The sequence below is a fragment of the Mesocricetus auratus genome, unplaced genomic scaffold (genome assembly GCF_017639785.1).
Source record: "Mesocricetus auratus isolate SY011 unplaced genomic scaffold, BCM_Maur_2.0 Super-Scaffold_100020, whole genome shotgun sequence".
In the NCBI taxonomy this organism is placed as follows: Eukaryota; Metazoa; Chordata; class Mammalia; order Rodentia; family Cricetidae; genus Mesocricetus; species Mesocricetus auratus.
Window position 1 is genome coordinate 33,048,912 of NW_024429201.1, and position 144,179 is coordinate 33,193,090.

At 38.2% G+C, this 144,179-nt stretch overlaps 1 long non-coding RNA gene across 1 annotated transcript; it reads right to left on the bottom strand.

Moving 5' to 3' along the window:
* Positions 1–36,259: 36,259 nt before the first annotated feature.
* On the bottom strand, positions 36,260–88,068 carry LOC121133174. The gene is made up of 6 exons (XR_005869946.1): positions 87,933–88,068; positions 85,729–85,870; positions 58,522–58,605; positions 54,963–55,087; positions 46,057–46,180; positions 36,260–37,145 (listed from the first exon to the last, which is right to left on the bottom strand). It is a non-coding gene; the product is annotated as an uncharacterized LOC121133174 (long non-coding RNA).
* Between the last annotated feature and the right edge of the window lie 56,111 nt (positions 88,069–144,179).

Sequence of the window (144,179 nt, forward strand, 5' to 3'; positions counted from 1 at the left end):
GGCTTATAGGTCTGTTTAAATTGCTTATCTGCTTTGGTTTAATTTTGGTAAGTGATATCTATCCAGAAAATTGTCCATTTCTTTTAAATTTTCAAATTTCTTGGAGTACAGGTTATCTTCAAAGTATTACCTGAAGAGTGGATTTCCTCACTGACTGTTGTTACGGCCCCCTTTTCTTTCCTGATTTTCTTAATGTGAGTGTTCTCTCTCTGTCTTTTGGTTCCTGTGGATAAAGGTTTGTCCGTCTTGCTGATTTTCTGGAAGAACCAACTCTTTGTTACATTGATTCTTTGTATTGTTTTCCTTGTTTCCACTTTATTGATTTCAGCTCTCAATTTGATTATTTCCTGGCTTGTACTCTTCTGGGATGAGTTTGCTTCCTTTTGTTCTAGAGCTTTCAGATGTGTTGTTAATTCTCTAGTGTGACTATTCTCCATTTTCTACTTAGAGCTATGAACTTTCCTCTTAGTACTGCTTTCAAAGAATCCCATAAGTTTGGGTATGTTGTGTCTTCAGTTTCATTGAATTCTAGGAAGTCTTTATTTGCTTTCTGTATTTCTTCCTTAACCCAGGAATGGTGCAATTGTGCGTTGTTCAATTTCCATGAGTTTGTAGGGCTTCTGCAATTTGTATTGTTGTTGAATTCTAATTTTAAAGCATGGTGGTCGATAAGATACCGGGGGTTTATTCCAATTTTTTTTTTTTTTACTTGTTGAGGTTTGCCATGTTACCAAGTATGTAGTCGATTTCAGAGAAGGTTCCATATGGTGTTGAGAAGAAGGTATATTCTTTTGTGTTTGGATGGAATGCTCTATAGATGTCTGTCAAACCCAATTGGGTCATAACTTCTATCAGTTCCTTTGTTTCTTTGTTAAGTTTCTGTCTGGTGGTCCTGTCTATGGTGAGAGTGGTGAGTTGAAGTCTCCCAATCCCAATAACCTGTGTGAGGTCTCATGTGTGATTTGAGTTTTAATAATGTTACTTTCATGAATGTGGGTGCCTTTGTATTTGGGGCATAAATGTTCAAAATTGAGACTTCTTTCTGATGAATTTTTCCTGTGGTGAACATGAAATGACCTTCGTCACCTCTTTTATTGATTTTTGCTTGAAGTCTAATTTGTTAGATACTCAGATAGCTACACCAGCTTGTTTCTTGGGACCATTTGTTTGGAAAATCTTATCCCAAGCCTTTAGTCTGAGGTAATGTCTGTCTTTGAAGTTGAGTTCTGTTTCTTGCATGCGGCAGAAAGACAGATTCTGTCTTCAAATCCATTCTGTTAGCCTGTGTCTTTTTATAGGCAAGTTAAAACCATTAATATTGAGGAAAATTAAGGACCACTGAGTGTTAATTATTTTTTGTTTTTTATTTGTTGTTGTTGTTGGTATTGTGTGTGGACTTACCCTGCATTTTCTTTTGGCTTTTGGTAAAGTTTCATTACCTATTACCTATGTTATTGTGAGTGTAGTTAATTTCCTTAGGTTGGAGTTTTCCTTCCAGTGTTTTCTATAGAGCTGGATTACTGGATATGTATTGTTTAAATCTGGTTTTGTCATGAAATATCTTGTTTTCTACATCTATAGTGACTGAAAGTTTTGCTGGATGTAGTAGTCTAGGCTGGCATCCATGGTCTCTTAGTGTTTGTAGAATATCTATCCAGCACCTTCTGGCTTTCAGAGTTTCCATGAAGAAGTCAGGTGTAATTCTTATAGGCTTGCTTTTATGTTTTACTTGACCATTATCCTTCACTGCTCTTAATATCCTTTCTTTATTCTTTATGTTTGTTGTTTTAATTATTATGTGCTGAGGTGACTTTTTCCTGAAGTCCACTCTATTTGGTGTTCTGTAGGCTAACTATACTTTCATTGGCATGTCTTTCTTTAGGTTGGGAAGGTTTTCTTCTATGATTTTGTTGAATATGTTTTCTGCACCTTTGAGTTGGGTTTCTTCACCTTCTTCTATACCTATTGTTCTTAGGTTTGGCCTTTAAATGGTGTCCCATATTTTCTGGATATTTTGTGCTAGGGATTTGATGAACTTAATATTTTCTTTCGTCGATGAATCTATTTCTCCTAATGTATCTTCAACGCCTGAAATTCTCTCTTCCATCTCTTGTATTCTGTTGGTAATGCTTGCATCTGTAGTTCCTGATTGTTTACCCATCTTTTCTAACTCCAGTATTGCCCCAGACTGTGTCTTTTTATTGTCTCTATTTCAGCTTTCAAACCTTGCACTGTTTGAATTGTTTCTTGCAATTTTTCGTTTGTCTTTTCTTCCATTTCTTTAAATGGTTTTCTCATTTCCTCTTTTAGGGTCTTTATCATCTTCATGAAGTTGTTTTTAAGGTTGTTCTCTTCTGCTTCATCTGTGTTGGGGTGTTCTGGTCTTGCTGGCATGGAGTCCCTGGAGTCTGGCGGCCTCATATTGGTTTTTCTGTTGTTCAACATGGTCTTATATTGTTTTCTTCCCATCCCTTTTTCGAGTGGGTTTCAGGTGGGGTCTTTTCTTTACCCGGTGGGTAAGCGTTCAAGGTTCTCTTCTGGTGGGTGCAAGCGGGTCTGATACTCTGATGGATCTCATGGTGGGTGGGTCTGAGGTACCCTCTCTCCTGGTGGGTGGGACCTGGACTAACACAGTGCTGTCAGCAGACTCGTGGTTGCTTGGTCTGCTGGGGGCAAATCGACCTGCTTGTGGTTCCCAGGCCAGGAACTCCCAGAATGGGCAAGTACAAGTCAGGCCAAGACAGGGACTAAAGCTCACCTCTCCTCTTGAGTTAAGATCTTTATTGAACCTGAGTCTCTCTAACTCAGGTAGTCTCTCTGTGTCTAATACCCAGTTTGGGGTTATAGTCAGGCACCAGTGAGCCTAGGACCCAAATAAAGTCTTCATGCTTGCACAGCCATCGCTGTACTCAGTGAGTCTTCTCCAGGGAAGTGGCTCAAATTTAGTCATTAATGAAAAACTGCTTTAAAGGCTGCTGTTAAAATTATCTGTGAACCTTTCAGATTATAAAGCCTTTTCATCTCTGAAAATCAAGTGGATAGCACTTTGGAATAGGGAGAAACAGTGCCTGTGACTTCACCTCTGTGAACACAGCCATGCTTCTAATGAAGAGCCATGGTGGCAGAAATTTGCATTTCGTTGCTTTTATTTTTTTCTTTAATGTTGAATATCTTTTTCCTGGAAGCAACTGCTAAAAGATAATCTCTTTCATCATTTTGAAATCAGATGAATTATGAAGAATGTTTTTTAGAGTTATTTTTAAATTGTAAAGTCTTATAAACATTAGTTTGTTATTCCTATCCAGAATGTACAAACCTCAACATTTCCAGGCATTATTATGAATAACATAAATTACCTGAGTTAACCAAATCTGAAGTCACCTCATATTCAACCCTGTCATGGCCTTTATTCCATGCAACACAAGAGAACCAGTTTACTTATTCTTCTACTTTCTGACTCTGTAAGTTATCTTAATAACATGGTTACAAGGATTCTGATTTGATAAATGAAGGCTGAAGAACTAATTTTATTATTTAAGTAAAAAACACCACAGTCTTTGATGGTTTTAGGGAAACACATAGTAAGTCCCTATGGGTTATCTGTATATATTTGCTTCAGCTCCATTATATTACTTCCTCTTAGTGTTTGTGGATGGAACAACTTGTTGAAAGTGCAGTCACCGAAGACGGAGAGTCTGTGACTCCTTCCATGTTACACACACAGCAAGTACATCAGGTGTGTTTGTGAGCAACTGTAACTCGTTTTTCTTAGGGCTCCTACGCTTTCTTGGCCTATGAAAATGTTTTACAAATTCAAAGATACTCTTATTTGAAGCTTCCTTGTCTGGTAACCTGCTGTTTGTCTTTAGTTCAGGGTTTAGCATCGATGTCACTGGAAAGCCCATTGCCTCTGGGTATACACCACTTTCAGTTTTCCAAAGAGCTTTTTCACACACACAAAGGAACTTCTTTCCTGTGTGAGTAATGTTGCTGCTTGTATCCAGATTAGGAAGGAAGGACATTGAAGTAATAAATCATAGAAAACTCATATGAGTTCAAAATCTTTTGGACAGAATCAAATAACTATTACATCAGTCCCCCATATACGAAAAGTTTTATGCTTTATTTCAGAGATGACTAATATCTTTTGAAAACCTTCAAACACCTGATTATTTGGGCTAGCAAGGCCTGAAGTGCTTTGTCTAACTTAACTTTCCATCTTACTTATGATGATACCTCTATGCCCTTTGAGTAATAATCTCTGTTTCTACTTGTGTGTTTTTAAAAGAGGTTTAGTTTTTCAGGAACAAGTAGCATACCCCTTTTATTTAAACCTTTCCTTCTGTAATATGAAAATTATTAAAATATAGCCATAATAGTAACCAGTATTGATAGTGATTAATTCAGCTCATTTTCAAGGTGACTGGTACTCCTTAAAACCACTTAACTATCACAATAACCCTATAGGCAAGTTCTACTCCTGTGCTAGTCCATAGATGAGAGACAAGAAGCATGGTACTGCTGTTCATCATGCAGCATGCCCAGGATCAAACAGAAAAGCATAATATGTGTTTTGACTATAGACTTTTTAATAGACACCCATGTTTTTCCAAATGTCAACTTCCTTCAAATAGTGCAGTAACTAAGATGGCAAGTCCAACATCCAAGCAAATTAGGATTGTTTTATTCATAAAACAAACCGGAAGCATGCTTTCATGGAATTGGGGGAATTGGTTTAATAATAATAATTTTCTTATTTCTTATGACTTCAGTTGTTATTTACAATAGCGTTAAAATAATTTTATGTGTGAGATTTAAACTAATAAACGTGTAAGGACCTGATGATACTAGACTCAGTTTAGATTGCTAATAAACATTATTATAATTCTTTCAATCTTGCTTAGTGAATATACAAATATTATTCTTGTATACTATGAATTCATATTTAACACATTGTAATATTAATCATCTTTTCATTTAACATAGATATGCTTACATGAAGCATTTCCTAATTGAATTCAGTTAATTTCATAGTTCTATCATTAGTTCCAAATTTGTCTTTAGTACTATACTTACTTTTTCTCCAAGGTAACAGTTCAACTTCTTCACCATTAACTTTTTTAAAAAAATCTTACTTTTGTCCCTATTCAATATATTTCTATTCATATATGTTAGAGATGATATCACACAGAAATCTGAACACATTTCAGCGTTTGTTAAAAATTTCTTCTGCTATACTACCTAAAAAATTGGGGGTGTTATGAGAAGCTTTTTCTTTTGCTAGCCGCCTTGGTTTATCCCCCACCAGTCGCCTGGGCTCTGCCGCGCCAGCCTGGTTCTAGATCCGCATGAGTCTCAAATAAACACACAGGAGGCTATATTAATTATGAAGCTGTTGGCCTTGTTTGTCTCTTACTGGCTAGCTCTGCCTTAAGTAATTACCCCATAATTGTTAATCTAAGTATGTTTCTTACCGGAGAATAGTTCCCAGCGTCCTAGCCCCATGGCGTCACATGTTGACTCTCCTGTGTTTCTCCTACCCAGAATCCTCCTGGATTCCTAGCCCCACCTATCTAGATTCCTATTGGCCAGACAGTGCTTTATTAGCATAAGACTTCCCCAACAGGGGGCTTTATTTTTATTTGAAAATCCTGTACGTTGTATTTCAATCAAACTCATTCACTTTCTCAACTTCTCCTAGATCCCCAGCCCCCCTTACCTACCCAACCAACATTGTGTCTTTTAAAAAAATTCATCAACTACGGCTTGTGCCGTCCACGTTCTTTAGGATATTTGGCCTTCCACTGGGTCATGGGCGGCACATGCTAAAACGTTGACCCTTTCTCTCCAGATAGCTGTAATTTGCCAATAGTTCTTCAGGAAGTTGTGTGACATAGTGTTCACTTCCCCTCTCCATGTTGGGTTTTGTTTGGACTTGTGCATGTTGTCACAACTGTATGTGGAGCTTGTCCTACTGTGTTTAGGCAACACTGTTCCCTTGTGATCATCTATCATCTCTGGCTTTTTTTTTTTTTGGTTTTACGAGACAGGGTTTCTCTGTTTTGGAGGCTGTCGGTCCAGCCTGGCCTCGAACTCACAGAGATCCACCTGCCTCTGCCTCCCGAGTGCTGGGATTAAAGGCGTGTGCCACCAACACCCGGCTACATCTCTGGCTTTTATACTTGTTCCTCCTCTTCTTCAAAAAAATGTCTTGGTTGGAGGGGGATGTAATATAGATATCATATTTAAGACTGAATTTCTTCTAGTCTCTTGTTCTGTAAACCTTGACCAATTTGAGGGAGGTCTCTATGTTAATCAGCGTCTACTGCAAGAAGAAATTTCCCTAAAATAGACATGAGACAAAGCCTCCAAGAAGGTCAGCATAACTGTTTATAAGTGTGTGAAGAATATTTCTCTACTAAAGTTAATAAAATGCAGTTGAGAAATGGGAAATTCATCCAATATGTAGATTTTTAAAAATATATGCTTTTCCAAATTTAAATTATTTCCCACATAGATTTATTGGTCCATTGCTTCTGCTTCTTCCTAATATGAGGACAGCCTTATGTTGTATTGTTTTAAAGACTCTTATTTCTTGATTTTGATTGAGAAATAGTCTTACACCCATTGAAGAATACTAGAAATAAAGTAATACAATGGGTTCCTAGCAATAATTATGAAAGAATAAAGCAAGCTATGGATACTATTAGTAAATCATTGTCAGTGATTACTGCCAAAGAATGAAAACAAGCCATGGGTAAGATTACTAAATTGTTTTCAGTAATTATAATAGTGACTTAAAGTCCATATATATATATACATATATATATATATACCTTCACTGAAGATCTAAATAAACTTAGTTACAGATTTGTACAAACTTATCACAATTAAATCTATATTAGACTCTTAAAAAGAAGATATTCAATTCATATTTTGTGTTTGTTTAATCTCACTGTATGTCTTTTTCCCCCACTGTGAGTCTCAACGATATGTTCCGATTATATGCAAATACTTATTTTGTATATTCTTATTCTTATTAGAAATATTGACTTGCTGTGATTGTATATATCAGATGAATGCAGAAATGGTAAAAATCAAAGTCCAAAGGGTAGTAGTCCGTGGGAGGGAAAAATCAGAATGGGAATAGTTTAGAAATCTTTCTTACCATACAAAACAATCTTTGTGCTTCAGGGTTCTTTCCCACTGTCTTCTCCAATGTAAATCCTAACCCCAGGCAAGGGGTTTAAAGTGATCCATTTGACTTCTATACCACGTGGTGCCTCACCTCTTCACAGTACCCAGGAAGCAGTTTAGAGAGACCAGATTTGTATCCGAGTGGCATCTAGTCTGTTTCAAATCCTAAAACACATTTTGTTCTCCATTCTGTGTATCCAGGCTTCTACTATGTTACTGCTAAATTTCAGAGCAGTTTTTTCAACCTTTGTCACTCCCTTCTGCACCAATTTATAGTTTTTGCATGTTTGTAGTACGGCATAGCATATTAAAACGGACATGGCACTGTGAAAGCCTTACTTTCAGGAAATAGGCATCAAAGCAGATGTTCCTAGCTGTGGATTAAAGTGTTACTTAAATATTCTTGTCATTTCATTGTCCTTTCCCTTCTTACCACGATGGCTAGTAGAATACTTTCTGCAAACCAACATGCTCTTCACCTGAACAGTACAGTTGACCTTCCTGTAGGCATCTTCCCTTTTCAGTTATTCTCTCCCGTGAGCCATTTCATTCCCGAATCAGAATAAACCTCTCTTGCACAGATGGATGGGAATGAAAGGCGGTCAGTCTCCAGAATGCCACTGGAGGAGAGAGACGCTTTCTCAAATTAGAAACATCCACCCCCCAGGAGCTATCTAGTACCCTTTTAAGCTGTTAGGAAAATAAAACAACTGCATTTATCATGTAGAAGCAGTCTTTTGAGCCTGGTCTTGAAGCTGTTCTCTCTACTTTACTGAGCCATCATTTTCTCTGGAAGAATATGCCATCTCTGCTTTTGAAGTGGTTCTAGTTTAAAAGCCTGCAGCTTGAAATGTTTCCTTCTGTGGAAGATGTGAAATATAGTAAAAAATATTATGTTAGAATTAAGCATATTAAATACTAATGAGTTTTTTCTTTTAAAATTACTACCCAATCACATAACTACTAGATACATTGATTCAATTGAAAACAATATGTCCTAGCAGGCAAACAACTATTTTTTAAATTAACAATTTATTTTATGCATTCATTTAAAGATTCAGAACTTAGCACTTTTAAATGTTATTGTTTGTAGGTGTATTTCAGTGGAATTGGATTCCTTCCCTTGATATTCTCTTTCATAGTATTGACATCCAGAAATTTGTATATCAAGACAAGGAAGAGGTAAGGTTTTATTATCAAATGTCTGAAAAAAGCTTCATTCTGATTGGAGTTTTTAAAATTCTATATAATGTTAGAGAAAAGATGGTTGCAAGGTCAAGGTTCTCATCAAAACTGCCTAGGAACTGCCCATTTGTTCATGAGGCGGTTAGTTTAGCTTTCTGCAAGTTGAATTTCCATATATACTAAATGCCTTCAGTTTTTGTTTGTAAAATACAGAAAAGTCCTTGAGAAAATGCATTGTGTGTTACCATACAAAGTGGACTTATCACTGAGAAGAGCACGTTAAAGGGCTGTCTTCCATCTTTCGTGCTCATAAAACCAGTCCACGCTCCCTGGAATGTGTGTGCTGCCAGAGCTGCAAAGAAGGATGCGTGGTTCATCAACTGCTTCAGTAAGTAAACGGGTGCCAGAGTTCAGTTGCCGAGGAGGAGTGAGACTCTTATCTGATGAATCTGTGGAGATAAATCACTCCACAGACAAAGCCATTTTTCAGAAGAAGAAACAAGAAAATGTTCTAGGGCCACACTTCTTTTTAACAGTGGAAGGTCAGAAAAAAAGACATGACTGTAAAGGTTGGTAACTGTTTAAGTAAGTGGATTGAGTGATTCAAACAGAGTAATCCTTGGGCAAGTGAGGTAGAGATTGGATCATATGAGAAGAGGTTATGATGGGCAAAATCACTTTCATTAGTCACCAAAGCCAAGTATAATGCCACATATATGAGTGAATAAAGCATGTTGGAACCCATTACTCTCTATTCAAACTTTGTGTGTGTGTGTGTGTGTGTGTGTGTTTAGCAGTAAGCACTCTTCCCTAATTATCTCTAAGCCATCTCTCCAGCCTCTCTTACACTCTTTGATAGATCATATTGATGTGAGCACAAATAGTAATCTTGTGATACGATTACTAATAAAGTGAAATGTTTTTTATTATATTTTATAGATTATTTATTAAACCCTGCTTATTTTTATAAGTTACTTATTCATATCCCATACCTATAATGACTGTCTTAGTTACTGTTCTATTGCTGTGAAGAGGCATCATGACGAAGGCAACTCGTATAGAAAAAAGAATTTAATTGGGGCTTGCCTACAGTTTCAGAGGTTTAGTTCATATGATCATGGTAAGGAGCACGGAAAGTGCTAGAGAACTAACTAAGAACTTACATCTCAATCTGCAGAGGGAAGGAGGGAGGGAAGGAGGGAGGGAGGGAGGAAGGGAGAGAGAGAGAGAGAGAAAGAGAGAGAGAGAGAGAGAGAGAGAGAGAGAGAGAGAGAGAGAGAGAGAGAGACTTGAAATCTCAAAGCCCACCTCCATTGACACACTTCCTCCATCAAGGCCATTCCTCCTAATCCTTTACAAATAGTGCCACTCCTTGATAACTTAGTATTCAAATATATGAGCCTATGGGGGCCACTGTTACTCAAAGCACAACAGAAGCCTTTAACTGGAGGCTAGTTTAGGGTTTCAGAGCTCAGTACATTACCGTTATGACAGAGAGGATGGTGCAAGTGTGCAGGCTTGACACTGAACAGTGCCTAAGAACTTACATCTTGATCTGGATGGGCAGGCAAAGAAGGAAAAAGAGAGGCTGGGACTGACGTGGAATTTGAAACCTCAAAGCCCACCTCTAGTGAAATATCTCCTTTCACAAGGTCACACCCGCTCCAGCAAAGCTCCATCTCCTAATTCTTCCCAAGCAATTTTGCCATTTGAGGACCAAGCCTTTAAACATCTGAGCCTATCAGGGGCATTCTCATTCAAACTACCATGGTGACTAAATTTAATAGTTTAATAACTTGATCATTTCTATATCATGCTTAATTGACTATGTTTATTTCATTGAAATTATAAGATTTATACAGAATTCATTAACTCATTGCTGGCACATATATTTATACTTTACTTATTTAGTGTGATGTTTTTGACTTGATTGTATGTTTTTCCCATAAAAATATTTTCATATTTATTTTATTGCATACTTAATATTTTGCCTTGTGTTAAGAGTTTTCTTCATCAATTTCTTTATTTTTACTGATATTTAATTCATTTGAGGAATTTATTTTGTAATAAGCTAGGTTTAAATCTAAATTTATTCTTGGCATGTTTAAATGATTGCTCCATCATTTGATTTTATAGAGTGAGGCTGCATGTTTTTTGACTGGTTTTAAATGCTACGTTGGTTATAAGCTGCACTCTGGGCACAGTTACTGCATTTCATTTGTGTCTGAACCTTCTGTGTTCCATTCATCTCTCTACTTTAGCTCAGCTTCTTTGAAGCTACATAATTTGTTTTAAAACCTTAACAAGTTATAAGCCTTTGTTTCAAATCTTTTTGACTTGCTGACATATTTTTGATTGACTAGTTGAATTTTAAGGTTGTTTTGTTAAACTCTAAAGAAAAATGGTTTTAAAATATGATAGTAGCTCCCTTAGACACATAGGTGACTTCAGGTCACATGACTAAAGAGATACAGGGCATAAAATTAAAAACAAGCCTGTTAATGGGAGGGATCCAGCAAGAGGGGGTAGGAGGTGAGAAGGATCGGGGGAGAATCAAAAACAAAGTGTGTATGGAAACATTAAATAAAACACATTATTTCATTTGTAAAGTATAAATATTAATTTAAAAACATAAAATCTTAAGAGAAAGGGCAAACTGAATTCATTAAAAATATGTTGGTTGTCTCTACAACAATGTATTATCTTTAACATCCCTTAGGAAAACACAGTATACCAACTGTGTTTTTATGTAGTTTATTCCAATTTGGGGGCATTTTTTCTTTTATATTAACTTGTTTATCCAATAATTGATATATTATACACTAGTCCGAGTTAAGTCTTTTACTCAAGAGACACCAATGGCTAAGCAACACTGTGTAGTGAAAATATCTCATGAGATATATTAATAACTCTAGTAGATACCCTAAAAAGGAACAGAAACATACAAAATTGATTTTTAATAATGTGTTTTATTTACTAAATAAATGTATTTTATTTACTAAATATTTCAACTTTGCTTTAATATGTAATCTATATAAAATGATTGAGATAATTTGTAGTATTTTTATTTATTTCTTGTAAATTCAGTGTGTTCTTTATGGCTATAGAAATCTTAAATTGTACCTGCCATATCCCAAGCCGTCAAAAGCCACGTGTAGTAAATGACTGAGTTATTGGCCAGTGTAGGACTAGAAAACGTTTATCATCAGTAGTGATGTAGTAGTTGAAGATTTTCTGATGGAGATGGCCCTGGTAGAGCTATAAATGGATCTAAAATAAAATCTCATACCAGACTTTTGAAACATCGAATTAAGAAATACCCTCCAGGAGCCTGAAAAAGAGTATTTGAAAGACTGATTTAATGTGGGGTGAAGGAAAGGGAAAACTGAGACATAGAAGATAAAGAGAGGCTTTCAAGAAGTGTGGATTGGGTGGGATATTGTTTTGACATAAGAAAGTGTTTCCAATCTTATAGAGTTGTGTCTTTTCAAGTATTACTTTATGTCTATGAGTTCTTGTCTACATTTATGTCTTTGCAGCCAGAAGAGGGCATTGGATAAAGATGTGAACATGTATGTGGGTCCTGGAAATCAAACACCGGTCCTTTGGGAGAACAGCCAGTGCTCTTACTTGGTAGATATCTGTACTGATCCCAGAATTTATCTCTTGAGTGAAGAACAGGAGAGTACTAAAATGGAAAAGCATTAAATAAATAATGCAATAACCATGTTAAATTAAATGTATAACATACTCAGATAAGGAAAATTGTAGCTATTTAATTATCTTTATCTTATTGCAAACATTTAATTGATATCTCCAGGAATATTTCCTAGCACCAACCTTTCCATTAACATTTTTACTCTTATTTCATAAGAGCATACAATCATCCTTTGGTCTTCTTTTTCACCCCACATCTAATGTAGTATATAATCCCATAATCTCTACCGACCTCATCTCCTGCCACCTATCATCTATTGCTTATAGTGAATTTATAAGCACTGAATTTGTTTCCTGACTTTGTCTGAATCCCATGCAATATTTCACTCCAAAACATAATTAATAGTTATTCTTCTACAAAGTAAGTAAATGGGTTCTTAATCAGTTTTCTGCTGAAAGCCCATGGATGACTTCCCAACCAAACTACTTCATTTCCTTCTTCTTCCTCTTTTTCATTACAAAACATTTTCCACATAATATCTTCTAATTATGTTTTCCATGTCTTCAATTCTTCCCAGATACTACCGACATTCCTACTCACCCAACTTATATACATCCACAAAGAGACAAAAAGAGAATAAGCAAAAATAAAAGCCAAGAAGCACACAACAAAAATAAACACAGAAACAAAAATTAAAAAAAAAACAAGCAAAAAAAATCAGACTCAAATTGCCCCAAAACTTTGGCCATTTTATAGGAGTCCAGGCCCATTCTAGAGACCAAGGTAAGATACCAAACACTGTCCACTAACAATCCTTAAAGCCCCCCTCCATGGCCCCCAACTTCATTCCCTCTCCTGGGTTCCATATTCTGGCCCACAACTCCAGTAGAATACTTGTACTTTACTGGAGGACACACAGTACTAGGAACCCCAGTTAATACACCATGCACCACCAGCTAACATTATTTAAATTTCCCTTGCAACAGCTCCTAACATCACTCCTCCTCTGGACTCTATATCCTGGCCTATAACTTTGGCAGTAGACTTATGTTTTATCAGAGGCCATAGCATACTAGGAATTTCAGAGACTAAGAAACTACCCAGAAGCCCAGAGGTCACACATACACTTGGAATATAAGGACTATATTGGCACTCAAAATCTCAGAGGTCACACAGGCCAAAAAACCCCAGTAGAGACACCCTACTGAACCTGAAGACTCACTGGTCACTAGAACCCCAGACCACTCAGGCCAGAACACCAGAGAGGAAACAGAAACCAAGGGGGAAAAACAGCCACATAACAAATATAAACACAGAAATCAGCACCTAAACTGATAATAACCTCAAACCTAAATGACTAGAGACCCGCATAAGAACATAATCAACAAAAGCCAGGGCAAAATAGTACCACCTGGACCAGCTATCCTACAGGAAGCCCTGGATATTCCAACGCAGCTGAAGCACAAGAAAATGACCTTAAATCCAATTTTACGAAGATGATAAAGGCTTGTAAAGTGGAAATGAGTAAGTTCCTTGAAGAAATCCAGGAAAACAGAAACAGATGAAGGAAATGAATAAAACTGTTCAAGACCTGAGAATGGAAAAAGAAACAATAAAGAAAATACAAGCTGAGGAAATCATGGAGATAGAAAAATCTAAGCGAGTGAATAGGAACTACAGATACAAGCATCACCAACAGAACATAAGAGGTGGAAGGGAGAATCTCAGGTCTAGAAGATAGGATACAAGAAATTGATGCCATCCGTCAAAGAAATTATTAAATCTAAAAATTTCTAGTGTAAAACAACCAGAAAATCTGGGACACTCTGAGTAACAGGAATAGAAGAAGGAGATTTCCAACTCAAAGGTCTAGAAAACATTTTCAACAAAATCATAGAAGAGAATTTGCCTAACCTAAAAAAGAGATGCCTATAAATGTACATGAAGCATACAAGACACCAAATAGATTGAATCAGAAAAGAAAGCTCCACCATACCATATACTAATTAAAACACTAAAGGTATAGAACAAAGAAATAATATTAAAAGCTGAAAAGGAAAAAAGGCCAAATAAAATATTCAGGCAGACCTAGTAGAATTATACCCCACCTCTCAACAGAGACTCTAAAAGTCCAACAGACATTTTCCAGATCCTCAGAGACCACAGATTCTACCCCCAAAATACTATACCCAACAAAACTTTCTATAATCAATGATGGAGAAAGCAGAATATTACATGATAAATTCAAATTTAAACCATACCTATTCACAAATGCAGCTCTACTGAAGACACTAGAGGGGAAACTCCAACCAAAGTAGGTTAAATACAGCCAAGAAAACACGGAATAATTTCACATCAGCAAGCCAAAAGAAGAGAAGTGCATGCATGCATGCATGCACATGCACACGCACACACACACACACACACACACACAAATACAACCACAGTAACACCACCACCAATACCAACATCAAAGTGACAAGAATTAGAAGTCATTAATAACTCTCAATATTAATGGACTCAACTCAACATTGTGTAACACGAAAAATAAAAGACCCAGAGACTGATACCTTAATCCAAACTAATTTAAACACAGAGACAATATCCAAATTATCAAAATCAGAAATGAAAAGGGGATGTAAAAACAGACACTGAGAAATCCAAAGAATTATTAGGTCATATTTCAAAAAAAAAATGCTACTCCACAAAGCTGGAAATTCTAGAAGAAATGGACTATTTTCTTGGTAGATGCCACTTGCCAAATTTATATCAAGATCAGGTCAACAATTTAAGTAAACCTATAACCCCTAAAGAAATAGAGTAGCCATTAAAATTCTGCCAGCCAAAAAAAAAGTAAAAACAAAAACAAAAAATACCCAAGGGAAGATGATTTTAGTTCAGAATTCTCCCAGAATTTCAAAGAAGAGCTAATACCAATACTCCTCAAATTATCCTACAAAATAAAAATAGAAGGAATATTGCCAAATTCATTTTTTGAGGACATAGTCACCCTGATATCGAAACCACACAAAAACTCAAGAAAGAAAAAGAATCACAGACCAGTTTTCCTCATGAACATTGATGCAAAAAATATTCAATAAAATATTTGCAAACTGATGCTGGCATAACTGGATGCTGGTATGTAGAAGAATGCAGATAGATCCATATCTATTGCCATGCACCAAACTTAAGTCCAAATGGATCAAAGACCTCAACATAAATCCACCCACACTGAACCTCTTAGAACAGAAAGTGGGTGGTACCCTTGAACGAATTGGTACAGGAGACAGCTTCCTGAACATAATACCAGTAGCACAGACAGTGAGATCAACAATTAATAAATGGGACCTCCTGAAACTGAGAAGCTTCTGTAAGGCAAAGGCAGCCCACAGACTGGGAAAAGGTATTCGCTAACCCCACATCTGACAGAGGGTTAATCTCCAAAATTTACAAAGAACTCAAGAAGCAAGTTTCTAAAACACCGAAGGATCCAATTAAAAAGTGGGCTACAGAACTAAATAGAGAATTCTCAATAGAGGAGTCTAAAATGGCTGAGAGGCACTTGAGAAAGTGCTCAACATCCTTAGCCATCTGGGAAATGCAAATCAAAACAACTCTGAGATACCATCTCACTTCTGTCAGAATGGCTAAAATCAAAAACACCAATGATAATTTATGCTGGAGAGGTTGTGGTGAAATGGGAACACTCCTCCACTGCTGGTGGGAGTGCCAACTTGTACAGTCACTTTGGAAATCAGATTCCTCAGAAAAATGGAAATAAACCTACCACAAGACCCAAAAACTCCACTCTTAGGCATATATCCAAAAGATGCCCATTCATACAACAAGGATGTCTGTTCCACTATGTTCATAGCAGCATTATTTGTAATAGCCAGAACTTGGAAGCAACCTAGATGCCCCTCAACCAAAGAGTGGATAGAAAAAATGTGTTACATTTACACACTGGAGTGCTGTTCAGCAGAAAAAAAACCAATGGAATCCTGAAATTTTCAGGCAAATGGATGGCACTAGAAGAAACCATCCTGAGTGAGGTAACCCAGTCACAAAAAGAAAAACATGGCATGTACTCTCTCATATATGGATTTCAGACATAGATCTGGGGAGTGCCAGCCTAAAATCCCATGGCCAGAGTCTGGGAAACAGAACCTTCATTCAGTGGCTGATGGAAGAAGAGGCAGACTCCCACGGCTAAGCACTGAGCTGAACTCAAGAACTCCAGTGACAGAGAGGTAGGACTGATCACCGAAGGGGTTAAGACTGGGCTGGTTTAAGCCCCAGAAACAGCTGACCTGACAAGGGTTAGCTCTTGAATCCCAGACTGATGTCTGGGTATCCAGCATGGGACTGATCAAGACCCCCTGAATGTGGGTGTCAATGAGGAGGCCTAGGTAATCTATTGAGCCTTGGGTAGTAGATCAGTATTTATCCCAGGTATACAAATGGACTTTGGGCTCCCATCCAACAAGGAGAGATGTACGCTCACCCTGGACTCTTGGGGGGAGGGTCTAGGCCCTGCCCTGGATGAAATGACAGACTATGGACATCCGCATGGAGGGCCTCACCCTCCCTGGGGAAATGAGGGAATATTGGGCTGGTTGGTGGGAGGGTGCGGGAGGAGGGGAGGGAAAGGGAGAGAGACCTGGAATTGACATGTGAAGCAACCTTGTTTTTAATTTAAATTTAAAAATAAAAAATAAAATATATAAAAAATATTTGCAAACTGAATCCAAAAACACATCAGGAAGATTATCCAGCATGATCAAGTAGGTTTTATCCCTGAGGCAGGGATGATTTTTGTTCAATATACAAAAATCAATAAATATAATCCACCATGTGAACAAGCTGAATGAAAAAAAAACACATCATCTCATTAGATGCTGAAAATACCTTTGACAAAATCCAATACCCCTTGATGATTAAAATCCTAGAGAAACCAGAGATACAGGAGACCTATATATAAGAAAGACAATACACATGCAGAAAGCTTATCACCAACATCAAATTAAATAGATGGAAATCTAAAGCAATTTCACTAAAATCAGGAGTAAGACAAGGCTATATTGTCTCAATGTATCTATTCAATACAGTACTTGAAGTATTAGCTAACACAATAAGACTGCAAAATGTGATCAAGGTGACACAAATTGGGAAGAAAGAAGTTAAAGTATCATTATTTGCAGATGATATGACAGTATACATAACCAACCCAAAAAAGTTCTACTAGGGAACTCCTACAGCTGATAAACACCATCAGTGAAATGTTTAGATACAAGATTAACTCAAAAACTCAGTGGATATCCTATATACAAATAGAAAATGAAATCAGGGATACAGCACTGTTTATAATAGTCACAAATAATATACAATATTATGGGATAACTCTAACCAAGCGAGTGAAAGACCTGTAGGACAAGAACTTCAAGTCTCTGAAAAAAGAAACTAGAGAAGATGGAAAGATCTCCGATGCTCATGGATTGGTTGTATTATCATAGTAAATATGCCCATATCAAAAGCAATCTACAGATTCAATGCAATTCTCATCAAAATTACAATGCAATGCTTTAGAGACTTAAAAAAAACAATATTCAACTTCACATGGGAAAACAAATAACCCAGGATAGCCAAAACAGATTGTACAATTAAGGAACTCCTGGAGATATCACCATCCCTGACTTCAAGCTGTACCACAGTACAACCATAATAAAATCTGCATGGTATTGTCATAAAAACAGACAAGTGGATCAATAGAACCAAATCAAAGACCCAGAAGTAAATCCATACACTTGATTTTTGGCAAAGAAACAAAATTTTACAATGGAAAAAAATCTTCAAAATATAGTGCTGGTGTAACTGGATACCATCAGTATGTAGAATAATGCAAATAGATACATACTTATCACCCTGAAAAAAAAACTCAAGTCCAAGTGGATCAAAGACCTCAACATAAAACCAGATAAACAGAACCAGATAGAAGAGAAAGTGGGTTGGCACAGGAGATAACTTCCTGAAGAGAACACTGATTGTGTAGGCACTATGATCAACATTATTAGTAAATGAGACCTCATGAAACTGAAAAGCTTCTGTAAGGCAAAGGACACCATCAAGAGGACAAATGGCAGCCTACAGGAAGGGAAAAGATCTTCATGAACCCCACATCTGACAGAGGGCTAATATCTAAAATATATAAAGAACTCAAGAAGTTAGACACCAACAAACCAAATAATCCAATTTAAAAATGGGGCACAGATCTAAATAGAGAATTCTCAACAGAAGAATCTCAAATGACTGAGAAGCACTTAAAGGCATGTTCAACATCATCAGCTATCTTAGTTATGGTTTCTATTGCTATGAAGAGACACCATGACCATGGCAATACCTATAAAGGAAAAACAATTATTTGGGGTAGCTTACATTTTCAGAGGTTTAGTCCATTATCATGTAATGTGTAACACAGTGGCATCCAGGCAGATATAGTGATGGAGAAGGAACTTAGAGTCCTACAACTGGACCTGCAGACAATAGGAAGTGGTCTGATACTCTGGGAGTGGCTTGAGCATAGATGAAACCTCAAAGCCTACCCATACAGTGACACACACCCTCCAAGGTCATGAATACTCTAACAACGCCACACTTTCTAATAATGCCACTCCCTAAGAGTTTATGTAGCCCAATTATATTCAAAATATCATATTACCTATCAGGGAAATGCAAATCAAAACAGCTCTGAGATTCTAACTTATACCTGTCAGAATGCCTAAGATCAAAAGCACAGTGACAACTCATGATTACAAGGATGTAGAGCAAGGGGACATTCCTCCATTGCTGGTGACAGAGCAAACTTGTACAGCCACTATGGTAGTTTCTCAGAAAATTGGAAATCAATCTACCTCAAGACCCATCTATACCACCTCAGGGCATGTACTCTAAGGACACTCCACTCTACCACAAGGACACTTACTCAACTATATTCACAGCAGCTTTAGTCATACTAGCCAGAAACTGGAAACAACCTAGATGTCCCTCAACCAAAGAATGGATAAAGAATATGTGGTACGTTTACACAATGGAGAATTACTCAGCTGTTAAAAACAAGACATCATGAAAATTGCTGGCTAATGAGTGAACCTATAATAGATCACCCTTAGTGATGTAACCTAGAATCAAAAAGACAAGCATTGTATGTACTCACTTATAAGAGAGTGTTAGTCATAAAGGAAAGAGTAGCCATGCTCCAATTCTCAGGCCCAAAGAAGTTAAGTAACAATGAGGGTTCAAGGGATTAAATATGAATCTCGCTGTGAATGTGAAATAGAATAGATGTCACAGGTAGATGGGGAAGGGTTTTGGTTGGTGTCTCTGGAGATGGGAACAGGAAGGATCAGGTCATGAGAGGATGGAGGGAGGGAGTACTAGGAGGGACAACTGGAATGGGAGGCATCTCTGGGATGAGCTAGAAACCTAGTGCAATGGAAACTCACAGGAATCCACAAGCATGGATCCTAGCTAAGACTCCTAGTAATGGGGGATATAGAGCCTGAACCAGCCATCTTCTGTAACCAAGCAAGACTTCCAGTGGAGGGGTTGTGACACCAACCCAGCTATAAAACCTTCTACCTATAGTTTGTCCTGCTTATAAGATGTGCTTTGGTAAAGGTGGTCCAGAAATTGTGAGAATGTCAAAGCAATGACCAGTCCAGCTTGAAACCCTTACCATGAGAGCGAACCCACTATTGGCACTTTCTGGAGAGCCAGGACCCTGAGGCTGGATATCCCAGAAACCTAGGATAGAACCAAACATGACTGGAAAAAGAAAAAGAAAGGGAGGAGGAGGAGGAGGAGGAGGAGGAGGAAGAAGAAGAAGAAGAAGAAGAAGAAGAAGAAGAAGAAGAAGAAGAAGAAGAAGAAGAAGAAATTCAAGGAAATGATATTCTGTTGTACTCACAGATAGCTGATTGTCATCAGAGAGGCTTCCCTTGGCAGTAGATAGAAACAGATGCAGAGACCCCAGCCAAGCATTAGGCAGAACTTGGAGAATTCTGTGGAGGGGAAGGGGACGTAGAAGTCAGAGGGGTCAAGGACATCACAAGAAAACTCACAGAACCAACTAACCTGGGCTTATAGGGGTTCACAGAGAGTGAATTGACAATCAGGGAGTTTTTGTGGGTATGACTTATGCACTCTGTATACATGCTACAATTGTAAACGTAGTCTTCTTGTATGAGCAGGGACTGTCTCTGACTATTTTGCCTTCCTTTAGGACCCTTCCCTCATACTTGGGTGCCTCATCTAGTCTTAATAGGAGAGGAGGTGCCTAGTCTCACTTCAACTTGATATGCCATGGCTGGATATCTATGGCAAGTCTTCCCTTTTCTGAAGAGAAACAGAGGAGTGGAGGGGTTATTCAGAAAAGAGGACAGAGAGGAAACTGTGATTGGGATGTAATCTGGGTTATCAAGCCCAGATGAGGTTCAGTAGAACATTGCCCATACCCTGGACATCTCTCGGAGAATATGACAGATGGCAGGAATAGGGATCACTCCCTACCTAAACAAGTGCCTGAAAAGTTCCTCCTTTGAGCTCATCTATCCTTTTCTGTAATGGGAAATTCGACTTCTCATTGGAAGGAGTCACCAATTACAGGCCTTCAGTCCCTTCTCAAGCTGTGGGGGTTAAACTATTCCAGAAAGAATCAACTTTCTTCTGGAAGGAGGTCCTTCAATTAGTCTCTTGGATGATCTCAGTGAAGGTCAGAAGTCTAAGAAGAGACAACCCTTTCTTCCTTCTTGTCATTGCACATACCAGTAATGCATGGATCCCTCCTAGAAGGAAATTAAAGATGAACCCAAGCCCCTCACCCCAGCTATGATTCTGACCAGGAGAACCCTGAAGACTGTCTTGTGGCTGACCTTGATGCCCTTGAATGAGCCATCAAATACATTAAACAAAATGACTCCTGCCCCACCACACCCTGTTTACTCTCCAATGCAGCCTTATGCCCTTCCTGCCTCATCCTCTAAGGACACTCATAAAACTCTTCAAGGTTCCGTGCCCTCTAACCACCCCGAAACTCCCCCTCATCAATTATGTGAGATTAAAGATTCCTTCTGCCTTGCTCACAATGGAAATAACACCTTGGCTTTCTGTGTTAATGTTCAACCTGCTCACTTGGCCTCTAGACTAGCATCCCTACCGCTAATGAATTAAAAGAGCTTAGACAAGTAGTACAAGAGGATAGTATTCATGATCCCTGGACCAAATCTATCCTCCTGAACCTTTGTGCCACCCTTAATACACCACAGAACTGATGCAACATGTGTTGTACTCCTTGCCTAGTCCCCTGTTCCTTCACTGGAAGGGTTTATATAAAGAATGCTTCCAACAGATTGAGAAAAACAAAATCAAAAGTAACAAAATAACCCTTGGGGCTTCAATGAGCTCTTTAGCTAAGACTACCCAACCTCCAGGGTACTTAAGTCAAGTATGCCTTTTTGCTCTTCAGCCCTGGGATCACATAACCCCCTCTTCTGCATGCATTCCAAGACAGGGATTCCTCTGTTTTCTCCTCTGGCAGAAACCAGAGGAACCCCTTTGTGATTTTGCTCTTAGAAAAAAAGTGACCCCCTTCCCCCATCACCTTCTTGGGGACAGAGATTCTCCTAAATTCAGTCCCTCTTCATAGTCTGTGTTAACATTTCCCCAGAGACTGAACCTCATACCATGCAGGGAGTCCTGAGAACCTTCAACTAACTCCAGCAATGACTTCTGGCCCCTACAAGGCCCTGCAGACTCCTGTTGACCTCCTAGAAGGAATCAAAATCCCTCTTCCCCTGGAACACTCACCTCTGTGACCAAACAAACCCTTGATAAGATTAATGAGTTGCTCCAGTGTATGTCCCATACATGCCAGACAAATTTGTCCAGTTCCTTATATCCAACCCTTCCCCCATCCTCATGGGGACCCTCTATCAACCTCAGGGAGTTTTGGAAGGTCTCCAGGATCCTATTGGCTGAGCTGTCAGACTCCTAACAAGTTGATGTCCTGTCCTCTGTGATAAGGCTAGGAAAGGGTAGGGCCTTACAAACACTTGGCAAAGAACCAGATATCCTTGTGACCCCCTTCACTCTCTCAGATGTCCAATGGTTACTTAAAAATAACTCCTGCTCTTTCATCAATCTGATGGGGTTCCCTGGGCAAATCCATAACCACTGTCTCAATGAGAAATGGGCCTGTGCTCTGCCGCTCTTGACATAGCTGCCTCCTCCATCTCTTTAAAAAACATAAAATAATTCCTGGGGCCCCTTCTACCATTATTGACAAAGGGAAACAGTTGGGGTGGTGGGGGCTGCAGTCATACTTTTTCACCCTGGAGATCAACTCCAACTATTCATTTCCAGGAGCTCCCTGGCCACACCCTTCCCAAATTCAGGGAACGCTACGATGTCTACATGGCCCTTAAGGATGGCCCTTTCAACCAACTTTCTGATAACTTGTGTAGTCAACCTATATCCCTAGCTCACCAGATCCTTGTCCAGTTAGATGAAAATCCCACCCCCACCTCCAACTGATGAGAGTCTCCAATTTGATTCAAGGGAGGACTGTTCCTCTCTTTATCAAACACATTAGATTTCCACCCTCCTCCCCTTCTACCTGGCCCTGTATTCGAGGGAAACTCCTTGGCTGGTAAAGTTGCCACACCAGGAATTTTTTTGAACAAACAAAGAAGTTTCACTCTCACACATATGTTAACCTTAAAGGATTACAACCCCTATTCCCCTGTACTCCACTCAATCAGCTATGCTGGATAATAAAAGCTTGCAGCTCATGTGCCCCTTTAGTTACCATCCCTGAAGCACACCAGATGGGAGCTAACCCCTGAGGCCTCAAAGCCAATGGCAGATTAATGTCATCCATGTACCCAATTTGGGTGACAAAGTATGTGCCTTTTACAATAGACACCTACTCCTACTTCATATGGGCTATTGTCCAAACTGGAGAACACTCTAAGAAACATATATGCCAAGTACTCTCCTCATTCTCCATTATGGGCCTGCCACAACAAATCAAGACTGATAATGCCCCACCTTTGCCAGCATTCATTTTGAAACCTTCTGCTGTACATAGGAAGTTTCCCACCATATAGGGATCCCTTATAAACTCCAAGGACAAGGTATAATTGGAAGGGCATGCCAAACCCTCAAAACCCAGCTGAAAAGGCAAGATGAAAGCCCCCTACCCAATGTTCAGTTGGTAATGGCCCCAACAACACTAAATATTCTTATTGTATATAAAAACACGAAATATCACCCCATTGTTCTTCATTGGCATGCACCACAATTGACACCCTCCTTGTTGGTGATATGGGAGGACCTTAGGGTGGATCTAGGAGGGACCTGGACCCCCCTCCTCATGTTGGCATGTGGGTTTGCTTGTGTATTCCCATAGGATCAGCCTCAGCCTATCTGGATACCAGCACAAAAATGTCTGAGACATCCTAGCCCACCAAGAAGATATTATGCCTGTTGGGGACTGGAGAGTGAAGAAGGAGACCCGAAGGAATCACCAGTAACCGATGAACAAGATCACCTGGAAGGACACTCAAGACCTGGTGGTGACCGCACAAGGCATGTGCCCTTCTTAAGCCTCTCTCTCTCTGATATTGTAATGGCAGTCTTTGTTATACTACAAGCCTGTCAGGTCTCCAGTCAACCCCTTAATTCTCTCCCCAACACCCACCACTGGCACTTTCAGTTCGGGAAACCTGACCGCAAGAACCAGGAAATCATGTGCACAGACTGTCCAACCAGGGATGCCAAAACTCTATTTTTATTTTATTCCTGTCTATTCTATCTCCATCTCTGTGACCCCTGCTTCCCCAATACGTAAAAGGATCACAAAGGAGAAGTGGGCTACCTCCTAAATCAGGGTCATTATGGTTATTATTGGTCATGTAAAATTGAACTCAGCTCTCACAGAAATAGCCAATTTCAGAACCTTAATAACCATCTCAGCATTGTTATAGATGATCCCTGGCATGAAAGATGGAGAATGGGAATCATGGAAAAACTGTATCTCACCAGTTATGCGGTTCATCCCTCTCCTGATATTTATATCTTTTGACAGCTGGTGCAGGCCTCTCAATTCGCACTAAGCCATAAAAATATTTTTGAGCTGAAACCACAACTGAAAAGAAATGTTCAGTCTATCCTGTCCAGACTACAATAACTTGTTCAATGTGGGGCTGACCTTCTGGCCCTCACATTCCACGACAGTACCTCTTATGTTCCTTCTATGTCCCCTCTTAGCTGTGGTACCTGTTAATGTTACCTTGCATGATTCCTCCTCAGACCCGGGTCTCTCTGTTAATCAACCCTTACAGGAGGTCCCCCTATATCTATGCCTTGTGGCAACTATGGGGACATCCCATGTCCATTGTGTGACGAATATCATTGCTACCAGCCTCAGATGTGTTGATAACACATCTTCCTCTGTTCCTCTGGTACAGAGGAACTGTAAAGCTCTGGCACTGACTCGACCTTTAGAAATTTTTGTGTTCCTCTTGTAACTATTTCCCAAGTATGTCTATATGAAGAAAATGAGGGATTGCTTGTACTCCACAACTCCACCAGACAAAAAGAGAGAGATTTTCATCCATATTCTGCTTGCACTGGGACTCACCCGCTCGCTGGGCAAAGGAGAAATAGCAGGATCTGTGTTGGTACAGAGCCATCACCTAAGTGGGGGACTTCAAAGATGAACTAGATCAAGTAATGTCTGCCACCACAGACAGTTTGGGTGCACTCCAACCACAAATGACCACTCTTGCCTGAGTAGTACTATCAAATAAAAGGGCTCTAGACCTCTTGACAGCAGAATGGGGGACAGGCACTTGTCTCATCCTAGGGGAGGAATGTTGTTTCTATGTAAATGAATTGGGATTGGTAGATCAAAATATTAGACCCTCCTTGACTTTTCAACCTCTGCAAAAATTTGAGGTCCCAATATGCCTTCAATGACCCTAACCCCTGTACTCCAACCTCCTTGTTGCTTGGCTTTTACCATAGATGGGCCTGATTGAAGCCATCAGAGCCTTCCTTCTTCTCTCCCCATGCCTTATACAGTTTCCTTAAAAACAACAACAAACCAAAAAAACAAACAAACAAAAAACCCAGCTAAACAAAGAATCAACAACAACATAAAAACAAATTACTAGCATAGCCAAAGTCACCACCAATCATGTTCTGGTACAATATCAAATCATTCCCCAAGGCTATACTGAAACATATGATGAGATGGCTCCATTATAAGAAATGAAGAGGGAGGTGTGGGTTCCCAAGTCACATGAGGGGCTGTAGAGCATCACCCACACCCTCAGAGAGTTTGTCAGGACTACGGCATCCCCTACCCAAATCAGTCTTGTGCCTGTTTAACTCCACAGAGACCAAGATCACATCATGAAAAAGTCAGTCAACTTTCTGTTCCCCCACAAAGAACAGGCTTCTCAGAAATCATGTGACTAGTAGTCTGCTGATCCCACTGACAAGCTTGAGTCTCTGCCCCTGCTACAGCATTTCCTCCTTTGACTCCCCACCCCCATCTAGCTATGTAAGCTAGTCCCACCATTTCGATAAATGAGCTGTCTTCTGAAACAGTCTCCCGGGTCATTCATACCCGCTGTACTCCCTCCTGCCAGAGACCCTGCTCCAGTGCTCTCTGTGGGGCCCCCAATGCACAACATAAACTGAAGAAATAAATAATAAAATAAATAAAAATACAATGGGGAGATTGATATGTAAAATGATTGTTTATAAAGAAAAAAGAAAAAAAGAGAAATATTCCTCTTAGCAGTGAGTTATGAAAACCTGGCTGTTCCTTTCCATGTGATCTGTCAGACAGGAGAAATTCTGTATCTTACCATAATAACTGCCTGTGGTTTGTGTTCACTTCATTGTCTTTGCTCGTGGAATGCATGAACAAATAAAAGAATAAATACCCTTACTTGAAAACAAAAGAGAGAAGAGGACATCTTTTCCATATGGCATGGATTCTGAGTGTTTGATTCCAGGCCTAATGTTAAACCTCAGCATGAGGAAAGATGTAGCCTGGGTGAGCTCTAGCTTTCTCTACTACAAAAGAAATATCAACAACAGTGGCTGCTTCAGTCTCAGTAAAGCCTAATGTGTTATCCTGTGTAAAACATATCTTAGATGAGTACTTCATATGCACTAAGTGCTATGTATGTGCTTCTTTTGTCTGTTGCTACTGACTTTTGTCAGCTTTTTAAATAAATTAATGTTAATTTCATGAATGATACTTGTAATATCCTCTCATTTTAAAATGAACATGTATCAAATAGTTAAAGAAAACATAGTACAAATAAAATATAATAAAATACTCAAACAAAGCAAGATGAGACAAAAAAATCTCCAAATATCATTGAGTTTGTTTAGGTTAGCAAGCTACTCTCGAGCATGGGTACTACTGCCCTGAAGTGTGATTGATACACCCAGTGAGTCCCAACTGGAGAAAACTTATGTTTCCTTTGACAGCACGTATCAGTTGCAGACAGCTTCTTGGTTTGGGGTGAGAGCCACGTCCACTTCCCCCTCTCAGCACTGGGGACCCCATCTGACTTGAACATGTGCAGGCCCTAGGCCAGCCGTCACAGTTTCTGTGAGCTCACGTGTGCCTCAGTCCTATTGTATTTGAGATACTGCTTCCTGGGGTAATCTGTCACCGCTGGCTCTTAACAACCTCTTGTGTCTTCTCATCCATGTAGACACCCGAGCCCTGATGGGAGGGCCTTGATAACGCCATCCCATTTAGGACTGAGTCTTTTCCAGTCATTGGGTACAGCCTACTAGTTTCTATTTCTTAGTTTCTCCCTGGTCTTTTTCAAGTCTTGGCTCAGGCATGAATTTACCTAAAGGACCTAACTGGGCAAACAAGCAGCTCTGTTTCCTTTATATCATGTGATTTTTCTCCATGGTACTCCTCACTATCTGGTTTATTTATTTATTTATTTACTGATTGATTGATTTATCCTCCTCTCTCCTTCCCTCCTCCTCCCCAACCAAGCCCTCTTCCCCCTCCTCCACCCTCTTCCCCTCCCATCTTTTAATCACTTCTGTTATATGAGTGCTCCATGAGTTGTTCTTGTGTTACAGTAACAAAACACCTGAAGTTAACAGTACAAGGAAGCAAAGATTCATTTTGGTTCAAGGTTTCAGAGATTTCAGATTATGCCATTTTTGACCCTTGTACTTGAGCAAAACATCATATAAAGCCAAGCACCTGGCAGAGGAGACTCATTACCTCACAGCAGACAGAAGCAGAGGGAGGGACAGGAAGGAGCCAGGGACAAGATAACCCTACGACCTACTTCTTCTAGCTAGGGCCTATCTCTTAAAGTCTCCAAAACCTTCCAGAATAGAACCATCAGGGACACAGTTCCATTTCAAATTTTAACACGTCTGAAATCTCAGAACTCAAAATAGTATCTGGCACTGTTTACATATGCAATAATATTTGACTCACTGAATGACTCAATGTATATATCAAGATAAAAATACACCAAGGGTAATCTCCATCATTGTTGGCCTTATAGCCAGCAATATTTCCAATTTTGAGTAATTTCACAAGATATGATTTAAATCTTTGAACAATTAAATTGAAAGGAAAGCGGAATTCTAAAGACAGGAGTTAGGATTTTACTTTTTAAAGTTTTCATTGTATCCTTAAAACTTTATTGGAAACACTGAGAATGTAAACATTTAAAAGGAAAGAACTGCAGGACAGAAATGGAAAGATAAGCACTGTGGAGATGTTACTGCAAGACTCTTCTCTTTTTGGGTTGGAGTCCCCACTCCACAGCTTCCTAGAGAAACACCCTTGTCATACATCTACATAGCCACACATCACAGACACAGTGTAGTGTTTGTCTAAAGTAGATAAGACAATTGAAGCAACTGCTAGTCACATGCATAAATATCTCTCCACTTGTGGACTTCACAGTAATGTTTTCTGCCCTTATACTTGCAAGTTCTGTGCTTATTTTTCTATTTTATATTATGCAAAAAGAAACAAAGTTAATGTGAAAAGATAATAATTCTGCACAGAATCCCTGGAGACAATAAGAGTTCTGAAAGCAAGTTTCTTGTGCCCAGAGTAAAACTATTTAGAGGATCAGGCTCTGCATTTGAGAGTGAATCCAATTGCATGGACACTTAGTTTGGGAAACATTGAATTAATTAAAAAAAACAACAAAAATCTTCGGTCCTTGAATGTTTGTCTTTTCTCTTCTGTTTTTGTTTGTTTGTTTGTTTTTGTGTTTTCCAAGACAGGGTTTCTCTGTGGAGCATTAGCTGTCCAGGAACTTCCTCTGTAGACAAGGCTGGTTTCGAATTCACAGATATCTACCTGCCTCCTCCTCCTAAGTGCTGGGGTTAAAGGCATGGGCCATTGCCACCCAGCGTGTATATTTTCTATTTTACATTTGAGAAGAGCACTGTATGGTAATATTAATGTAATAACTGGTATTAGGGCTATTTCTGTCACCTACATGTTGAGTGTTTATTGTCCTAATTGACTGTGATCATCACACAATTACTAAGTCTCCCAGTGTTTAGTAATTCCCTGAAAAGGTAGGAGCATGCTTAGCAAACATCCGTATGTGCCTGAGTGTGTATGTATGCCTGTGTATGCATGCAATGTGTGTGTGTGTGTGTGTGTGTGTGAGAACGTGTATTCAACAATGAAACAAGAGTACTCAGAATGTCATCTATCTTTCAAATATTGCTTTGCTTTTTTTAAACATGTTTCTTAAATGTAAATTTCAATAAGGGAAAGATTGCCATTTCCTATGTAAATTGCTTGATGTGATTTTTTGAATATAATGAACACTTAACTAAAGGTGGGCTCTTTTCTGTCATGACCCCAGGCATATTTATTAGTTGTTCACTGTCTAAATGTCTCTTCCTGAAAGTCAAGAGCAATCAAGGCTTGGTATTCAAGTCAACTGAGCAAAATATTTATTTTAAGAACAAAACACACAACAGTGAGATGCCATGATTTTTCCTCAACTCTGCCCTGGGGTTTACTTTATTGTCAGTCCAAGTCATACAATCAGGAAATGACATCTAATGGAATGCTCCAACTATACTATGGCCAGGAGGTAATGCAGGAAGCTGTGATAGCTCTGTGCTCTCAGAGGAACCCAGGAAGATACACGGAGTTTTCAAAGGGAGATGGGAAGAAAGGATAGGGAAAACCTTGGTCAGGACACATTTGCAGATCCTCTCTGTGAAGATGAATATTAAGCCACACCAAGCATACAGGGAAGGGAAGTCGTATGATACTGTATTTGGGAGAAGTCAATTACATGAGAAGCCGAGAACCTGAGCTCAGGGCTCTACTGGTCTCTGAACCCCTACCGGAACTCCAAGAGGCCCTCTCCTCTTCCTCCTAGCTCCGTATCTCCCTGCCTGCTCCCACCTACCTGTGGCCATGACCAAACAGGTGTGGTTAGGGCTACAGGTATGTGATCATTCCCTACAATTCCCCTTTTAGTCTAAAGAAAAGATTTAGACTTGAAACAAAACTAAATGTGTCAATATACAAAATATCTCAAACATATATAAAGCATACATAGAAAATAATAAACAAATTATAATTTACCTATATCCCATCCTAAGCATTTCTGTCCCATTTAACCCTAAACCTATCTGAAAGAGATGTCCAAGTCTGAATACCACCTTCCAATCCCAACCATAAACAATTGAAAGCAGGTGTAAATTATCCTGTGATATCAACAGTAGGAAAAAGGGGCATAGTATTCTCAGAGTTACTTCCTGCTGAAATCTGATGGCAATAACCCTGTGGGATCCTGTAGGAAGAAAATGTTAGTATAGTGAGAGTGTCACGTGGACTAGCTACAACATTTGTACCCAGTCTTTGGTGAGAGATGCTTGATTGAAGTTCTTAAATTCTAATCTTTCTTGAAGCTCTGGCTCTGGCCAGAGTGAAGAAGGTGCACCATATCAGTTAATTAGTCTGGTGGTGTGTAGAGCGATGTAGTCCCAAACCAGTTTCAGGATGGTAATTGTCAGTTCAGATGCATCAAGTCGGATCAGGTGGAATCGATGAAATGCGGCTCCATTTTCTTTCCAAAGTGTTTGAAGATTGTTGTTAGGAAATTCTTAGTTCTCTATGGAAAACTCAAACCTTAATTTTAACAAGGAGATTTCAACTTTTATGTGTACATACCAGGAAAGGCAACAATAAGCAAGATAGTATATATGACAGAAATTAGACTTTCAGAGAAAGAACCAAGTATAAACAGATGACAGTCCCTAGATTTTGTTTTCTTCTGTCTTACATCAATTGGCTCCTTGATATAATATGGAAACTCTGAATTTTAGTTTAACCACATGCTTTTATTTAGAGGAGGAGAGTCAAATCTAACTCCAAATCCAGCATTGGTTTAAGTAAACTGGGACAAAAAGAATATTAGGAAGTAAGGAGAAATAGAGTTTATAAGGATGTGAGTTAAGAAAATTAGACATTGATACCAAATATCAGATTCTTCTCTGTTTGATATTTCTTTTGGCTAGCCATCCTCTCTTCTTTAGGCATCCACATATTCAGTATCTTTTCACTGTTTGGAGATGGGTTTTCCTGTTAAGACAAGAATAAAACACTTCCCTTTCCTTTGAGAGGTCTCCTTACACCTCAGAATACGACTTTGTGGATGAGCTGTCATCTTTCTTCCTCCCGAGGTTTTTCCTGTCCGGAACGAATCTTGATCAAATTTGATGGAATCCAAAGCTTTTCTTCTCCTATGGAAATAAAGGCGGAACCCTTTCCCCAACGTAACACATCCTCGTTTTCAAACTGGGGTCATTACATCCTTGAAATACATCAGCTGATTTAGTTCAGACGTTTTTTGTCTAGTCGAGTGTCTTTCTGCAACTGTGTGGCCTTTCTCATTAGCATTAAAAACACAAAAAGACAAACATGATATGTACTCACTCATATATGGATTATAGACATGGATCAGGGGAGTGCCAACCTACAATCTCATTGCCAGAGTCTGGAAAACAGAACCTTCATCCAGTGACTGATGAAAGAAGATGCAGACTCCCACACCTAAACACTGAACTGAACTCCTAGAATCCAGTGACAGGGAGGGAGGACTGATGAGCAAAAGGATCAAGACTGGGCTGGTTTAACCCACAGAAACAGCTGACCTGAACAAGAGGTATGTCTTGGACTCCAGACTGATGGCTGGGAGGCTAGCATGGGACTGATCCAAACCCCCTGAATATGAGTGTCAGTATGGAGGCCTAGGTAATCTATGGGGCCTTGGGTAGTAGATCAGTATTTATCTCTGGCCTACAAATGGACTTTGGTGCCCATCCTACAATGAGGGATGCTCTCTCAGCCTGGACTCTTGAAGGAGGGCCTAGACCCTGCCCTGAATGAAATGACAGACTGTGGAGATCCCCCAAAGAGGGCCTCACCCTCCCTGGGGATCAGAATGGGGAATTGAGGGAGGAGGGGAGAGAGAGGGAGCTGGGATTAACATGTGAAACAAGCTTATTTCTAACTTAAATAAAAAAGGAAGACAAAAGAAAACAATTTAAAAAAGAAAGTTTTGTGTTAATAAAGCATTATGTAATCTATGTTTGGGGATCTTTGTTCTCCCTGGATGTTTATGGGGCATTTCTTTTAAAATGCGGTTAGGTCTCTCAACCACTGCTTGTCCTGTGGGATTGTATGGTATACCAATTATGTGTCTTATGTTATAGTATTTGAAAAACTGTCCCATTTTGCTGGAGACATATGCTGGAGCATTGTTTTATTTCTGCAGTCTCCTGTGGGGACATGGGTTCCTATCCCACTTCTGATACCAGATGAAGATGAATATTAAGCCACACCAAGCATACAGGGAAGGGAAGTCGTATGATACTGTATTTTGGAGAAGTCACTTACATGAGAAGTTGAGAACCTGAGCTCAGGACTCTACTGGTCTCTGAATCTCTACCAGAACTCAAAGAGGCCCTCTCCTTTTCCTCCTAGCTCCTTATCTTCCTGCCTTCTCCCACCTACCTGTGGCCATGACCAAACAGGTGTGGTTAGTGCTACAGCTAAGTGATCTCTCCTTACATCTGTTTATAATCTTTGTTTCTTCAAATGCTACTCCAGGCCTTTGCAAACAGACATCAGGGGTTAAGTTTGAGGCAAAAATTTTGTCAAATTTCATATTTTAAATTTTTTTGATGTTTAAGAATTTGATTTTTTGAGAAGCAGTAAATATGGAAAAAATAAAACATGCATCCAGTATTTATTATAATATCTGCTAGAATTTTCTATTTTGTCACTTATACTCTAGAGAAAAATACTGTGATTTACTCTTATACTTGCTCTTATTTTCTTTTTTTGTAAGGAAATAACATGAAAATATCCCTTTACATTATCATGGTTTTGTAAAGTATAATTGAAATTAATTAAATTAAAAGCAATTAATTGTTTTTTCTTTTGTAAATGTTTGTGCTTTATCTGAAAAAGAAATTAAGTACTGTCAACACCACCAGGGAATCATTCCTGCACGTAACCCTGTAGGAAGCGATAGATGAAGGGATTGGATATAGGGGCTTGCTAGATTCCCAGCTTTACTTGATTTTAATATGTGTCATCTTGTAAAAATTCTCTGTCTTAACATTAAAAGAAAGGGCTTGATGGAAGAGTTAGAATGGGTTGGGGAAAAAGAATGAGAGACACAGGAATTGGGAAAAATTTATGGCTGAAACTGATCCTGAGTGAAAATTTAGAGTACATGGCTAGCATGGTTTGTGCTTCCTTTCTTCCAGGGAGGAAATGACACTTTAGATTCCCAGGGATGCTGGAACCACATGCAAAAAGGGATGGGCAAATTTGTCATTCAGAATTTATGAAGGATATTTTTTCTTCTCACTGACTAAAAAGAACAAATCAAACACTAGGTTTCCAATTCTGAAAATTAGTAGACTCTGGAGAGCCAATTAAACATTATTCCCCTATCTCAACTCTGTTTTAACATCCTTCTTTATTGCACACTGTTTCTTTTGCTCACAAGGCAGGTAGACAGTGTTATCAGGCTAATTTGGGGACAGTTATCATTATAATGTAATTTTTTGCAATTATGTGGTAGACCAGGTGGCAAGACAGCATGGCTTTGCATTGCCAAGGTGCAAAACAAATTCAGTGTTCAATCAACCTGAGAGAGAAAGGACAATTCTCATTTGCATAAACATGTAGCCACGGAAACGAGATGCACAGAGGTATAAGGGGAAAGAGACCTATTTTACATGATGTGCATAGAATATTTGACAGTTTAGATTGGAGGCGTCATTGATGTGGGTTGGAATGGTACGGTTGGTTGCCATGGATATGGTTTTCCCTACTGGCAGTGCAGAGATTGGCAGGGATGGATGCTGAAAAAAAAAAAGGAAAGAAAGAAAAAAAAAAGCCTAAACCACTGCAACACTCCGGCAGCCTCATTCTTTTCTTTTGTTGAAAAGCTATGTATCGTTTCTGCACTAATGACAGCTCATCAAGTATGCAGTGTAATCTAGAAACACTGATATTTCTGTAATAAATCATTCATGTATAATATATATGCATTTATACATTCTATGCACATATATATGTGGCGATCTACATGTATATATTTGGAATAACATGTATGCAGATTAATAAAAGATTAGATTCAGGGGAAAATATTTACTCTTTTCTATTTAATATTAATTTGGTAAAACCTTAGATATCAGATTTCTTAAATAAGATAAACAATATGCAAATGAACTGGATTATTATTTTACTGAGGGAAAGAAGATTGCACAATATGCTTTTGTGGATGTGGCAAACAATGAAAGGAAAAAGGAGTGGCTAGTCCTGGAGCCCAGTCTCTGATTATTTGACCCTTATAGTCACTGTATCGCTGCGTTATAACTAGGAGAATGGTGTTCATCCACGAGAAAACAAGGCCATTTTTATTTCCTTTGTAGGACCTAGCACAACATTTACCATAGCATAAAGCCAAACAGACTATTTATGTTGCATTTCAGAACAACTGAAGGTACTTAGATTTCTTTTTATGAAAGCTCACTCGTTTATTCTCCTGCTTTCATACACTTACTGGGAACCCTGCCTTTATTAAAGATTGCAGGGATGTCTTTTGTCTTTCAGAATTCATTCACTAGCATATTCTGTGAGAAGGGGCTGAAGGCACTCTGGCTGCCCATTCCTGCAGGTTGAGAACTGAAGACCTTTGTCTGTGCTAATGGGCAGCTTTGCATACAGCCCTACTTGGAAGGGCTGAATTCAGGTGCCCAAGTTCTTATGACCTTGGGAATTTCCCCTTAGCATCCTCTAGCCTGTGAAGGAATGTTGAGTGGCCTGGCACTTTTGTGGACTGTCTGTGAGATAACTGGAAACTGGGGGAAGAGTAGCAAGCAGCAGCCCCTGTGCAAACAATGCCCTTCTGGAACATGTCTCCTGCATGTAACAATTATCTTTGCTGCTCATATAGCTGCACTATGGCAAAGAATTACAAACAACTAATATCTACTTGTGCATGTTTAGGCAAATATGTAGCTACAAGAGCAGTTAAGACAGCATTCTGTCACTCCCGAGAAAGGTCTTTCAGACAGAAAGAAATTAGTCTTGTACTAAGACTGAAGCAGGGTGATCACAAGTTCTAAGCCAGACTGACTCCAGAGTGGCAGTGTCCTAACAGGAAGAAAAAAAGTGGAATGAAGAAATTCTTCACCAATATGCAGTTTTCCTTTATTGAATATTTTTGTTAAGCATTTATTTTTTTATTGATAAAGCTGTGAAGAACACTCGTTACTTTTGTTCTTCTTTATAATAAAAGCCATACGAGAGGGTCAGCTCCTGCTGACAATCCGTGCTCACAATTCAAAGTTCCATGAATGCTCTCAAATCTCCTTTGCAACTCAGTATATGAGTCACCAGTATCATTTCTATGAAAACCTAGTCAGTGACCTTAATCTTCTGGTGAGAAACCAGCTACAGTACCACTGTGTTTATTTACGCATTATCCCTATTTCTGAATTTGTTTCTGTCTGTGATGGGTTCTTATTTATTACTCAAAATAACTTGTTCCTGTTTGTGCATGGTGGGTAGGAATAAATATTTGCTGAGAACAAAAATGGGGGAATGTAAAGCTTTAAGTTTTGTGTTTCATTACATTTTAAGCTCTCAAAGATGAAGGAACCTTAAATTTACCTAGATATGTGAGTTTATTCTATTGTCTAAGTCCAACATGCAGATAATGAGATTTAACACTAATTCAGAAGTGTCTAATGAGTACAAATCCTCATGCAGAAGTCAAGATATATGCAAGGTCAGTGCAGCTGTATCATCTGTCCCAGGTCCCTGTACCTGTCTTTTTATATATTACTCTATTGTGATTTGGAATTTTTTTAGCATCCTTTATCCTATTAGTTTATTTCTTTTTTGAGACAGGTTGTCTCTATTTTGAAACTCTACCAAGTTTCATACTTGCATCTTCCTGCCTGCACTAGCCTCCCAAATATTAGAATTTCATAAGGGAGTCCGTGATGCCATACCCCTGTATTATCTTCTAGTTTCCTTTACTTCATCCCTGCTTCTGGTGTGTCCTAGTCTTAGCACTGAAGAAAAGTTAAGCAGTGCTTGGGACATGTTTACCCTTGCCTACCCCTCTGGAGACAGCTGCAGGATTTGAGCATACTCCTTTGTCTTGTGTTAAACAATGTGGTGCTGTAATACTGAGTACCTCACACATAATTGCAGAAATGGTCATGAGGAACTGGGATGTATTGTGCATAGAAACAAAAGGTTTATAAACTCCATTTCCATTTCGAAGGTAAAAATGCTTTCTCATCATTAAAATTCAAATTTTAATCTTAAGGAAATAAAGAAATAAGAGTACGGTTATTTTATGAGCAGAGACCTGATTATTTCACGCTGTGAGTGAAATTCTTCAATGGTCAGAAGGAGAGTTCTGGAGAGGTCTACTTTTCTTGGGCAAGTGCGCACTTGCCTCAATCTCACTCATAAACCAGGAGACAGTCACATGCACTGGGCCTTAAATGTGTTCATTTCAAATCAAGCAGGAGGCCTGACTCTCACACACACACACACAATTCTCAAGATTGGTATCGCTACGTCTTTATTACTACACATGCAGATTGGTTCAGTTTCAGACACTGCCACGGTTTCAATATTATCTCTCTTTTAAGGACTTGTTTGTTTTTGCTGATTTTCCTATCTCTTGAATTTCAGTTTAGTGACCTAATAAAATACAAATTTACACAGCAACACCTTCCCCTCTGACAAGAGATGTTCTCCTTTCTTGAAATACAGACACTGTTCCTTCTTTGAAAGGAGAATAAGGCAGCTGGCTGGCATGTGTTGTGATCAGGCTTATTAAAACAGAAAGCTGGAGCTCACTTCCTAGATCTGTCATTAGGTGATTAGAGAGGGACAGTTTCCCTTTCTGTGTTATTTTCCTCACTTGCGGAATTATGTGCTATGATCTTCATCCACACATTTGGACTCAGGGACACAGGAAACAAGGGTTTCAAACTGTCACCAGCTACTGACTGAGGCTTTCCTCTGAGAGCTTTGGCTTCAGGCTCTGGAGTGGTGGGCCATGTGCTCTGTTGCTCACGGTGGTGCTCCTCTCCTTGCCCAGGTAGAAGTACCGCAAGCCAATGGTCAAAGGCCAGCATGGCTGGAAGCTGCAGTCTTACAGTGGTCAGAATCAATGCATGGTTCTAAGAGCTACTGATGTGCTCTAGTCAATCTGTTGCAGTAGCTTCATTGTTCCCATCTTAGATTTCACCAAGAGCACTGCCTTCTATTCCTCAACCTTACCATCACATAGAGCTTAAGGTCCTTTTGTCTTCCATTTAAGCCAGTCCTTACTTGAGATCCATGAGCACTGGCATAATGAAATGTGGGAGGCATTTGTTGTTTTCAAGGGACAGATTTCCCAGTGAAGACCTCCTGTCCTTATGATGACTTTTCTTCCCCCTGCTGGTAACATTTTATTGACAATAAATTTCTAGTCACAAACTTGTCACCTAATTTCTATAATTAAAATGACCCCATATCCTTGCCATTTTAGGCTACTTCTAGGAGAGAGACACACACACACACACACACAGAGAGAGAGAGAGAGAGAGAGAGAGAGAGAGAGAGAGAGAGAGAGAGAGAGAACTTTACATTTAGAATTACTAAGCAGTGTTTTGTTTCGTTCTCTGACAAATAATGAACTTTTTCTTCAAGGCTAACCTCAAATTTTCATTTCTTTGGTTGTGAAAATTCCACATGTCATTTTCTCACTGTTTTTCTGTCCCACATCACCCATGATGACATCAAACCATGTGCCAATATGAACTTACCCTTATCCAGCCTGCTCTAGAAGATGATGCCCTTCACCATTCAAATTAAATCTGAACCCTGTGTCACTGCTCCTAAGCTGCTATTCATCAATTTTTTCATGTTGTCATGTAACCATGCTGTGGCTTTTTCTAATGTCCTTATCTTGATCATTAATTTTACCTTCTGATGTAGTTGTACTGAATGATATGATTTACAACTTAATAAAATGAGTTTTAAAAACATTAGATAAACTAGTAAATCAATTTTTATAAGAGTCAGCAGTCTGGCATTCTGAAGGTAGACTTAATTTACCTCCTTTGCCTGATTTCATCTCAGGTGAGCTGAATGGCTCGGAAGGATGCTGTGCGGCAACAGCGCAGTCATGCATAATACATAGCAGCTGAATTCAATTTTGATGGTTCTCCTAATGGTGTCCAGGAGAGGACAGGGTGGGAGTTGAAACCCTGATAGGTGTGTTCAGGCTTTGACTTTGAAATCTGTTCCCTACTCTTTTCAACCTTTCTGCCTAAGAACAAAATGTATCTCTAGGGACACAAATCCTGCAGGGAAAGGTGACTTTTTCTTCTTCTTTTTTTTTTTTTTTTTTGGTAACTCACAGAGATTTTAAAATGTACTTAGATAAACTAAAATAATTAAATTAAAACAATAAGGGATATTGGTACGCAACTTTAATTCTGTTTCCTGCTCTAGGTGGGTACTTGGCCAAGGTAGGTGGTCGTCACAACCTAAGGTATTGTCCTCTAAATGGACAGAGTGAATTGCTTTTCATGATCATTTCTCTGCCCAGCTAAGGTACTGAGATATTCCAAATTTCCCTAATAAATCAGTTTGGTTTTATTAATCTATGACTACATGGTGGTCGATTCCAAGATAACAAATAAAATACAGTCTACTGAAAGTCACATTTTTTTTTCTCTAACAATGTGACAGGTTTTTCTATTACCACCCTGCAGACCTTTTGCTTGTGTCTGAGTGGTCTTATCACCAAGCAATGAGAAGGAACAGTCCTAAGGGGGTTTTCTTCTTGTTTGGGGCCAGGAGCTGGTGCTGGTGTTTGGGCAACTTAGCTGTGTTGGTCAGGATTGCTTCAAGCACTCAGAGTAGAGTGGTCCTCCTGCCTCAGCGTTTTGAGTAGCTGCAACTATAGGCACAAGCACCAAACTCCATGAAAGAAATTCTAAGCACTCTCCAAGTGATATTGGGTGTGTGTGTCCATCACCACCTACCCCCATTTACCACGTGCTTCACTCACAGAGCGTTAAGTGGAATGTCCAAACTTAGAAAGGTATTTTTTCTTCTTTTCTTAATTTTGAATGTCCATGCAAAAAACCCTAAATTCAAGTAGGCAACATAGGTGCACATTAATGAAGAACCCGTGACCGTTATTCTTTAGTGAAAAATAATGGGAGATGTGCTTGTAGGGGAGGCATTCTAGGAAGGTACAGACGAAGGAGCAGTGTCACTCCTCTAAGAGGTCTGGGTGCTTTCTGCATTAATAGTTCTGGGACACCTCTTACAGGGTCAAAGGAGAACACTTGATGATCTCACTTGGAACGGCACTGGTGATGGCATAAGTAAGACAGGACCAAAGTGATGGCCAATCTGCATCTAGAATCTCTTTGCATACTGACTTCTGGAATTTGAAAAAAACAGCATCTGGCATAAAAAATACAGATTTTTGAAGTTTTCCAAAGCATTCAAATGTCAGTGTCATCACGGCAATTGTATGCATGAGATATTTACAGTAATTATTTCATAGAAACAAAGGTACATTTGACATTGAATGCTACCAGGGAGAGCTCTAGTGAACATAAACTGATTGTGTCGTCAGATTCTGAAGTAACAGAACAATTCAGTATCAATAAAAGGTGAAGAACTTAATTTTAGGCTGGGTCAGCCTACAGGATGTTATTGCCCACTGTCTCCAACAAAGTCCTAAATGTCACATGAAACAGTACAAAACATGATTCACAGAGTCAAGTACAGTAGCCCAGCTATGAGGCAAGATTAACAAACAAAACAACAAAGAATTCAGCAGAACTTAGCGTTTGTAAAAGAAAATATCCTACTTTACTGTTTTTACTCTGAAGCGTGTAATGTGGCCTTGGAAGAATAAGAATCTAAGCAGCACTGAAATTTTGGGTAGATTAAGGGGTCTCAACATATGTATCCCAAGGTACTAACCCCAGAGAATGCAATTTGATATGTCTTTTTCTTTTAGGACAAAATATACCTACTATTATGTCTTATGTTCCTAGTATTAGGTGCTAACACATTTTAATATACTGACAGTTAAAGGAGTCAAACAGGAAATTATGTAATTTTGTTTAGTGATTGATTTTACACATTTAATTAACCACAAGACCTTTATTGTCTTTTAGAAATTGTATTGCTTCCATTTGGAAAACTCTGGTTTAAACACACACACACACACACACACACACACACACACACACCATAGGACTACTGCAAAATAGCAACTGCAGATGTGAGGATGATCTGGCTCACATTCATCGCCAGAGTTGATTTGACAGATCGGGCTGGCTAGGTGGGTGTCACTTCCTCTTTTATTTACCCCTCCACGTGAGTCCCTCCCAAAGTTGAGCACTTGGTAGAAGAGGAGGACGGCCTTCCCCGAATAGAGGGCGACCAGTCTTAGGTCAAGGGTATATGAGTAGCTGTGCTCCTCTGCTAGAACCTCCAAACAATCTCTCAAAATAGCAACTGAAGATTAAAAAGAAAAAAAAGCCAAGAGTTAGTCTGTTTTGGAAAATGTAAATTTTAGAATGACAACCAAGTATGTAGTTGGCCCATCTGGATTGTCTATGCATGGCTTTTAATAATGGAAGTTTTCTTAGGCATTTAGCCTAGGCTGATAATTTTATTTACTTTTTATAAAATCACAACTGACATATATACAGGAAGAAATTATTATAAATATGTAACTATTAATAATATCTACAGGAAATGACTGTACATCCTTCAGCAACATATAATCTGATAATCCCCCTGCACTAACAGTTCTGATTTTGAATTTTTCCCTGAGAGCTCAGTGCTTATTGTGAGATTATTTCACTGGAATTTAATAGTATAAACCAAGTTATTTTGGTCTAGGCCCACTCTGTTTTTTTCAGGATAAATTGTATTTTGTAAAGGCTTACTTTTGGACAACAAACAACAATAAGCATGTTTATTTATAGCACTTTGTCTATGTTCAACATCAAGTATTTCATGAATAGATCTGTTTCAAGTATTTCACGATAGAACTATCAGAACTGTAACTGAGATAACTGCACTCCTTTCTTTAGTGCGGATTCTTACAGTGTATACACTCTTTGTTTAGAATAATTTTGAAGCTTTATCATTACCTCCTAGGGGCCAAAATGACAAAGAGAGGGCTTAAAAGTAAATGTTCAAATAAAATATAATTTATAAAACTTTTAAATCACTCCTTTGCTGCTGTCCTCTATGGTAAACATTCATCAAGAGCAGACTTCAAACTTCCCCGGTTTTTGTTTTTGTTTTTGTTTGCCCCATGACATTTTCATTAAATTTTGTTAAAATGCATAACTTAATGCAGAAGTTTTGGGGTTAGCATCAAACTACATTTCTGATAAGAGCAATTGTCAAGAGTGCACAGACCAGTCATGTCCAGTACTGAGAGCCTACTAGTTTTAACTCACTCTGGTGGCTGGTACAGGGAAAAAGAGATTTCTGTCAAGAACTCCTTGTTCTGTGGACTGTCCTCATCTGTAAACACAGCTAGAGGGACATTTGTTTGGAAGAGCAGATTTCTTGTTTGTTTTTCTTTTTTTTTTCAGGTAAGTTGCCAAAAATTTCAAGTTTTTGAAAAAGAGGAAGAAGAAGTTATTCGTATAGAACGTGTAATTAGGGTTGTTGACAGAAAGCCAGTCTTGGACTGACATATTGCCCTGGTTTGAGCCACACGGCCTAAAGGAAGTAGACCTTGGCTGGAGCTGGGAGTTTCTACAGCTGCTTAGGCTGTAAGTTACTGAGAGTGAGAAAGCCGCTCCTGGGGATGGCCAGAGTACAGCAGGGTCTTCAGGGAGTGACCACTTCATTTTGCTACTAATGAGGCAGCAATGCCAAACTACTGTGGATTTTACCCAAGGTGTCGTGTAGGCATTTTATAATGAAGTCTCAGACATATTTTGCATGCCTTTACCCAGCAGCCTAACCAAGCTTCAAAGTTGCCATCATTTGATTGATCTCACTCATCTTGTTTTGGGGGCACGGGTGTAGAGGAGAGGGGAAACGTCAGTAGCTGGTTGGAGGCAGATCCCACCAGAAAGCAATAAACTTCAGGATTAAAAAAGGATCTAATTTGTACGGCTAACTCTTTTTGGTAGTTTTAATTTATTTCATTCTACATATACAGTTCTGTGACTGTAACTTCCTTTGCAACAGACCACTCATTAGCTATAGCCCACAGCAGTTAATTTTCTGGTTCTCCTTCCCAGCACTTCTCTTTATTTGTTTAGCTGACAGGCTTTTGAAGCAAGCCTGCAAGAATTCCTGGCTTTTCTCCCTTTTGGTTCCTGTTATTAGGAATATGGACAAGATGCTCATGTGTGTATTCCATCTGAAAATTGTCTATCTCTTGGGAAAGAGTCAAATTGCTTCTTAATCGTCCAGGACTCAATTCTGCAACTATTCATAGGCAAAATTCTTGTTAGCGCCAAGGGGAGTTTTGCCCTCATTTAAGGTTACAGGATCAAGTGGTAAAGGTATTTATAGCCACTCATTCTCTCCAAGAAAATAAGTTAAAGTTGATATGTGGAAATAGCTAAATACACTGCAGATGCCTTTCTGTTTGCTTAAACAGTTTCTCCTAAAATAATTCGCTGAAAAAATTCCCAGAGAAGAAAAAAATAAAAGTAACTTCTAATGAGTACTTTTACCCTCAGCTGTTTTCCTCCTCATTTGCCTAATAAAATGTACATTTTACTTGCAGGACGCAACTAACTATAAAAAGTCCCAGATTCTCCAGCCAAATGAAGAGGCTATGTTTTAGTGATTTATCATTCCTACAACTCATAGGAAAGCTGCAAATGTTAGTAGCCCTTTCAAAAGTCAGACACAATCAAACAGTACTAAAATCTGTTGTCCTTAACCTTATCAATACTCAGATTCTTCTATGGGAGATTTGCCCTTAAAATGAATGTAAAATAGCAGAAACACCAGAGTTCAGGACAGACCCATAGCTCTATTCCACTTTTACAACTATCTCTCTGTGCACAGTGCTTGGCCTCTGCTTTTAATTTTCTCATTTATAACTAAGTGGGGTGAATTAGTTATTCTTGAGTTTCTTCTTGAAGAAAACTCCCATGATGCATACGGGCTCTAAATTTTACACAAGTATTTGACTTTATCTACATAATAGTGAAACTATAAGGATTAAAGCCAATCAGTACCTTTTTATTTTGTATACAACTCTATGGACTTGCTTATTTCCCCAGCTAAATAACTAGTTCAGCCCCAAGAAGAAAGACTTTGTATTTGATTGTTGGTTTTGTAGAGTGATGTTGGGTAAGTGACCCTCAAGTCTGAAATTTATAGTTAACTTATCAGTAAAATAGAGACAATAGTCTCTATGTTAAAGAATTTCTAAAACAAACTACATAAGACTTCATATGCTGCCTATGTAACAGTCAAAGAAATTGTAGCTGTTTGAGTTGTATTGAGGTCTGTAATGCAGATGGCAGTGAAAACATTATCATCGATTTGGGTCTTGGGAGACTTGAGTATTGTATTCCTACCTACCCACACTCTGCCCTGCCAGTAACCGTAAATTCTCCATTCTGATATGTTCAAGAATATGTTGCTAGGTTTTCGACACTTAATATGAATATACTTTCCTAAAAAGGTTTTAATAAGTCTGATAGTATTCAGAATTTTATTAAAACAATTCTTGTTTATCTCTGACTTTGTTAATAACTAGTCAAACTTTTCTTCTGGTGTCTGTATTAGCTGCACTTAGAATTAATTTAGCTTCTTTCCAAAGACAAACAAATTGATCTACATGGAGAACTAGATCCTTCAATTTTATAACACAAAAACTACTAAAATGATAAACTATGACATTTTATGTTAATAATCAAATCTACTTCTTAGTCATTTGGCTAAGGAAGGATAACAATAAGAAATTATTGTTAAAAGACCTCAAAAGAGTAATAAATATTTACACACAGAAATGTCCTTTAGGTTAAGATTACTATATGCTCTTTCCTATTCAAAATGTGTCTGCAATAAATAAACCTACCTGACTTTTTGTTTCAGCACTGTTTTTTTTAAGTTACAATGTATATTTTCAAATGCAAACCATTTTCCTTTCCTAAGAATCCACTAGGGTCTGATTTTCATGTGGCCATTGGATCCCTTCCATCAAATGAAAGCCTGATCGTACTAATTTGATAACTTGATGTACTAATTTGATAACTTGAGTTTGAGTTTCAACAACCAAATCCCTTTGATGAGTTTCAGTTACTCAGTAACACATATTCTGTTATAGCTGAATTTTACATGATTATAATTAATTTTACTTTTGAAAACACCAAAGTATCAACGATAGATTAATATACAAGTCTATTTGCTAAGACTAATCACTCTCCAGAAAGGATGCTGTGAAATTCGTAAAAATTTAGAGAAAAAAATCCTGTTGTCAATGAACTTTTCAAGTATACATGAATAAGAGTATTGGCACATGACTTCAAAATAAAAATGTGAGATTGAAAAGTATAGTGTATTATGTGATAAATTTATATACATATTGCTAAAGGCATCTTGAACTATCATTAAATTTTATTTCTGTAGATTTTATCTTATATAAGGATTACAAATCAAAATGCTTCCAGGGACTCAGCAAGCATCATAACTCTATGGGGTCAGAAACTAAGAAGCTGAGAGATAGAGGATCCTGACTTACAGAACAGCACATACTTTAGCTAAAGCCCTTCACTAATGAAAACAATAAAAAATCAAAATAAACATAGAGAAAGTATGGAGTTCTCCTGATCCAACAAACATGTCATTCACACAAGTGATGTGGAGCTGTGTTTCTACTTCCATTGGGAGATAGTCATAGAAACAAAATACATGGGAAAGTTATTTGAGAAGTGAGGATGGACTAGGACTGAATAGACAGTAACTTAAATTCACTCAGATATCATGAGTCTCCCTGGGGAGATCTATGCCACTTTTTTAAACACAGGACAAAAGAATTTGGGACACTGGTGGGTATGTCTTGATCTTTGGCATAATAAAAAATCCCAATAATGAAGTCTCCTGGGAGAAAGAGACCATCTTCAAAAGAACATGCCTTTTGTTTGTTTTTTGTCTTGTTTGTTTTTGTTTCACACTGTGTTTTATCACCAAAGATATATCTGAAACAAATATGGAAGAAAAATTTAGTCATCATTCTGCACAAGGACATGTCAAAGAGGGTGGTCAAAATGTGTTCCTGCCTACACGGTCTCATCCAGCAAACCCATTCATTCTAGCTTCCACCAACTGAGTTATTCTCATAATTGCTAATCACTCATCTTATTGGTGCAAGATATTCACTGTCATGTGTTTCATCAATGAAGTGGTCACATCTGCAATCCCCTTTACATTTGTGCTTTTGTTTTGTTTTGGTGAGTTTTATGTGGCTACATTTCAGTTGATGAGATCCTAAAGAAATGAGCTAGGTGAGTCTGTGCCAAGAGCCTTCAGGACATCTAGAGATGTCCCTCTGGGTGTTGAGATTCCACTAAGACTAGAAAACGCTGTGGTCTGTAGAGTAGTGAGTGCCCCCCCACTCTGATGTGTGCACAGGACTTTGTGCATTCCTTCCACTACGAACAATCACAATGGTCTTTACTGCTCTTACCATAATCTCTTTGATTATCTCTGGTCAGAAATAAAAGATTTTTACAAAGAGTATTTAAGCCAGTAACTGACAGGGATTTGAGAAATCAACATCTAGCTGGGAACATGAATAGCATTTCTTAAGAATGTGAAAACTAAGCAAGGTATGGTGGTGCACACCTTTAATCCCAACACTCAAGAGACCAAGGCATACAGATCTCTGAGTTTGAGGTCAGCCTGGTTTACAGAGTGAGCTCCAGGACAGCCAGGGATACTCAGAGGAAACTCTTTCTCAAAAAAACCAAACAACAACAAAAACTATGAAGACTCTACACAATCTGCTCAATTCTTCTTGGTAATGGGTAAGCAAGATCTATAGAGCTCTACTGCTTTCCTGTAGGAAGCCAAAGGAGGGTCTGGCTCAGCCTATAGAAGGAGGCTAGAACTTTTTAATGGGAGAGTTTTTCCAAGATATGCATGGCAATAAACTGTAAAGCTGCCTTTGGTTACCAATCACAGAGCTGGACCTAAAATATGCCTAGCACATTTAATTGCAACCACTGATCATCACAGTATTACATTTCATGATCAGAATAGATTTTATTATCTCAGTAAAGTGAGTAAATGCTGGCAAATTACCAAACTCTGAACTTAATAAAATTGTATTACTCACCTTGCAAGGTGTCATCTCCAAGTTACAATGAGATCAAAGGCCCAATCTGAATGCATCAAACCAACTGCAAGTGACTGGGAGGCAGGAAGAATGGATGGGCAGAAGGCTCTATGGAACTTTGCTGCTAAAGAAAAAAAGCCTATATTTTTACCTTTTATAAGTCAAAACCCATGCATACTCTTCCTGTGTAGTAATTGGTCTCCAAAACTCTGGCCTGTGGTTGGTGCTTGTGCACAATCCTCAATAGACAGGTGTGTCAACCCGGTAAATGTTTAAGCTAAGTTTAAGCAAACTCTTTGAGAACACTGATCAGGTAACCAAGATGAAACAATAATAGCCCCACCACTAGTTGGCTGCAGCACTCAGGAGAGCATCCCCGCACCTGCCAGGGCAACGTATTAGCTGTCCCTGTTGGCACAGGCACAGTAGAGTGGGCAGACTGACCAACTCGGGTATCACCCAGGCCCAGATCCAGAGCTTTGAGTTGGCTCACCCCAACATTTACCACATCTGAGAACTGCTGGGCTGAATGGAGGTTCTGACCCCACAGAACCAACGCTGCAGAATCTCCAAGATAGGGGGCAATAACTGAGAGGAGTCCCTTTCTGGCTCCAGTGCAGACAGTGTAGCAGAAGCTAGAGGCCACGAAGCAGACTAACAACTCATTGCAATGAACACTTGTCAGCAAAGCTGTTTGTGCAAAAGGGTAGACTGGGTGACACACTGTGACACATCACAGCTTCAACTGCAGGGTTTTGTTTGTTTTTCCTTAATTTGTGTCTTTATTTTTTGCTTTGTTTTATTTTGTTGGAGAGGCTGCAAGTGTATAATGCAGATAAGGAGGGATGGGTAAATGAGGGGCATTGGGGTACATGATATGAAATTCACAAACAATCCATAAAAATATAATAATAGTAGTAATAATAATAGTAATAAATTAATTAAAGAGGTATCAAAAATTATCTGGCCTCATACTCCTAATTGAAATGATACAAAATAACTATTATCATAGTAGAGGATAGCTTTAAGGGCATACATTGCCTAGTACAGGATACATCCTCTAAAACAGTATACAAATCAAAAACTTACTGAATACATATTATTATAAGCACACAATGTAACAAGAATTTTTGTGGCTTCTTGGATAAACCAGAGAGAAGAAAACAAATAATTCTGTGTTCTTGAGGCTGCAGAGATGGCTCGGTCGTTAAGGAAACTTACACTGTTACACAAGATCCAGATTCAGTTTCCAGAACCCTCCAAGCAGTCTACAAAACCTCCAGTTTTAGAAGATTTAACATCTTCTGACCTCTACTGGTTCCTGTGCCCATGTCACACATACACGTAAATGCTCAGGGACACACATATACACACACACACACAATAATAAAACTCAGTCTAAAGCAGTGTTTAAACTAAACAAACAAACACGCTGTGTTCTTATGAAACGCTTGTGTCAGCAGGGGCAATGACAGCAAGCAATATACAAAAATAATGTAGATCTAAATACTTCCACCATATGCCAAAAGAGTTAGAGGTAATGAAAAAGTAGGCCTGTATAAAAATGCTGGAACTGGGGAAAGCATTGAAAACCTAACCAGGGATGCCAAATTAGGGCTGGTCACTTTGTGAGAGGGTGATTCTTGAATTATGAGTGAAAGGCAACAAAGATATGCCAGGGAGAATGCTGCAGGACCAAAGAGTGTTCTTAAAATAGAAACACATGACAGGATTTAGACAGAGGAGTTACTTTGACTTATTTTAAAAACTTTTAAAATACTGTTCTTAAAATGTAATTAAAAGGCAGTGAATACACAAAATGGAACCAGGCAGAAGATGCTTATAATAATCTTACTGACAACTGTAACTTGGTCCATGATAACAGAGTATCAGTAACTAATTATTTTCTAGGCATATCAAATAGTACAGTCAACAGGATTTTCTAGTATGTTGAATGGGGAGTGTAGAAAACAAGAGAAAAACCAAGATGACTTGATGGTTTAGGACTTGATTCATTGAGAAAGGATGTGGATTTGGGGCATGGAAATGTTGAGTAGGCAATTAACTATGTGTCTAGAAATTTAAACTTGGAAGATCAACATATAGATTGTATTTAAATGCATGAGGCTAGAAAAGATAAATCTCATGAACTTAAATAAAATAAAAAACTGATCTGTGGATAGTACTAACACTTAGTTTGCTAGAGTTGTTGAGGAACCAGCAGAAATATGAAAAAAGAAAAATCTCTGACATAAAAAGAAAATCAGAGATGACTGTGTTCTGGAAGTCAGATGAGGAATGAAGCTAAAAATATCATGTTAAGTATTAATAATATGATAAGAATCAAAAAATGGCTAGTGAAGCACAGTCATCATCAGAGAAGCTTTCCACAGCCAAACATTAGGTGGAACTTGGGTTAACGGGAGGTAGAAAGAGAGGAAGAATTGTAGGATCCAGAGGTATCAAGGTTCAGAATCAACTAAGCAGGCTTCACAGGAGTTTGCAGAGACTGAAGCTGCAGTTACAGAGCCAGCATGGGTCTGGTCTAGGTCCTGTGCAAATAGTTGTAGTTGTTTAGCTTGTTATTGTGGGACTCCTAAAAGTGAGGGTATCTATGACTCTTTTGCCTGCTCTTGGGACCCTTTTCCTCCTATCGGGTTGCTTTGTTCAGTCTTGATATGAAGATTTAAGCATGCCTGGTATTATTGCATCTTGTTATTCTGTGTTCAGTTGATATCCCTGGGAGGCTTGTTCTATTTTCAAGAGAAATGGAGGAGTGAATCTGGGAGGAGGGAAGTGGGAGGATGGAGAGGAGTGGAGGATGTGGTTAAAATGTATTTACTGGGGGAAGAATAAATAAAAAGAAAAATCTGGCTAGTGGGTTCAGTAACAAGGTGATTGTGGCAAGTAATAGAGTCATCTGTAGGGGCAATGAAAGACCAGGGCAGACACATTTCCCAGGCCCTGAAATGTGAAGATTGTACAGGAAGAAAGAAACAAATAGCAAGGAAACCCAGGGACTACCTGAGAGACACTGGCAGTAATAGTCCCTATCAGTCAGACTTCCAGTCAGAGTAAGAAGGTGAAAAGAGTGTTAGAGAAAAGGTTAAAGATCTGGAGATTGAGTGTCTGGGCCTCCTTTGATCCCTAAAGACCATCCCAGTTCAAAGTCATGAATCATATCTTGACAAATTCATGTATCTGTAGGTCAAGTTTAGACTTCTATGTGTCAATAGAATCTACAATCTCTTTTTCAACACTAAGAATATGGAACCTGGAGAAACCATATCCATTGTCTTTCTTTGAAAATACCTTTCTATGATTTGAATATAGTTTGAGTATGTCCCTCAAAGGTTCCTATGATAGTAGGTTGGTCCCTGCTGTGACAATATTAAAAGGAGGTTGAACCTTTAAGATGTAGGTCTTAGTGGGAGGCAGTTGGACAAGAGAACATTGTTTTGTGTGACGTAAATGGTGTTAGCATTCAGGAATCTGTACTGGCCTGTCCTTAGGGTTCTGACAGGATATGCCCTCAGCTGCAGCCACTAAGAGCACCACCTGTGCACATTCACTATGGTCCCTTTTAAAAGGGCCCTACCCACCTCCCATCCTTCTCGCTCTCTTTCTTTTTTCTCCCTCTCTCTGTTCTGCTCTCTCTCCCTCTCTCTTTCCCCCCTCTTTCCTCTCTCTCCCCCTCTCTCCTCTCTCCTGCTGCTCTTGTCTCTGGAGGCTGGTCTCCCCCTTCTCCTTTCCCCTTTTTAATGATCCTTTTCCCTAGTTAAAAAAAACCCTCTGCTTGAACACTGTCACATGACATCTTTGTTTTTCACACTGATTTTCTTGAATTACAACAAATGATAGTATCAAGGAGTGAGTTAATTCTTGTAAGGTCAGGTTGGCACAGAGCACAGCCAGCCTCTGCAGTCAGCTATTTCTTCTGCTGCTCTTCCATGCTACGATAGGAAGCCCAGTGCAAGAGTTGGCGTAAAGTTCTCAGACCTTCAAAATTAGAAGACACAACCTTTTTATTAAGCATTATCTTGAGTTGGGCATTCTATAACAAATATTTCTCTGGAGATAAGGCAAGAATTACCATGAACATTGTAACTCTTCATTATCCTGTATAATATGTAATCCTAAATGTTGGTGGTCTATTAAAAAGGACTGGAGACCACAGAGAAAGAGTAGTCCTAAAAATTTTTCTTAGCAGAAGACATCTTCAAAAGCATAAAGTAGGGAGGTACTCACAGGAGACGTGAATATGTGTCAAGTTCCCTATACTCACAAGGCACATTCCATTCAGCCTCAGAATTACAGTGGAGGAGAATCAGCCATCTCCATCATAAACAGATGATACACTTGACTATTGTGGGAATTTTCATGATTGTTTTCTGTGTGCATTTGCATGCTTACAATGGTTTTTATGCTGTTAGAAAACATATTCCAAATATTTTGTAAGAGTTACTGTATATTATTCTAAAGTAGCTACTATAAAGGCTGATTTTTCAATGTTCATTGAGTGGATGGTTCATCAATTCAATCTCTTTCATTGAATAATTGTGAATGTTTAGTCCTCATAAGGCACCGTATATTTCTTGAATTATGTTTTCCATTCTCTGTCCAACCTGGGTGATGGAACCTGATTTTATTTTCATCTTTAATTTGAGGTTGTTTATATGTGAAGGCTAAGTGTGAGGAAATCCCTAATATCACATAAGCAGAGAAAAGGTCTTTTCTACAATAACTTTGATATTTAAAAACATTGGATATGTAATAGTTTTATTTCAGTTATTGAATATGGCTTAATATTTTAGCAATTTACTCTAATTTAGTCATTCAGCCAAATCACTCAAAGCTCCACACAGTGATTAAGAAGTTCAGCAGTTAGACAGCCCTCATTTAGAATCTTGTTATCACAAATGTGAACTATGCAAATTTAGGCAAATTTCTGACTCTTCTAAGATTTGGCATCTTCATGGATTACACATGAATAATAATGACCACTTCACAGGATTCCTGAAAGGATTAAGATAAACCTTGCAGCACCGAGCCAGAAACACGTGTTTCACTAAATGTTACTTAGTACTGCTATTGTTTATATATTAATTCAGAACATTGTGGACAATAGAAAAAAATTAATGAATACTTTTCACTAACATCATGAAGCATATGTCTCCTTGGAGAAATGCACACATATAGCCATACTGGGAGATGTAAGTACCAAAAAGCAGTCTATGTCAAGAGCAGGAGAGGAGGAAGTCCCCAAACAATGAGGTAAAGTTTAGGTTGAGTTATACTGTTCATTCATAGCTCTTTACTTAAATAATAGCCACAAGCTGGGTGTCAATAAAAGCAAATCTAGCGGCTATAGGATGAGGCTACAGAAACAGCAGCTACCCAGTCCAGGAGTGGAGCTGTGACATTCTAGGGAAGAAGTGCGGCGTCTGAAAATAAGAAGCAAAAGTGGATTGAAAGATTCAAAGCTAATGAATGAAGTCTGACAAAGAGCTGGAAGGAGCAAGTTAAGGCATCAAGAAAAAGGGTCTGTGTTTTGGCCTGTGTGCCCTTGCAGGCACAGTACTTTTTTTTTTTTTTTTTTTTGCTGTTGTGTTTTTGTTTTTGTTTGTTTGTTTGTTTGTTTGTTGAGATAGGGTCTCTCTGTGCAACAGCCCTGACTGTCCTAGAACTCGCTTTGTAGACCAAACTGGCCTCGAACTCAGAGATCCACCTGCCTCTGCCTCCCAAGTGCTGGGATTAAAGGCGTGCGCCACCACCAGCTGGCCTTGGCACAGTACTCGCTGCCCTTACCCACCCCTCTAGTGTGTGGGGAGAATTCCCCATGAGCCTACATGAGCGTTGATGCAGTCATGGGAAAGCATAATGCAAAATGTTCTGTCTCTTTCGAAGAGATTTGGGCTTCGGTCAAGAAAGTAAATCCTTTGCGCAAGGTAAGTCGATTTGAATCAAAACGAGAATTTGAAGCTCAGTTTGCAGTGTGACTTGATTTGTATTTCAGGGTTGCACTTTGTCAAGGCTGTTTTGTGTCCTTCTCTTAGCCTCCTTGCCCATTAGATGTGGTTATTTTTGTCTTGGGCTCATTAAGCAAAGTACTGGCAGGTACAGGCTCTGGCTTCTTTTGAAAGTGACTTCATCTATTGTAACCGTGTTGTGCGATAATGTAACAGTAAGCGCCCGTCAAAGCTCTGAGCTCTAAAGTAGACCTGCAGGACCTCCATTAGCCCTGAGAATGTCACCATTGTGTAGCCGTGCTGACAGCAATGGCAGGGAAACCTACAGGTGGGGCTTTATCCATTTGTTCTCCTCTTGAAGAAGCTCTCCCAAAGACTAGAGGCACAAAGACTAGCTGATTAGAAAAGAAAGGGAAACCCTTTAAGATTCGGCTTACCTCCAGACCAGTCTATACTGGATGAATTCCAGGTTAAGTAAGCTAGCTAGACGCTAAACCTAAGCTTTTCTCTTGTATGGGAGGGCAGCCCCCAGGATTCTGGGGTAGGCAGTCCTTGTACCCCAAGGATCACTAGTTTAAATGACGCTGGCATGTGCTAAGGAAATCGGGAGGGAGTTCTACTTAAGAGGAAGCCCAAAAGGCTGAAATCATTAAGGCAAGAACATCAGTGAAAAGAGGCACCAGTCAGCCTATTTTGGCAAAAGCAGTGCAGATTAGGAAATATATGGCTCCTTAATGAGCTGGAGGCAAATTTTATTATTATTTAAAGCATTGCATACAATTAATTGTTTGGCTACAATATCTTTTTGGATGAGACTGCAGCAGCAGCTTCTCAGATATGTCAATTTTATTCATAAGAAGCAATAATAAGAGACAATTTATTTTTTCGAGCCACTTACGCTTTAAGGCATGTATCAGCTCTTTACAGTACGAGTAGTAAAAAGCACATTAAAACAAATAAGAAGTGAGAGCTGAGAAAACAAGTCTTCTTTCCGCTTCGATCAAAATTAACACTCCAGTTAGTTTGCTATGAGCGGTAATTCCAGGGGATTTGTATGAATCTCTGCCCTCCACTCAACATTCCATTTACCTCTGCAGCCAGGTGACACCCCCCACTCACTCCATGTGTTTATTATGAGGTTTTCTTTTTCATCTCTGCTGTTTCATCTTCTGCTCCAGCCACAGAAGAAGACAGATACCAGTATTAGTTATCAGTATTTCTCAGTGAAATCTACACCATGATTCATATAAGACAATGGAAGCAATTATATTTTGTCCTTACAAACAATGGCATTTCTGTGCTTTCTTACTTTCCTGGAGTTGAGTATTTTTTTAAAGTGTAATGATAAAATATTGTGATAGGTGGCAGCTCCTTTCTCCTAACTGCACTAAAAGCAAAACACTTATTCCTAAGGAATAGCTGTGGATTATACAAATACAATTTTTTTTCTTTTCAATGTAGAGTAAGCCACTCTCCATTTAAAGGAGCAGCCTGTGTACAATCACAGACCCTGGTAGTCTGCCAAACACAATGGGGCATTAATTAACATGTGCTTGGGGATTCATCAACATGCACAGTGCTAGCATGCAATTGGAGCCTTTTTCCCTCCCCTTTCCCACTCTATGCTGACAGCATTCATGAAGGGTCTACTCTAGTATGTAAATCAGTTCTTGCTAAACTCCTTGTAATGGAGTCCCTTTATTTTTCAAAGCTGTTGTCAGAGCTACTCCCATATCTTAGAAAGACACTCTGTCTCTTTCTCTTGTTTAAAAATCCAAGTACAGTAGGCAAAAATAACATATTTGTTTACTTGTCATGCAGACTGCACTGTAAATAAATCATCTGATAAATTACTGCCCCGATATGAGCAGAATGAGATTCATTTCCCTTACTGTTGTAGCAATGGGAATGGCAGAATTACGGTCCCTGTTAGCCCGGGGTGGCTGTGTGCTGGCCTGCTGGCTTGTGAGTGCTGAGAGAAATGCTGCCAGGGACACTGCATCTAACTTTTAGCCACCTTGTGCAAGCGAGTGAAAAGCAAAATCACAGGCGTGAACTGGATTTCAGCTAGTTCTCAGATGTTCCCTGTGCTTTTCACTTTCTGAACCTTCCTCGCTGATTCCATCACCTTGTGCATGCTCTTTGTTGTAGGTTCACTTTTGGACCTGGGTGAACCCGGCTTTGGACAATAGGGAATCTGTCTTCTTGAAATAAAGGGCGGAATGAAAGAAGCAGAAAACAGTGTCCGTATCTTCACTTTAAAAATAGAATATGTGTTTCAGTTTCATCTGAGTTATACATAGCAAAATTTTATGTCTCCTTTCTTTACATAAAATAATATGTGAAAAATGCTTAGCAAAGTACTGAAGTGAATGCCCAATAAAGGGAAAGACAAAGCATTCTTGAGAGTAGAGTTAGATGTGTTATTATTACCATTTATTGTCTTTCATAGCCCAGAAATCACAAGTGTTATAAAAACCATAATGTGATTTTTATGTTTTAATCATTCCAGAAGTATATCAATAAAATGCTTAGTTTGGGCAAGTAGAGGAGATGTAGCATTGGAAGACTGGGTCAGACACTCCCAGCTGCTTCCTAAGTGTTGTGCTAAAAAAAGAGAAGTTTAGAGATTCAAATACCATAGTCTCCTTTCCATCCTGTTCTACCATCATATGGCATTGAGGAAATTACTTAACTGCAAAAAGATTCAGTTGCCTTTTTGTAAGATGGGATATGGCTATAAAAAGACAATGAGATGATGTGTGTAAAACATCTGACAACATGCTGCCTGTAGAAATGACTGAATGGTAGACACACAAACAATACACCTCAGATCTTCTTTCTCCTATGTGCAAGGACAGAGGGAGCGTTCCTCTGTCCAGTCCAGGGGTAAGGCTGCCTTTCCCCCCCTAGGGAAGAGTGGGTTGTCCAACTCACTTGTGCTCTGAGAAGCTGAGGAGGCACAGGGGCTGTCTAACCCTCGGTGCCTTTGGCTTTCTGTGTCGCTCCCCTTGTTTTTTCTCTCTCACAGGCAGGCAGGGAGAGTCGATACCTCCAACTGGCTTCAATAGAAAGGAACCAGATGATGACTTTTAATAAATACAGATTTCAAAATTTAAAATTTAAATGTTAACAAAAAATATCTTCCCATAAATATACATTTTTCTCTTACTGGGGATTTCTTAGAAAATATTTCCATTTTATAAGCATACCTTCTACCAATGTTCCCTCGTGATTATTTTAAAAAATCTGCCTTGAAATAATAGATAATTTGAGACAGTGTTGGTGCAACAGTTCCTTGAGACACGAAAAATTAGTTATACTACCATACAAATTGTTTTTTACTGAGGATATTTTTTGTCAGTTAGTAGATGTGTTGATGCTTCCACGAATTAATTTTCCCTACAGCTCTATTTATATTATATATGAATTTTGATGTATTAAAGAGGTTTTACCTAGGGTTTATTTTTGCCCATCACAAGAAATTTTGGGATGATTTTATTATGAAATTAAATATATTAAAATCTGGTTGAGCTTGAACTTTGTGGGGAATGAGGTTAGTCTCTATGTTCTGCAGGCTCAGCCACTACCTGGGCTTGGAAGGTAAAGTCAGCTCCATAAGAAAACACTTGGAGAGGAAGACTGTCTTTCTGTTATGAGAAAACAGCACATCTCTCGTCCTTCACAGTCATGGCTACATTTGAAGGAAAGTCCCTCAGTCTGAAGGAATTCTGCTCTCTGTGGACACAGGCCAAGCAGGCAGGACCAGCATAAAAGAAAGTCAGTAATTCTGACTTCATGTTTGTTTTTCTTTTCCTTTCTTTCTTTTCTTTTTTTTAAATTTAGATTATATGTTTATCTGTGTAGATCTGCAGAAATTGATATTTAAGTGTTAATTGAAGAGATACTTGTTGATGACAACAGAGCTGTTCCTTTCTAGTTTGGAGAAGTGCTAGGGAAATCACTTTCCCTGTGCATATGGATTTAGATAGAAATGGGGAAGAAGAAAGCCAAAGCAGATGAATCTGGGCTTTACTCTGTCTATTGCTGTTTCTGAAGTTATCTACAGGAATTATACTTTCTTTTAACAACAGTGTCTGTTGAGGACATTTATCTGTTAGAAGTACTAATATGGAGAACTATATGCCATCACCTCCCTAATTGTCTTATAACAGATAATTTTAATTTTCAAAAATACCCCTCTGGAATCATGTACTATTATTTTCATATTCATTTTGCAGATACCTAAAAAGGAACACTGAATATTTCAATACCTTGTCCAGAGTCTTCCACATGGACAGCAACTGAGGAGTACTACAATTCTGAATAGTTCTGCTCTAGTATCAATACCCCCTCTGCACTCATGAAACGCTCAGCCTGTCCAATAAGGAACTGTGGGTTTGAGAGGCAGGATGCTTCACAGAAGCATGTTACCCATCTGAGGCCACCAGAATAAATACCTGGCATTCTTTCCGGCCCAAAATGAAGCTAGGATTGATTACAGAAAAAGCTTATTGAATGAACCAACAACAGATCAGAATCCATCAACATTAACCAACTTGAGGTTAAATTATTCCCAGTTGTTCTGTATTTTGTTAACAATATATAACATCTAATCAGTGATTAGCAGTGACCTTGAATTACATATTATTTGAATGAACCAACATTGGTAGAACAAAATTTTACTGTCATTTTTAGCTCAATCTGCTTGTGGATGTTTTAAAGAATCTCTGTTGATACCACTTGAGTTTTAAGGTAGCTAATTTTTAATTTTTAAGTAACCACTTGGTTGCTTCAAATCCATCAAGATTTCCCAGTTCTCAGTATTGGAAGAAGAAATGGCTACATGGTAGTCTTTGCTTCTTATGCGTTAGGCAGTCAGCTTCTGTCCCCTTTCCCCCTGGATTATAAAGTAATAAAAGGGGAAGGGCTAACACTAGAAAAGTTTTCTTCAAGTTCTTTCAAAATTCATTCTACAAATACTCTCCACGGCTACTACACAATATTGATGGCAAAGATCCCATAATCTGCCTGGGCAGGCTTATATATGATGTGCATAAGGAAAACATGGTGTTTTGGTATCTATCTATATGAAGGAATCTTTCTAACATCAAAACATACATACACACACAAGCCATATTTGAGAAATAAAACATCATGATCTAAAACAATTTAACACCCTTTGATGTCTAATTATTGCCTTTCTGGGTAAAGATCCTAATCTCTCAATAGAGATAGTACTTCAGGAAAATTAAAGGCCAGGTTTCATTACCTGAGACCTGCCTGCCACTGTTTGCTTTCCTCCCTTCTCTTTTATCTTAGTCATACAACTACATATATGCACACATATGTACACAAAGTCACCTGTAGAGGCCACATCTATAAATCACAGCTTTCTGTCAAACACTGAAGACGTGATAATAGGTGAATGAATACTTTTGCCTATTCTGACACATATGATTTTTTTTTCCACTTGCCTCCTTACCACCCAAAGTGACCAAACCCAATGACAACTAAATTGACTGGCTGGCCTTTTGAAATAAATCACTACTTGTATACTAAAACTGCCTGGTTAGGAGACGATTGTAAGGCTACCCTTGAACAATTCGAGACTTTTCTTTCTTTGCACAATCCTGCCCAGTTCGTTCTCATACATTCATTCCTGACAGAAAACATAAGTGAAGGGACAAGTGTGTGAGTGAGCAAGCAGGGAATTCTGAAATTCCTCTTAACACATTTAATGCTCACCTTCCCACTGCTGCAATGGGCACAGGGTCAAGACTCACGAAGCCTGTGCTGTCCAGTTTGTGCAGGGAGAACTTAAACTTAACGTGAAGTATGAGATTCTGCACTTGCTTTCAGACACATAACAAGGGTGTAAGGGGCACAAGAGTTAGGAGCTACACAGAGATTAGAGACAGGCGACCCTGTGTTGCCACACATGGTTTCTATAAAGAAAGTGGCAGCTGGTAGGTTTGCCATGCTCCAGTGAATGATGTTCCCCATGCACAAACATGTGGGCAACACTAACTGACTTGGTGGTTTTTTTTTTTATGAAAACATAGGCAACATGATGTAGGGATAGGAAGGGCTGAGGGAAAATGAGGGGTAGACATCGTCACATTTCATTGTAAAAATGTACAAAGTTCTCAAAAACTTAAAAAAAGAAATGTCAACATTGGAAAAGAAAGGAAAATACCTTAATGCTGATAATTTGTGAGCAGAGGTATCAGAAACATTGCTGTGTGGAAATTTCCTTTTTAAAAACCAGTTAATTTCAAAGATGCTTGTAGCAATCATCTTTGACCTGTTTTTAGTGACTCAATTTGTTTATCCCATTCAAAGTTTTAAGATACTTCTATGTAAATCTCTGATGATAAATGTTGTATTGCCATTTTTGATTAAGCATGGAATATTAAAGAATATCAGCTCAAGTCTAGTCCCCCATTGACATTCAAGGGCTTTTTACTATAAGATCAAGGTTAATGAAAGTTACCTCTGCAATTCCTCAGGCACTTGTGGTCGAGCAGTTCATTTAATTTCTATTCAGTTGGCATCCCCAAGTGGAGTGCCTGTTCTGCTGGAGAAGTAGAAGACACACTCTGGGTGAACTAGAAGCTGAGACACATAGCAGGTCATGTAAAATTGGAATTAATTTCTATTTGTCATTTTCCTAATTAACATTATACTACCAGAATGGAATATTATTTAAATCTTTTTCACCCTATTGGAAAATTTGCTCTGCCCCCATAAAGCATGGTAATTCCAGGTGAATGCAAACTTATGGGTCATATGTTGGCACCAAATAAGAACAACATAAGACTTATTTTTCAACGTTTCCAGATTTTTAAGTTTAAAATCAGAAGGCTAAGCCATGCATGCCCGGATTTATTTCATTTAAAAATCATATTACAACTTACTTGCTATTTATCCTTAATCAGTAAGCTTAGTCATAAATGAGAATTTTCCTCCCTCTAAGATAATGACCTTCACAAAAAATGGAGGGACCATTAATTTTATTTTATATGGTGACATAAAAAATCATTGTACAGTGATTCTTCTTGGCTCTTTAAAAGAAAAGATGCCACAGAGATAATACCTACAATGCAATTATAAAAACACACCAAGACTTTTGTACACAATTAATCAGACCTATAACTGGCTGAAAACATTAGGCACTATGTTTGCAAAGATCTGAAGCCTTCTGTTCAAGTCAGAGGCCTTGGTGTTTCGCTTTTATTACAGGCTTTGGCTGTAACCTGGAAGGCCCTGACAGCTCCCCACCCCAAGGTCCCTTGCCCCGTCCTCTAGCCGTCTGTGTACATCTCTCTCCTCTTCTGCTCTTCCTATGTTTCTCAGTCCTCAAGCACATTAGATCTTGTCTGGGGACTGCATAGATGCCATTTTCCTGCACATCCTGTATCTCTGTGGCTCCTACCATGAGTGTCTTTGCATAAATGTCATTGTCACAATTGTCTTTTCCTAGTTACTTGTAACAGAGTACCACACAATTCTCTGACCACCCCACTGCTTTGTTTTTCTTTCCACCACTTCTCTACAATTACTTTTAAGAACTGTAGTCTTCTATCTACTAACACTAACTGTAAGACCAGTGAGGGCTAGTTTTGCTTGATGCTATTTCTTTAGCCTCCAAATAAACACTCCAGTCATCTTAATGGGCCCTCAAAGTGTATCTATTGAATTAATAGATGGATGGATGAATGAATGAATGCATGAATGAATGGCTTCTCTGTTAACTCTTTCTTGTAAAACTGTACTTTTTGGAGAAGCACAGTTAATAAGAACCTGTGTTCTTTTTTAAATACATCTTTTTTATTAATTTTTGTTTAAATTAAAAACAATCATTTTACATACCAATCCCAGCTCCCTCTCCCTCCCATATACCCTCCCATTCCCCCCACCAGTCCCTCATCCCACCCCCTATCCACTCCTCAGGGAGGGTGAGGTCTTTCATGTGGGATCATCAGAGTCTGTCACATCATTTGGGGTAGGGCCTAGGCATATCTAGGCTGAGAGAGTAATGAAAACAGCTTAATATTGGCACAAAAACAGATAGGTAGACTGGTAGAATTGAATTGAACATGCTGATATTAATCCACACACCTATGAATACCTGATTTTTGACAAAGAAGCAAAAATTATACAGTGGGGGAAAAAGTATCTTCAACAAATGATGCTGGCATACCTGGATGCTGACCTGTAGAAGATTACAGATAGATTCATATCTATCGCCATGCATAAAAGTTAAGTCCAAATGGATCAAAGACTTCAACATAAATCCAGCCACACTGAACCTCTTAGAAGAGAAAGTGGAAAGTACCCTTGAACACACTGGTATAGGAAACCACTTCCTGAGCGTAACACCAGAACCTGTGTTGTTAAGTGCATGATTCAACTTGATACTGAAATTATAATTCCATGGTTTATGTCATGATAATTAAATTCAGGTTCTTCTCTGAAACGCCATTATTGAACTACCAGTCTTTTTGAAGTATTTAAAAATGCAAACCTTTGCCTACCATACAGCTGCTATATTCTGAGTAGGTACTCAACTATTCAAGCATTAATCCTCTAACTCCTAAGGTATGGAAACTCATTTCAGTTTTACACTTGTTAGTGTATGTGCTTTTGCACACCTGCAACTGAGCATATGCAGGCCCTGGGCTGAGGTGACCACTTCACTTTCTGCAGTGTGGTTTGGGGGAGATCAAAGAGGTAGTTGGGAATGGCAACAAGTGTCCTTACCCACTAAGCCATATTGCCATGGGAGAAAACTTGCAGTTTCAATTTTTTTCATTTTCTAAGACAGAAAAGACTGATTCCAGGTACTTCTTGATTGGAAAAGGGCAAATCCACACTGGATTTAGAAATGTCACCTTTTTAGTCTGAATAAGAACTGCTTAGCTATTTTATGTCTTCAGATGGAGCACCCTCCCACCTTCACCCCAGTAGAGAGATACGCTTATTGCCTGAGGCAGCAAGGTCTGGGTGCCCACCCATTTTGGCCAATGTCACTGCTGCTCCTGATGTAACCCACTTCTGTCGTGCTGCCAGCCAGTGCTAGCCCTGCCACCTACAAAACCCAATCCTTTCATTTCCTAAAACCTCTCCCAGCCTCTCCAGATCTCTGTCACTCTTCTGAACGGCTCATTTTAGAGCCCTCTAATGCTTGAGAGATCTTATGCTTATTGCCACTCCCAAAAGGCTGAGACTTTGCAAGTTGAAGCATTGAGTAAGAATTTTCTTGTGGATTACTGGAAATTTGACAAGTTTCTGAGGAAAGAAAGGAGAAAGGAGTTGGCAGTTTCCATGGAATGTGTGAATGGGAAATTTGTATATAATTAAGACTGGGACAAATTATTCCACTAATTATCTCATCAAATTGAATTCAGTCAGGATGCTATAATATAGTGATACTACATAGATTAAAATGTTCTTTCCTCTACAATGTGTTTCATCTTTCAAAGCACAATAAACATCCTACAACGAAAGTTATATGTCAACTTGTTTAGGTTATATGGCCTATATTTACCCGATGTTTCCTGTGGTCAAAGTGATTAAATCAAGGACAGCAATGATTCAGGACAGCAATAGTGAAACCATCTCAGGGGAAAGGAGCTGAGTAGCTGTCCTGCCCACTGTGTACTTCACTCCCAGGTAACTAGAAAGTTCCTTCATTGGGTTATACTCTTCTTTTTTTCCTTTTTTTCTTTGTTTTTCTTTCCAGCTCCCTCTCCCTCCACTTCTCCCCACCACCTCCACCCAATCTCCACTCCATTCCCCACGCGGCCCTCCATGGGGATATCCAGAGTCTGTCATTTCGTTCAAGACAGGGCGCACTCTTCTTTCACTAATGGGTTTTAGCATATGTTTTCAAGTTAGGGACCCAAGCTACACCCTCTTGTATTGCTTCTGCAGTACTTCAGATTTCAGCATGCAGAATGGAAAAGGCTGACCCTGCCCATTCCTGAGCCTGGCATTTGCAACTTCCCTTCCTGTTGGGACCTAAACTCTTCTCAAGACCTCCTTACTGTCTAAGCAAGAAGAGCCCTGACAGCTTCCTGCTGTGGAAAGCATATTTTCCTTATTGACCTTCTCTGGGGTTTCTGCAAGGCAGTTTCTTGTGGATACTCAAATACTCAGCTGACCTTCAAATTCATAGCATGACATCTGTGAACTCTTGCAATATAACTTAATGTTTATTCAAAGTTAACTATTTATAAAGAATGTCTTCCATACGATATCATCATTTACAAATAATTTTAAAATTAGTATACAAAGTAATGGGTTTCATTATGATACTTTCAATATGTGCATTCTTTACATCATTTCCTTTTATTCATATAAAAATGGGGAAATAGAGAACTATACTATCCTGCAGAAGACACCTGAACAATAAGGAATCAAGCATCATCTAGCGGGAGAATAGACCAGAACATGGATGAATCTTCATCTTGGATCAGAAAAATTCTATGAGTTTGTGGGTAATAAGAAAGTTTTAAAGTCACATTTTTTAAAGAAAACTGACTACAAACTAGGTATTTCCAGTCTGATTAGATGTTTTGGATATTTAAGTAAACATCAAAAAATTAGTAGGACTATGTTTCTTAGTAAGCAGAATTAATTTGGATTTTAATCTAGGTTTGACAATAATGAATACCAGACTAAAGCACACAGTGAGATTTGAAGATGAGTTATCTAACCTTATTGCTGGATGTGGTATTTGTCATTATTATTACATTCACAAGGGTGTTAAATATTTTGCCTTGTTAGATTGTATTTCTTGTAACAGTCTTCATACAACAGAAACTAAATTTTTGTGTGCTGAAGTCAACAGTCCCAAGCCAATGTACAACTTCTAAATTAATGGCATTACTCTCTGGTTTAAGAGAAAAAAAGAAAAAGAAAATATTTTCCTAGTTTTAAAATGACAAAGACTGGTGCCATACATAAAGCTTTATATGGAAGCATCTCCAGTGTTATATATGAGTAGAAGGCATAGATCTGTGGATATAACTTTATCAACCTTTTGTCTTTTCTCTTCTCCACTGTGTCTGCCTACTCTTAAGTTTGAGCATGGACATGATTCAATTATTTCATGTCAAATTGTTGTAACTGTGATAATAGTTAAATACTTGGCAAATTATTGAATAAAATATTTGAGGCATTAAACAAATAGGATGCATTAGACCTGTTATTCACCTGTGTACACTATACTCAACTTACCCGACCTGTTTCTCCATCAGAATAACTGTGCTCCTTTTCCAATTCCAATTGTATTAATCTTATACACAATAATCTGTTTTATCAAAAAAAAACCCTTGGAGCTGAAATTCACTGTTGGTATTTTTTATTTCCTCGTTTGCAAAAGTTTCATTAAAAAATAAAATTGCTTTTGTCTTATTTTCCATAAAAATGATATTTATAACGGGTCACATCATTTATCTTTGTTTTCATTAATCACAGTTTAACTGTGTAAAATGCAGATGCCTCTCAGTTCACTCTGAATATGTGAGGGGGATAAATCTTGTCAGAGGAACCTACAGACTGCTTCGTTTGAAGACTACTCATTCCTTATGAACTAAAACAAATATTTTAGTCCTTACCGCATTCCTAAAACCAACATTTAGAAATTAATTGTTCCCACTTTAGGTAGGCTTGTGAAAGTCCACAAAATATTTTTCCATCATTTTTGCTATAGAATATGAAGAAAACCTTCTTCTGCTTTCCAGTGAAGGCAAATTTCTCCTGGATTCCCATACAGCTCAGAAGTAATTCAAAGTATTTTTATAAAATAACATTATGCAATTTCCACTAGACTTATAGTCACAGAATCATTATCGTTACTATGGAGTTTCTTTAACAATCTAGTCTGTTTCCCAAATGGACATGAATATTTGTGTATACAATGTATTGTTAGTGATTTCTGTATTCTTCTGATTTAGTTCTGACAGGAGAGAAAAAATAGAATTAAAGTTCAAGACAAAAAAAAAACCTTAGTAGTATAGGAAAAACCAGATAAATTATGCATGAGAAGAAAGGAGCAATATTTTATAAGCCATACAAATCACAAGCCTGATAGACACTCTCTTGCTTAGAAATTCCCTTGTAGCCTGTAGAATCATAACCAAACTACTAGCAAAACCATCACGTGTTGGCCTAGGTGCACACTTTTGATTTCCACATCTTTCTCAAGCATGCTAGGTTACACCCAGTCTGGCCACCTTTCATCACAGACGAAGGCCTTCTATTTTCCTACCTTGGTGTTTTTTTTCTCTTGCCTTTCTCCTATCTAGCATGAATCACTTCTATCAGATTATTCCTGTCCATTTTTCACTGCTGTCCCCAAAGAATCCTTCCTTTTCAAGTGGCGTTAATCATGTTCTTCTTTATGGTCTTCCTTAATCCCAGTCAAGGAAATCTCACTAATACATTTTAACAAAAAGTTTACAGCTTCCTCATCTAATCACCATTTCCTACCTTTTAGGATGGCTGAGATTCTTATGTTTTTCCTAATATGGTAGAAATTTAAAGATAAAGAGATGCTTTCCTTTTTAACTTTTGATAATCTTTTCATAGTCTTTAATTCTTTACTGGCTTGGAAGAGATCAAGAACTATTTGGTGCATTAAACAGAACTGAATTAACCTTAACTCCACAAGGAATCTAATAAGCAAGGTTAATGTTTTACTGTATTTATTTAATAGATGTCTATCTTCTTCTGATAGGGGATGTCCTTCTGTATGCTGTGAATATATGTTTCTCTTATTGGTTGATGAATAAAACTGTTTCAGCTAATGGACAGGCAGGATTAAGCCAGGCAGGAAATCCAACAGGGATAGAGAAAGGTAGTAGGCAGAGTCAGGGAGGTGCCATGTAGCTGCCGAGGAAGCAAGATACCTGGAGATCACTGGTAAGCCCACACCACGAGGAGATACACAGATTAATAGAAATGGGTTAGCAATTAAGAGAGTGCTAACCAATAAGAAGCCTGAGTCATCAGCCAAACAGTTTATAGTTAATATAAGGCTCTGTGTGTTTTAACTTGGGACTTAATGGCCGCAGGACCAGGTGGGACAGAAACTTTCATCTGCATTCTTCTTTCTTTGAAGTGTACGTGAGGAATACAAAACTACTAGGAAAAATTCAGAAGTTTTAAACACTAGCCATGAACATATTTCAAATAATTGTGATCAAATGTTGAAGGCATCAGACAGATGAAGCCGGAGCCAGCATCATGTGCTCATGAGAATATACACTCAAAACGATTGTGAAAATGTGCCAAGTGGATGGTTTCACAAGCTAGTTACATTACTGTCTTCTGCAAGTCCCACAACTTCATGTTCCACCGTGACTGAACTTGAGGCTCTTGTCAAATGCAGCTCTCTGATGTGAAGAGACAAAGTTGTATAACTTCTTTAATAACTACCTCTTACCTCTCAGTGAGCTGTGTTCTTCCACCGGGACAAATGCCTTCTAATATTTTATATATTCCTGGTCAGTGACTTAAAAAAATAAAAAGCCTATCCAATTGCAGCCTGCCATTCAAAAGGAATATTTCTGCAAAGAAAAAGATGTGAAAATGTAGGCATTCAAGTGAAAATTCAATCCTTCACAGTACAGAGCCTCTGTGAAGTCTTTTAAATGGCCCTTTTTATCATGGTGCCATGTCTGTACCTCTCTGAATAGTGAGACCTGTAAGAAAAATATATGTATGTATACAAGTGGTTGAGTAATGTATTGCTCATATGCACTTTGTTCTTTTTGACAAACTGACCTTATCAAAGGAAAGAAAGCTATACATTGTGACAAGCTGAACCTTACTAGAAAGTCTGAATTGGGAGAGTGAGTCTTGTTATCTGGATTAAAATGTGATCAGAACAAAAAATTAAAAATAAAATAGTAATAATCATTTAACCTCTGGAGAAGTGGAGATACTTGGAAATTGAGTTCTGTCTGAGTTAAAACCCAAGCAAGTTCTTATTGTGTATAGATTTAGCCACCAGAATAGCTGCCTTAAAAAACACTGATTGTGACAAATACTTAGCCCTTTAAATACACATCTTTTCTTTAATGTTTAAATAAACAGTTTTAAACTTTTGATTTTCTAATTTTATAATGACCTATTATAAGAGGATGGTGGCCAAATATCCATCACTTTGTCAGATCCAAGTGCTGTCCTGATTCAGTTCCATTTGCTATATTTAAATGCAAAATTAAATTATTTCATTAATATTGTTCAATGATTAGAAGGCATGGGTAGCTGTTTAATAAATAAACCCCTCAGAACTTGTGTTTTATAAAGGACACTTGCCTAAACAATTTAGTGTTTCAAACACTAGCTATTCTAAGCTATAAGATGGGAATTTGTTGCTTTAAAAGTAGACACAAAGACCAAACTTAACAATTTCTAAGTCTTTGGTCATAAGCAACTTCTTTTCAAATGAGGTCATAAAGATTAGCATAATCATCTGGAATGGGTGAATCCAAGGTCGGGAAATACTACCTTCCATATACAGCACACAAGCACATCAAACTAGTGGTATTTTCATTTTCAAGAAAAGAGTGTACATATTTCTTTTGTCCAGTTACTACTCGTATGGATTCGCCATATCTAAATGTATTTGCTCAGTTAATTGCTCTGCTGTTCAACAATGATGGTCAATGGTCCAGGTAGCCTTCTTGTGCTCCCACGTGTGCTCAGATTGTCTTCTCTGCAGAAAACGATCCCAACAAGCTCTATACTAATTATCTTTTTCTTTTGAAGTAAAGGCATCAAATCACTTATATTTTAAAAACAGCTTGTGAAAGCACATGTGGAATAAATGTCTCTGCAATCCTTTGGAGAAAGCTGGAAGATGATTTCCTCTACACCATTCTTGCTGGTAACCAACTTCAATACTAAAAAAATAATGGCTGATCAAAACTGTTCATCATTATCTGTAATTAGTGTGTTAGTTTGTAATAGTTGTCTTCATTAATACAGAGGATGGTATGTCCTTCCACATTCATTATACATGCAAGCCCTCCATGCTGGTGAGGAGATAACTAGACAAATCAAACAAAGAACCCCAGTGTAAGGACATACAGGAGTCAGGTAAACTGGACTAATTAGCATTGTAATTAGCTCAAGTGGTTACTGAAGCAAAGCAAAGCAACACAGGAAACACTTGAACAAGAAGCCTGGCGGTGCTCCACCCCTAGGCCTAGTCTCTAACTCGGGGAAGACTGGTCTGGTCTTACTGTCTTCAGAATGCCCTAGCCCCTCAACCTCTTGGTAACAAGTTCATGCCTAGGAGTTAAAAGATGCAGATGGTTTGCATGTCTGCTGTTGTGACATTAGGCTTTTAGCAGAATGAAGCCTCCTATGTAAGCATGGGAAGAGGAAGAGAAAGGCAGACATGGGCTTCCTTTAACACCACTGTATTTGCTTAGTTTGTGTAAATGTTAAATGTTAATTCACATACTTCTATTCACAGGCTTCCATCAACACCATTTATAAAACACAAGTCCCTGGGTAGAGCACACATGCCTAAAGGGGTTTCTTTAGAATTTTATATGTAATCGTTAAGGCTTCTTGCTATTTGATATAGAATTCTGTCTAATTTTAACCAGTTCCAGAAAAGAAATAGTTACAAAGCTTCATCCAGAAAAAAACAACAGTGAAAAATCTAAGGGAAAAATAACCATTGTGGAGAAAAATGAGTAAGTGAAAAAAGAGCTTGATCGACTATAAAAAAATTCAGTTTTAGAATATTATCAATTAAATGATAACTAATTCCTTAATACAAATTCCTTTTTCATTAGAAACAGTTTTTACTCTTTATTTTATTTGGTTTTTATGGTTACCCTGAAAATTAGGAAGATGTTTCCATTCCAATTTCACAGAAAAACAATGACATCAGTGGTGCTGAGTGAGGGAGTACAAAATCCACAAAGCCCAGTCCTCAGACTTCCAGGTCAGCCAAAGTCTATTGGTCCCTGTTGGCCGTGCATGGTACTCACATTTTTTTCCTGGGCAGAGAGACAGACAGAAGCTTTGCTGTTTCGTCAGCCTTGATCTACTCTAATCCCAGTTGTTAATTTTAAATGTAAACTGTGTTGTTCAGTTAAACCGTGCTTTGTTCAAGTTGTTTGCTGTCTTTGAACTCCAATGAGCATATCGTGCATCAGTCATTATTGAAATAAAACTGCATCCACAAAGGAAAAACATTCCAATTAAAATCTCTATAGACATTGTGGAAACTGTAAATACAGTCTATACAAATCTTACACAAATTATTACAGCAGCACTTAAAATCGGTATTGACTCCTAGAATAATTGCATTGTTCTTGTGATGAGAACAGGATGGGGACTCTAAGGCATTCCAATGCTATTTCTAATGCTTGTGTGTATTTATCTTTAGAAAAATTAAATTCAAAATGAGAATTGCTAGAACTTAAAAGGCACATCCATGTAATTAGGAATCACAAAAACAAGTGACACTATTGCACTGTTATTTTTCAGAACTGACAGTGAAAACTTGGTAGTCACAAAATGGTATTTGAAGTCCCTTAAAGACTAATCAGATGCAAAGGGAATGGCTTTATTACTAGCAGAAACTTAGATTCATATCCTCTGTTATATATAAACAGTTTTAAACAAATATACAACCAACATATTCTTGGTGACTGTCAGAGAATTAAGTATAAAGCAGCTTGCAAAAACATAAAGGGCATGATAAGCAAACCGCAAGGAGTTATTTGGAGCAACTACTGGGAATAAGAAGACTGGTAGAAAGAGAACACAGATCCTATCCCTCTGTTTTCTCATTGACTCTATGGAAAGGGTGCCTGGGGTCTTTCTTAGCAACTTCTTAGATGTTGCTATGAACTATCTGGGCTGAAGTGGTGGATGAGGGTGCGATTGATGGCACAGACCCTATTTCCCTGTCCCCTATCTTTAGATATAAGTGGTGGAGAGAAACCCAAGCCAATTTCTCTAAAATCAGGAACAAGACAAGGCTGTCCCCTCTCCCCATACTTCTTCAATATTGTCCTTGAAGTTCTAGCTAGAGTGATAAGAAAACAAAAGGAGATCAAGGGGATACAAATTGGAGAGGAAGAAGTCAAACTTTCATTATATTCAGATAATATGATAGTTTACATAAGTGACCCAAAAACTCTACCAGGGAACTCTTACAGCTGATAAACACCTTCAGCAAAGTGGCAGGATACAAGGTAAGCTCAAGAAAATCAGTAGCCCTACTATATACACGTGACAAAAGGGCTGAGAAAAAAATCAGAAAAACACCACCCTTTACAATTGTCACAAACAACATAAAATACAAGTGAAAGAACTGTATCAAAAGAAATCTGAGTCTTTAAAGAAAGAAATTAAAGAAGACACCAGAAAATGGAAAGATCTCCCATGCTCTTGGATAGGTAGGATCAATGTAGTAAAAATGGAAATCCTGCCAAAAGCAATCTACAGAATCTCAGTGCAATCTCCATCAAAATCCCAGCACAATTCTTCACAGACCTTGAAAGAACAATTATCAACTTTATATGGAAAAATAAAAGACCCAGGATAGCCAAGAAAATCCTGTTCAACAAAGCAACGTCTGGAGGCATCACCATCCCTGTCTTCAAGCTCTATTATAGAGCTATAGTCCTGAAAACAGCTTGGCATTGGCACAAAAATACACAGGTAGACCAATGGAATCGAATTGAATACCCTGATATTAATCCACAAACCTATGAACACATGATTATCGACAAAGAAGCTAAAATTATACAATGGAAAAAAGAAAGCATCTTCAACAAATGGTGCTGGCATAACTGGGTATTGGCATGTAGAAGACTGCAGATAGTTCCATGTCTATCACCATGCACAAAACTCAAGTCCAAATGGATCAAAGACATCAACATAAATCCAGCCACACAGAATCTGTTAGAAGAAAGTGGAAGGTACCCTTCAACAAATTGGTACAGGAGACCACTTCCTGAACGTAACACCAGTAGCACAAACACTGAGATTGACAATTAATAAACAGGACCTCCTGAAACTGAGAAGCTTCTGTAAGGCAAAGGACACAGTCAGTAAGACAAAAAAGCAACCCACAGATTGGGAAAAGATATTCACTAACCCCACATCTGACAGAGGGCTAATCTCCAAAATTTACAAAGAACTCAAGAAGCAAATCTTCAAAACACCAAAGGATCTAATTAAAAAGTGGGGGATTGAACTATATAGAGAATTCTCATTAGAGGAGTCTAAAATGATTGAGAGACACTGAAAAAATGCTCAACATCCTTAGCCATCAGGGAAATGCAAATCAAAGCAATTCTGAGATACCATCTTACTCCTATCAGAATGGCTAAAATCAAAAACACCAATGACAGTTTATGCTGGAAAGGATGTGGAGAAAGGAGAACACTCGTCCATTGCTGGTGGGAGTGCTGACGTGTACAGCCACTTTGGAAATCAGTATGGAGATTCCTAAGGAAAATGGGAATCGTTCTACCACAAGACCCAGCAATTCCACTCCAAGGCATATACCCCAAAGAAGCCCATTCATATAACAAGGATGTCTGTTCCACTATGTTCATAGCAGCATTATTTTTAATAGCTAGATCCTGGAAACAATCTAGATGCCCCACAACTAAAGAGTGGATAGAGAAAATGTGGTACATTTATACAATGGAGTAGAAAAAAAAACAATGGAATCTTGAAATTTGCGAGCAAATGGATTGCACTAGAAGAAACCATCCCTAGTGAGGTAACCCAGTCATAAAAAGACAAACATGGTATGTACTCACTCATATATGGATTTTAGACATGGATTAGTGGAATGTCAGCCTGCAATTCCAGTGCCAGTGTGTCTGGGAAACAGGGAGGTTCACAAGAGAGATGCATGATACTCCAGAGAAGTGGAATGAAGCAAGATTTCCTGAGCAGAGTGGAAACATGGGGGGAGGGGAGAGGGACCAGGAAAAAGAGAGGGGGAGAGGAGGAGGGGGAGAAGAAGACATGGGGGAGTAGGAAGGTTGAGTTGGGGTAAGAATAGAGGAGAGCACTATGAGAGATACCATAATAGATGGAGTCATCATGTGTTTGAGGAGAGAGCTAACACTAGTGAGATTTCCAGAGAGCTACAAGGATAATACCAACTGGCAAACTAAGCAATGGCAGAGAGACTACTTTAATAGCTCCTCCCTGGTGATAAGATTGATGACTACCTTATATGACATCCTAGAACCTTCATCCAGTGACTGATGGAAGCAGAGGCAGATACTCACAGCTAAACACTGAACTGAACCCAGTGACAGAGATGGAGGAGTGATAAGCAAAGGCATCAAGACCAGCTGACTGGGCAAGGGGAAGCTCTTGAACCCCACACTAATGGCTGAGAGGCCCACTGGGGACTGATCCAGACTCCCTGAATGTAGTGTCAGTGAGGAGGCCTCAGCAATCTCTGGGTCCTTGGGTAGTAGATCAGTGTTTACCATGGAGTAGGCATGAACTTTGGGAGTCCATTACACATGGAGGGATGCTCTCTCAGCCTAGATACATGGGGAAGGGTCTAGATCCTGCCCTGGATGAAATGACAGACTCCAGAGATCCCCCATGGAGAGCCTCATTGGGGATATCTGCCTAGATGTACAAAGCCTTTAAATGTCAGTTTAGAACTCAATCCCATGAAACTTTCCCCTGCAAGCATCTCCACCAATGACATAGCCGCCTGCTTTCTTAATGCATTGGTACAGACATTCTTCTTTAGATGGTTGGGTATCTCACTTGATACGGCACATTTCCTTGGTTCGTATTGTGTTCTCCCCACTTCTCCGAGGCTGACTGAACTCTTCCCTCTTTTGTAAAATATTCATTAGCTCTTCTGTTGGAATCCTAAGACCTACAGTATTCACTCCATCACATCCTGTATGTTACTCAGATACAATTCTGCATTATGATTTTTCTCTAATTGGACAGGAAGACACTGGTGGGCAGGACTTTGATCTTACTCTTTCATTCTCTCATCTTTTACACATAGTTCAGTGACTTTCATCAAATTTGCATTCATAAAATACTTATTGAGGGAATAAATTAACATGAACTCTACAGAGTGTCATGTTTGAAAAATGATACTATAATTAGTTCTCTAGCATTCTATTATGTCTTGATAAAAGCTCCTGTAGATTGTGGCAGGTGGGCTTATGAGATACTGAATCCTTACTGAAACTGGCTCTGTTTTTTCACTTTGCCAGAGGTAAATCTGACAGACAACAAGGAACTCTCTCTCTCTCTCTCTCTCTCTCTCTCTCTCTCTCTCTCTCTCTCTCTCTCTCTCTCTCTCTCTGTGTGTGTGTGTGTGTATGTGTGTCAAAAGTAGACATAGGTGTCTTCCTTAATTACTGTCTACCCTTTTCATTAAGACAAGGTCTCTTGCTGAATATGGAGCTCACAATTGACTAGACTCACTGCTCAGTAAGCCCCAGGGATCCTTCTGTTTCTGACTCTCTAGGACTGGGATTACACTCTAATTTCTTTTGCATCTAGCTTTAACTATTTTACTATCTACTTCCATTTTTATGTGTTTGAGTGATTGCCTGCATATTATATATGTGTTCCACCTGTGTGTCTAGTGGCCATAGAAACCCGAAGAGGGAGTCACTATAATTCCCATGAATTTGAATCACAGATAGTTGTGAACCACCATGTGTGGGTGCTTGGAGCTGATCCTAGGTCCTCTGCAAGAAAGCCAAGTACTCTTAACCACTGAGCAATCTTTCTGGCTCCATAAGTCTGTTTTTTTTTCTCTTAAGATTACAAGGATAGCACTTGACCGACTTTGTGTTTTCCCAAGCCCCAACTCAATATTTTTACATGTTTATTTGATATGTGGTTTCACCATATAGTCCTGGCCATCCTGGAGTTCACTATGTAGACCAATGTGGCTAGGAACTCATGGAGGTCTACCTGCATTTGCCACCTCAGTGCTAGGATCAAAAATGCCTATGCTTCTGTGCCTGACCTCTCTCCCAGTTCATTCTCAAGAACAGGATCTACTTAATGAAGAAATACTTCTTGGTTCAGAGCCAGAACTTTGAAGTAAATCCAGAGGCTCCAGCACTCCAAGCTATTTGGCAGTTTTTGGAAATAGTAAGCTCTTTGGGTTCTTTTTCATCCTTCTTCAGGTCCCTAGCTGTTTGGGCTACTTACTGTTTGAGGAGACCATTTGCGTTCTCTTGGGGGGCTGGTACCCTTGCACATCAGGTACCCTACTATCATCAGATAAAAAGGTAACAAAAGATGAAGAGCTCTAGAACATGCTTGAAAAGTCAGTCCTCTCAGGCAGGCAGAACCTTCCTCATAGAAACTACTGTTTTTCTTATATGCCCGGAACACCTGGTGTGTATCTAATAAAAACACACATTATCTATGTACTCATCCAACCTTTAGAAAAATGTGATATGGAAGATGTTTTTACAATAAATCATGCTGTAGCCATTCTGAATAATTATACTATGTATACATGTGCCTACAATTTATAATGGAATGCTTTCACTATGTTAAAAATGTTTTGGAATGTCTAAAAGTAACTTAACTTCAGAGTATCTTTTACTCAGTGGATAACCCCCAGAACTTAGATGCACATCTCTCAATGACTCAGCTCTCCTTTTAATAGTTTAAAATGCAAAGCTTAGATTAACTCAGGAACACTCAAATGCTTACAGATAGAAGGGAGATAATGAATGCATGAAGTGGGCTTGGTGGAAATCTCTCTGAGAAGGACCAAGGATTTGATTACCAGACCAAAATAGAAACAATATGCCCTGTCTGAAGAGAAAAACTGTCATTCCCAGTTGAATTTAGCATGCAAGAAATAAGACAACATGCTAAAAACAAACAAACAAAAAACCTTAATATATTTTTTTGGTTTTACGAGACAGCATTTCTCTGTATTGTTTTGGAGGCTGTCGGTCCAGCCTGGCCTCGAACTCACAGAGATCCTCCTGCCTCTGCCTCCCGAGTGCTGGGATTAAAGGCGTGCGCCACCACCGCCTGGCCTTTAATATGTTTTTAATTCACTTTTTTTTAACTGTAAAGGACTAACATGTGGAGTTTGAGATCTTGTCCAGAAACTGTCAGTTTTTACTGACTGTGGATTGAACATTCCACATTTCGATATTTGAGCCATGTAACAGAATGTGATTCCCAGACTCTGGACCAATTCAGAAAATGTTAAGCAAGAAGCATTTTATAGAAGTTCAATGCTGTCCGGATCATCTTCAGCAATGATGTTGTGATTAGTAACAGAATGAAGTGTTATGGTTCCCATTCTAAGTCTGGAAAATGGACTAGATGTGTTGTCAGCCACTCTTAGCTCATTCTTAGCTCCTGAATGGGGCATCTCTGCCCAGGAGCATCCACCAAGTACCCTGGAAGGACTTTATGTAAATGTTAATAGATATGGAAGAGTGTAATAGAAATACAAATAAACAAAAAGGTCCCACTTTAAAGCCTTGGGATCTGAGTGAAGATGAGGCACACGCATGTGAACACAGCTGCTTGTGAAAACTGATGTGTAGGAATTCATGGTGAGCAGTGCTAATGCAGAGAAGGGCCAAGCTACATGAGGTCCACGATCCCAGACTTGGGAGTTGAGTGCCAGCCTTGCACTAGACCTTGAAGAAAGTCGGAGACCAGACAAGACAGAAAAACCAAGCTCTGGGAGGCCTGTTGAAGCTTGTTTTTGAGATAGGAAGAATAAAGAAAATGATAATCCAAGAACATCCAGGTAAACAAACAAGACAAATGACTGCAGATGTGATCAAGGGGACCTAGAGGGTCTTGCAGTTCAGAAGATGAAACAATCATACACAGTAGGGCAAAAATAAAATTTACCAAAAGCACCCATTTAAGCCTGTTGCAATATTGTGTTTGAGCTGGTTTGTCAGAATTGTCAAACTTATTTTAACCAAATATTGAGATACCCAGTGAAATGCCACAAGTATATCACTATAACAATTCAACAGAAGAAACATTTAGGAAAATCACAGACTCAATAATCAAACAACACAAGTAGAGAGTACAGAGTAAATTTTGATTACTGTTAGCAACCAGCAAGACATGGAGAAGAGATGTGTAAACAAGGTGAGAAGATACTGATCCACACTTATTTTGTCATGTGAAAACCTAGTAACCAAGGCAAGTGACATAGGCAAGTTGTCCAGATTTTATCAGTCTCAGTTTCTTTCATCTAAAGTATAATGGTTTGTATTTTATGTATTTGTTGTAAAGATCAGTAATAACAAAACATGAGAGAGAATAGGTAGGATTAAGTAGTAACTATTGTTACTAACATAATCATAATCAGTCCACTGGCAATTATAACTTTCACCAATGGATCAATTCCTCATTCAACCTGAATATTTTTATTAGGAATCTGAGACCTAGAATTGTAAAATCAGAGATATTTCCTAAATTTATTTACCCTTAAGTCTTAATTTAGACATTGACCAGTTGAGAGTCTTAACTGCCTATGTATCTCTCTATACATACATATAGATGATATAGATACAGATGTAGATATAGTACATAGCATATACACATATGTGTGTATATAAACAAATACATATATATTCATGTATAAACAAATGTTTACAATAATTTATACAAAGGGAAAATTGGAGAATTTCCCTCAGGATTCTTAGAGAAAATTAATCTGCTGATTTTTAAGCCTCACTGCTATTCAATCATTCCTTGTTGCATCTTGAGGTTGTGTTTTGTTTGAATACAGCAGATACTGCTGTGTGTAGCACGGTGGGTTCTCCACCTCAGCTTCACCGAAGAGCAGACAGAATAGGGTATCAACGCAGCCTTGCTGTGAAGCCTAAAAAAGGAATACAGCCCAGTGAAGCTGAAAGATGGAAGGGATCCACAACCGGAAGGCCTGCTTCTAAGTGCAGCTCTAACTCAAGTACAGGGCCCAAGGTCATTTATTAGGAGACTTCCGCACACCAAACACACTCCTACTCAAGAAAGGGAGGAAAGGCTATTCTTGATTTGTGTTTATGAAGCTGCAAATCATTCTTCCATAAAATATAGAAAGTCCTCCCGGGAGTACATAATGTGAATGTCAAAAGTCAATTAATTACATTAAAAGCTCCAGATAAAACACACACGCGCACACACACACATACACACACAAACATCACAAATCTGTATCCATGTTAAGAATTCTATCAACCATCTATCTGTTTTCTGTAGAAACTCACTGTAAGTTGGATAAAAATAAAGTGCTATAAAATATAACATTTACATAGAATTGTTTTCATCTGGATTTAATTCCGGCACCTAAAGTGAACTCAAAATCTCATCTATGGAAAAGCAAGATTAAATTATGAAGATTTTAATAGTTTATCAAAAAATCTCAGACATTTTTAGACATTGTTCAAAGTATCCATTTGCCCACTCTGAGAAAATAAGATTCTTTGTTAACTTTACTTCATTCAGAAAGAAACAAAAGGGAAATAGAAAAGTCCGTGTGCCAGCTTAGTACTTTTGAAATGTATACACTTTAGTTGTCAAAAGTGGTTGATTTTCATTTGCTTTTTCATACTTGTGAAATTCTTGCTTTTCAGTAATTCCGAGTATCAAATAGATCTTTTAAAGCGAGCTAAGTTGAGAAAGTTACTGCTTTAAAAATTATCAGCTATACGCATTCCCCATCACTACTTTGTCTTCCAGAAAGGTGCAAACATCTGCACTGATTACAATTACAAACAGTGTAAGAGATCATCGCTCCAATTATAGCCTCCTGTTCTAATCAAAATTCAGCTGTGTTCCCAGACAGCGAGTGACGGGTGTGATGCCCATATGCCTTAACTCTGCACTGGAACCTCCCCGAGTTCTGCCGCTTTGCCTCTAATCAATAAATATGTATAGTTGTTCTGAATTTGCCTTATCAGAAAGTAGTATTTGATGTGAACAAAATTTCAGAGCTCCCGAAACTAGTTTTCCTTTCCGTTTAATGAGCCCACTTGGAAGAAATGAAAAAAAAGCCAAAAAGCCAAAAAGCCAAAAAGCCAAAAGCCCACTATTATTGTACTCAACAAGGAAGTTTCTGACTTTCCAAGTTTTTTTAGTTATTATTTTAAGAATTTTGACTATTTTTAGTTTATATATTATTATTCTCTCCCAAACAGATAGAAAGCCTTTTAGATTTGAAGTAGGCTTACATTAAATTACTAGTTATTACATGGAAATAGATCTTACAATTTTAATTAATTTTAGCGTACAAAATAATGTACCTCATTTTGTGACATTTTCATTCACACATCACTCACCCCACCACACTCCCACATTCCTCCTCAACTTCTTGCTATTTCTCTGATGTTAGAAGCAAATTCCTTTTATATATGGAAATACGTATGTACCAACAATCAGGAAATATTTAAAATGAATGTAGTTTTAAATTATATTCAGTTATGTTGTATTATATATAGAAGAAAGTTATATTAAAATTAAGCTAAAATATCAACCACTTGGAATAGTAGAATATATAGATATAAACAGGAAACATTTCTTGAATGTAGATCAGATAGATGTAAATATAATCAGTTAGCATTTTGTAATTAAGATTGTTACATTGCCATTTGAGACATAGATAAAATGGGGAAAACAGTATCCTACAGGGCATAATTTTTCCTCTATAGTCATTTAAATGGTGAAAATTTAGACTTGGCATCTTTACACATATTTATACTAAAATTTGGTATAAAGTTTAAGAAACAAAAACAACTTAGTTTTTGAAAAGCACCCATACTTTAAAATATGCGTGCCTATGTCTAAGTTACATGTTGAAAATATAAATTTTCAAAAATTAGACAACTAAGACAAATGCATCAGACCAATGTTCCGGCCATGTTTTAAATTTCTGTTTATAATGGAACCACTAAAATAGAATGTTCAATTATATATGTATATATGTATATATATGTGTGTATACATATGTATACATATATAGTACATGTATCATATATATCACACATATATATTACATACATGTATCATATATATGCCAAAAGTGAGGAAACGGAGCAATAAAATTATTTCCTACTGCAATATTACTTGAAATATTTGAAAGCACTGTGTTGGTTTATTAAATTATTTTAAGTAAAGATTATTTTCTTAATTCAAAGCCTGCATCAGCATTTGAACTCCACTCCAGTTTGTATTTCTTACTGATTTCTAACCACAATAACATTTGTGTGGTTTTTATGCCACAAAACTTTCAAAATTCCTATGTCGTGAAAGAACAAAAACAAAATCCAAGGCTTTTCCCAATAGTGTCTTCTCTCTCCAGTGACATAAAAACACTAATTGCTGACTGAAATCATACAGAAGTTACAAAATCAGAAACCAACTTCTTCTCTCCTTAAAAGACATTTCGCTGAAACATAGAAGTAGTTGTCCACCTTGTCCAAGAAAGTCATATGCTTTGAAACAATAAAAATAATATCAAAATGTATGAATCAATGAGACAAAAAAGATTCATAAGTTTTTGAAATCAGGGTTATTGAAACTGGTGAGATATTTTATCCTAAAAGCAATCATCTTTTCCCAAGCCAAATAGACATCGTGTTTCTATTTTTATTGTCTGTCTGTCTGTCTGTCTGTCTGTCTGTCTGTCTGTCTGTCTGTCTATCTATCTATCTATCTATCTATCATCTGTCTATTATTTATTGAATAAAGGTGGATTTCTATCAATTGCCCCAGACACCATCTAAATCCAAACAAGAATTGCTGCTTGAGCTCAGCGCTCTGGGGGAGACTTAGCAGACGGCCACTAGATGGCATGAAAGCACTGTATTGGACCTGCTCAGACGACCTGCACAGGGCGACATTGAGGGGTTTATTCTTCTCAAGCTGGGCGCTCAGGGTTAGTCCTGTAAGATGCCTTTTCTTTGAGAAAGATCTTTGTGCATCGCATGACACTTTTCAGGACACAAAGGGAGTATTCTGCCCTCCCTCCAAGCGCACTCAGAAAATGTCGGATTAAATTTGGAATAGTAAAAATCATGTCAGTGTTTGCTGGGGTTTTCTGAGAACTTTACTCTCTTCTCTTTGGGGGATAGTGTGCTATTTGTTATGCAGTCTCCTTAATAGGTGGACAGAAAAGTCCCTTCAGCTCTGTGACTGCGTTTAAACAACTGCAGACAAAGTTTGCATACTCTCTCAGTCATCTTTCCTTCTCTTGATTTTTTTTTCATCAAAAATTCCCTTTGTTTTTCTTCATCTCATGTTGTGGGGCCCTCTCATTAAGGGCTGTAACGTGGAATGCTGGCTTTAGAGCTGTTACCACAAAGAAGACAATCCCCCTTTAACACCCTCCACCAGCCAAGCAAAGCATATGTCTTTGTTCTTGCTTCTCAAAAGCAATGTTTAAAGTTTTTGCTTGGTCACTAGGCATTTTCTAATCTGCACCTCAGCACCTGCAGATACACTTTTATATGTGGTGTATTTCCTTTTTCCCAAGATAATATAAAGCATCCCTTTCCCTGTACCTCCACAACAGGAACAATTACCATATCCCTTCAGACAGTATCGCTGTCTGCCTTCACAAAATGTCCATTGTCAAGGATGTTTAGATCTTTGGATAAGTCCCTTAATTTAAAATAATGGCAAAATGGTAGAATTGGACCTCCATGCTCAGCTGCTCATGAATGAAAAATCTGTTGTATTTGAGGTATATTTTTACTATCCCTTTAAAGTCTCATAGCAGATTTCCATATTATCAAAAAATGGTATTATACATTGGCAAGCTGAAGTGCATAATTTTATTTCATGTGTTACTGATACAGCTGTGTCTAAGTGTCTAATGGACTTTACAGTTTTGATAGATATGGAATCACACCAGTTCAAAATCTCAAGTATTTCTAAAAGTCCCCCCTTGTAAAGCTTTTTTTCTTGTATAGTGTTTAAGAGTAAGATGTACCATTTGAAGTATTTTCTTAGCTCTGATTTCAATGAATTTATCAAAACTAGAGATTCTATCAAGATGACCAATTAAAATATTTAGTAAAACAAGGCTCCAATGATGTAATAGTATCTCTTTAAAATGCAAATGTTAGGAAATCAGCGGGCACTGTGGTGCTAAGACTTGCTTCATAGACAGTATTATGTGTATTTTCTGCCCTATATGCCTCTGGTTTGAGAAACTATCATTTAATTTGTGGTATTAACATATGGCATCATTAATAAGTTATGTCTTCATTTTTTCTTATATTTGATAATAATATCATTAGAACATATACCATATCAGTTGCAAGTGATCTACAAAAAGGTAGCTAGGATTAGACACAAATCAGAAGACAGGATCCCTATGCATGCAGTGTTAACTTGAGACACAAAGCAAGACTGATACTATGACTCACTAAAACAATGTCTTGATGCATAGTTACAGTTTCTTTAAAAAAACACTATGGGGTTTCTGTTTGTTTGGTTTTTGGTTAGTTTTGCTTGGCTTTGCTTCTAACTGCTTATCATTTAAGAAGATGATAAGTGTAAAGTCCCTCAGCTTGGAAATGCACTGGGAGAGCCTGTACCCATAGAACTGACCGGCTCGTGCACTTCTGCCTGAGCTCTGTTCACAGCTCCTTATGGGGTTTGACAGGGACGTTCCTCCACAGTGGATCACAATCATTCTAAAGGAAACCTTTTGGAAAACATTTCAAAAGATACTTAAACTCTGGCCCGGAGCAAGCTCTGAGAAGCAAAACCAAACAAAAAAGTTGTTTGAGTCCTATGTGAGTGAGGTATTATAAATATCCCACGAGTTGGAAAATATGGACACTTCTAAGTGTTTGTGGTAAAAGAGAGATAGATACAATGACACAGACTAATATTTTTTTATTCTTTGGGCATTCAGAGTTGGATATAATTTTGATACTATTTTATGCAAAACAATCAGAAATAAAATACGTGAAAGCAATTTTGTAAGTACCTTTGTATCTAAATGTAGAAAACTTGGAGTTCTAATCTCTTTTGAGGAACATTGAACAGACTTAACTAGTATCTGAAAGGATTGCCTGTGCATGCTGTCCTCATCTATCGATTTGTTTTCTGTAACATTAATAGGGGATTGTATAAAAACATTCTTAAAATCTATTAACCAGGCTCTTCCTTGATTAAAGCAAGTCTGGTTTTCAAAATATGTTTTATTTTGCTTTTCTAAACATTCCTTTTTCCCCTTCAAAATGGGTTTGGCTTTTTGAGCAAGCCATTAGTTAAATATAAACAGTTTAATAATTGAATTTTCAAAGTGAACATCATAGTCACCTCCATTACGTTAAATAGTAAACATTAAATAGCAGACTCATGATTGCACAGAAATGAGCTCCCAAGCCTGGTCTTTGTTGCAGCCCATGAAGGAGACCCTAGGAAGCCATTATAGATCCTTCTTAAGCTTGACTAGCAGTGCCCTAACAATAATTTTAGAATTATTAATAAAACCAATGTGCTTCTTTAAAATAAACATATATTACCCTTTTGTTATCTGGAACACCATAAGTCTGAATTACATTTTTATAATAAGAAACTTCAGTTGGAACAAATTAGGAGTAAATTTTTTAAGGGGCCATTGAAAGTAATGGAAAAGGCAGGTGACAGTTTCAGATACTGAAGTAGTTATCTCTTTAGTTTGTGAAACACAGAAGGAAAATAGTTTTTAAAATATGTTATCATTGACTCCGAGAAAGAATCCTAACTTTTTGTCATTTAGTTCCTTCATAGAAACCTAAGTCGTTTTTCCCTGAAATTAAGAAAGTCAGTTCATCAATACACAAATTCTGCTTTCAAATTTCCCCACAAAATGTCCTTTCACAATGCATTGTCCAGGCATTTCATTAGCATCCGGGTCAAACTGAGCGACTGCCTATCCAAACTGAGTGCACACACACATTACTTTTCCTCTGCAGTGTCTGCAGCATGGGGATACCCAGCCTCCCAGCAGCCACAGGACTGCCTTTCTCCTCCTTTGGTGACCACAAATCCCGGAGAAGAGTTTTGGGTCTCCACACTTGGTTATCCCAACACAGAAGGATTTTTGCTTTTCTAACTCACACTTTGAGTGATGGTTTATAAATGTGTAACATTCTCCAGAAGTAAACAGGGAGCAAGAAAGAGGGAAAGAGGAGCCCAGAATTGTGGCAGAATATGTGGTCTGAAGATCTGTCCCATCTTTAAAGGGCAACTTGTAGCAATAATAATTCAACTCCACAAGTTTTTCTATGCCCACTATGTCCTTTCCCTTTCTCTCACATGGACATAAGTCCACTGTCCACAAGTAACCTTATATAAAAACGCTCACACAGGCCTGTGCTCCAACCTGCAGTGAAAGGTTAATGTGTGTGGTTGGTGCTTAGGAAGGATTTGCCCCTGACTCTGGTAGTGACAAGAAATCCCACACAGTTTCCCTGGGCTGTATCCTGCCTTACAGTTGATGAAAATGTCCCACATTAGGAGACTCACATTGAACAAAATGCTGTGTTCTGGAAGGAAGAACACGCCTTGCCTCAGTTTCATGAATGTGTGAGCATGTGCATGTATGCCTGTGTGCTCATATGCTCACACACCTACGGATGTAAAGTGTTACAAATGGACTCAGACTCAGAAACATGATGGAAGAAAGGGATGAAACATAAACAATATGTGAAATACCGTAAGAGAAATTAATTGGGTTGAATAGTTGAAACAGCATAATTTAGATGTCACCGAATGTGCTTCCAATTCTCTTATCAGTCTTCCAGATTTCATCACTGAGTGAATGATCACATGAGATGTACACTGTATATACATAACTCATGAGCATATTCCTGTGGGGCAAAATGAAAGAAAAAGAAATCTCCTATAACAGCATCATCAAGAGTTCAGCGGCTTAGGTAGAAATAGAATTCAAGACATCAAAAACTCAACACCCAATTTAATCCTTTAACCACCAGGCCACACTCTTATTGAGAATGGTTAATAGAAACAACATTGCCCTTTTTGTACAGCTGTGGCTGCCCTATTGATCTGTATCACATAGCTCTTAGCACTGGATGATTTGGCTAGGAAAAGCAATGTTCACTGTTCCATGGCGAATCAGGCAACAATGCACAGATTTGCAATAGAAGGAGGAAAATAGCCTAGGAGATAGAGAAACAAACAACCTCAAAGAATAAACCTCATCTGCATGTTCTTCACTCCACAAGAAAGCATCTAAGTTGACTGCAACTGTATTAAAAGTCAAACTACTTCTGCCTAAGGCAGATGTGGATCATGGGGATGCAAACCTAATAAACCAACAGCTGAAGGCCACATTATTGCCCCCCCCTCACTCATTTAGAAAATGACATGTTTTTCTTCACAGTGTTTTCCCCTCCTCTCTCTTTAGTGGCAGTAATGCTGAATGCTCTTGACATAATTCTTCGTTTCACCCCTGACAGTCATGTTTTTGAATACTATCCCAGCAATAAAACACCTGACCTTCAGCCTTTCAAATGGCCATTGGCTTGAGTTACCCCAATTAGCTGGACTCATTTGGAAGTATCCAGAGGAGCCAGGCACTTCACTCCTCACTGAAAGCAGCATTATGTGTAAGAACAGTGTTTTATCCAGGTCAATCTTATTTTTTAAGGGGATTTCTTTATTTCTCTATGATTGAAGCACAGGAAAAAAAAACTTAAAATAATCTATAAGGACCTAGAAATACCAAGAATTATCATTTAGAAGTCATATGAGGCAGCATTTCTAGTTCATTGAGAGTTAGAGTTGCTTTTCAAGGTTTCCAGATTATTGAGGGATTATATGGAATAATATCCACAGAGAGCTTACTCCGTTTACATGTAAGGTAGCTGCACGTCTGCATAACACTGTGAAAAGGTACATACACATGTGTCTAGATATGCGTCAGTGACTTTTCAGTTTCTAGGTCAAAATATTTTGGGGTTACAGATATCTTAAATTAACAGCTCAGCATAAAAATCCTCTTAGAGAAGGAAGTATTCACCTCGCCATATAAAGGCATGTTTATCATGCATTTGTGTGTGTAGTGACACAGGGAGTATGTTCCAGGATGGCTTCTGTGTTACTGTAAACAAAGGCCAACAGGGTCTCCTGAGACAACTTTGCCAATAGGCATAGCATCTTCAACATAAATATAAGAGAAACTAAATACATTTAAAAGATTAAATATGTACATTTTAAAGGATTTTGGACTAAATTCATCTCTGCAATCTCCACTCCCTTTACTCTGCATTTGATACTTCTTCAATAGTCACTACGTTTCTCAATAGTGGGATAATTTTCTTCATAAACCTTTTAGAATATGTGCTATGCAATTTTATCTTGGTTCATATTTTTATTCTTGCCTAAAAAGGCTAAATCACAAGATTCTTGATAGATAGTTCTGGAAATAAAGTATGAAGTCCATACAATTGGAAGCAGACAAATAATGCAGGCCAAAATGAGCAACTCTTCAGAATACAAGGTTCCTTTTGACATTTAAGCAGTGACTGCATGGAGGGAAAGAGAAATTGAATTTAGCTGATGCAAATGAAATTAAAACTAAATTGGTTGTCACATCAAACTGATGTTAACTATGTAAATGTTTTCTGTTTATAAAACTACATTTTAAAGTGTACAATATTATAAAAATAATAGTTTTCACATTATTGAAAACAGAAATTTAAAAGACAGACCGTGAAACTGATTAAAATGTTTCCACTTAACTATGTCATATTTAAAGGATTATGAATCATGAATCCTGTGCACACAGAGCAACTGTGATTAGCACACACATACATGCATGCACATGTCTATACGAGCACATGCTTTGCTGGCCAGGCAGGATCCCATTACATCATTGCTTCAAATGCATTCATTCTCTTCAATATTGTTGGCTGTTTCAGGTTAACTACCAAAATCATTTGCCTGAGAAGCGAGATTTAATTGTCTTACAACTACCTCTGTGCAGTACAATAGGGATTACAAGTACCCATTGATTATACTATTGGGCAGAATAAGGGACTCTTATTCTAGCATTTCCCATTCATTTTGTCATTGCATTCTCTTTGAAAGAGACCAAATGGGTCCCAGCAGGTGAAAGCAAAGAAACCTGAAAGGCCCCCTTTGATGAATGACAATACCACAACCACCCTGCCCCCCCCCACTTTTGGAGATTATAAAACCTTATTAAATCATGCCCTGTTAGATATTGATTGAGAGGGGGCTAAACTAAACCCAACAATAGCAGCGTGGATCAGAGAACACTGCTTTCATCAATGGGCACTAAACACAGCTAAGCTTTCCAATCCCTTTTGGGGGGGGTGCTTTTTTTTAACTATTTACTTTTGTTTAAACCATTATCCCAGAAAGTCATACAATTATAGTTGCTTTGTCAGTCAAGAATAGGTCTTAGCTGTCTAGCACTTCATCGTTTTGAATGTAGCAGTGTATTGCACAAACAATATTGTACTTGGTTAAGATTCAGTATTATGATGATTATTTGGGGGGTGCAATTCTCGGTAATTATCATAATTATTCTTGACTCTGGGACCCCTTTGATGACAAGACTGCTTTAAAGTAAACCACTTGGACATAACAACCCAAGATATTTGAAAAGCGATTGCTGCCAGAACCAGAGTTGAAAACTCACCCATATTTTCAGGCTATCTTGATTATCAGGCTGTTTGCGTTCCTGGGCTGTCTTTGCTGCCATCTGTGAGCACCACAGCAAACAACCCCTTGATGACAATCACTTCAGTAGAACTGGAATACGTCTGCTTCAGAGGAGATTTCTGTAATAAGACTCAGTGCTAATTAACTGTCAGCCCTTAAAAAAATAATAAGCCAGCAGTCTGCATTTTAGAAAAACACTCTACCAAAAAATTTCCAAACAAGAATTAAACTTCTGTGCCAGGCTATAACTTCTGCTCCTTGTCGACAGGCCTTGCCCAGACTAAAACTGTTTGCTTTAAATAGACGGCTGGTGATAAAGGTTTTCATTTTTCTTGACTGCAGGTAAGAATATTTGCTCCTCCCCCCTGGGTAGATATTTGATTTAATAATTTTATACTCCTCCCCAAAGCAAAGAAGATAAAAATGAGAGGATGAATGAGGGAAAGGGGAAAAGGAAGGCAAAAAAAGAAAAGGAAAGATAATACTCAGGTAGAAAAAAAAATAACACCCCTTGTTATTATATGGTTAACAAAAGCCAAACCAAAACAAGGAAACTAAAAAGGCACTGTCACCACTGAAAAAAATCTTATGTGAAAAGCCAAATATTATAATTATTAATTTGATATCAAAGCTAAATAATATTCAGTCAAAAAATAAATTTTGGGGGTAGCACCATAGCATTTAAGAAAGAGCAGTTAGTATCTGCAGCATCTCTAATTATACTTGAAGAGCACATAAAGATTGTATGAAATAAAATTAGAACTTTAAACATCAAATTTAATTCCAAGAACTGAGTTTTACTTTGTGGAAAAATGTTAGTAACCATTTTTTTAATGAAAATAGTTCCTAGAAAAATTATAAAACACAAATAAATACTAAAGCTTTATTGTATTTTATTAGACTCATCTCAGAATTTCTCCAAAACATACAAAGAAAATAAAAGCTTTTAAGTTCAGTACAGTAATCACAGAGAGTGAGAAAAGTGTAAAAATAGTTTGCTTTAGGAAAACTTTCCTTTCGTCGTATTATTTTCCTCAGTGAAGTTTTAATTGCATTTATTATTAGACTTTATTATTTAATTACATAGGACTTACTAAAAAATATCTTACTGCTTATCAATATTTTCTACTCATGGGTTTCCTGAAATTGTGAGTTTAACTTTTGAAGTTAAGCATTATGTATCGTCAACAGCTTTAATTCTTCACATTAATAATACGATTTATAAATCTTACTTTCCTGTTTTGATTCCCACATTTTCCTAATATTACACTCTAATTGAAAACTAAGCTTTTAAAGTTAAAACTACTATTTTACAGTCAGTATATCCAATTATTATATTAAAACATGATGACTTGCAAAACAGTTGCCAAGCCATGTGTTAGATGGTAATTATTTTTTTAAAGTATGACTCTTTGCAGACATTTCCACAAATGCTGCCAGCCAGTTCAAAAACTCTCAAGTGTTCCTAAGTTACTTCACGTACTTGTACCTAGGTGACAAATGAATTACTAATCTTATTTTCACTCTATTTAATACTTTCAAACATCTTTAATGTCATACCCATTGTGATTCAACTGGTTCCTTTGTTGACTTGTGTTTCTAAAAGAAACTCAAGAGCTACTGTTTAAAATGAACCATATATTTTTAAATCCCTCAACAGATTGTACTTTTAGACTGCCCTGTCTCTGACAAGTAGCTAAAATGTAAAATAACCAAGAGTTTAACTTGAAATGAATGTTTTCTAATTAAATGCCCTTAAAATACATTTCCTGTTTTTCTGCTTCAAATTTGTTTTAATTTTAATTCTTCTAAGTTTATTGGGGGAAACTAAGTAAAACTAATTCAGTTTAAGGAGCATGTTCAGTACTCTGCCGTGTATGTGAGATTCACTAACTTTATTTAGGGTATACCCTGGAATAATGCTACTGTGTACATGCAGAGGAGAGAGCCCACCCAATTACATTTTCAACTAGTACATTTAAAATTTTCAATGATGTCAGAAATTATTTTGGTTTCAGTATTAAATAATAAAGAACATTTCAGTCCCTATTTCAACCCTTAATATTGAAATTCAATTTGGCCTTGTATTTATGCTGTATAGATGCTTGTGATCAAATTACATACAATATAAAACAGGTCTGTTAGCCGCTTGTATTCCCCAGCTTCAGTCCGTGTACTTACATCATAACAGCCAGCCGCTCTGCCGAAACTGTGACTTATTTTTCACTTTTAAACGTACTATAGAATTATTCCAGTCTGAATTAGAACTGCAGCAAAAAGAAAAAGACATGCTTCCTGTTTTACTTGGCTATTTTAAACTGAAACAGGCATGGAAATCGGCCTGTTCTATAGTGTTTCTTTCCCTGGCCATATGAAGCTTATTTTTGTTTCTATGACTCATTGATCAAAGTGCTAAAAAGTAGGTTTTCTCTATTTTAGTATTTTTTTTCAAAGGCCCACTTGTAGGAGTATAGCAATTATATTTATAAAGTATCACTCTCTTCTCTCAGGAAAACATCACCTCCAAGACTTCTGAGCATCTGACATCAAATTAAAATTGAATACTTGTTTCAGATTGAATAATAAATCACAAATCTCTAAATGTTACTAGCATCTGGCCCACAAATAGTTTCTGCTGGATTAAATATGATTTTTCCTAGTCATATTTATCAAATCTGTGTTATTGGAGTATGGGGAGAGCTAATTCTCACTTAGGTTGAAGTAATACTGTTACAAAGATAAATTTTTGTAAAATGAGGTAAACTTTTCTGATAGTTGATGGCAATATTTTACTTCTCTCTTTCCAGACATTTCTAATACACAATGATGTTCATTTGTGGAAGAGGAGATGAATAAATCTTTGTGATGAGTTTCAATTGTCATTTCTGAAATTAATAAATGCCCCCACACAGATCTCTCTTCATGTGAAGATCATCTTTCCAAAACTTGCCTTTTCCTGTATTCTATTCTTTGAAACCTATAAGAAAATTCAGTTTCTAGGGAAGAAAATCTAATAGTCTATTTCACTTCTATTTGAAGATTGTTTTACTTACTCTTTGGAGTCCTCAGATGAAAATATTTGGATGAGCCACTGGAGTCCTTCAGAGACTCATTGGGGTAAAAATAAGCTATGAGTGGTACTTTACAGTTTCATCAGAACAGGTAAGGGCTCTCTAAGTAGAACCTCAAGATTTTCTTTTGACCTGTTAAGGCCTTCTACATTATAACCAAAGTATATGTACAAAGTACATGTATTAATATCCTCATCCAGTACAAACAAATTGGAAACATCTGCTAGGGCATCTCTGAGATGCAGTCCTTTGCTTAAAGGAAGCATGTGATCAGTTACAGAGCCTTTACTCTGTATGCTCAAGTCCTAGGTCCCACTGAGGAATCTAATAATAAAACTAGCCACCAGCACCCTTTCTTTGTCTCTTCTCACAGACTATTGACCCTTTCAGGGAGCTTTTAAAGTCACTACTCTGAGAATCTGTGTGTGTGCGTGCGTGCGTGCGTGTGTGCGTGCGTGTGTGTGTGTGTGTGTGTGTGTGTGTGTACTGAGTTTATTTTATTGTCCAAACACAGTTGACAAAATCGTTTGCTTTCAAAGTCAGTTAACTTTTTATGTTTCCCCAAATCAGATTTTCCTTTGTTGGACATAGATTTTTATCACTATAAAAGTGCTCGAAAGAGTGGGTGAAATTCTGAAGACAGTTATCAAAAGAAGACATCCAAGACCGGTTTGAGCAATGGTAGCATCTTTGAAATGGGGATGTGATACCTATTGAAAGTATTTGACTTTGATAGTGTGCATGTTATTATTCAGTTATTATAATCAGTCACACACACACACTGCTCTGTTGTCACATGGTGAACATTGTTCTAAGACCACAGCGTACTTTTTGTAAATCTGCATGGACTAAAACCTGAAAGCTTATTGTGGCCACAATACCTTTGGGTTTAGGCCTTTTGAGAAAGAACTCTCCTTTGTTTATATGTACAAGCAAAGTTTCTGATCAAGATTAACATTCTAAACAATAATTAATATTCTTCAGATGACATTGGATCAACACACATATATCATATTGTTAATTTAGGTTATCTCAATGTTAGAGAAATGTTGGATCTCCAAACATACAAATTTATACTGTAAAAATATCAAATATAATGAATGTACATACATGCAAGTTCAAAATCTTAAAAAATTCTTCAGCATAAATCAAACTATATGGATTTGGAGGCATAGCTCAGTGCGAGACTGCTTATCTAGCAAAGGAAAAGCCCTGATTTTGATCAACTGTACCACAATAAGCAAACAAGTAACTTACAAAAATAAGTGTCCATATTAGTATAATCTAAAATAGATGCATATGGTCAGTCACCAGTTAATTTTAGTGATAGTTTACATAACAATTTTCTTTGAAATATTAGAGTAGGATTATGTGCTTTTCCCATTTTTAACTGGTTTCCTCTTTCTTTCCAATAAATTTGCATATTATGAATAAAGATCAACTGTTTATGAAATATGTTTTCTTTTCTGAAATTCTGCTGTTGTTTTCTGAGTGTAATCTATCAGAGTGAAGTAGATTCTTGATACATTTGGTGTGTATTTCCTAAATATACCTGGTAATGGAGGCTTGTGGACTCTGGAATCTTTATTTACAACATGGTGGGCCTGATCTTGGTGAACCATTATTACAGGAGAAAATATGAAGGTGAACTCAAGTTTCTCTGTCTTGATTTAGAAGTGATGGTGTCTCATAGCATTAGCCTGAGTGTAATTTCTTAGCATCAGAAGTTGCCCAAAATGAAACTGTAAACACCATGACTATGAGACCGCATTTGAACACATGCCTAGAACTGCATGGCTTTTTGGTTGATGGATGAATTTATTGTCTTTTGTGCGGCAGCTGATTTCCCCTTATCCTATTATGTTACTGAATGCTTTCAAGATCTACTCTGGGTTGTCATTCAACTCCTTGTGTTTCTCTGGAAAAAAATTATTTTTGCTACTCTGAAACTTTTCTTTGTGATTGTTCTTTGGCCAGTCAGTAAAACATATGTATATATCATGAAAATAGAGAGGGATGGTTTGGAGAAGGACTTCTCTTAAGATGCCTGTATTACTGGCCCTTCTGATGGCAACTTACCTGCTCAGATTTCTTTTGCTAGCTACATAAATTTCCCGTAAGTCTCCTTGGTCTGGTCTGAAAGTTCTCCTGACTTCCTCCTTTTGATTTTCTTTACATTTCCTCCTTATTTGTAGTTTTATCTTTATAATATCTTAGCAACAATTAAGCATTGCTATATTAAAATATGGCTCCAGGGATGACTCAGTGTGACAAAGCACTTGATGCCAGACCTGAAAACCTGAGTTTTATCCATGAAACCCACATGATGAAAATAAAGAACCTACTACTACATGTTGTCCTTTGACATCGTTCTGCACCTTGGCATGCATACTCACACACACACACACACACACACACACACACACGATGATGAAGATAATAATAATAAAAACAAATACAGTTTACAACACATTATATGCAAGTTTTGGGGGGTTCTCAAAGCTTAAATTAGACTGTTGTTATGATAACAGAGCTGCAAATCTATTATTTGTGGTACTATATAGATTTAAAAAATCTTTTGCATTTCTTTATTTGCTTGTGTGTGTGTGTGTGTGTGTGTGTGTGTATGATGTCTGCAAGTGTGTGTGTTTTGTGGTAATTTGTTATCTCATTCCACCATTTAGGCTCAAGTCATCAGACATGGTAGCCAGCTCCTGTAGTAACTAGATTATCACAATGATCTTTCATAAGAGGCACTTTTAACTTACCAATCTGATATCTGTGGTTAGCTCATGCCTTCTATACAATAAGGATCCTTACATTTGTGTTTCACTTTATTACTACTTATTCATAAAGAAATTTGGTTTGGATGAAGTAGGTGTTGGAGAAACTCTATTGAAAACCTTGATTGATATTAAAACTTCCTAGGAATTAAAACTTGAATAGTCTGAGAAAAGTCAGTCAGTTGGATATAAGTTTCTTTCTGGTAGTCAGCTAGTGAGAACTCTTCTCTTTCTACCAGCAATGTGCATTGGAACGTACATTGAACTTGTGAATCATTCTTCTTTGGTCAAGTGTAATTGGGTTGGACCTGTCCTTCTTGATCTAACGTGTAGGTCCTATCTTGCCCAAAAAGCAGAAGAGGACCTAATGTGTTAAATGCAGGCCTTCTTCTCCAGGAAGTCACTCACTCATGTTAGCTCTGATTAATTCTGCTTAATTAAGTGACTTCTACCTTGCTTCTTGGATCTGGCCAACTATTCTTGTCTTTGTCCACAGCATAGTTGTGCCAGAATGATTCTCTTGTTCTTAAAAAACTATTTGTGATAAAACTAGTCCTTGAATAAGTGTCAAACCCATGTAGATGGAATGTATACACTTTCTGACTGTCAAATCACAGAAACCCCTGGTAGATGCCCCTATCTGCTGTCCAAGACCATGATCACTTGCTAAATTATTCACTGTGGTCTCCTTCATTGACAGAGACTCACCATATTCCAGAGAAGGCAGCTTCTACCTTTGTATCTCAATTAGTGTGTGCTCCCCACCTATTCAGGCAAAGGTCTTGTCCAAGCTTGCTATTGATATAGTTGTACCTACCACATTCTCCTGTGCCTAACTAGATGCTATAGTATATGCTGTTTGTTCTAAATTTAAGACATTAATAAACTTCATCTTAGAAAACAATGGAAGCAAGAGGTCAGTGACAAAAAGCTTCCTGTTTTATAAAGAATGTTCTGGCATTGTAATACTGCAGACAATTCCAAAATTATTTTAAGTTTTCTTGTCATGATTTCCATGTTATGGTGATTTTGAGTGGCACAAGTACTAGGCTCCTGTCTTCTTATGCTTCCATATCTGACTCTACAAAATGTGATTGAAAGTGTGGATGCTATATTTTTGAAGAAATGAGGCAAAGAACAATTGTTTGTATGTCAGTCATTATATTACTAATGAAGCTTCCATACCTGGACAATTTGTAGCACCTGGTTCTTTTGTACAGAATCATTTCCCATCTGCACAATGTAGAATGATGTTTCTAATTAATGCTATCTCATATCTGAGGTATAACAGGAGAATATAAAAATATTGTTTGTGAAAGGTCTGTTTCTTGATCACATGGGAATAGTGTTGCCATTGCTTTGTGCTCTTTTGAAATTATCAATAGAGAACTGAGCATTACTCTACTCATAATTAACAGTGAGAGCAATGATGGACATTATTATTTCTGTTTGGAAACAAAGCCCTTTTCTATGATTCTGGTTTCCTGTGCCATCAAATGCTGTCAATCACAGCACAACTTAAGTTTTCTCAAATGAACTTTCCACTCAATCTAGTCTGGACTTTAGCAAAATAGTGTATGTCAGGAATATTTTCTTCTGGGTCAACGTTTGAGTAAGGGCATCAAAGAAATTTCATGCAATAAAATGACCAGGTTTTGTGACATTAATGGCTCAAACAGTAATTGTTAATCTAGTAAACAGTAGTTGCAATTGATTGTCTATGCCTATGACTGATATCTAAGTTGCCAGCACACTATTCTAGACACATTTAGAGCATTTTATGTTACTGACCTCCATGTGGATATCTTTTGAGGTGGTGAATGAACAACCTGCCTTGGTCATACCTCTCCTTTCCAGAATCATACTTCTCCACCGGTGAAGAAAAGAACCAGGAAGCTCGTTTGCTTCTCAGCTGCTTTCTTTCAATGAATTTACACTCTGAACAACTAACGTTTGATCTATAATGTTATACTTTTTATTTAAGAATTTTAGTGTGTGTGTGTGTGTGTGTTGTGCTAATACACATAAATGTCACAGCCACAGCATGTTTGTGGAGGTGAGATCTCTTCTTCTACCATTTGGGTCCCAATAGAATCAGGTGACAAGGCTTAAAAGAAGTTGCCTTTACCCTCATCTCACCTACATATGTTTTACATTTTGTCACAAAGGTGCGAGTCCTCGTTGTCACATCTCTGGCACCCACACTCCAGCAACAGCAGCGGGTAGGGATCACCACAGCATCTCACTAAATACTGACAGAGGTGATGTGTTCAGATTCATTGTAGATGTCAAGCCAACCCATCCTTATGGAAAAGATATAAAGAAAGAAGGGGTAGAAGATGGGAGAAAAAGAGGGAGAGGGATGTGTAGAAAGAGAGGAGAGAAGAGAGAGAACACTTTACCCTGAATAGTTTATATGACCAAATGGGAAGTTAAAAATGAGTGAGTTTCTGCAGATCACTTTGTGATTTAGGAGAAGAGAGAGTTCCCATTGGAAAAGCACACACTATTGGGTTTTTGTATTGCATATTGGAAACAAGGGGGTTTAGGCTTATCATCTATTTTTTGTTTGTTTGTTTGTTTGTTTGTTTGTTTGTTTTTTCGAGACAGGGTTTCTCTGTATTGTTTGGAGGCTATCCTAGAACTCGCTCTATAGACCAGACTGACCTTGAACTCACAGAGATCCGCCTGCCTCTGCCTCCTGAGTACTGAGATTAAAGGCGTGCCCCACCACCGCCCGGCTAGGCTTATCATCTAGGGCAACTAACACTCATGATTCTAGTGTTTACATCTAAATTCTGTATTTCTGTTCAGAAACGTTTATGTCTTTCAAAGTAAATTTATTATTAACTAGAGGTTAGGATAGAGTACAGATTTAAACAGTGAGCATTAAAATTCATTTTAGAAAAATCCTGTAAAATATAGCTATTAAATCAAGCTATTTCTAGGCAGTGGCAGTACATGCCTTTAATCCAAGCACTCCAGAGGCAGAGGCAGGTGGATCTTTGAGTTCAAGGCCAGACTGTTAAGCAGCTTGAGTTCCAGGACAGCCAGGACTACACAGAGAGAATCTGTCTCAGAAACAAAACAAAATAAAACGAACAAAAAGTCAAGCTATTGAGTGCATTTTCCCAAGGATTAATTGTGTACAGAAAAATGAAGTATTTTACTTTACATTTTTATCTGTCATTAACACAGTTGCCATGCTGAGATTTTTTTCCTTGATGGCTTTCTTTAAATAGATGTACCAAGAGAAATGTTGTGTGAGTCAGTTTCAAGCTATCTTGCTTGTTCTGTAATTAAATAATGCCACTTTTAAAGAGTGAAAAATACTTACTTTATGAATTTGCTCTTAAGAAAAAGAACCTTCACTTGAACAAAATGCAATCAATGCAAAAATTGGTGGTTTAAGATTTTATTATATGGGTGATTGTCTCAATTTTCATTTAATTTTCTTAGTGAAAAATTGGATTTTCCCCTACTGGTTTACTTTGAGATCCTGAATAAAACATAGCCTGTTTTATTTTCCTAATCCCTAAATAAAGACAGCACTTACATAGACTATTTTGAGGAACAAAAATGTTAATGATGTTAAATTATTTTAATTAAAGTAAAGCAGCTTTAATAAAGATATTAAAATATCAATTGCTTTGTGCTTCAAATCATGCACTAGTTTAGCCTTTCAATTATTTGTTACATTTTTGAAATAAAAATCAGAATTCATGATGCCTTATAGCTATGATGTTCAAATAACTATCATTTGGTTTTGTAATGTAATGGAAATGCTATGGTGCTTTTCAACTTGTAGGAAGTAACTTTGGGTTTATAATTTCAAAGTTTTATTATATTTTTATTAAAGTTCATTAAATCAAAATTTATAGACATTTAATTTTGAAACAAAACTCAAGAAAAAACATATAAAGTGACACTCTTAAATAGAGAAATCTAATCCAGTGTGGGTTGGGAAGGTCCAAACTTCCTGTACTACAGTCAAGCTTTTCAAGTTTACTCTCACCTACCCTTGCCCTACATCCAATCAATCTTATCACTGAGCAGCTGGTCAACATTGGTTCCACATCATCCCTTCAAAGGAGGGATACGATAATCCATATAGTTTAAAAACATCGTTCTGTGACCATCCTACCAGCTCGGACTAGGTCATCAAAATTGCCTGAATCCTTTCCACTTCAGTTTCTCGCGGTTTGTTAGTTGCTCTTTTTATTATTTTTTTAATTACATGGATATGTGCATTTCAATGTCAGAGTTTATAATATGAGAATATGGAGGACCAGATGCTTGGATCTTCTTGGAACTGGACATGCAGGCAGCTTCCTATTGTAGCTGCTGGAATCTAAACTCTGTGCCTTTAATGGATGAGCCATTTCTCCCTCTTTGACTTTCATTTAAAGATGGAGAAAAAGAATGAAAGGGAGGTGAGCTTAAAGCAAAACTTGTGAAAATGAAGGAAGCAGGGAGTTATAGTCAGTCTTTCCCTATGTCTGCTTCTCTCTCCTTTCCTCCCTCTCAGTTTTCAGTCTCTCTCCCTTTCCCTTGTTCTTGCAGGTTGCCCAGGCTGGGCCGGGGCTTGCAGAGCTTGCCTAATGCAAGTGCTCCTGCCTCCGCTGACAGGGGTATGGTATCTAGGCATACAGCTCCATGCTCAACTGGAAGGCCTTCTTTTAACTAGTCCTAATAACCTGAAATGAAAGGAAGAGGATTAGGACAACAAAGAAAGGAGTCAGAAATCAGGTCCTTTAAATAGCATAGACTTCACCATGCTTGAACATGTTCCATGGCTTCTAATCCTATCTTTCCCACTCTAGCTGTGTCACCATGAACAAATTACTAAACCTTGCCTGTTAAAAGGACACAGTACAGTCCACAGTACAATGTAATTAATGAGATAATGCATTTCCCACAAGAACTTAAATGCCAGAAAAGAGACTGGCTCCAGCAATAAAAGTCCATTTTTTGTCATAGTTTAGATATAATTTAAGCAGTGTTCCAGGGTTTGAGAGGCTGAGGCAGAAGGATGACAAGTTAAGTCTGACGCCAGCCTGTCTCTAAAAAAATGATGATTTCATTTCTAAAATACCACAATAAATCAGGCTACACAGATTGCTGTGGACAATATGTGACTTTCCATAGAATCTACCTGGTAGGCTGCTAAACTTCAACGGGTTCTCCTACAACCAGGCCTGGGAGAATTTTACAAGTTTTTTTCTGTGAAGAGGGTGTTTGCATTTAACCAGTGGTACTCAGAAGGTTCATATACTTGCCTTCCATCCTCAGCTCGGGAAATTAACTGTGATGTAATCATATCAAACACTGAAGCAAGATGATTACCTGGTACTCTTGTGTGAATTGGTACAGAAGACAGCATGCTGAACATAACACCAGTAGCACAGACGCTGAGATCAACAATTAATAAATGGGACCTCCTGAAACTGAGAAGCTTCTGTGAGGCAAAGCCCACAGTCAAAAAGACAAAATGGCAGCCCACAGAATGGGAAAAGATCTTCATCAACTCCACATCTGACAGGAGGCTGATTTCCAAAATATACAACCCTGTAAAATAAAGAAATTTTCAGAGGTATCGCCATCTCTGACTTCAAGCTCTATTATAGAGCTATAGTCCTGAAAACAGCTTGGTGTTGGCACAAAAATAGACAGGTAGACCAATGGAATCAAATTGAAAACCCTGATATGGACCCACATACCTATGAACACCTGATTTTTTTTGCCCTCTTATTTTATTTTATTTTTTGAGACAGGGTTTCTCTGTGTAATAGCCCTGGCTGTCTTAGAACTTGCTTTGTAAATCAGGCTTTGTAAATCACAGGGATCTGTCTGCCTCTTGAAACCTCCTGAAACTAAGAAGCTTCTGCAAGGCAAATGACACAGTCAATGAGACAAAGCAGCAGCTAACAAAATGGGGAAAGATTTACACCAACCCCAATATGTGTAAAGAACTCAAGAAACTAGACATCAAAATACCAAATAATCCAATTAAAAAATGAAGCACAGATCTAAACAGAGAATTTTCAGCAGAAGAATCTGAAATGACTGAAAGATGCTTAAGGAATTGCTCAACATCCTTTGTCATCGGGGAAATGCAAATCAAAATGACTCTGAGATACCATCTTATACTAGTCAGATGGCTAAGATCAAAAACACTAATGATAGCTTATGCTGGAGAGGATGCAGAGTAAGGAGAACACTCCTCCATTGCTGGTGGAAATGCAAACTCTTGTAGCCACTTTGGAAATCAGTATGGTGGTTTCTAAGAAATTTGGGAATTTTGGGGGCATATGCCAAAATGATGCCCTCTCTTACTACAAAGGCATTAGCTCAACCGTGTTCATAGCAACATTATTAGCAATAGCCAGAACCTGTAAACAACCTAGATGCCCCTCAATTGAAGAATGGATTTTAAAAAATGTGGTACATTTACACAATGAGGTACTGCTAAGTTGTTAAAAAAATGACATGAAATTTGCCCACAAATGGAAGAAACTAGAAAAAAAAACCATCCTGAGTGACATAACCCAGACCCAGAAAGAAAACATGGTATGTACTCACTCATAAGTGGATATTAGATGTAAAGCAAAGGATAACCAGTCTATAGTCTATGATGCCAGAGAAGTTAGGCAACAAGGAGAACCCTGAAAGAGACATACATGGGTCCCCCTGGGAAAGGGAAAGAGATGAGATATCCTGAGAAAATTGGGGATGTAGTGGGGGGAGTAGGGAATGCCGAAAGGAAGGGGGAGGGGAGAAGGGGAGTGAGAAGGAGAACATGACGGAATTAGATGGTAGAGATGGGGGGCAGAGAGGGAGAGCAAGGAAAGAGATGCCTTGATTGAGGAAGTCATTATGGGGCTTTAAGGAAAGTTCAAGGAATCCACAAGAATGATCCCAACTAAGCCCTAAGCATTAGCGAAGAGGGTACCTGAACTGACCTTACCCTGTAATCAGATTGATACCTCCCTGAATTATCATCATAGTACCCTCATCAAGTAACTGATGGAGGCAGATTCACAGCTAGGAACTGGGAGGAGCTCCCAGAGTCCAGTCTCAGAGACGGAGGAGCGATAATATGAATAAAGGGGTCAAGACCATTTGTTGACAGAGACAGCTTACCTAAGCTAGTGGGAGCTCACTGACTCTGGACTGACAGCTGGGGAACCTGTGTGGGAATGGACTGGGCCCTCTAAATGTGGTTAACAGTTGTGTGGCTTGGGTGGTCGGTGAAGCCACTGGCAGTGGGACCAGGATTTATCCCTCGGGCTTGAGCTGGCTTTTCGGAGCCCATTCTCTTTGGAAGGATACCTTGCTCAGCCTAGATATAGAGGGAAGGGCCTTGGCCCTTCCTCAGAGTGATGTACCAGACTTTGTTGACTCCCCATGGGAAGCCTTACCCTCTCTGAGGAGTGAATGGGGTGGAGCTGGAGGAAGGTGGGGAGAGCAGGAGGAGAGGAGGGAGTGGGAACTAGGATTGATATGTAAAATGAGAAAAGATTAAATAAAAACATGTTAAATAAAAAATAATCCTTAAAATCTTTGGTATAATTTCTTCAAAATAAATTTTCTCCTTGTTTTCAAAAAAAGAAAGAAAGAAAAGAAAAATTAAACTCCCACAAATCAAATCAAACGTCTATGGCCTAGAAGATTAAAATAGATTCTGAATTCAGCAAATCTTCTTTCACTGTTGCTGGAGTGGCCATGTAAAATACATCAGTGGCAGGCACAGTGGTTTAACTCTTCAAAAAAAAGTTTATATTTTCAGTAACAAATTTAATGACATCAATTAAAATTATTTCCATGTCTTTTAAAATGTATTCTTTTAAGTTTCATTTGGTGCTGGCATAACTGAATGTCAGCATGTAGAAGATTGCAAATAGATCCATATCTATCACAATTCACAAAACTCAAATCCAAATGACTCAAGAACTTCAACATAAATCCAGCAACATTGAATGTGATAGAAGAGAAAGTGGGAAGTAGTCTTGAATGTATTTCCATGTTTTAAGATAACATTTTACTAAGATTACATATTTATAATGGATTTTTTTCTAAAATATACAAACACATAAAAGCTCTGGCTTGAGTATACATATTTCTAAAAAAAAAAAAAAAAGGAGAGTTTCACCTAATGATGAAAGGAATCTGTAGTGTCTGGGTCCAAGAAACCACGTGGCATGTGTATTTCCAGGCCTCCCTGTTATAAGTTAAACATATAAAATGAAAGCTGGAGTTACTTATCTCATTTCCATCCACTATCTCCAGGAACAGACCATTCTGCCTACTGTTTACTGATCTGAACCCATATATACCTCCTGGAACTGGAACAGTTTTACTGGGAGAGAGGTTTGGGGACCTGAAATTTAGCATAACCAAATTATAAAACTTCAACTCTTTAAAGAGAAAAAACCCCGAAAAAACTGCTGCAGTTAATTCTATCTTTACTTTGTTATTAATAGCACTCGGCATGAAGAGAACTATATTGCACCTTCACCTGATCTCCTCTTTAGTTTTTGCTGTGTCTTTCTTCTGTGCTCTTGGCTAACTAAATCACAGCCTTCAAGGAGACAACAGTTAGACCTACCCCTTATCCAGTGAACAATTTTCCAAGGGTCTGATGATTTAAGGTACACAGAACTTCCTCTCCAGGAATAAACATACATCCATTCATTGGCTGGTAGCTAGTGTTTGTTATTTTTTTAATTGAACATTAACATTTAATAATTTATCACATATATTTGTGTGTGAGTGGGGCGGAACTTATTAAACAGGATTAGTAATCCACTAAAATATTATTTCTCTAAAAGAGGGGGTGACTAAAATTTCAAAGTAGATTCTTACTTTTTGGGTAAAGTTGAGGTAGGTATGTATAATTTCTTCAACCTAAAATGTAGTTTCTATACATTTTCCATGAAAATATATGGTTTGTTCCACATTATCTTTATTAACAATGCTCTTTGTGTCACTGTGATTTAAATAAATCCATTTGTTTTCAGGTATCACAGCTAAAGTATAATTAGAATGTACAGACATATTTCCTGTTTGTTATACACATATTTAATTAGATATAGGACACAGAAATTTTTGCATGATCTAAATCACTTTTGAATTCAACAGCCGGTACTACCCACCTCTTAACAAGCTAAATGCTATTTGACTTATCACTGCAAGATTATTGAATAAAGAAAGAGTTAGGTAAATTGAGAGAAACATATTTAGCATCACTCTTCTCAGAATCAAAATTGTTTTGAAAATCAAGCAAATTCCAGCGTTTCTAGCTAGCGTAATCATGTTCTTACTTTTATTTCAGGAAAACATTTCCCTGCCCATTGTGTCCATGTACATAATCTTCAAAGTTAGTGTCCTTTTGGTGGCTCTTTCCATCAGATGATTTTTCTCTTTAATTATGTACCTTTGTATTTTGACACAAAACTACTGCTTCTCCACGTCATTAACCAAGCCCATATATGACACCATACAACATGGCAAGCTTGGTGCCTGGAGGGTTAATTAGTCAACAGATAACTTTTGCTGATACTGATAACAAATCCATCACTGAAAATTGTAACCATGAATTGTTGAGTATTAAAATTTTAAACATCATGTCCTGTGCAACACTTAATAGTGAATATTGAACACAGAAAAATATTAGGTCTAAGGAAAAGAGTCAATATTTTCATAGGCTTGTGTGGGATAGACGTAAGGCACTGTTGAAGAATTTTAAGCTTTGAGTTTACTTTTAAATTTATTGTACATTTTATAGAGAATCTATTCTTTGTTGTTGAGATTCCCTACTACGTCTCATTCCAAAGTAGTAAATCAATGTTAATATATTCTGAGGAGCCATTGATAATGAAATCAGCCACCAGATACACAAATTACAGGAAAACCATAAAGAAACAAATGAGACTTCTTTGTTTTCATTGTATTTTACAGAAGATACTTCTACTGTTGGTCTTGGTCTGATTTTTAGGTGATGATGGGATTTTCCCACATCAACTACTGTCCTATACTACCTGACATATTGTAAAAAGAAAGTACGACTTGACTTAATAAAAAGAAACCCTGTGGTCCCACATGAGATTTTAGAGACTTTCACCTAAGTTCACCTGAGGCATTTCTGCAGAATTGTAGAACAATGCACTGGGAGTCCCAGGAAGCATTGGAAAAAACTAGATTCTAATTCTAACATCTGAGATCTGTTATTATGCAACCTGACTCCTCCCAAACAAATAAGAGGAAAATATAACAAGTTGAAAAGTTCCTAGAGAAAAGACTTACTTGGATTCTCATGCCATTTACAAAGATACTTCCAAGAAAGGGCACCCCTTCTTCAGTGGATCATTTTGTAAGGAAAGCACTCCGTACAGATCCTAGTTAAACTTACCTCCTTCTCAAATATACATATATATTATCAAATTACTTAATTCTGTTAACACTGAAGTTCTTTTTTTATTTAACTTTTTACACATATTACTCTCAGTTCCCTTTCCCTCCCCTCCTCTCCTGGCTCCCCATTCCTCCCAGCCCCCCATCCCACTCCATCTTCCTTCTGTTGAGTGGAGCCTTTTCCTTGCCAGTCACTTTGGTTTTCCCCACCAGTCACCTGGGCTCTGCCACATTATAGTCCCCAAGTAACATACAAGACACTGTATGTTATTAATTATGAAGCTGTTGGCCTTGCTTGTTTCTTACTGGCTAGCTTTGACTTAAGTATTTACTCCATAATTGTTAATCTAAGTATTTCTCTTACTGGAGAAAAGGGTCTGGACTTCTTACTCCTATGGCAGCTACATGATGACTCTCTGTGTTTCTCCTTCTCAGAATCATGCTCGACCCCTAGTCCCACCTATCTTGCTTCCCTATTGGCCAACAGTGCTTTATTGACATATACACAGGACTTCCCCATCACCCTTTGACTCCCCAAAGAGGGTAAGGCCTTCTATGAGGGATTTTCAGAGTCTGTCATATAATCCCAGTCCTCCCCCATGTGTCCAGACTGAGAGAGCATCTCTCCATGTGGAATGGGCTCCCAGAGTCCATTTGTATGCCAGGAATAAATACTGATTTACTCCCTAAGGCCCCATAAGTTGCCAAGGCCTCTTCTCTGACATCCAGGTTGGGGGGTTTGTCTGGATCAGTCCCATGCTGGTCTCTCAGTCATCAGTCTGGGGTTCATGCATTCCCTCTTGTTCAGGTCAGCTGCCTTTGTGAGTTTCGCCAGCCTGGTCATGATTCCTTTGCTCATCACTCCTCTTTGCAACTGGATTCCAGAAGTTCAGTTTGGTTTTTAGCTGTGTGTGTCTGCCTCTGCTTCCATCAGCCACTGGATTAGGGTTCTAGGATAACATATAAGGTAGTCATCAATCTCATTATAAGGGGAGGGCACTTAAGGTAGCCTTAATGCGAGTTGGTGTTATTTTTGTAGATCTCTGAAAATCTCACTAGTGCTGGCTCTCTCCTCCAGCTGGAGTAATTGGATGCTGGCATGGAAAAGACAGCAGATAGATCCATATCTATCACCATGAACAAAACTTAAGTCCAAATGGATCAAAGACCTCAACATTAATCCAACCACACTGAATCTCTTGGATGAGAAGGTGGGAAGTACCCTTGAACGAGTTAGTACAGGAGACTGCTTCTTGAACATAACACCAGTAACACAGCCACTAAGATCGACAATTAATAATTGGGACCTCCTGAAACTGAAAATCTTCTGCAAGGCAAAGGACACAGTCAAGACGAAACGACAGCCCACAGAATGAGAAAAGATATTCAACACTGAACTTCTAATTTTCTAAATTTCTAGCAATTTAAGAGTCATTCAGAATTAAGGTACACAGAAACACCAGGGAGTAGGTAAGTTACTGCTATTCAAAAGCAAGCAACAAGTTATCCTTCATGGACATCCATGTCTTGAAATTCTTATTTTATAGTTTATTCATCATATTTAAGAATTTGCCATATGTAGTCAATGAGCTACATATTTGGAAAATCCCAAGGAAGAAAGGAATCATCTTTGCCCATTCTACAGAAGGAGCAGCTCATGTCCTTGAAATGAACACTTGTTAATTTCTATCTGAAAGGGATTAATGAAATTCAAATACTTAATATACAAATCAATCCCTCATGTGAATTTGATCCACCCTACTTTAAGAAACAGCAATATAATGAACTTTATAAAAAGCTTCTTGGTGTATCTACAAAGTTCTTGATTTAAACTTAGATATATAATTATAGGAGCCTGTACTAACACCATTGAAAATGGTGTGCATCTCTTAATGAATGCTGATGGATGATTTGACTGTTTTAAATGTTAATGCTACTAAGGCTATTCTTTCATCCATAAGCTATTTTATTAGTCTAAGGGGAATAGGCATGTGTTTAAGAACATCTACAAAAGTAGAAACCTTTTGTTAGAGCAAATGTGAAAAATTTAAACCACAAGTACATTTGATCTAATTTATGGATAACTTCCTATGTTTCAGGTACTATATTAGATTTTAAGAATAAAGTTTTGGTAATAAAAAATTACCAAGATAACAAGATTCAGCCCAACAGGCTACTTAATGAGGTGTTTTTGAAAACCAGAGAATCAAAGAAATTAGATTCTGTAGTATAGACTGTCAGGAAGGAGAAAACTTCACAATGTGCATATACTACAATCTGCAGGGTAACCCTGTGAGGACCCACCATAGAGCCAAGCAAAACACACATGGCTAGACATTATCTAAGACCAAAGGGGAGAATACACAACAGCAACAGAAGAGACAAGTAAGAGGGCCAGAAAGGATCACTCTCCCAACAAACATTAAAACTTTATAACTTATGAAGCATTAAAGGCCTTTTCCCATAGTGTAAAGAACAGAGAACATTAAACTAACTGGTCTCTGGTTTTAAACCATATCTGAGATACAAATTGGCTATGTGTAACTTATCTTATTTAAGTAGCAAAGTTGAATACTATATAGACATTAACAATTATAACATTTAGCAAGGTAAAATTTACAATGTTTACATCTGGTTAAAAAGTTCAGTATATAAAGAATAAACAAATCTAGTCTACCACAAAAGGAATAAAGGATCAACAACAAACAGCAGAGGTTATAATTACCAAGCAAAGATGATAAATATAACTGAATTATGCATAGTCAATATGAAGAACAAAAAACTCAATAAAATAGCCGGGCGTTGGTGGCACACGCCTTTAATCCCAGCACTCGGGAGGCAGAGGCAGGCGGATCTCTGTGAGTTCGAGACCAGCCTGGACTACCAAGCGAGTTCCAGGACAGCCTCCAAAGCCACAGAGAAACCCTGTCTCGAAAAACCAAAAAAAAAAAAAAAAAACTGAATAAAATAGTATACAGTTACAGGTAAACTACACACATACACACACACACACACACACACACACACATACACACACACCAAACAAAACGAAACAGAAACAGAACAACAGATTGAGCTTACAGAGGTGAAAACAGTACATGAAATGAGAACTATCTGGAAACAGGCATGTTATTGATGGAAAACTAGCTTGAAGAGCCAATAGTAGAAAGTGCCCAGACTGAAACACAGCAAAGATGTCACAAAATGGAAATATCTGGCCATGGCCTGAAAAAAAAGAGAGAATAAGGAGTTTTAGTAAAATAAACAAACCACAAGTATTCAAATAAGAACTACACACCTGAAAATTTAAGAACCTTTGGTGTACCGCCAAGAAACACAAGAAAATCACAACAGGATCATCATAATCAAAGTGTGCAAAATCAGTGACAATGAGCCAGAGAGAAAGGACACTTCACACACTGAACAAAAACAATAATGATAGATGTCTTGTCAGAAACAAGGCAAGGAAGAAATGGAGAGATGTCTTAGGCGTATTGAGAGAATTTTTACTGTCAATCTGAGAGCTTTCACCCAGAGAAACTATCTTTCAAAAATGAAGGAGAAAAAAGACTGTTTTCAGACACATGGGAGCTGGCAAATATCATCACAACAGACACATGTGGAAACAATGTTGGCACAAATCTTTCAGATGGAAGGAAAACAATTTCAAGATACAAAGACAAAACTCAACAGAACTGTAAGAAAAACAAGCAGGATTAGAAAATGTGTAGTGAGTAAAAATTTAGAGGCCTTGTAAGACAGTCTCCAACAACTTAACCTAGTAGATATTTATAACACTCTCCATTCCACAACAGCAGAGTACATTAGTTTTGAATTAGAAAATTTGCTAAGACCATTTTCTGTGGTGTAAAACAAGTCTCAGGAAATTTAAAATAATTAACTTTGAAGTATGTTCCCTGGTCACAGTAGAATAAAATTAGACACTAATAAGTACAATGTAACTATAAACACTAAGAAAACCATAGATTGGAGAACAACCTAAGGGGGGAAGCAAATATTTCTAACTGAACAAAAATGCAAATACATCATCTAAATCCATACTTGAAATAGGATTCAGAAAGTCTGACTAACTTGCCTTTTTGTGTGAGGAAATTTTATCAAACATGACCATACTGCCGGGCGGTGGTGGCGCACGCCTTTAATCCCAGCACTCGGGAGGCAGAGGCAGGCGGATCTCTGTGAGTTCGAGGCCAGGCTGGAACGACAGCCTCCAAAACAATACAGAGAAACCCTGTCTCGTAAAAAAACCAAAAAAAAAAAAAAAACATGACCATACTAACTTATTGTACAATGGATTTATAGAGTTTGGTAACTGCATCTTATGTTGTCTAAAATGCAACACCTACAAGATTTACTACTTATTTTTAAAAGAATGTACTCACCCATGACTTCAAGAAATTCAAAGAATTAAATAACTACATTAGGAAAATAGGAAAGTTTTCTAAACAGTCAATGCTTTGAATATTATAAATATTCAATTAATAAGACTTAAAATATGTAGATAAAATGACTTTTTAAAGACAGAGAGAAAAAAATATAGTAAATGTAAATTAATCAAGGAAGACAAAATCACTGAAATCTGATTTTTTGTATGGATGCATGAAATTGATAAACCACTACCCAGAATTTTAGGATAAAAATAAAAAAGGATACAAGTTACCAAGATATGCTGTCACTACAAGTTATATCATCTATCTGTCTACCTATCTAGCTATATCTATCTATCTACTTATCTATCTATTGATCTATCATCTACCTATCCAAACGTATATCTATCTGTCCACTGATCATTTATCTATCCACTGATCATCTATCTATCCACTGATCATCTATCTATCTATCTATCTATCTATCTATCTATCTATTATCTGTTAGGACAAGGACAATTAGGAAAAATTTAGATGGAATGGTTAAGTCCATTAAAGTAAAGAATTACAAATATTGCTAAAACTATATAATACAATATATATAATACAATGTTTAGTAAAGATATTTAACTTACAGTTAAATACATTCCAACAATCAGCTTTGTAGCTATGAGACTGAAACATTTCATCTACAGGGAAGCTTACTAAAACAAAGTAAGCACCTTGAAATCATTTCAGGAAGTCCCTGAAACTGACTAGATTCATAGGATTCTACATCCAGAGGAGTTAATAAACAGTAGAAGATATGTGAGAGTCACTCTCAGAAAACCCAAGCTCTGAAAACTCTCAAACAAGTCCAGCAACCTGGAAGAAGCAGAGACCAGATAAATCACCGACAATGAGTTATTGCTGCTGCTGTAAGTAACTCCTCATGCTGGTTCCTGTAAGTAACCTCAGCAAATCTCATTAGCTCACCCAACCGGTTGGATTTTGGTGATAGCCATACTTTGGCCTATCTTTGGCTCCCTAAGGAATAAGTAGTCATGCTAGTGCTGTATCTCCCCAGGAAAAGCCTGTCCCACAATACTGTGTGTGGGATCTAAATGATTTGCTAGCAGAATCTTTAAATATTTATTGAATTAATATCTATTATCCATAATTTTAAAAATTGAAAAAGAATGCTAGCATGAGGCTAGCATTAACATACCAAATTCTCACAAAAATAAATCAAGAAAATAACAAATTAAAATTATATAATCAGAACAGATTAAAAACTATGAAAACAAAAGCTCTCAATTATTTGTACAAATGTCTTCACAAAATTCTACTAGCAATTTCCAACAAAATAAACGATGTTACAATAAATTAATACTAAGTAGCTTTTATCTCAGAAAGTGGTGCTGGCTTAATATTTTAAATTAATCAAAGGGATTCTCCATATTAGTTGACAAAAATAAGTAGGTTTATGATCATCTCACAGTTGTAAATATAACACACAATTATTCCATGAACTACAACATACTTTCCTTTTCAAAACTCGCAGTAAGCTACTGGGATATAAGGGTACTTCCTAAATGGATAACAGGCATTTGCAAGCATATAATACTAACATCGTATTTATTGGTGAGACTAACAGCTCTCTGCCTTAGAGCATTCCCTATGCTAGGAATGGGTTACATCTAATTGAGTTGCTAGCCAAAGGAGTCCAAATGAAATGCCCCCAAGCCCAGGCTATTGTTAAGGCTATTTTGTTGTTCTCCACAACAGATTTTAACGCCCTATCTCTAAAGATAACACCTACATAACTCACTGAACAGAGAGAAGTTGAGCTAGTACCTACTTGAGCCTTTGCCTCATGACTAGTGTTCATGGTACTGAAAGGTAATCTGCATGCTACCAGAGGAGAAGGTAAGCAGCAAGCCTGCTTCAAACACTTGGACCTTCCCTGGTGACCTGCCTAAAAGATATGTTGGTACAATAGAGAACAAACATTATGGGAATAACCAACCACCGTCTGATGAGATTTAAGGCCTACTCCGTGATCTCTACTCACTCTGCTCAGGTGAGTAAATTAGTCAGGGACCAAGAAGAAAACCAAATGCTATATGGTGCCGCTAAAGAAACAGAGCAGCATAATGGTTCCTAAGGAAAACTGGCAGCGTCTCCGATGGGAGCCAATACAGAGACCTACAACTGAACAGTGTGCAAGAAGTAAGGGATTTTGGAACACTCAGTTCTAAATGGGATGTCCTCAACAAATCATTCTCCCCAGGACTCAGGCAACTCTGTGGAAGCGAAGGTGAAGAGATGTCAGTGTCTGAGGGAATAGACAGCTCCAAGGAAACAGTGCCTTCTGGTGAGAAGAGGGCCGATAAGTATGTGAACTCACAGAGACTGTGGCAAGATGCACGTGGTCTGCACAGGTTCAGGCCAGATGGGGTCCCAGCACTGAAATGAGTAGACCCAAGCCCTCATCCCTAAGTAAGACGCTCACAGGGGAAAGAGCAGTTTTCTCCAGTGGAGTAACCACACCTAAGGCAGTCCTCATGCCCAGCGATAGAAATGGCCAACACAAACTTGATAGCAATTTGGAGACTTTTTTTTTCTTATACTTTGGGCTTTTTTAAATCTCACTGGTCTTTTGTGTATTATCGTTTCTGCTACTATGTGTTTGTGGCTATTGTGTATGTTTGATCATGTATGTATCTCTGTGTGTATGTTCTTTGTGCTTTGGGTTTTTTTTCCTCTGTAAGTGTTGATTTGATTCTGTTTTGTTTGCTTTTTATTGGCCTTTTCGCTTTATAAGGAGAGAGAGAAAGAAGGTGTGGCTTTAGATAGTTGGGATGTAGGGAGGGTCTGGGAGAAGATGAGGGAGGGAAAACTTACCAGAATATATTATATACAATTTCTTCAAATAAAAATGTTCCCTATTTTAACATTTGGTTAAAATGCCTATTACCTAACCCCTACTTTTACCCAAACATCACTAGAAAAATTTGCAGTGTGTTAAGATAAGAAAACGGAATGATCTTTTCATCTTAGAATGGCTAGTAAGTGGGGCCACAGTAGAGTGCAGAGAGGTTGTGGAGCCCAGGTCAGTGCTGCCTGGAGTGCTCTGAATCAAGTGAGCATAGTTCCCTTTCTCCAAAGGCTTATTTATTTTTGTTTTAAATGTATGAATGTTTCGGGTGTATGTATGTGTACCATGTTTGTGCCTGCCCTTGGGAGGAGGAGTGTTGGCAAAAAAGGAACTGATCCCCTGAAACTGAAGTAACTGGCATGTGTAAGCTACTACATGGCTACTGGGAACCAAACTAGGGTCCTCTGAACGAGCAGCCAGCACTCTTAAGCATGGAGCCATCTCTCCAGCCCCAGTGATCTTATCTGTGTAAATGACACAGACTTCTCACATTCTGCCCTTCCTTCTTCCTGGCACATATTCACACTCAGTCTTTCCCATCCCCAAATCTCCTAGTAAACTTTCTTCTGTAGAAGCAATTTCTGTATGTCCAGGTTCCAAAAGGTTCTGTGTAACTCCCTCAACAGGATGTTTGAGATAAACAATAGCTCACAAAGGGCCATAAGTGTGCCCTTATCATTCAGTTACAATATGTAAATCAGTGTAGTGTGCACTCATTTCCTTTGCAACACAATCATTGGGGTGTTGAAGTGGATGTGCATTCCCATTACACTAGGTAGCAAGAGCGTCTATAGCCTGCAGGTTTGATAAAATAAAAAGCTAGCAAGTACAATAGCAAAGGAGGGAGCACCCCATATTTGAGTTCTCATCCCAAGTTAATGGCCTTTTCTTCCTTCTTGGTGCATTTGCCCATTTCTAGGACTGATTGCTTGCTATTGGACAGCCAGTCAGGGGTCTGATCCCTGGGGATTGTTAATTGTTGTTTGTAGCTCTTCATCCTGGTAAGGGGATAGGTCATTAGATTCCCTCCATATTTGGTGTGATGGAAACTGGTGTTGGCATTGTTTAGGTCCAGTTTAGACAACCATATTGTTAAGACTTTGTGGGATAGCTCAGAAAAATTTATTCACAGGAAATTCCTAGGTCATGTTTCAAAAATATGTTTAATCAGATTTTAAATCATTTTTGATTGCTTTTAAGGTTGCATTTCAATTATATTTCCCCCTACCCTTTCCTTCCTCTAAACTCTCCCGTACACCCCTCCCTGATCTTCTTCAACTTCAAGCCCTGTTATTCCATGCATATATGAATTTGTATATACATATGTATTTCTAAATAGAGCCTGTGAAATCCATGTAATGTTACTTGCATGTGTGCTTTCAAGACTGAATATTTAGCATTGGACAAACAGTCGGTGTGGTCTTCTCCAGGGTGGACAACCTCTTCCACTCCAGCTTTATTGAGTTGCCTGCAACACTTTGTGTGGTTCTGTCTGCCTGGCATGTTTGTCCCTACTCCTCAGTCATCCTCCCCCACCAAGGAACCCACCAAGGTTCCCCAAGCACATTTATCATAACAATGGTGTCTTCAGCAGTAGGGTCTTACCTTCACCTTCTGGGCAGTGTATGCTTAAATATCTTAAACTACCTCTCTGTGTATATAATTTTAAATTCTCAGTAGAAGAATATTAAAGAGCCTCTTGGGAGGACTCATAAATCTGGGTATTATACTTTTGTCTTTTAAATGCATGTCAATTTTCTAGCAAGAGATGTGGTCTCATTTTAAATGGTTTTCATTTGAATACTACTGGGATTTATCTTTTGGTTCATAAAATTGGTGTGGTATATTGGATGCTCACATTACATGGATGTTTTCCTCTATAAAAAACAGTTGTTTTATCTATACCTTGTCTTACTGATTTTAATAGCTATTTGTCTCAGATACTGATAGCACAAATGCTTTTCCTTTGCATTTTAGTTTACTTTTTACATTTAAATTAGAAACAAGCTTGTTTCAAATATCAATCCCAGCGCCCTCTCCCTCCCCTCTTCCCCACCTCATCCAATCCCCCAACTCCCTATCCAATCCCCAAGGAGAATGAGGCCCTTCATGGCCTTCCAGGATGAAAGAGCATTCCTCCATATGGAATGGGCTCCCAAAGTCCATCCTATGCCAAGGATAAATACTGATTAATTTAGTTTACTTTTTAAATATATATATTCTCCTTTCTTTCTTTCAATATATACTTTATGAAGATTTAGCTGTCACAACTATTAATAAAGTTAAAATACAAAGTCTCTGAAACTTGTGAAAGTTTTCTCTTGATCCCTTTAAGTTGTCCCCTTTAATGAAGATAGGAGTAGGATTATATAATTGTTGTTTGTTAAAATTTTAAAACATTTTTATTAACATCAGCAATATATGAGAGTTCCAGCTGCTACGTACCTCTTCAACACTTTTAACATAATTTAGTTCAGGTTTGAACATTTTGGAGGATGTATAGAGTATTTTATAGTTTTCATTTTTTCTTCCTAGATGCCAATTGTTAACTCTTTCCCTGCTGGTCACTCACTTACCTGTTATTTGATGAAGGATGTATTCAATTCATGTCTTTCCTACCACACACACACACACACACACACACACACACACACACACACACACGGTCTATCTTTATAATATTGACAGTATAAAAATATTTATAAAAATCAGACATATTTTATACGTAATCTTCTAGTCTGTGGATACAGTTTTCATTTTAGTTCCAATCAATTGATTACTAGCACAATTAAAATATACAGTATGTCTATGTCACCCTTAGAAATTCTTTCTTGCTCTTCTTCAAGTCAAAAAGCATCATCTTTGGAAAATGAAAAAAAATTTAATTGGGATAAGTAACAAGTTTGTTTTTGAAATGTTGTAGGTTGAACCTCAGTCCCTGTGTGTGGTAGAAAAGCATTCTTCCATTCAGTTATGTCATGCATATTTTAATTTATGTACACATTGTATGCCGTGTGCGAAAAATTATGCAGCTCTTCTTTCATATTTTCTTCTGGATGCTTATACTTAAGATTGTTGTCATCAAACCCATTTTGAATTAATTTGTAACTCAAAAGTAAAATAAGGGTTGAGGTGATATTTTGCATATAGATGTCAAATTTTTCTGGCCCAATTTGTTAAGTATATTTCTCACACTGAAATGTTCAGCACCTTTGATGCAAATCTAGTGACAATTGGTATATGAGGCTATTTCTAGGTTGAGTTTATTTCTTTGCTTTATATGGTTATTTTTAAATCAATACCCCATTGTTTTAGTTATTATAGTTTGACTGTGATATTGAGGCTTGAAGTTAATATAGATTATGTTTTCAAACTTTTTGAATAATCAAAATTCTTTGGATTTATTACATATTTCAGAATCAGATGAATATTAAAAAACAAAACGAAACACATCTCCCCAGTAGTGCAATAGTGACATAACTGTAAAGGAGATAACCATGAACTATCTGATCGATTTTTAAGGCCTGTTCCATGAGGTAAAATACTTGATTGACTCTATAAACCTGATCAAAATTTAATGGCTGGAGAGGTCGCATGCCCTAGAAAGAAATTTGATAATATTATTTTGCTAAATGGACATGTAGTCAACTGTCTTCTAAATGTTTATACTTATATTCCTAGACTAGTGCTGCTTCGAGCTTTGGTCAAAAAGAAACCTCTTTTTACTTGCATGCAGAGACTCATAACTAGTCCAAGGGCTGAGAATAAATGACTGTTGAGCACTTAGTCCTAGGTGGGGTGTCCACATCAGCCCCTCTCAAGCCAAACTCCATTGTGGAGGATGTAGTAAGCAGACTGCAGAGCAAGAGGATGGGGGTGAATATGATCTTTGATGTTGCAGTCATGAACAGGCAGCAATAATGGTTCCTATACAAGATCTGTTCAAGGTTGGGATCTTCCACAACATTCACTCATGGGGGTTCATGAGGCCCTGGGCATTTCTCGTCCGTTAATAGAAATCAGGGGAGGGAGAAACATTGTCTTCAGTGGTGTAGTCCAGGTAAGTTACCCACATTCTAGCAAACAACCCACTAACCATGCTCTTATAAACAAAGCAAACAACACTAATTAAACTCAATGGGTCACCTGAAAAATATACAAACCAACCTCTCTAGATTGACTGGGATGGCAGTGACTCCATGAATGAATTCAGAGTTCCATATTTTTAGTGTCAATTCTTTCAGTATAAGAATTCTGTTTACCATATACGTTTTTAAAATATTTATTTTAAAAATATTTTATTCATGGTTTAAAACAATTATTATCCAGTATATTCAAAGTTGCAGTAATGACAGGAAGTTTCTACAAATATAGTAAAATCATTATCTCAGGGTTGTTTTAAACTGAAAACAGCAAAGCAACCCAAAGATATGTATGACCAGAGAGAATCTGTAAAACCATATTTGACAGGATTCAGTGTTGTTGTTTCTGAATAGTAATACACAAATACTAGGTATTAGTTGCATAGATCTGTGATTGCTGAAAATATTTTGTCCCTTCAGAATTTGTACAACACATTCATAAATGATTTTTAATGAAAACAATCATGATCTTTTAATGATATATTGGGAATGAGATAAAACCAATATCACTTGGGGTTAAATTGTCCAAGGAGAATGAGTGAGTTACTGTGTCACTGAGACACTTTCACTGAAAGTAGGCTTTCACCAAAGCTTCTTTGGGAGATAATTCTATTTACATTTTAGTTGTTTTGAACTGATACTCCCATAGATTACCTAAAACTAAAAATATGCCAAAAATGGAAACTTCCTTATTTTTATTTTTTTAATTTTCCTTTATTTTCTTTTTTTTTCTTGAAAATAGAGTTTTTAACACAATGTATTCTGATGACAGCTTCCCTTTCCCATCTTCTCCCAGATCTTCCCCATATCCCCAACCACCCAGATCCACATGCTAAAGTCTCTCTCTCAGGATACAAACAGGCATCTAAAACAATAATAATGGCAACAGTAACAATAATGATGATAATAATGACGGTGGTAGTGGTGATGATAATAAATAAAATTAAAACCAACAAGCCAGAATGGGACAAAACAAACAAACACAAGGCTCTGCAGGGTACATGTCAGCTGTTAGAGATCTGGCCTCATAGCAAATCCTTCTTTAGTGAAACGGTGTGTGGGATCTCCAAACAGCACCTATCAACATAGGCCTGGAAGAAGCTGCCTGCCAGCCTGACAGACAATGGCCCACATGGTAAACCAGTGTACCACACCTGTGGGTTTGCAGTCTGACTCTCTCTTGAAACCAGCTTTGTCTCAGATATCTGGCCCTCACTCTGCGGGGTCTGGCTTAATGATGCTAAGGAAGGCATGCAAGTCTTGAAATACGTATTTTTAGTATTCTGTGTGTTTTTGATGTTTTGTGTTAACTTGTCTGAGGATAGGCATTGAGAATTATTGGTATAAACAATCCTTAGTATTCTTTCTGATTCTGAAGACCTGCAAATCTGTGAAAGCAATGAAAAAGAGTGAAGATTCTAGGCCACTTCTAATCAGTCCTTAATGATCACAGCTGCTGCTGATTAGGATAAAGGAGGATTCATTTCAAATTAAGAAATAATTATTGAAATAATGAAAATAAGAGTCCTTAATATCAAGTAGTTAGTGTCAGCAGCAATGAATAAGAGAGCAGCCCACTGTCCTCTACTCTAAAATTCTCAAGAATATTAACATTTTTTTCACTCCTTCCTTCAGGGAAAAAGTAGGAAAAGAGATGAACTTATTGGAATTCTATGTACTTTGCCCTTTCGAACTAGATGATGTTACTGAAAGTAATACGGATCCCAGCACATTACAATATATAAATATCAGAAGCAGCATATCATTGTGCTGTGCATCTTTGGCCTTTGGGATATTAAAATCTTTGATGAACCATGGACACACATTAAGTTAAAAAAGAAAAGGATAGTCCTTCTAAGTTATGCTTTGAACCACACAGGAAAAACTATGTCTTACTTGATATGATCTATCTCAGTTTGTACATGTTGAAGTTCGGCAGCTATTCAATAAAACCACTGACAGTTTCTGTTATTATGAATTAAACTGTGATTCAGTTAACATTTCAGTGACAACTAATAGATATTTTACAGGGAAGCACACATACCTTTCACACCACATAGTATTTTACATATAATGTAGGTTCAAGGTATCCCATATATTTTTATTAGTACTTGGTTATATAATAAACTCAATGAATCTGTTAATGCATTTTGTTTATATTTTACTTCATTTTATATTAAATTCACACATTGTGGCAGTTTGAATGAGAATAGTACAGGCTTATATATTTGACTGTTGTTCCCAGGGGGTAAAACTGCTTGGGAAGGATTAGGAGGTGTGACCTTCTTGGGGTAGGTGTGTTGCAGCTTTGCGTTTTCAGAAGTCCACAGCATTTCCAGTTACTTCTCTCTTTGCCTGCCATTTGCATATCAAGAAACAAGCTCTGTTACTGCTTCAGCATCATGTCTGCCTACCTGTTGTCATGCTCTCTATGATGATGGTCATGGACTCCAACTCTCCCAAACTGTAAGTCCTCAGTAAACTATTTATTCCCTAAGTTTCCTTGGTCATGTTCTCCTGTCATAGAAATAGAAAAGCAATTAAGACACATATGACTTCAGTTGTTGAATTTCTTAGAATCCACTATATGAAAAGCACTTCCTTGGCAGGTAAAATAGAAGCTACTGTCCACATTTCTTTACTCTGTTCTTTAATTGTCTGAAATGCATTATTAAATGTGTGTCTTGCCTTTTCCTACTGGCAATTCTTTCTTTAGGTCAAGAAAACATCATATTCAGAATGACACATGACTGCTATACCTTGGGAGTATGATTGTACTCCCATCTCTATCCCACCAACTTTGTTCTTTAAGCCAGTCCTCACAACTGAGCTCCTCACAGGTTAGGAGTCTATCTCCTCCTGGTTTTTTTTTTAACAATTCAGACAGCACTGGTTACTGTCAGCTCACTTTCAGGCAAACGTCTTCAACTTGGAGAGCCCAAGTTAGTATTACAATAGTGTCAATGTAACCTGGCCCGTCATGCCTGACCACTTACTCTGTATAGGACATTGTCAGACTCTGAGGAGTCCAAGAGGTAAAATATGATCTTCAGCTGTTTGTGGGTATAGAAGAAGAGAATGAAAACAATGCTACCAAGTGCAGGCTGAATCTAAACCAGTAGACAAGGATGTATAGCATAATCAGAAGAAACACTAAATCACTGGAACTCCGGACACATGTACAAGTCATATTTTTTCTCTTTCATTGTGTTCTAGTGTTGCTATGTTTGCTGTTGTTTTTGATAGGGTCTTACTACATAGTCCTGGGTTAGCCTGGGAACTCATGATGTAGAGCAGGTAAGCCTTGAACACAAAGACATTTTGTGTTTTTTATTTCCTGAGTGATGAAATTAATGCATGTGCCATTTTCACTCTGTACACATCTGTTAAAAACGTTTGCCCATTTACAATAGCTCAGTCTTCTGGATTGAACACTAGGCAAAAACTGTTTGAAAATATTACTGTGTAGGTATAGAGACTTTTTCTTCTTTCTTTCCCTGGTGATATTCAGATAAGATTTTCCAATTTTATAACAATAATAGTGACCCAGTGATCCATATGAACTGTACAACTAACTCTATTACTTCTAGTGTTGATGACTTTTCTGCCCTAATTGGGCAATGCCTAATAGCTAATTTTGGGCAGCTAAGCTATCATCTTTGATAAGTTGGTGCCTGTCTTGACTTTTGATGACAAGACTGAAACCAGAGACACACAAAAGTCTTACTGTTTTCTTTTCTGGGTAGTAGATTTCAAAAGTTGCAAACTAGTCCTTTAATTCCAAGGTGATCTTTGCACAGATACACTGACTTAATATCAGATAACTTTTATGTGTTCTAACATGTTAGGACATTCTGAATAGATATGAAATAAGAATAAGACATGGGGGCACTCAATTATGTATACTATAGAGTCCATTTTTGTCTTATGGAGTTTAAAGAAAGAAATGATAAGAACTCGGATGGCTCATCACAGAGGACTTTTCAGTCACAGGGAAGGAACACAAGAGTGTCCAGACAGGAGCCAACAACCTGATTAGCGCAGCTCCCAGCCTTGCTCATAGATCCATCTATACGCCACTACAGGTGATGGTTGATGCAGAGTTACAATTGGTCAAAGGACGGAGACATCACAGAAAACACTATAGGATTTCTCCCTTTCCTTTCCTCCCTCCAGGGCTTCCCACATATTCCAACCTACCTTCCTTCAAATTCACAGCCTCTAATCCACTAGTTATTATTACATGCATCATGTATGTTCATATACATACATATTCCTAAATATAACCTGTCCAGTCTGTAGAATGATACTTGTGTGTATTTCTTCAGGGCTGACCATTTGGCGCTGGACAACTGAGTGTCATGCCTTTCCTGTCTCTGTTGCAGCAGCCTACACAGTAGCTAGTGTTATTTCTAGCTTATATTCCCCAGGGTAAACTTGAGAAAGCATACGTAACCTTTTCTAAAGTCTTCGTTAGGGTAAGTTTTTAGTGCCCATCTGACAGCAAAGTTCTTGGCCAACCTGCAGCAACCCCTAAGCAAACTCTTAAAGTCATTGGTTGGCCAGGTCTCGTCTCTATTGCTTATTTGTTGTAAGTACTACTGGTTTCTGTGTTGGGCTGTGTCCATTTCTTTTTACCCTCTGTTCTGCATATCTGAAAATGGATGGCTTCCATAATAAGAGATGAGCAGAGGAATAGAATTCAAACGTAAGAGCGAGAATTTGGTAGTATAATATGGAGATTGAATTTTTTTTTAAATTACAGCTTTTTTCATGTTAATGTCACTCAAGAAAGCCTGGCTCCAGCCTTCAGAGAGTAAAGCTTTCACTCCAGTGCCATCTTTCTTATTGGAGGAAGTGATTCACACAGACAAGTTAACTTTCTCCAATTGTTTTCAAGCTTCTAAAGTATCAATGACACTGATTTTACAGAAAGTATACAATTACAATATAGGGTCATATTTAAAGAGGAAATTGTGGCACGGGGGAGGGCAAATAAAACACAAAATATCATTCTTTTCAAAGTTACGCTGGTCCTCTCTTAGGGCAAACAACCTATAACAGCTGTTAGCTATGAAAAAACACACCAAAAGAACCCCCAGGGATCTGGCAGAGCCAGGGAATTGGGCTCTCACCTGGCAGAGTATTGTGAGTGTGGTTACCTTGGAACACCCACACCTTGGTAAGAGACCATGTAGTCATGAGTGAATGAGCAATACTGACTTTATGGATATTCATGAGACAAACTGTAGAACAGGCCACAAAGCCTTAAATGGCTGTCACTGAAGGCAGCAAAATCTCTGATGCTGTCCCCTCTCCCCCTTTCCTTTTTGTCTTCATGCTCTGCTTTCAGATAGTCCAGAGTTACTGTAAACCCACTTCTTCAGAAAATCCTCATCACTGCTTTCTCCACAAGCCATTTCTAACGTCCACGAATCTGCTAGGCTCTGTCCTGGCCCAATGGGCTGTGATAAGGTGGACTGGTGGAGGACAAACCACCCAAAGTAGCAGCAGCCAAGCCTTGAGATGTCCAAACGTCTACCAGAACCTGGGGATCCTTCTTCCCTCTGAGAAGACAATGTGTCAATATGTCGTTATTAGATATTTGCGTATTACACTACGCTGTGATTGATTTCTGAAGCTCAGAGAAACTAATTTACGATTTGTAACTTTTCCAAATCTCTGAAATCCCGCTCAGTCTGTGGCAAAGGGTTCCTGTTAGCTCTGTTCCTCAAAGGACACAGAGAACTCTTCACTCCCACCATGCAATCACTAGTTCCCCACCCTCCCAATTGTCTGCCTCCTCCCCTGTAGCATGCATCAGTGATAACTGTAAACACAAGAAACATATTATTGGCCTGATGGCAAGGCGGGATAATAATACCCCCTCCAGCTTTCTTCAGAAGGGTGTTGTTGACAGTGAAAACACCAGTGTTTGTTGAGTACTCTGGGATTCTCAGAGACAGTCGCTGTATAAATACAAGGTATTATTACTATTATCACCATGTTTAACGTTTCCTAATAGTAGGAAAGTTCTTTCACAATCCTGGCTGTAAACTGTAGCTGTAAAATTTTCCCTTCTTCTTTAAAGCCATTCCAGAGGCTTTGGACAATGATACTGAAGTAACAATTCAAGTACATCCCTGTGCCTAATGAACAGCAGAGCTCTTGATTAATGGCAGTTGTTCAATGCCACACTGACAGGACCGGCCGTGTTTAGGAAAATGGAGTTTCTGCCTACTGTGATTTTTCTCTCCATTTACAAAAAATAGGCATCATCAGGGTTGATTTTTTTAACGCTGATTTTTTTTATTACCTTTTGCTCTATTCAACTGCTGCTGTATTTTCCATTTGACGAGTACCATGCTTTTGTCTCATGCTGGCACTGGCTACCAGACTGTTGTCACTCAAGAGATCTGCCTTAGCACCTCCATAATCAGCCAGCTCACTGCTGCCCTAGCACAAAACCTACGCCCAGGTGGGGAAAGAGCAGGCTTGGGGGGAGGGCACACTGCTGAAAGGCACACATAGGTCACAGCTGACAAAAACACAGCCAGGTGCTGGGATATCTATCACAAAGCCATTGGTGAATTGCACGTGACTGGAGGCATACTTCACATTGCTGTTTCAGAGTTTATGTATTTTACTAACCTTATTTCACTGGGTTGAAGCCAACAGTTTTATGGGGCACCCCAACCCTCTACTACTTGGAAATAAATTCCTCCGTGGCTGTATATCAGAAAATGACACTGGCTGTTGGCCCATCCCTCTGGGTAAATGCACTGTCTGTATTTCTTTTTCTTGCATCTCGGGGATAGGGTGCAGGGGTGACATGCCAGGAAGGAAAAGGCTTGCAGTTCAGGGTGAAGGAAGCAGAGCCACTGAAATGCTGGCTTCAGCCTCTTGTTCCATCCCTGTTTTGCAAATTGATCAATCCGGTGGTGATTTGAATGGTTAGCTGTGTTGTCAGCTATCTCTGCTCTCCACCTTTCCTCTCCCCTGGCAGGAACATCTGGGACACGGACTTTACAAACGGTAATAATAACCCTACTTTAGCTTTCACAGTTTTTGCAGCTGTTATTATGTCATCATGGTAAATGACCATAATTGACCCCCACAATGAAATGCTGCCAGCATTCATATGAGTAGCAACTGCAGTCTCACGGGCTAGCAGGCATGTGCTTTGCAAATAAAATTTTTGCTGAATTGCTGAAATCTCAGGTTTGTTTAGGGACCTGGCTATTTCTGAATTATAATGGAAAATGATTTGTTTCTGAAACAGAAAAATGCTGCATATAAGAAGGTAAACAGCAGGTCAAGGATGAGTCTTTACCAGAGATTTCAGGGGTATTTTTAGGTCCCCTTGTATCTTTGGGGGTAAAGTGAATAAGTAGGATGATGGGTCATGAGACATTTCACCTGGACACAGAAAGCTTGTATCTACCTTTTCTCTGATATACACATTCTCTCTCACACATGCACACACACACACACACACACACACACACACTCTCATACACATATATATTCTCTCCCTCTCTCTCTCTCTCTCTCTCTCTCTCACACACACACACTTACACACATACACGCACTCATACACATATATATATTCTCTCTCTCTCTCACACACACACTCATACACATATATATTCTCTCCCTCTCTCTCTCTCCCTTTCACACACACACACACACTCATACACATATATATTCTCTCTCTCACACACACACTCTCATACACATATATTCTCTCCCTCTCTTTCTCCTCTCTCTCTCTCTCTCACACACACACTCATACACATATATATATTCTCTCTCACACACACACTCTCATACACATATATTCTCTCCCTCCCTCTCTCTCTCTCTCACACACACACTCATACACATATATATATTCTCTCTCACACACATATATTCTCTCCCTCTTTCTCCTTTCTCTCTCTCTCTCTCTCTCTCTCTCTCTCTCTCTCTCTCTCTCTCTACACACACACACACACACACACACACACACACACATGTACTCTCTGTCCCCCCTCCCTTTCTCTCTAGCACCATCACCATTTCAAAGTTAGCAATGACATTTCCTAGCATGCAATAAAGACACAGCAGGATAGTAAAAATGCCAAATGCAAGTCAATATTCTACCCATGTATGCTAATATTGTGCTTAGAAGGAAACCATCTAAATTAGACTGGACAATTTTAGGCTGATTGGTTGAGAAAGCATTGTAATTTCAAGATGGGTGTTTCAGTGGAAAAACTGGATAAATAGTCAAATGAAATCTTTTCTACTGTTTACGGAGAAACCTGCTCTGTTACACAATGCTTTTTGTTTTGGTTTTTACTTTTTAACAAATTAGGGGTGCTACCTTAAACACAAAAGCCCAGTAAATAAAGCTCAGCTCTTACCATTGGCTTCATAGAGATTCACATAAACTGCTGAAGTCCTGCTGCTTCAACCATTACTGCTCAGATCTAGCCTCACCCACACAGAATCTCCAATGCAACTCCAAAAGCCATCTGCTAGTTCCTCCTCATAGTCTAGAATCCAGGTTCTCTCCAGCTCTGCTCTTCTGATCATCATGGATGCCTTTGTGGAGAATAACCAACCAACCATAGTCAATCACTGGTGATGCAGACATTAAGGAAAATCACATAATTTTCATTGTAGATCACTTAGAATGGAAAATGTTTGTTTGTTTCCATGGTTCCTAACTATAGAGAAACTGACAAAGCCTCTTGTTTAGCTTGTCTTCAGAAATACAAAAGTGAGTTTCTTGTGGCCCAAAGAGACATATACAGAGGATGTCCCGGAAAACCACAGAGCAGATCATGGTCACTTTGATCTATTTCCTCTTCCTTAAAGCCTCTTCAATTTCCTATATACCATTCTTGACAAGTGGCTCCCATGGGTCACGGATTACTCACTGGGCAGCTCAGTGCAGCACTCATCACTTACAGATGACCCTCCCAATCACATTAGTTCCCTGAGCAGCTGTAATTCTGCTACAAACTTCACAATGAAAAAAAACAAACTACTTGTTAACTCAAATAGTTCTTATCTGATAGGTTGTCACAAAGTATACACGTTGATCAGAAAGAACACATCCACAGAATTCAATCCCGAGTCTACTCTTTGTGGTGAATTGAAAACTTAATAACCTGTTTCTGTAAACTTTTCAGCTTTGACTTGTGGTTGAAATTCTGAGTTAAAATGTCTAAACTTCTGTTCTGGTATTACTCAAATGTTAACTTAAAACACACTAGGAATAAAGGTAAAATCATATCACTTTTAAAAACTGGGTTTATGCTTTTCTCTGTCTCTTCTTGCTTTTAGCAGAACAGACAGGAACTCGGGAGGGTAAGCACTGTGTGTATGCTTAGAGACTGATTTACTGCTCATGCAAGCTGGCTTACCTGTCTCTTTCCTACACCAGTGGCTCTTACACTATAGTTAGTTCACTCAATTACAATTTTAGAGTGTACAAAACTAAACTTTTTATTTGATATTTTGAAGGTGTCAACAGCCATTTTCAATACATTGACCATAGTTCGTAAAGAGTTACTTTGTAAGATAGATATAAAGGAATGGTTTTTTTTATTATCGTCAAGTCTAGTGTTACCTTTCATTTCAAAGTGGTCTGCATCTGGCGCTCAATGCTCTTGAGAGTTATTCTTTTATCTTGAGATATCCAAAGATAATACCTGGCTTACAGGAAGATATATTTGTGATATTTTGTGTAGATTGAGAAGGGAGGAAAAATGCCCCATTTTTTGTTCTGCAATCTGGATTTGAGAAGGATTTGGTTGAAAGGTGGCTGGTCTGAGAAATTCTAGTCTATATTGGTAGGTTAAAGAGACAATCCTATGGCAGATGGGTACTTACTGTTTAGTTGTTCTGGTCTCAAATTCTAAAATCTTCATGACCAATTCTGAGGCCCAGGCCTCTGATGGTGTATTATCTCAGTATATCTCTCTCTTCCATCACCAAGACTTAACAATATTTGTGATATGCCATGTAAAGCAATGGGAAATCTATAGTTCTACCTTGTATATGTTTAATGGAACATATATTCAAGGCTATAGATATGATTCAATGATTAGTTAAGAGTACTCACTGATCTTGCACAGTACCTGAGTACAATTCTTTTATGTTGTGGAACACAATTTTCTAGGACTATAGTTCCAAATGCTCTCACAACATTTTCTGACCTCTCCAGATATCTGCACACATCATAGTTATCTCAGTCACACACATGGACATACATGGATAGAAAGACAGACAGATAGACAGACATAGATATTTAAAGAAACATACTTTCTATCCTTTGTATGGGTGAAAATTATTCTGAGATAAATGAGGGATGAGGATGAGGCAATAGATGTTGGTGGCTCAGATCTAGGTAGCAGAGGTGAAATGGCAATAAGACTGGTGGGTAGGGTTCAAATGTACTTAAGGATATATGATAGTCCCTGGTGTGTGTGAGCTACAGTAAAAGAATGGAAATAAAACATGGCCATAAATTTTCTAAGCTAAGCAGATAGAAGGACAAATGGAAGACAGTAGTAACAGATATAAAGAAAAGGCCAGTTATTCAGGCTTGTGTGATGCCACAATTCCTGTAAGGTTAGTTTCCTGAGAAATACAAAATGAAATAACAATATATGTAATAATGGTAACAATAGCAAATAGTTTGAATTATTTAAGTGCTAGATGCAATTCTAGATCTCTTATGTAAATTTCTAATTAGAAAATACATTGTTGTTGCACATAGATGTACCATGTTGCCAAGTTGGAACTGATGGGATGTGAATAGAAATGTTTTACGTAAATTCTGAGTCATCTCCAACCTGAAGACAATTTGCTTTTCTATTAGACCTTGGGTTGAATAGCCATAAGTGAGATGGTATATGAGATTATCCAAATTTCAACTTTGCACATGATGGTTAGGCTGCAGGATGGAAAGAACACAAATCCAAAGAAGTGTGTTGAACACTAATTCTCCTTTTTGTATTCTAAAATATCCAGTTACATTAGTACAAATTATATATTTATCTAAAATTGTTTGACAACTTTTTTCTTATAACCATCTACTGTTATTAATACATGGTGTTCTGAGATAAAATATTAGTAGTGTAGAAACATGTAGACTTTCATTTTTGTGTCTTTTATAATTAGAAACCTGCAAACTCCTTAGTTGCACTTGGACAACTGTTTGGACTACTGAATCTTACTTCTAGCTGTCTGTCTCTACAATTACGCAAGGTATCAAACAAGTGAGGTTCAAGGGTCAGCACATAATCAGGGTTGATCCAGTGAACAACACATTACTAATCAACATATAATTAACAGCACCATTTGACTCTGCTTCATCACACAGTTTCCAGAGCTAAGCTCAGTCTTTTGCGCTGACTGAAGAGTGAGCTATAGTTTGTCATTTAGCTCTTAAAACACTAACTAGTAGAGGATATTTTTACTTCATTAGATACAGTTTTTCCCCTTTGTTCCTTTTGAGCTGTGGTGCAAAGAACAACCTGTAATAAGTTGTTCCCACTTCATGACCAAAAATAAAATCTTTTTAAAATCAAATACTTTCAACTGTGACAATGCCAAATTTGGTACAAAACTATAACAGCTTTAATTTCATCCTTAAAATCCCCAAAACATTGAATTCCAGAGGATATTTAAAATTTAGGAAACATTCTTTCAAGGAAAATATTCATATAGTTAGGAAGACCCTAGCCATTAGGGACATAAAACCCAGATGCCAGTTTCTGCACTACCATACTACTCCTACACCTAGCTCCACTTTTTCATTTGCAGCTACTGCCCTATCCATGAACTTTCTCTGCTTGTTTGAAACATAGTATGTGATTAAGGCTATAGAAGGTAGATCCACCTTTCCATTAAACTAATGAGACAATATCTGGCTTGCAATTAGACATAGCCCACTTCATGACCTAGTTGCTACACCGCATGGATGCAGTGTGCTCAAGAGGACTGCACTATTGATGATCCATGTGTAACATGTTTCCATCTCATGTAGGCCCAGTGTCTCCAGGAGACAGGGTTATAGACAAACACGAAAAGGGAACACACAAAAGACACCACTCCTAAGTACATGTCCATATATTTCTATGGTGATGTTATAAAGAGGAAAGAAGGCACATATAATTTTTTTCTGGTAGACCGCTATTTAAATTTATGTTGGTTTCATCATGACATTTTTGAATCATAGTCCTCGATTTAATAGATAATGCTTGAATTTAATCTGGAGAATATGAGATCAAAAAGGCACTTCAAGTCTAACAAGTTACAGAGAAAATGTTAGGAGAATAGAAAATATGAATAAGGTTCTTATTTCTACTTCATATTCAGTTAGAGAATATGTTAAATCTCTCAAGTTATTTTCTTAATTATTACTAATGATCAGGACTACTGCTTTTTACATTCAGTGTATCTTGCTTGTTTACTTCACCAAAAGTCTGCCTTGTAACATTCATCACTGTGAAAAATACAGGAAATGAGAATACCACCATAGCTCTCCATGTCCAGAAAGGGTATGTACCAACCTGACATTCTTAGCAGGTGTCAGCTCCATAAATACAGAGGCAGAGGTCAGAGCGAACAAAGGGAAGTCTGCAGTCAAGGACTCATTTGGAAAGTATCTTTCCTTTTCAGCACAGTGGGTCAGAGCAGTGTCATTACAACTAATTTCATAAGTCATCATAAAGGCAGTGTAGTAAATAGGTTAGAGAAGCAGATTGCCTGGGACTGAGTCCCAAATATGTTACTTACGAGTTGCTAAAAACCAGAGCACATGCACTAGGGCTTCCATTTTTATAAATGGACAAATGATCGAAGAGCGCCAGTCTCACAGGATGATTCTGAGGCTGTGGGAATGAACTTGGAGCACAGGGCCTAGCACACAGTGAAAAACACTAGCCCTTCTCTGGTGACAGGCTGTGCAGACGGCAATTCCCACAGATGCATAAAGTGCTGAAAGCTCTTGGTCAGTTTCCCGACGAGAAAAAGAATATACCCCAACATGTTCTTCATGTTTGAAGACTTATTTCTTTCTCATCATATCTTGCTGAGTTCTGTTTTATGAAGCAAATAAGTGAAGTAATTAAAAATTCTGCTGGAAGAAAAAACCAGCAACAAGTCTTGATTTTAATAAAAATATTAAGCAGGAGTTTAAAATATTTGTGCTTAATATCATTTCATATTGCCAATACCATGATTTATTTGATTTTTAACCTTGGGATTAATTGTAAAATGGGAAAAATGGTCTTAGTGTGTCATATGCCTGTAAGGTCATATACCTGTCATTAGAGGTCCCATTCCATTGTCTTAGAGGTCATTTAAACTTGTAGAATGTCCACTAAGATGTTAATTTTGTGTTACATTGCTCCTAGTAGTCTCATATTAATACAAAATACTCACAAGTTAAAAAGCAGAGCTCGCTTGAGGAGCTCCTACTTTGCTCACTTACGGTGTATTCCATTTCTTCTGATGATGATGTCTTCTGATGATGATGTCCAATCGCGTATCCCATGCTGCCCGCTGATCCACAGATGACGCTGAAAGCGAAGACGTGGGGAAGCATTAGTAATCACATTTACTTCCCATAGAGCAAGCTAACTTGCCAGGAGACAGAAGGATGGCGCTGGGACACAGCGTGGAGACGGGCTCTGGCATATGTTAGAGACACTGGTTGCACAGAAACTCTTGCTTTGCAGAATGTGGGCCGGGCCATAGGTGAGGGATCACAAGCAAATTTCCCTCTCTTCTCACTGCATGAAGCTCCCCACAACCTTCCAGTGAGAACTCCTTATCCTATTTTTAGCTTCCTTCTGAACAAATATTCGGGGAAGATATTCTGTGGCCTCTGTTCTGAACGAAGCTTTATGTGAACTTCCCTAAGCGCATCCAGATAGGACCTTACCTGAAGCCCAAGCTTCTCACTCCATCGCAGGGACTTCTTGGATGTCATGGGGTGCGAATCCATTCCATTCGCTGGCATGCACAATGTGGAATCTAAGTAATTAATGCTAACGAGCCACAAATGAGAGCCAATGGCTAAAGTCTGTCTAGGTTTGTACTAAGGCGCATTCCATAAAGATTCTCTAATCTCAGAAATCTTCGGCTTCAGCCCCCTGGTGTCCTGATGCAAGCTAGAATGAGCAATGAAATGACTATTTTTGTATTGGCTTTTTCTCCTTTCTTGAGTCACTATCCCTGCCCGGAACGACTATTCTCTGGTATCACCTTCTTAAATAAACTCTGAAATCCTTTATATCCATCTCTGATTTTGAATGAGCCTAGGCTAAGATATTCAGTATCCTTAAAACGAATTTCTTTTGATTTAGATTCATGATAATGGGTTGCAAAAGACTTTATTTCTAGTCTGAACTAAGTTACTGTGATCTTGGAAAAAGCAGTCTACAGATTCAATGCAATCCATATCAAAATTCCGGCACAATTCTTCACAGACCTGGAAAGAATATTAATCAACTTTATATGGAAAAACAAAAGGCCCAGGATAGCCAAAACAACCCTATACAATAAAGGAACTTCAGGAGGCATCACCATACCTGACTTCAAGCTCTATTATAGAGATATAGTCCTGAAAACAGCTTGATGTTGGCACAAAAATAGGCAGGTAGACCAATGGAACCGAATTGAAAACCCTGATTTTAACCCACACACCTATGAACACATGATTATTGACAAAGAAGCTAAAACTATATAATGGAAAAAAAGAAAGCATCTTCAACAAATGGTGCTGGCATAACTGGGTACTGATATACAGAGGACTGCAGATAGATACATGTTTATCGCCTTGTACAAAACTTAAGTCCAAATGGATCAAAGATCTCAACATAAATCCAGCCACACTGAAACTTTTAGAAGAGAAAGTGGGAGATACTCTTCAACGAGTTGGTACAGGAGACCACTTCCTAAACATAACACCAGTGGCACAAACACTGAGATCGACAATTAACAAATGGGACCTCCTGAAACTAAGAGGCTTCTGTAAAGCAAAGGACACAGTCAACAAGACAAAAAGGCAGTCCACAGAATGGGAAATGATATTCACTAACCCCACATCTGACAGAGGGCTGATCTCCAAAATTTACAAAGAACTCAAGAAGCAACTCTCCAAAACACCAAAGGATCCAATTAAAAGGTGGGGGTACAGAACTAAATTCTCAATAGAGGAGGCTTAAATGGCCAAGAGACACTTAATAAAGTGCTCAACATCCTTAGCCATGTAGGAAATGCAAATCAAAACAACTCTGAGATACCATCTTACTCCTGTCAGAATGGCTAAAATCAAAAACACGGAAGACAATTTATGCTGGAGAGGATGTGGAGAGAGGGGAACACTACTCCTCTGCTGGTGGGAGTGCCTACTCGTACAGCCACTTTGGAAATCAGTATGGAAATTCCTCACAAAAATGGGAATTAATCTACCACAAGACCCAGCAATTCCACTCTTAGGCATATATCCAAATGAGGCAAATTCATACAACAAGGGCATCTGCTCCACTATGTTCATAGCAGCATTATTTGTAATTGCCAGAACCTAGAAGCAACCTAGATGCCCCTCAACTGAAGAGTGGATAGAGGAAATGTGGTACATTTACACAATGGAGTATTACTCAGCAGAAAAAAACAATGGAATCTTGAAATTCGCAGGTAAATGGATAGCACTGGAAGAAACCATCCTGAGTGAGGTAACCCAGTCGCAAAAAGACAAACATGGTATGTACTCACTCATATATGGATTTTAGACATGGATCAGGATAGTGTCAGTCTGCACTTCCACTGATAGAGAGTCTGGGAAACAGGAAAGAACCTAAAAGATATACATAGTATCCAAGAGAAGAGGAATGAGGCAAGATCCTCTGAACGGATGGTGAACACGGCGAGGGGTGGGGGGCAGTGGGAGCTGGGAAGAAGAGAGGGGGAGAAGAGGAAGAGAGAGTAGGTCATGGGGGAACAGGAAGGTTGAGTGGGGGGGGGGTAGAATAGGGGGTAGAGGGAATCATAGATTAGAAGACAGATCAGGCAACAGAGTGACCCCTAGTGATCTAAAGGGATGACACCAATTGGCAAGCTAAGCAATAGTGGAGAGACCACCTTGAATGCCCATTCCTGATAATGAACTTGATGTCTATAACCATCCGGGAGCCTTCATCCAGTGACTGTTGGAAGCCGAGGCAAACACCCACAATTAAGCACTGAACTGAACCCAAGGAACCCAGTGACAGAGAGAGGGGAGTGATGAGCAAATTGGCAAAGAATGGACTGGCAAAACCAGCAGAGACAGCTGACCTGAACAGGGAAGAGCTCTTGGTCCCCAGACCGACAGCGGGGAGGCCAGCATGGGACTGATCTGGACCCCCCCCACCCCCGAATGTGAGAGTCATTGAGGAGGCCTGGGCAACCTATGGAGCCCTGAGCAGTGGATCAGTGTTTATCCCTGGCATACAAACAGACTTTGTGTGTCCATAACACAAAGAGGGATGCTCTCTCAGCCTGGATTCTTAGGGGAGTGTCTGGATCCTGCCCTGAGTGAAATGACAGACTCAGGATATCCCCTATGTGGAAGGAAGTGGGGATAGGGTGGGAGGCTGGTGGGGGATAGCGGGGTGGTGAGGGAGGAGGGGAGGGAGAGGGAACTGGGATTGACATGTAAAACAAGCTATTTCAAATTAAAATAAAAAAAAAGAATGGCTAAGATAAAAAAAAATTCCTACTATAGCTGACTACCATTTCCAAAAAGGCTTTGGATAGTAATTGGTCAAACTTAATGATACTCACATTAAAAATGTAGAAAGTTTATGATATTGTGAGAATCCATGTGGACTGTGAAAAGTCAAGCTTCATGGAACTCTGGAAAGTTAATTGAAAGTCTATTTGTTTTAGGATCTTGAGCTTAAGATTTTTTACTTCCAAGTATTTCCTTGTCTTCTCTTACATCACACTCAATTTAGGGGCCTTTAGGTGTATCCAAGCAGACCTGTCAGCTTCCAAATACTCCACTGTAGGCCTGCAACTGTCCCTTCTGCTTGAACATTTCACCTAAGATGAAACAATGCCGAGTAATTAAAAAGTATAGAAAATAAAAAAGAAGGCCTCTTTTTAAAAAAATTGGTAATGGTGAAAAATAAGAATGAGTGTTCTGAAAAACTCAAAGTAACTGGAGATGTTGTTGAAAGAAATGATTAATATTTTAGGACAGCTTGAAAAATGGGTATATTCATCATGCACTGAGAATCACACAGCAAAATCACAGCAAGGAGCAGACATCAGGGAGTAGAGGACATGTTTATCTCCACCTAATGCAGAAGAACGTGGGATTTTGGAGACCTGGGTAATAAGAAGACACATATATTAATAGTAAAGAGTGGAGTGTTTATGTGATCAACATCTTAGATGCTTTATTTCCTAACATTTATTTTAAACTTCTGCTTATGTGTATTCTGTGGGCACATGCTTCTGAGTACAGCTGTCCTCAAATACCAGAGGATGTTGGATTAGCTGGAGCTGTAATGACAAGTGATTATGAGCCATCTAACATGGGTTTTGAAAACCAAAATCAGGTTCCTCTGAACGAGTAGTACATACTCTTAACCATGGAGCCATTTCTCCTTCTGTATCAAAGATTAAAACAACAAGTCATTCCCAAAGTTTCTGCTTGTTCCATCTAAAACCACAAGCATTCAGAGTCCTTTCTACTCACTGGCACTGCAAAGATAATTTGCAGTAAGCATTCTTAGAGATGTTTATATTTTAAAAACTTACACTGCGAAGTTTTTCATGGATTTGTAGAATAAAAAAAGTAAAAGCAGATCTAACTAGAAAAGTAAAACCAGTTAAACTGATACCTTTAGGAACTAAACTAACAAAAAATAGACAGAAAGAAACTTTTGCAAAGAATGTATCTCCTTAGGTTTTGTTTTTGTTTATTTGTTTGTTTGTTTTGCCTTTGGATTTAGATCAAAAGAAACTACTCTGGGAACTGCTATTGGGTCCAGTTAGGGCTGGTTTATCCAACAACAGGCCAACCACAGGCTTAGTGTGTCAGTCACCCAGGGCAATTGAAATTCGTCTTTTTCATAAACCAGGTTCCATTATGTATTTACTGATAATTTTCCAAGGAGCAAACAGGAAAACAATCTGCATTTGCAATTTATGCAGTATCTAAAACCTTATTTTAAATCCGATATGTGATGTATCCAACTCCTTTTCTGATCCCCACTGTGAGACACATCTCTGAGGACCTACATGGAATCCAGCGGGTACCATGGAGCCTTGTACACTGGGAGAAGATGGAATCAAGGTCAACGCTTTCTGCCCAAGCTAACACTATAAAACAAGGGAGGATTCTACACTACACTTGATAGTTTACAATAGATGATAAAAATTAGAAGGTATATTCTGTTGTGATATTCCAAAATTACATAAGTATTCTTTTTTCTTTTTTATTGTTTTTTATTTTTTATTTAAATTAGAAACAAGCTTGCTTCACATATCAATCCCTCTCCCTCCCCTCCTCCTCTGCTCCCCACCAACACCCCAGCCCTCCATCCAATCCACACTCCACTCTCCAGGGAGGGCGAGGCCTTTCATGGGAAATATCCAAAGTCTGTCATATCATCCATGCCAGGGCCTAGGCCCTCCTCCATGTGTCCAGGCTGAGAGAGCATCCCTCCATATGGAATGGGACTCCCAAAGTCCATTTGGATGCCAGGGATAAATACTGATCTACTACCCTACACCCCATAAATTGCTGAGTCCTCCTCACTGACACCCACATTCAGGGGGTCTGGATCTCAGCCATGAGCTTCCCCTTGTTCAGGCCAGCTGTTTCTGTGGATTTCACCTACCCTGTCTTGACCCTTTTGCTCATCGCTCCTCCCTCTCTGCAACTGGTTTCCAGCAGTTCAGTTCACTGTTTAGCTGTGGGTGTCTGCCTCTGTTTCCATCTGCCACTGGATGAAGACTCTAGGATGGCATACAAGGTAGTCGTCAATCTCATTATCAGGGAAAGGCATTTAAGGTAGCCTCTCTACTATTGCTTAGATTCCCAGTTGGATTCATCCTTGTAAATATCTGGAAATCGCACTAGTGCCATATCTCTTCTCAAACCAATAATGACTCCCTCCATTATGATATCTCTCATCCTGTTCTCCTCTATTCTTCCACTGACTCAACCTTCCTGCTCCCCCATGTCCTCCTTTCCCCTTCCCTTCTTCCCTTCACTTTACCCCAGCTCCCTGTCTCCCCCCCCCCCCATGCTCCCAGTCCACTTAGGGGATCCTGTCCCATTCCTTGTCTCTAGAGTACCACGCATATATCTCTTAGGGTCCTCCCTGTTTCCCAGACTCTCTGGCCATAGGATTGTAGGCTGGCACTCCCTTACTTCATACCTAAAATCCAAATATGAGTGAGTTCATACCATGTTTGATTTTTTTTTTTGTGACAAGGACAGATGTCCTTGCTGTATGAATGCACATCTTTTGGGTATATGCCTAAGAGTGGAATTGCTGGGTTTTATGGTTCTATTTTCCTGAGGAATCTCCATACTGATTTTCAAAGTGGCTATATGAGTTTGCACTCCCACTAGCAGTGGAGGAGTGTTCCCCTTTCTCCACATCCTCTCCAGCATAAACTGTCATTGGTGTTGCTGATTTTAGGCATTCTGACAGGAGTGAGATGGTATCTCAGAGTTGTTTTGATTTGCATTTCCCTGGTGGTTAAGGCTGTTGAGCACTTTCTTAAGAGTCTTGCAGTCATTTTAGTCTTGTCTATTGAGATTTCTCTATTTAGTTCTGTACCCCACATTTTAATTGGATCCTTTGGTGTTTTGGAGACTTTCTTCTTGAGTCCTTTGTAAATTTTGGAGATTTACTCACCTTTTCTAATTCCAGCATCCTTAAGATTGTGTTGTTTTTTTATTGTCTCTATTTCAGCTTTCAAACTTCATACTGTTTGAATTGTTTCTTTGAATTTTTCATTTGTCTTTTCTTCTATTTCTTTAAAGGATTTTCTCATTTCCTCTTTTAGGGTCTCAATCACCTTCATGAAGTTGTTTTTAAGGTTGTTCTCTTCTGCTTCATTTGTGTTGGGATGTTCAGGTCTCTCTGGTGTACAGTTCCTAGACTCTGGTGGTGTCTTATTGGTTTTTCTGTTATTGAATGTGTTGTTATATTGTCATCTTCTCATCCCTTCTTTCAGTGGGTGCAGGTGGGGTCTCTTCCTCTCCTGGTGGGTACGGGTCCAAGGTTCTCTTCCAGTGGGTGCAAGCTATGAGGGTCAAGCAGGAGGGTCTGAGGCATTCCTTCTCCTGGTGGGTGGCAGCTGGATTAGCACAGTGCTATCAGCAGACTTGAGGTTGCTTGGTCCTCTGTGGGCGAGTTGACCTCGCTGCAGTCCCCAGGCCAGGAGATCCCAGAGAGGGCAAGTAGAAGTAAGTCAGCAGAGCCCAGGAGGTGGGAGCTCACCTCTGTCCTCTGCCCTGTGTGGGTGTAGGAGTAGACAGGCACTCTCAGCAAGATCCTGGTATCTTGGTTCTCCAGGGGTGAGTTGACCTGGCTGTGGTCCCCAAACCAGGAGCCAGAAAGATTCTTATATCTAAAAGCAATCAATGCCCTGACCATTCTTTGTACTGATATTCACAGAGATTGAACCAAAATATTGACTAATTTTGAGAACTTCTGGAATTTCATTTTTCCACACAGAGAAATTTTACAAACAATCCTCTCCCTTTAATGTGAAAAAACAAAACCAGAAACAAAACCTGGCGAATGTATTCCCAAATATATCCCAAAGCCTTCCTACATTCCTATAGAATAATAGGCATTTCCCTTCAAGGGAAAGAACACTGAGGCTGAGGCATCCAATCCAGTATGACTAATCTTATGTTCTTTTGTAGCTGAATTTAGCTCCCAAGAAATCCTTTTATGTGCTGGTTTGGAGAAGCCTGACTCTCTCATTCCTCTCCCTGATTGCTCTCTTGACTTCCTGTTGAGTTACACGTTGGTTAAAAATTGTCTTTTCCAGAATGACAATCTTTTAAAACAACAACGTTCCTTTAAAAGATTGAAATAATTATAGGAAATGGTTAAAAGTATTAAGGACATTTTAGACAAGTTTACATCATGTACTCTACAAAACAAATGGTCACTCCAAAGGCCAAAAGATTGAGTACTAAAATTGCAGTGACATTTGGTGCTGAGCTAAATCCTCTCAGGAACGTGGGGACTGGCTTATTCCACAGCCCACAAAATTTATTACACTCCAGGGTGTCAAGCAAGGCAAAGAACTTTATTTTCTGTGTTGTATTTTTCTGTAAATATGTTGGTGTCCCTAAAAGGATATTAGTTTTAGAGGCCCCAAAGACTTTGAGTTAGAAGACTTTCACATTTCAAGGTAGTTGCTGCTTGCCTGTAGGTGCAAAACAAAAATCTACATTTTCTGAAGTGTTTAAAGTCTACTATTTTCCAGATTTAAATGAATAATATTCATAATAACATTTATATAGGTATTATAACACTACAGCCCTGCCTCTAACTTCCCATTCTTTCTTATTAGGAAGAGAAGAGAAATTTAAAAAGTAAGAAATGAGACTCCACTTGAAAGAGATTTGACTAAAATAAGCCTTGAAATTCTATTTATTTTATAGGTTCCCACACCCTCACTCAAGTGTCGATTCAGAAACTTAGCTGCAAGGAGGTTGTTAAATATAAAAGAATCAATTCTGATTTTTTTCTAAAACCCCTGCTAACACTGTTCAGCAAGTCAGTTTGAATCTTGTCCAACATGATTCCTGAAGAAGGAGAGAGAGAGAGAGAGAGAGAGAGAGAGAGAGAGAGAGAGAGAGAGAGAGAGAGAGAAAGAGAAAGAGAAAGAGAAAGAGAAAGAGAGAGAGAGAGGAGATTGGCTAGAAAAAAAAGTGACCAAGCACCTGTCAGTTTCCACAGCTCCTCTGGGTAATGGAAGAGAATAGCCACAGGACTTCTCTTGCCATTCAGAATTGAGGTGGGACCACCTGGGGTTTCCAGTTTTAGAATACAACTCTTTGGGCAATTAGCAAAACTTTGAGCATCTGTCTCCCATGGCATTTAGGCAAATTAATAATTTTAAGCATTTCTAAAATAAAAAGTGGGTTAGAAGATATGCCAATATACCATGAGCTTAATTTGTTCAGTTACTTTTTCCCCACAGGAGAATTATCAGGGTGCAGTCCTACAGCAGTGAGTGTTCATGAGCTCAAACCCCAGAATATCTATTTTAAACAGCAGAACTTCATTAGCAGGCACTTTATTTAACTCCAATGCCCAAAACAACAATTTGTTTTAATGTTCTAGTGTAAACTTCCTGCAGCAATATATTTTTTCAAGTAACAGCTTCCGTTCAGGTTGCTAAAAGCTCTTGAGTTCTCCAGTGGATTTGGCAGTTAAGAAACTCTCTCTTCTTTGTCATCTTAAGCTGTACAACTTGCCACCTGCAGTCCAAACAGAATTAATAATAAAGTATAACTTTACGTGTGGTCTGTGGGATTATTAGACAATTTTGACTAGTATCAGCAGGAGTTTTGCTCTGGAGGTCCAGGTGCTTCTGAATTTTCCATAAACAAGAATGAATGAAAGTTGTTAAAGTTTCCACGATTCAGATAAAACTCTTTTCATCTATGTTTGATAAGAGCTTCAGTTCTTAAAGGAAGAAGAGATTTATTCATCCTTTAGAGGCCTTAAGTATCTCTCTAAATTCTTTTACGTCCCAAATACTATGCGCCAGAAAACCTAAAATTTGTTCCTGGAGTAGATCAGATAACCTCATGTTTATGTTGTGCACCATAAGTGATGCCATAAAATAAAATGTGGTTAGAATGGCTTTGGATTTGAACTTCAAATCATTATGTACAAAGTGTCCCAGAAAAAAAATTCTCATGTAAAAAAAATAGGATGCTATTACCTCATTCCCAAGGCTTCTGTGAAGACTGAAGGTTTGTGAAGGCATTGTTGGCTATGCATCTGGAATTCATTAATCATTTCCATTTTGCCAATGTAATGATTTCCATTTAGGTCCTGTGTGGCTTCAGGGAAGGTGATGCTCTTCTTGGGCATCTGAGCAGACCTCAGGAGTCAGTATATATTCTTGTTCATAGATAGCAACACAGGTGGACTGCAGAATGCTGAGTCTTGGGGTTCCTGTTGAATTTGCCAGGATGAAGAAACTCTTTCCAGTTAGACAAGAAACAGAAGATATGTAAATGGAATATTTTTGACAGCCATCTTTGGACCATATAGGAACCTACAGATTTTCTGATTCACCGTATCATATAATGTCAATACATCATCTCATTAAATCATCCGGCTACTCTTTTTTTTAACATTTTTTTTATTTTATTTTCCAGTTTAAATTTAGATAAGAAACGAGGTTGCTTCACAAGTCAGCTCCAGGTCCCTCTCCCATTCCCTCCCCTCCTCCCGTGCCCTCCCCAACCCCCCCGGCTACTCTTTAGATGCCCTTTGTTTAAATCAATGTATAGACGATTTTCTTTTAGTTCCTTTTGTAACTAATACGCTAAACACACATGATAGATAATTAAATGTAATTTGGTGTTGCTTACTTTTTTTTTTTACATAGGTAGCATGTGTAAAATTATCAAGGCCACTGTGTGACAATCACTCTTGATCACAGTAATAAAAACATATCATATATATTTTAAGTCATAAAACTTGGTCACATTTAAAAAATCACAAAGCCTCAAAAGTTTAAAGACAATAAGCAATCATTCAGCTTTCCTTCTAAAGGAAGACTTCTCCTGTTCATCCTGCAATTAGCACGCCACCCACCTTCTATACTCACTTCTCCCTTAACCATTACCCTGTCTTTTTTGGGTCACCAGAAACTGAAGATGAGAAGTCAAAGTGTTGAATGCAATGGCTTTTGTTTGGCTAGTACCTGGTTATCCAGTATTCTGGATTCCCAGTCTGGAGGACACACAGACATTGCAATTGACTCATTTGTGGTTCATCACTAGACTCTTAAGAAGGCTTTGTTAAACTTCTTTTTGCTATAGTTTCTCTGACCCACAAAAGGTGGATTTTACTTGGTTAACACATCTATGTTTTCCATCAACATTTTTCCATTGGTCATCTTCATCACATTTGAGTAGTTCACTGATGAAATTCCTTCCTCACGTGGTGGTAATATTATTGAATTCAACCGACACATTGTGTGATTTCTACAACCACCCTCAAGTATGCAAACTTTCCAGAACATAAGTCCATATTAGAGAATTTTATTTAGACCTAAGGTTTTTATTTAAATTAGAAACAAGCTTGTTTTACATGTCAATCCCAGTACCCTCTACCTCACCTCCTCCTCTGCCCCCTACCAACTCCCTATCTGGTTCCCTTTCTGCTCCCCAGGGAGGGTGGGGCCTTCCATGGGGGATCATAGCCTGTCATATCATTTGGAGCAGGGCCTAGACCCTCCCCCATGTGTCTAGGCTGAGAGAGTATCCCTCTGTGTGGAGTGGGATCCCAAAGTCCATTTGTGTACTTGGAATAAATACTGATCCACTACGAGAGACCCCATAGATTGCCAGACCTTCTAACTGACATCCATATTCAGGGGGTCTGGATCAGTCCTATGCTAGTTTCCCAGTTATCATTCTGGGATCCATGAGCTCTCACTTGTTCAGGCCAGATGTTTCTGTGGGTTTCACCCACTCAGTCTTGACACCTTTGCTCATCACTCCTCCCTCTCTACAACTAGATTCCAGGAGTTCAGCTCAGTTTTTAGCTGTGGGTGTCTGGTTCTGCTTCCATTAGCTACTAGATGAAGACTCTAGGATAGCATATAGGGTAGTCATCAATCCCATTATTGGGGGAGGGCATTTAAGGTAGCCTCTCAACTATTGCTTAGATTGTTAGTTGGGGTCATGCTTGTAGACCTCTGAAAATCTCACTAGTGCCAGATTTCTCTTTAAAGCTATAATGGTTCCTTCTATTACGATATCTCTTTTCTTGCTCTCCCCTATTCTTCTGCTGGCTCAAACTTCCTGCTCCCTTATGTCCTTCTCTCTCATCCTCTTCACCCCTTCTCTTTCTCCTATCTCCCTAACCCCTCCCCCTTGCTCCCAGTTAGCTCAGGAGATCTTGTCCCTTTTCCCTTCTCCAGAGAACCATGTATGTCTCTCTTAGGGTCCTCCTTGTTTCCTAGCTTCTCTGGTGGTGTGAATTGCAGGCTGGTAATTCTTTTCTCTGTCTAAAAGCCATATGATGACTGTCTTTCTTTGACTGGGTTACCTCACTCAGGATGGTTTCTTCTAGTTCCATCCATTTGCTTGCGAATTTCAAGATTCCATTGTTTTTTTCTACTAATTAGTACTCCATTGTGGAAATGTACCATATTTTCTTTATCTATTCTTCAATTGAGGGGCATCTAGGTTACTTCTAGGTTCTGGCTATTACAAATAATGCTGTTATGAACATAATTCAACAGATGTCCTTGTTGTATGAATGTACATCTTTTGGGCATATGCCTAAGAGTGGAATTGTTGAATCTTGTGGTAGACTGATTCACATTTTCCTGAGGAACCACCATACTGATTTTCAAAGTGACTATATGAGTTTGCACTCCTGTAGTGGAGGAGTGTTCACCTTTCTCCACATCCTCTCTAGCATAAACTGTCATTGGTGTCTTTTATTTTAGCCATTCTGACAGGAGCAAGATTGTTTCTCATAGTAGTTTTGATTTGCATTTCCCTGATGGCTAAGGATGTCGAGCATTTTCTTATGTGTCTTTCAGTAGTTTTAGATTCCTCTATTGCAAATTCTCTATTTAGTTCTGTACTGTACTTTTTAATTGGATTATTTGGTTTTGGAGACCAGCTTATTGGGCTCTTTGTAGATATTGGAAATCAGCTTTCTGTCAGATGTGGGATTAGTGAATATCTTTTCCCATTCTGTGGGCTGCCGTTTTTGTCTTGTAGTCTATGTCCTTTGCTTTACAGAAGTTTCTAAGTTTCAGGAGGTTCTATTCATTAATTGTTAATCTCAGTGTCTGTGCTACTGGTGTTATGTTCAGGAAGTGGTCTCCTGTACCAATTCATTTGAGGGTACCTCTTTCTCTTCTAAGCGCGTCAGTGTGGCTGGATTTATGTTAAGGTCTTTGATCCATTTGGACTTAAGTTTTGTTCATGGTGATAGATATGCATCTATCTGCAGTCTTTTACATACCACCATCCAGTTATGCCAGCACCATTTGTTGAAGATGCTTTCTTTTTTCCATTGTATAATTTTAGCCTCTTTCTCAAAAATCAGGTGTTCGAAGGCATGAGTTAATATTAGAGTTTTCAATTCGATCCCATTGGTCTAACTGTCTATTTTTGTGCCAATACCAAGCTGTTTTCAGAACTATAGCTCTGCAATAGAGCTTGAAGTCAGAGATGGTGATGCCTCCTGAAGTTCCTTTATTGTACAGGGTTATTTTGACTATCCGGGGTCTTTTGTTTTGCCATGTAAAGTTGAATATTGTTCTTTCAATGTCTGTGAATAATTGTGCTGGGATTTTGATGGGGATTGCATTGAATCTGTAGATTGCTTTTGGTCAGATTGCCATTTTTCCTCCATTCATCCTTCCTATCCAAGAGCATGGAAGATCTTTTCATTTTCTGGAATCTTCTTTAATTTCCTTCTTTGAAGACTTGGAGTTCTTGTTATACAAGTCTTTCAGTTGTTTGTTTAGTATTACCCCAAGGTATTTTATGTTGTTTGTAGCAATTATAAAGGGTGATGTTTCTCTGATTTCTTTCTCAGCCCATTTATCATCTGTATATAGTAGGGCTACTGTTTTTTTTTTTAGTTAATCTTGTAGCCTGCCACTTTGCTGAAGGTGTTTATCAGCTGTAAGAGTTCCCTGATAGAAGTTTTTTTGGGTTACTTATGTCAACTATCATATCATTTGCAAATAGTGAAAGTTTGACTTCTTCTTTTCCAATATGTGTCCTTTTGATCTCCTTTTGTTGTCTTACTGCTCTAGCTAGAACTTCAAGTACAATATTGAAGAGCTGGCCAGGTGTTGGTGGCACATGCCTTTAATCCAGCACTCACGAGGCAGAGGCAGGTGGATCTCTGTGAGTTCGAGGCCAGCCTAGTCTACAGAGCAGCCTCCAAAACAATACAGAGAAACACTGTCTCAAAAAAAAACAAAAAAAAGAAGAAAAGAAAATACCCTGAAACAATATTGAAGAGCTATGGAGAGAGGGGACAACCTTGTCTTGGTCCTGATTTTAGAGGAATTACACTGAGTTTCTTTCCATTTAGTTAGTTGTTGACTGTTTGTTTGCTGTATATAGCTTTTATTATGTTTAGGTACGTTCTTGTTATCCATGATCTCTCCAAGGCCAGTATCATGGATTTTGTCTAAGGTTTTTTCATCATCTCCTGAGATGATCATGTGATTTTTCTTTTTTTAGGACTAACATTTTTATCTTCAAAAATCAAAAAATATTAAGACATCTAAGTACCCTATTAGTGGCCTGTAATTTCATTGAAAATACAAGGAAACCAACACTTGAAAACAAAATCAAAGCAAAACCTCAGGACCTGTAGGGAAAAATAAATAACACAGTTAATGCAGTATTTGCCTTTTAAGCATAAAGACCTAAGTTCAAACCCTACCCCGAACCAATGTAAATAAGCTGGTATCGAAGGGTATGCATTTGTAATCCCAAAGTGTGGAAGGTGGAGGCAGGCAGAACCCTGGAGCCCACTGGCCACCTGGCCCAGCCTAGTTCATGGATTCCTGGTCTGTAAGAGACTGTGTCTCAACAAACACACAACAAGCAAACAAACCATATCTTTAAAAGGTGCATTGTACCTGAAGAACTATACCTGAATTTGACCTCTGTTCTTCAGATGCATACTCATACAAAGGAGCACACCAAATAAACTCATGTTAAGGCAGATTCCTACACACACACACACACACACACACACACACACACACACACACACACAACCAGAAAGTAAAAGAGATAACTAAAACTTTAATATTTTATATCTGTCAAATGACATAAAGACTCATAAATAAGACACAGGTAATTCCATGGTTCACTCACTTGTCATCTTTACCTTCAGTTAGACTCTGATTTCAACTGGTTTGAATGAAACCCTCTTGTTCCACTTTTCCTGAGTTTGGCTGTGTGGCCCTCGATCTTCCCTGTTATGCTCCCCTGAGCTCTCCACACTCCTCCTGGATCTCTACCTTTCTGTCTTATGTCTTCTTAGATACTGGTTGTCCTCTATACTGTGACTTGAAGGGCAGTGTTGACAGCCATAGTCACTCCCCAAGGTCCTACTTATGTTCAGAGACAACAAAGCAAAATATGCCTTGCATTCTACCTTGACAGTTATAATTTTCCATTATCAATATTTCTTGGACTCTACATGAATGTCAGATTATATCTGAGATATATTTACATCTCTTCTTTGTGTACCATAATGTCTTTTTGGACACCAAACATGTGGCACCTTTCCCTCTATACATTTTAATCATCTGGCATAATATGTCAAACTTCTGGAGGCAGGCACACAAAAATTTCTCTTATTTTTCTTGCAGTAATGTCCTATTGCAATACTACACCTAAATGACCATTCCTCAAACTTCTTGTTTTAATTGTTTGAGGTTATGATAAAATACATATTGCCCTGTTAGAATTCCCAAAATTAAAACTGAATAGGTAGGCAAACCCCCACAGAGGAGAGCAGACTGAGCCTGTACTTCCCCAGGGACTATATACTCAGGAATGCTCTTACTGAAGATCCCATTATCACCATATAACATGAGAGACCACCTAGGGACTCCATCTGAAGGTCCCAATGTCACTAGGAAATGCTTCTAAAAGAAATACTGAAGTCCATGGGCATTTTGAAGCCATCACTCTATCTCCCCTGCTTCCCAAGCAACAGCAACTGCTGTTGTCTGGCAGATTTTACAAAGGGCTACACACCCTTTGTAAAGGTAGAGGAGAGGAAAGGTAATGATGTATGTTTGTCTTACCAGCACACTCATATTTCAAACTTGTCTACAATTCCAATAAATGAAAGGAGTTGTTAAACCATAACAAGAGCCAAATAAAAAGAAATGCTAAGCTATACAATGAATGAGAAACTGTCATTAGGTGTAACCTATACAGTCTGTGTGTGGCTTCACAGAATGACAGGTAAACAATAAACACTAAGTGTTGTCAAGTAGCTTCAACAAAAAGTGTTCCCATGCATGTGCAAATAGGGAGATGTGCTGTTGCCAGCACCAAGTCGCAGAAGCTTTCTGGGCAATCACATGGGCAGTGAGCAGAAAGCCTTCCACCTGCCAGGGTGGCCCTTTTCCCTCCTTCAGTCAGGGTGACAGAAACTCTTTCTGCCTAATTAAATATCCTGTGCTCCTTTACTCTTTTTCCCCTTCTTCTTTTTTTTCCCCTAGTATTTAAGCATTTGAGGGAATTGTTGTGAAAATCAGCCCCTTTAGATCATGTTACTGAAAGAGGGCTCTGAAATCCCAAACTACAGCACTGGCATCCCTGGCATTTACTTATAATAAAAAATAGTGGTTGCTGTGCACTGTACAATTTGGTCTTGCAAAAATAAATATCCAGGTTATTTGTTTATCCCCTTTAATCAGATACGTTAAATTCCAGTGTCCACCCAGGAATGAATAAGGCCAGATGGCTATAAGTTAAGAAAGAGTGTGCTGAGGTGGGCTATTGGGATAGAGCATGAACATCTTTCTAGAGGTTACATCCATCTTTGAACCTTCAAAGTTCACTGCTGCCCTAATAAAGCATATATCCAGACTGATTCTACCCACAGGTTAGATATGGAAGGTAACTAATTGTGATACACTAAAATTAACCACAAGAAAACTGCTACTATAGCAATTAAAATGTGTTAAGAGACTATGTCATTTGTAAACTAAGGGAATAATGACCTTCCTGGCATATTGGCTCATGCTAGTAATCCTACATTCAAGAGACTGAAGAAGGAAGACTACTATGAGTTCAAGGCTAATCTGGTGAGTTCCACATGAGCATGGACTACACAACACCAACCAATCAAAAAATAATCTGTTCTCTTCTCCACCTCATAAAAGCATATGGTAATCACCCATAAAGAATCACCAAATATCTTACTGATAAAAAACAATAATTGAGCAGTTATGTTCTTCATTTATTTGACTTCTGCAGTAACTCTTGTTATATTGTATTTTCCTCCTACACATTACTCATTTTGACTTATTTGTGACCTTCACAGAAGAAGGCAGACTAAATGCTGTACCTGCTTTGGATACTTGCAGCATCTTTCCGCAGAGGCTGGTGAGAAACTTTACTGACTTCAAGCTGTAGCCAATGTAATATTCATTCAGTCCACTGGGAATCAAGTATCCAATAACATCTTTGTCAAAAGCTAAGTAGGCTAACTGTTTGCACTGATCTTAGCACCAAGTACCTAGCAAATATAACCTTAGTGTCTGATTCTAAAGATGTATGCTTTCTAAATGAAGAGGCATCGCAAGCTAGTTTGCTGTAAGGCACCACAAAAGATTATTCCCACACACTAGTGTCATGATTGTGATGATTCTCTGCAGATGCTGTGACCTTGACAAGAGAGTGAAACTCAT